This window comes from Prionailurus bengalensis, chromosome C1 (genome assembly GCF_016509475.1).
Source record: "Prionailurus bengalensis isolate Pbe53 chromosome C1, Fcat_Pben_1.1_paternal_pri, whole genome shotgun sequence".
Taxonomy (NCBI): domain Eukaryota; kingdom Metazoa; phylum Chordata; class Mammalia; order Carnivora; family Felidae; genus Prionailurus; species Prionailurus bengalensis.
Window position 1 is genome coordinate 164,161,053 of NC_057345.1, and position 144,179 is coordinate 164,305,231.

Consider the following 144,179-nt stretch of genomic DNA (forward strand, 5'->3'; position numbering starts at 1 on the left):
GACAGTCTTTGCTGCATCCCAGAGGTTTTGGACTGTTGGATTCTCATTTTCATAGGCTTCCATGTACTTTTTAATTTCCTCTTTAATTTCTTGGATAACCCACTCATTCTTTATTAGGATGTTCTTTAATCTCCAAGTATTCATGTTCTTTCCAAATTTTTTCTTGTGGTTGATTTTGAGTTTCATAGCATTGTGGTCTGAAAATATGCAAGGTCTGATCTTGATCTTTTTGTATTTGTTGAGGTCTGATTTGTGACCTAGCATGTGATCTATTCTGGAGAATGTTCCATGTGCACTTGAGAAGAATGTGTATTCTGCTGCTTTAGGATGAAATGTTCTGGATATATTTGTTAAGTCCATCTTGTCCAGTGTGCCATTGTTTCCTTGTTGATTTTCTGCTTAGATGATTAGTCCATTGTTGTAAGTTGGGTGTTTAAGTCCCCTTTTATTATAGTATTAGTATCAATGTGTTTCTTTAGGCTTATGATTAATTGATTTATATATTTGGGTGCTCCACGTTGGGGGCATAAATATTTACAATTGTTAGATCTTCTTGGTGGATAGTCCCCTTAATGATAGAATGCCCTTTTTCATCTCTTGTTATATCTTTATTTTAAAATCTAGTTTGTCTGATATCAGAATGGCTACTCCAGCTTTTTTTTTTTGATGACCATTAACATGATAGATGGTTCTTCATCCCCTTATTTTCAATTTGCAGATGTCTTTAGGTCTAAAATGAGTCTCTTGTAAGCAGCATATAGATGGGCCTTGTTTTCTTATCCATTCTGATACCTATGTATATTGATTGGAGCATTTAGTCCATTGACATTTAGAGGGAGTCCTGAAAGACATGATTTTAGTGCCACTGTGTTTCCTGTAGAGTTGGGGTTTCTGGTGATGTTCTTTGGTCCTTTCTAGTCTTTATTGCTTTTGGTCTTTTTTGTTTTATTTTGTCTTTTCTCCACTCAAAGAGTTCCCCTTAACATTTCTTGCAGGGCTGGTTTAGTGGTTATGAACTCCTTTAGTTTTTGTCTGAGAAATTCTCTCTCTCCTTTTATTTTGAATGACAGTCTTGCTGGATAAAGAACTCTTGGCTGCATATTTTTTCAATTCAGCATGTTGAATATTTCCTACCACTCCTTTCTGGCCTGCCAAGTTTCTGTGGATAGGTCTGCTGTGAACCTGATCTCTCTTCCCTTATAGGTTAAGGACTTTTATTCCTTGGCTGCTTTCATGATTCTATCCTTGTCTGTATATTTTGTGAACTTGACTATGATATGCCTTGGTGATGGTCGGGTTTTGTTGAATCTAATGGGAGTTCTCTGTGCTTCTTGGATTTTGATGTCTGTGTCCTTCCCCAGATTAGGAAAGTTTTCTGCTATAATTTGCTCACATAAACCTTCTGCCCCTTGTTTTCTCTCTTCATCTTCTGGGACTCCTGTGATTCAGATGTTATTCCTTTTTAATAAGTCACTGAGTTCTCTAAGTCTTGTATTATGATCTTTTGCCTTTGTTTCCTTCTTTTTTCTCTGTTTCATTATTCTCCATAATTTTATCATATATACCCCCAATTCGCTGCTCTGCTTTGTCCATCCTTGCCATTGTGGCATCCATTCAAGATTGCATCTCAGTTATAGCATTTTTAATTCTAGCCTGACTAGATTTTATTTATTTTATCTCTGCAGAGAGGGATTCTCTGGTGTCTTCTATGCTTTTTTAAACCCCAGTGAGTATTCTTATTATCGTGGTTCTAAATTCTGGTTCAGACATCTTGTTTATATCTGTGTTGATTAAGCCCCTGGCTGTCATTTCTTCCTGTTCTTTCTTTTGGGGTGAATTCCTTTGTTTTGTCATTTGGAGGAAGAAAAAAATTAATAAAATATAAAGTTAAAATTTAAAAATTAAAAACAAAACAAAAATCAAATAAAGGAAGCTAGATCCTAGGTGTGTTTTGGTCTGCTTTTGAAAGTAGCTTGATAGAATAGAGGAAAAAAGGGAAAGGGAAGAAAAAAGTGAGAAAATAAGAATTAAAAAAATATATAATAGAATTATAAAATAAAATGAAATAGAATAAAAATTTAGAAAAAATAAAAAATTAAAAAAAGTATTTTATCTTTCTGTATCCAAGAAAGACAAGAGAAAAAAAAATTTAAGCAAAAATAGAAGCAAAGAAAACAAACAAATAAATGAGCCAGCAAACAGAATGAAACCCAAATGAAGTTATATCCAGTTTCCCCTACAACTGAAACTGTGGAGCACTCTATAGTCTGTACACTAAGCAGGTGGAGTATCTTGTGCTGGTCTTCTGGGGGATGTGGTTGGAGGGCGCAGCTGGGCTTGGTGTAACGGCTCCATTCTCAACTAAGTGGCACCACTTAGCTTACTGGGGTGGATCAGTGTGGTGCGCATGCTGGTATGCACGTGTGTGAGCACGAGAGAGGTGGAAATGGCTCCACCCAGTTCCCTAGTCTCTGGCACAGGAATTCTTTGCCCTCACCGACCTGTGATCAAGCACCCCTCCTTTGTCTCAGGCCTCTGTCCACTCCCCACCTCTACCCTGTCCCTGTCCAAGCTGTCCGCTTGCCAGGCAGCACCTTCTTCCAGTGTTTTATCTCAGACGGAGTTGTGTTTCAAAACCCTACACTTCGGAGACCCCTGGGGCTTAGACCCATCTACACCGACTCTCTGGTGGAGGTCTTGCTAAGCAATGGCCAGGTGCCGGCTTGCCCCAGAAGCGTTTGGGTGATTGTTCAACGGCAGGGGTTCAGAGATTATGGCAAATTACAACATACAGCTGTTGCCAGGTTTCACTGTACTCTGGTGTTTTTATCCCAATACCAGCAAACATGGCTGCTCTTCAGAGTTCACTGGGACCTTTGCCTATGGGGAGGCTGTATGGCCTCTACCAAATGCACTCCAAGTAGGGGAACTGCTTCTGTGTAGCACACAGACCCCCTCAGGTTGCTCTGCCTGCTCCTGGACATCCACCCTGCTTCCTCACCAGAGCACTGCCCAGCACTGAGGTCCGGAACTTCAGGCTCTGCACTCCCCTGTTTATAGAATCCTGGTGGTGTTGAAACCCTCTCCTTTCTCCCCATCAATGGTTTTGGGAACAGATTTCTTGTTCAGTCTCGCCTGTGTTTTCACTCTCTCTCTGTCTCTTGCCAGGTAGCTTTGGGGAATGCTTTTGTCGCACAATCACGATACACTACACTCTCCCCCTTGCTCTGTCCTCTCTCCGCCAAAAACACCTCCCTTCCCTCTGCAGCTTTCCTCTCCCCCAGTTCACCTCTCTGTACCATGTACCTACCAAATTCTATGGCTTAAGTTATGCAGATTGTTGTGTGAATCCTCAGATCAGTTTCCTAGAGTTCAAAATTGTTTGGCACTGATCTAGCTGTGTTTCAGGGACCAGACAAGCTCAGGGTCTCCATGCTGCTCCGTCACCTTAACTCCTCCTTGGGAGAGCATTCTTTTGGTGGGGGATGCAAAACCTAATGTAAGTGAATAAAGCAAACCAACCTTTATTCGACATAATGGACATAGTTAAAAATGCTTCCCAAATAATTGAGGTAATGATAAAACCATGGCAACCATTTTGTTAAACACATTCTAGCTGAAGGAATTGCTTTACATTTAAAATTTAATGCAAAATAAAGAGGCAAAGGAAGGCATTGTGATCATGACCATATACTAATGACTTCCTCTTCTCAGAAAGCCACTGGAAAAATGTGCATGTGCATTTGATGATAAAAGATGCAACTCACTGTCCCATTATTGAATAACAAAACCCTTCTAGAGTGCTGTGACACATTTGATAATTTATTTTACTATTAACATTTGATTCTGTACTTTAGACTGCTACAATAGAATAAAACTATGCATATACTTTTTATTGTAGGTTTCAATGTCACGTGGCCTTTGTTATTTCAGAATAAATCCTTTAATTTTGAAACATTTTCACTGACTGTGCTTTTTCTATGGCAATACATGGAATTGGCAACTCACCACTTACTTAGATGGTAGATTGCTTTTTCCAGAAAGGTCCTCATTCTAAATTTTGTGTGGGTTTTTCTCTACACAGAAAGATGCTAGCTCTCTAGGATCATGATACTTAGCTTCAATGAGCACCCATGTAGAAGTCTGTTGTTAGTCTTGGAAAGACCTGTATTTTTTTTTAACTGTGGGAGAGAATTACAGAAACAAATTTGTATTTAATAGTTTAAAGAAACGATTTCTCATAACTACATGAGATACAAAAGAGTATGAATTGCCTTAAAAAGTAACCATTATCCTGTGGTCAAGATAATCTAGAAAATGTCAGATTAAAAAAATTTTTTAACTTTTTAAATGTTTATTTTTGAGAGAGCACATAAGTGGGGGAGGGGCAGAGAGAGGAAGACACAGAATCCGAGGTAGGCTCCAGGCTCTGAGCTGTCGGCCCAGAGCCCAACGTGGGACTTGAACTCATTAACTGTGAGATCATGACCTGAGGCGAAGTTGGATGCTTGATCGGCTGAGCGCCCCAGGTGCCCCTAGAAAATGTTTTCTTCTAAATGTCTTTTAGAACTAAATTTTTGGATAACTGTGTTCTCTAGGCATTTTTTCCCCTGTGTCTGTGCAAGTGTATATTTATACAAATGAAGGCCTACAAGTAAACAGATTTCTCCTATAGTTATATTCTCACAAGCGAATTCTTAATGTCAAGTGTTAAGCGCTACAGTGTGAGATGTAGAAGTAATAAAACTACATTTAACAGTAAGTACATGCCAGAGACAAGATCATCTTTCCTGTCCTCTGAAACAAATCAATGCAAACAATGAGTTTGACCTTTTAATATTTTCATCAAATTTTGTTAGGTATCAGCAGCTTGTCTTCATGAAATCTTTTATCTAATATCATGTAACCCAGATTAAGTACCTTCATTAGAACATGTACCTTAAAAAATAGCCATGTGATTTTTTTTGCATCTCTTCAGATTGGCTCAATCTGAACAAGACCAAAATATCAATTCACATGCTCTCCATCTTTAATTTCTTCACTTAGCACTGACCACTTTTAGCATTTGTATTAGGTTAATTGTGGTTCCCAACACTTACCCCCTCAACCCTCTTTGGAATGGAGCTCTATCCACAAAGGCACGGATTTTTGTGTTTGGGCTCCTGGTGCATTCCATGTGCCCAGAACAACGAGTGACACGCTGAGTAGCTCTCACTCACTGAATAAAATGAGGTAGAGGGGTTCAGAGCCAGCACAGCACCGGGATGGCGACCAAACCATCTTGCAGGCCACTGTATGGACTGCAGCTCTGAGTGCAGCGAGCTGCTCCAGGATTGGAGTAGATGGAGCACCACAAGCTGATTTAATTTGAAAAGTACCATTCTAGTTGTACTGAGGATGGGCTGAAGGAGGAGGGGTGGAAGCAAGGAGGCAGTTACTAGGCAGATACAGTAAACTGGGTGAACGATAAGGGTACAGAGCAACAGCACTGTACAGGGGGAGAAGTGGTTGAATTCTGGATTGTTCTGACGGTAAATCCAACAGCATTTCCTGATAGTTTGGAGGTGGGAAGAGAGAAATCAAAGACACCACCACCGTTGTCCTGGCTTAAGCAACTGGAAGGGAGCTGTCATCAAGTGTCTTATGAAAGACTGCTGGAGAAGCACACTTCACGGGAAGGTGGGGGGGGGGTTGCTAAGGAGTCAGTGCTGGACGTGTTACACTTGTTGTAACTGAACTATAATGGTTGGCACATAACGTTGGACGTGTTACGTTTAAGATGTTTTGTCAGGCAGTTGCCAAGAGATGCCAGAGGCGGGCGGACGGGTGTATGGGTGTCGTTGAGAGAATGTTCGTGGCTGGGGACAAAAGTTAAAAGTTCAGTGTATCTGGCTGGGGCTTAATGAATCCAGAGGAGGACAAGGCCTGAGCACCCTGCAGTTGAAACGTCTTTAAGGAGGACTGAATTTTATCACAGAAATAGAAAGACTATCCGGTTCTTCTCAGGTAACAAACATCCTGAAGGGGGCGGAAAGCATATTATCAAGTGCTGTTACTTTACGAAAGAGAGGTAAGGACAAGCAAATTATGAACATAATTTAAAGATAGAATTTATTCTCTGATGGTTTACTCATGCAAACTGCACATAAAAGAAAGTAGTACAGTTTGTGTAACATTGCAAATGTAAGGACTCAAAATGCTAGGTACAGAAGTAGTGCGACATCCTGAAAGTCAAAATGGAATTTGTGTTTATACAACTAAGAATGATTTTCATTTGCTGAGCACAGACTGATTTACAATGAAAGTTTTGCTAACCTTGGTAAGTTCATTAACCGTTTACATGACTTCTTACATCTATGTAGTTTTATTTTACAGTTGCAAGAATTCCTGTTACCAAAAACTTTAACTTGCATAAATAATAAAATGAAAGAAAAATGTACTGAAGGACTTAGGAGAGTGAAAAGTTGAGGCTTTTCCTAACCCATCCAAACTTACAATAAAAAATTGCCTTCTTGCAGAATTCATATTTTTGTGCCTTTGAGATCAACTCCTTAGCATAACTATGAGAAAATCATGATCAGAAATTCATTGCTTTAAATTACAAAATCAGTTAAAAATAAAAAAAAATTTAGAAGTAGAATTATCAACTAAAAACGCTCACTCTTGATAAGCCAAACAATAAAAATCCTATTATCTTCATACTTAAAAGTCCTGAAATGTCATTTGTATAATTTGAATGTTTCCCAGTTTGGAACTTAGGCAGGTGGGATAGTTCCTTGAATTACCAAGGATATTCGACATAGGTTTTTAAAAGGTCAGTCTCGTTAGGAGATGGCACCGAGACATTCGTAAATAGTGTAGTATAGATGCAGAACAGACTACACAGCTTATTATAAATGCGTTACAGATATTTACATAATGGAATCCTGCTTGAATGCCAGAAGTTGCTACTGGGTAGGACTCGTAACTATTTTACAAAGTTTTCTTACACACGTCTACTACTTTATTTTTCACAATTTAGTCTATTTTAAAATATTGTACTGTATCTTGAACATAACTGGAGAATAAAAATAGATAATGGCACATTAGAAAACTCAGTATCCCACGGATGATTGGATATTGAGAAAAGTGTACCTACAATCATCTCCTCAGAAACGAACTACATCATGGAATGTTAGTTATCCAAGCCTGCACAGTAATGACATTTTAAATTGCAATCATCTATCGGCCAGCATCACACCGAAGGCATCGTTAAACATTCAAGCAAAGACTGCTGGCATAAACTATTGAAAGAAACATACACACATAACACACATACACACACACACTCTCTCTCTCTCTCTCACACACACACACACCCACTCTTGCTTCCCACATTATAATTACAATGTTCTAAAGATAGATACTGATTTTTTTTCCCACGAGAAACATTATCAAAATTTGCTACTAAAAGATGACAGTGCTTTCACAAGAATAAGTACAAGTTAGCTTGCAAGTACAAGACAATGGGGGCAAACAGCCTTAAATTTTCTAAGTAATTTTTAGGCTTTTTCTGGCAACCACACCATACTTGATTATGCATAAACTTCTCAGTTTGTAACCTGAAATCTGCAAAAAAACACAAAACCTAATTTCAAAAAATTATTAGCTATCTGATAACCCTGTATCATAGATGATATAATTTCATGTTTTATTAGCCTCAAAACATAGGATTTAAAATACTGAATTTAAGACTTGAAAAATAGTCCTTTTGAAATGTTGGAGGATTCCAAAATTCCTGTCTACTTAAAATCTTAAAGAAAACACACGACAAATGACCTTGATTTAGTTTGAGGGTGCATAAAAGCACTGTATGTCTTTTACCACGTTTCACTCACTTAAAAAGTGTTCTCTAATGTTCTTCCTTTTGCATAATGTGCAAAATAAAAGGCAAAAAGATTAAAAGCAAATTTCTATCTTTCTCTTGCTAGTGCTTTATGACCTTGTTAACATTACAAAGTCAACAGGGACGATGCAGAACTTTGGTATAAATGATATGACAATACTACCATCACAGTTGAGGGTAAGAGGTGGTCAAAAGAAATGGAAGTGGGAAGAGACTCAGTAACACCCCCATTTATTAAAACACCACCAAATTAAAAGTGAAATAAACCACAATGAATTATAATACAATTTACACATTGAGCACAGAAAATTAATAAATCTAACAATATTTATAAAAAAAGCAAAATCAGTCTTTTTCCAGAGACTAAAAACTGTTGTTCAGGCTGATCATCAACTGCCGCTACACCAACTTTAGAGCCAAATTTAATTTCAAGTAAAAAAAAAAATTTACAACCACAGATTTCGCATCAACGGAAACCGGTCTTTCCTTGATTTCCCTTTGAAGTCACTAATGAGTATCTAAAACTGCCGCACCGCAGGTTTTTAATCAACTTCCTGAGGGCTGTGACTGGGAGGCAGGAGCCATAACAATCTGCGACAGCGCGGGCTCTGTACTCTGGTCCGCCATCTGTGTGAGGACTGAGGTGGCCACAGCTTCGGCCTTGGAGGTTGAACTGACTCCATTGGATGTGCTGACAGAACTATGCTGTATAGCTTCAGGGTGCGGGCTGCTTGGCACTGACAGGTCTTCTGAACTATCGTCTTTATCAGCAGCTGAGCGGGAAAAAAGAAGAATCACGGTTTCTTAAAAACAGCTGTAAGAATGTATCAGTAGGTCGTCAACACACAAGAGTAAAGAGTCAGGGTTTGACAAAAGCGGTTATTTAGATACGATGGTATGACTGGAACTGAGCAAACCAAAAGGTGGCTTTCCGATTTTACCTGCAGCAGCTCAAGTGAAGGCCTCGCCATGCACACGGAAGCATCTGCGTGCCCAGCTCACAGAACCGAGCCGAGGACATGTTTGCTCAACAGTGTTAAGGAAAGTCAGGTAGGAATTTGGGAGACAGACTCTTACAGATATAATCAGACCCTTACCAAGTAACGACAATTTAACACAACCGGTCTGTTTGCCTACATGCCATTCTTATTAAAAGATAAGAAAATTTATACCCACACGCATAAACAAAATGAATTCTTCCATACAAATTGCATTTTCAAATTACTCCCTCTGCATTCTCTAGAACTATATTTATTCTGGCTGACTTTCCATCGATGGCAGCAATGGGTGATTACAACACCTGACTCTAATGATGCATACACATGAGAATGAGCAATATTTAGAATCTAAATGCCACCAGCTGTTAGAGCTGCACGAATTAATTGGGATTCAAATAAAAAATTATATAAAACTCTAGAAACTACAATGGAAGATACTCAGAAAGAGGCATTCTGTGTACTTGTGAAAATCTACCAACTTTTAGGACGGAACAATGCATCTCCTACATCTTTCTCATTTTAACAGGATCAAATCCAGGAATTTCATTTAGTGAAAACTCTGATACGCACACCACACCGGTAGTTACAGTGTACGTAACTTATAGAATGATAACATGGACCAATGATAACTGTGAACCTAGCCCCCAGCTTAAGAGAACACCGCCAATAACAATGATGCTTCCTGGAGGCTCTTCTCCTCATCAAAGGTAATCACTGTTCTGATAGCTCTTTAACCATTACCTTGTTTTTTGTTCGAAGTTTTACCAAATAGGTATGCATCCCTAGAAAGTAGCATTTAACTTTTGAACATTCTGAAAATTGTATCATACTGGATGTATTCTTTCGTACTTTTTTTTTTTATAGAGTTTATTTATTTTGAGAGAGACAGAGCTGAGGTGGAGCAGAGAGAGGGAGAGAGAGAATCTCACGCAGGCTCTGCACTGTCAGTGAACAGCCCAATGTGGGGCTCGATCTCACAAACTGTGAGATCATGACCTGAGCCAAAACCAAGAGTCAGACGTCTAACCAACTGAGCCACCCAGAAACCCCTCGTTTTCTTTTCACTTGGCTTTAAAATAATTTTTATTTGGTGCTTAAAGGTAACAAGCGGGCTGTCAAATCTGACAATGCAGACTGGCCTGCTTACGGGTGGCCAGGTGCCTATTCTGAAAGTCCATTATTAAAAGACTGTGGACGCTATGAAGCAGGACTTATTCCATGATTTGTGATGCAGGAGATGGGAGAAGGCGAAACCTGGCCAGCTTGATTTTAGTTCACATAAAACTCATTTTGAGAGTTTTCTGAAATATAGGACTTAAAGAATTTTGACAAGTTTGCCTCAAATCCATGCATTTTCTGGAAAGCAGTTTTTAAAAATATATTAATTAGAATCCCCTCTTCTCTATAAATCTGCTATCAATGCAAAATCACCCCTCAAGATATGATAAAAAAATCACAATAAACCTTTTAAAATTATATAAAGTAGAAAGGGTCCTTTTCTGATGAGGCAATAACAAATGTTATAAAATATTTCTAATTCAGTTACATAGCCAACAGAACAGTTACGTGTTCAAGAAACCCAAACCCTGGCAATGGCACTCAAACTGACAAGAGTACAGTCCCCTTTACGTCTCTTCTTCAATATGAAAACAAACGGACCTTCCTCTCAATGTTAAGTTCTAGGGATACACCAGCTTTCAAAAATCAAGAGGCGAAGGTGCCTGGGTGGCTCAGTCAGTAGTGTCCAGCTCTTGATTTCTGCTCAGGTCACGATCTCACAGTTGAGCTGAGCGTGGAGCCTGCTTAAGACTCTCTCTCCCTGCCCCTCCATACTCACTCCTCTCTCTCTCAAAATAAAAAATTTAAAAATAAAGAGGCTGATCTATGATGAGAGGTCTAAGGAAATGTAAATACAGAGTGCAGGCAATGACAACATAAAACAGTACATTTTAGTAACCACACGCGAAGTAACCGCTTGAGCTAAAGCCGACCCTAAAACAGTACATTTTAAAGACAAGTGCTAATCTCCAGACTTTCAGAATTAGGCAAAGCAAATCTTTAGGCTATACAAAGTGCCAGGTACCGATTTATAAATGGCATAATTATACATTTTATATGTAAAATACTTTTATAAAGGGATATACCTGCACCTATGTCCACTTCTGGAAGGTGAGGAGAGAAAAATCACCAACATAACCATAAGCACTAGAAAGAGAAGAGTTCTTACTGCACTCACAGAGCCCTTTTCAGCCCTACTTAAAGCTAAAAAACCCCCAAGTGTTTGACAATTCACGCTCTGAAGTTTTCTACCTATGTTCATACATATTTTCATTAATGAAAATATAAGCTCTCAATTACATTTAGGGCCCAAAGAAGGTTTCCTTCACACTTAAGATTACAGAAGCAAGTATAATATACAATTTTAATTATGCTCCAAGATTTAGAAAATAGGAATCAATGGTAGTAAGATCACTCTTGTGCTTTATTTTTCATAGAATCCAAACATCAAAAATATATTCCTATTTTCATTCATATTTCATACTGTTTAAGGTGACCAACTGTCATGGTTTTCCCATGCCTGAGGGGTTTCATCCTAGGATGCACGGACTTTGACAATTAGAAGTGAGACCGTATGATGGTGTGCTTTTATACTGTCACCTTTATCTGACAGATTTTTGTAATATTCATTAGTTTCTATTAAACCTTGACTTCACAAATGTTTCGAAAGTCTTAACTACTATTACAGTTCACCATCAGCAATAGCTGTGTGCTAAGACATGCATAGTGTTCAGTATTTGTGAACTTCCCCACATTTTCTCCAAGATGTAAGTACTCACTCAATCCATCTGCCTTGACTACTAAACAAAAGTCAGATTTTCTCCTTCAAACTTGAAAACAGAAATTACTTTACAATTTCTACAAAATCCAATTATCTCCCAAGAGCTAAAGAGAACTAATTTTATACTAAAACCGTATTTTACTTCCATTTGATTATCTAGAGGACTAGGTAGGAAAAAGGCAGGAATAGTTCCAAACGTCCAAAATGTGTTATTCATTTCCTGCAGTCTATACAACCTAGCATAATATGTATTTCCTAAAAATTTATTAATCTAGACTTTCAGTTTATTTAAGGGTATGGCACATAAACCCACACATTTATACCTTAAAAATATCTTTATAAAATTGTTGCTTAAAATGAAAAATTGGCTTGCCTTTGCTGTGCACATGCTACCTTGATAAGAGATAAAACTGATGGGATTAAAAAATTGCAGATGAGATAAATTTTTAGTTGGATGCAACGGAAGAATTCATTTTCCTTCTAATTTTATAGAATCATTTGTATATTCTTTTTGAACTATCAAAATTCAAGAGCGCTCTCTTGTTAAGAAAATCATAGATGCATAATGCTGAACTCAGTAGCTTCTATCAGAAATTATGTTGTTAAGTCAGATGGGAGCCATAATGGCCTCATCCCTGCAGCAATCATTGTTAATACAAACCCCAAACATATTTCTATATGGTTCCAATTTACTCCACAATGTGTTTCACCATCCTGTGAAAATGACTAGATATCAAAGGACTGAGATTTATTTGCTCAAAACTGACAAAAATCAATGTTCTAAATATATATGGCAATAGAGAGTTGCTAAATCTACTGAATCTTTTAAATTAAAAAATATTGCCCATTCTGATGAAACTGCTTACAATGACTACAAGTAAAGATGGTGGCCATTAAGTTTTATCCTGAGCACCTGAGGAACTGTTTGCATCCAATACAAAATGTTTCTTTCTTTTGAATTACTGACACTGGCAAATTAAAATGAAGTGGATACATATGGTTGAAACAATCTTCACATTTACAAATATCCTGAAATATCACTAAATCATAAAAACAAAAGCTGTGGGTTATATATTATGAATGTTGCCTAATGCCTTCCCAGCTCTGTTACTTGTTACAAATTTGTGTACGATGGACAAAATTGGCCATTTATTCAAGAGTAACAGCTGGCTCCAATATTGTGCATCTTATCAAAAAAGAAGGACATTACAAGAAAGAAAAAGCACAATTAACCTCTAAAATGCTGAAAAACAGAAGAATCTCATTTTGGGGAAAACATGTAAAAGGAAACTTAGAAGCAGATAATGGAAGCAGTGTTCTACTGTAGCATTTTTATGACCAAAAGACTCAACATAAAGATTCACAACAATAAAAAAAACTGCACAATGCTGATATTTAAGAACAATAGGATCCGATACTGTAAATGGGTACTATATATTGTTAAATGAAGATAGTTAATTAAAAAAAAAATTACTCAATGGAGGCTGGAAAAGAAGCAGTGTTTCACTCTGTCGTTCTAAGACCAACCGTTACCCTGGGAAGATGAAATACCATCAGTACTTACAGTATATTTTGAATTATTAACCTGTTTTGTTGATGTATAGTAATCCCTCGAAAAAAGGCTAGAAACAGGAAAATTCAAAAACTCTAGATTCTACAAAGTATATTCCCCGTTCCATAATAACCTTGCAGAAGTTCTGATATTTAATATTAAGTATTAGAACTGCAGCCTCTGTCTTTTTAACTGTAGCGTGGTTCACTCTGGCAGTATTTCACCGACGCAGCCTAAGGCTATAGGTGATGGCACATTACTCACTATGATAGCCAGATTTCTTCTGCATGGCGGTTACAGGGCAATCTTTATGAGCCAGAAGAAGCTGTTTCAGCTGTGCCACTTCATTTCTCAGCAGGGTGACTTCACTCTAGAGAAGAAACAACTTATGTACCTTAACAGCATCAGACTAAACGTTTCTTACTGCTGATAACAAGTGAAAATTAAGGATATCGGATATCTTTCACAGAATATCAAGGAATAAACAAAATATACTGCTCGAGCAGGTTTAATCAGTACACATCAGTTTTTGTATTTTAGCATTTGTACAAAGACTGCAACTTCTATAAAAATTTAAATGAGGTAACAACATGACTGGATAACATATTTCAAAGTTTTTATGTTACCATTTGCCTTGGGACTGCTTATATATTACAGGTTACCTGCAGAAGGTTTTTTTTAGTTATGTTGCATGCTCTTTTGATCATCTGAAAAATTAGAAACATCAAGGGAGTCAGAATGAATGTTCACTGTCTCTGTTCACTTGAAAGTGAAAAATTTATCCTGGAAACTCAATTAAGCAAGTTTCTGGTTTTCTGGAAACTATGAAAACCTCCACAGAAGAAACCACAATAATCAAAGAATCATGGATACCTAAAATGCAACAAAGTACTGTGTTGGACACGGAACCAATGATAGTAGATATAATATCTAGATGACTTAGTTGCCCTTGATCTAGGTAATCTGTACACATCAAAATTTAAATCTGATAAATTAATGGTGATTTGTCCTAGTCCTTATTTAAAAATGAGCACTTCACAGCCTTTGTTTTGGAGGCGTTAATCTGGTAGATTCTATATTAAAAAGTCCCAAATTAAGGGAGTCCATTTAATTCCCTTGGGTCACCCCCAAATATTAAAGATGCAGAAGTTAGTGATAATTACCAATACTCCAGAGTGAGTCATAATATGAATTTAATAAAATGGTAGGAAAACTCTTAATTTACAAACACATCTACTTATTTGGACTTACATTACCCTGAAGTAACCCGAAATTAAATAAAGAAATATAACAAGCATGTGTACGTAAAAGCTTAGGAACTTTGTTTTCCACCCCTTGGTCTCTTAACCAGGAAGCTGAATGTAGAATTATTTAGAAGATTAGACTCATTAGATCCTATTAACTGATCAATGACAGAAATATAAAAATCCAAAGAATGAAACTTAAGCAAGTCTCTTGGGCCAAATAGTTTCTCGCACCCCCACAACAACAAATTGCAACAATGCATTAAAGCACAGAACAAAAATTGATGCTCACAATAACTCGGAACATTAAAAGGCTAAATTGTGTTCAAAATATTGTATTTGAGACAAGAATGGGTGTATGGTGATGAAAATATAAGAGGGAAATTTTTAGTTTCACTTCAAAAAAATAAGCTGCTTATTAGAAAACTCATTTCTCTGTAATACTGCAGTCATCAGTGTCAATCCTATGAATTATAGCTCTTTATTAATGACACCAAGCACAAGAAACCACGTTATGAAGAACGTAATACATATTATCCAAAATTCCTCCCTCCCTGCTGCATCAGCTTGATTTTGAGATCCATGTCTAATAAGTTTCTCTCATTAATTTCTGTAATATGAAATAGGGTTGGATATGTATTTTTAGCCCAGAATATATAGTATAATCTTATAATAATCTCTTATAATCTGGTACCTGTGACCACCCTTTCACATTAGTTTGAACCTATGGAAAAAAAATATTTAATTGTTCTGAACTACACAAACTGAAGTTTTTGTGAATACACACTATTTTTCTCTACCTAGAAAAGCTTTCCTCTCCTTTTTCTCATCTTGCTAATTTTTTCACTCATCTTTAAGAGTCCACTCAGTATAAATTTGGATAGGAAAATAAGTTAGGAGTCCATTTCTGTGTTCCCAGAGCCATATATACATACGTGTGCGCATTTATGTAGTATTCACCACACCAGGATTGTTAATTTTTGGTTTACTTGTTCATCACCTCTGCCATATTGGGATTATCTGGCTCTCTGTATCCCCAGAGTACAGCACACAGCCTAGTACGGAGTACTATTTAGTACTATTCTAGAGAGAACCACGGTAATTCTATGTCCAGGGGAGGGTTAAAAAATACCAAAGAAGGTGAAATGAAATTGCTTAAATAATATAAAGTTGGTCAGAGGTCCCGATTTCCTTATGCCCACAACCTCACCAACACAGCTACACTGTTAATTTTTCTCAGACATAAAATGAAAATTGGCATATTTTACAGTATCATCTCACAGAATTTAAAAAATCACAAATGCCCTCTCTCCTAAATATTCTATATAGATATTCATCATAAACCATGTTATGATTTTTTTTTTTTTAGTCAAAGTAAAACATTTTTGGTAAGATAAGACAAGACAGATGCTGGAAAAAAACTGTTATTCTGGTCTAAAAGTAAATTACTTTGGCATTGTCTGTACCATTGCTTCATTCCATCTGTAGCTACTCAAAGGTTAATTACATACTAATGAACAATTCTTTTTTAGTTTATATGAGTAATCTATTAAAGGTTTTCATTGATCACTGGCTATAGACTGAGGACCAAGTATTCCATAAATTTATGATCTTTGGCTTTTCAGTTTAGACACTACCCCTCCAAATTAAATAAGGGAGTTTCTCATTGCTAAAGGTATGATTTTCCTCATGTTTAGTCTTCACAAAAATCAATGATTAAGTATCAAGATTCCCCTCACACAGTTCCAAGGACTGTCATGGATGCAAAAGCTTACACTTGAGAATGAAATATTTAACTTATGTCTATGACGATAGAAGGAAAAAAAAAAGTATTTTGGAAATACTTTGTGAAATGAATGGGAATGACCCTTTTCTCATTCTCCTTAGTCTCATACTTTGTTTCATGTCAGTCTCCTCTGATAGACCACAAATTCTGTAAGTGCAAGGACAATGTCTTTTTCAATGTTGTATCTCCTGTGTCTAATAACATGCTCTGCACACAATAGCTGCTTAACGACAGAATGAATAATAAATAACTAGCATTTGCATAGTGTCGTTATAATAGACTTCTCTGTACTCTCTCTCTCATTTGATCTTCATAATAGTACTTATTCTAGGAGTATGACAGATGGGGAAGTAAAGGCTCAAAGATTTTTAGCAAGGCCTACTAAAACGAAGAACCAGGTCTCAGGCTCCTAGTAAAATGCATGAAGTAGAGGTGGTATCACTATCACCCTTTCCCCCTCTACAGTGTAATTTAAACACTCAGGGGAAAAGAAGGAAGGCGGTGATAGCACACAATACTTCCCCGCCACACCCCCACCTTGGAATTAAAACAAACAGGTATAGTATTTTCCAACTGTCACTATTCTTTCCTATTTCAAGGGATAAATACTGAAATAAAATACTGTTTAGGTGTCAGAAATAAAAGATTTGATTCTGTTCCCTTTTAAGTCAACAAAGCAATAACAAAACCTTTTCCGTGTCATCAACTTATGAGTGAAGTCTTCCAAGTACCCAGCTATGAAACAATGCTTCCATTTTTAAAAAAACTTACTAAGCTTCTACTCCACACACATTTTGCAACACTTAAGTTTCAAAAGCAAAATCCACGACAAAAACTCCCAAGTTTTATATCAGAGTAACTGTTAAGGAGCTACGGTGAGTAAAGAATCTGTCTTTGTCCACAAAGGAAACAGGGTGAAATTGTAAACTGACAACAACATTTCAAAATGAGTATAACTAAAAAGCAAAGTCATGAAGAGGTAGAAACTCTTTCAAGTAAAAGACCACAAAAATCACATATTACCTTTAAAAATATAATAATTTATAACCAACAGTATCCAAGTTTTGGTCTAGATTACCATGTCTCCAATTCAACTTCATGATACTGCCTTTTAGCAGCAATTTTAGAAGGCTAAAATATTAAATTCAGTGAGTGGGGCAAGAAGATTGAATAATTAACGTTCTTTAAAACCTAATGTATTTGGTAAAAATATGAACAGTCACACCTCAACACTCATTAAAACTTATTTATAATATATAAGTAACCATGGGTCATTACTGCCCACTATACTGATCAGCTACGCCTGTATGTCACGTGAAGGATTAAGGAAATGTAGAACTGATGAGTGTTTTCACATGAAGTAGAGTTTAATTATTTCTCTGACATTCAATTTTCTTTACAAGTCATTCTGTTCTTCACAGTTAACAGTTTTGCTGTTGGGAGACAAAGTTTTCCTCCCTGAATCCAGGTTAACTCTTTACATTCTGAAAATCAGAATCTGTCACTTTTTAGAACTGCTATTTTATTTGATAACTAAAAAACAATGAATAAAAACCATATAGCCGCTTGAAACAATTACTGAAGCATACTTTATTCCCAAATCGTTCATGCTTCTCAACAGCCTTTTCACCACTGTTACATCCTGGTGCAGGTCATTCTTAAAATTCCACTTATATTTAGGGATTCATTCCTATAGTGATTTCCATATCTACACATTTATTCATCTAACTATAAACTTTTTATTAATGAAAAAGTTATGCTCCAACTATTTTTTGAGTAATTTAGTGAGGTGACATTCCATGAGCTAGAATTAACCATTTTTTAAAAATGTTAATTATTTTGAGAGAGAGGGAGACAGAACATCAGCGGGGGAGCAGCAGAGACAGAGAGAGGGAGACACAGAATCCGAAGCAGGTTCCAGGCTCTGAGCTGTCAGCACAGAGCCCGACGCGGGGCTTGAACCCACAATCTGCAAGATCACGACCTGAGTCGAAGTCAGACACTTAACCGACTGAGCCACCCAGGCACCCCTAGAATTAACCATTTTAAAGTGAACAATTCAGGGCGCCTGGGTGGCTCAGTTGGTTAAGCATCCGACTCTTGATTTCAGCTCAGGTCATGATCTCATGGTTTGTGAGATCAAGCCCTACATGGGGCTCTACTGTCAGGAATCCCTGCTTGGGATTCTCTCTCCTCTCGCTCTGCTTCACTCACATGTGCACTCTCTGTCAAAATAAACAAAAAACAACAACAAAAATAAAGTGAACAACTCAGTGGTGTTCAGTACGTTTACAATGCTGTGCAGCCACCTCTCCCAATCTGGTGATAAAACACTTCTGTCACTCCAAAGTAAAACTCCTTACCCATTAACCAGTTTCTCCCTATTTCCTCCTCCCCATGTCACTGGTAACCACCAATCTGCATTTGTCTCTATGGATTTCTCTCCTCTAAATATTTCATACAAACGGAGTCACACATGACTTTGTTTCTGGCTTCTTTCACTTAAGCATGTTTTGAGGTTCATACACATTCTGTACTCTCACTCCTTTTTATGGCTGAATAATATTCTGTGCATATATAACATAACTGGTCCATTCATCCACCGATGGACATCAGGGCTGTTTGCGGCAACTTTCTTTTTACCCCTAATAATATATTACAGATTATTTCCCAGGTTGATACATACATACGAACTTCATTCTTAAGCATTTTAAAAAACATCCCTGATAACACATCATTTCACCTATCTTCACATTCTGATATGCATTTCTAAAACTAAGAATGCTTTCTTATCTAACCATGAAGCCATCATCACTTAGTTTTTAATGATTAAACATATGGATTTTACTTTTCTGTTTGTAATTTGAAGTATTAACTAACGTCCTATTAAACTGTAGCGGTTAATTTAGGAATTTCTTTAATTGGACTTCAATTTAAAAGATTCATGCTTTCAAAATGATACGTTTGTTAACTTTTACTGAGGTGATAAATCTTGCCTTTATTCCTCCAATCAAGAAATTTCTACCCAGATTAGGAAAACATAAAATATATTTTAAGATAATGACATTTAATCATAGTTTGTATGGTGGAAAAAAAACATGAGATGAATGAAGTAAGGATTACATACATTTGTCTCGAATGTTGAATTTTCCAAGGTTTTCTGAAATAACAAAGCACTGTTGCTATTGATAATGGTGACCAGTGCTGCAATACAATTAAGGAAATAGCAATGATTCATTAAAGCTGTTAGTACTACCATACCTTGGGTCACAGCAGAAAACTGGCCCAATCTGAAGTCCAAGAATACCCTGTAGATACCATATATTTCTATCCCACTTTAAAGTTTTCAAACATTTTTACTTCTTAAAAAGAATAAGCCAAATTAGGAAAATATTGACCAATTAAAATTTATGTACTTAAAAATTCTTGCACTTATTCTAATTCAAATGATTTATGCAAAAAACCCTCAAGAGAAGTAGGATCAACAGGCATTATCTCTATTCTATGTGTAAGGCAGTGGAGGCTAACAGAGAATGACATGCTTCATGTACAACTAAAAAACAGCCAAGTCAGTTAGACGAATAATCTTGTTAAGAACAGAAAGGAAACAGATACACCTAAATCATTTCGTTAATGTAACATATTTGAAACTTTAAATTAGTACCTATAATCTGTTTCATTTTATTTAAGAGGACAAAAAATCATAAAAATGTTTTTTTCCTAAAAGGTTATGAAAATAGTTTTAGTATGATTTTTATTTTATGGAGAGAGAATCTTTCTTTAAGTTTATTTATTTTGAGAGACAAAGCATGTGTGGGGGCAGGATCAGAAAGGGAGAGAGAATCCTCAGCAGCGCAATCTCAGTGCAGACCCTGCCGGATCCCATGGTTTGTGAATTCATGACCTGAGCTGAAATCAAGGGTCAGGTGCTTAGCTGACTTGAGCCACCCAGGTGCCCCTAGAGGAAGGGATTAGGGGGAGAGGGGGGAGGCGGGGAGGGAGAGGGAATGAATCTTAAGCAGGCTCCATGCTTAGCACGGAGCCCAGCACAGGGCTCGCGCCCCATGACTCTGAGATCATGACCTGAGCTGAAATCAAGAGTTGGATTGAAAATAGTTCTTGATTAAGAATTCACCAGATGATGATAATATATGTTTAAGATAACCTAGTATGTATTTAAAGTCTCTGTGATGTGGTAAATGTTTAGATTTTTTTCTAAATGGTTAAAATGGCTAAAAATAAATTTTTCAAGACAAATTTATTTGTTCTCGAGCTCATCCAAAGCACAATAGAGAATTTTAAAAGATGACTGCTTCATATATGAAAAAATTTTTATAAAATTTACGTTAGGTTAAATACTTTGTCTGATGTTAAAAACTCTTTCCGAAGTATTGAAACAGACATTAATACTGGTGACATCTTTAAAGATAGATTTAACAAGAGAGCAAGTCTCCCCATCAATTATGATTATACAGAAAGATTCGTTTTTAACTGGGAAAGGATTGTACTGTAACGAGTACAATTCACTGACATCAATTTTCTAGTTGATGCTCATCATTTTCCCGGAGAATATTCACAACATTAAAACAAAAACAAAAGGAAGAAAGAAAAAAAGAGCATGAAGGAAATCGACACCATCACTGTAAATCTTACCAAAGACTCAACAGGAAAGAGCTTTAAAACCTTTATATCCCATGAGGTTCCTAAGAAACCTGTCTGCAGTGAACTGGCAGGTAGAAATGATTTCTACTGCCACTGGCCATATTGTACCTGTTCTGTGGATAATCAGAGCCCTTCAGTTTCCAAGGCTGTCAATCTGACACCTTTTCCGAGCACTATATTCACTCTAAATAAACAAAACAAAATTTATAATTCAAAGAACAAAAGAAATTAAGAACAAAAAATGCTACTAAAGCAACTTTACAGCTGTGATAGAAACCAAAAAATAAGAAAAACGAAATACCAGTGGTATTTTAAATTGCAAGGTTCTTTGTTTGAACTTTATACCACAACTTTATAAAGTTTAAGCAAGATAGTTTTGGCACTTTTGTATCACACAAGAACTTATATTTAACATTTCTTCATAGTGTCAGTGTTTAAAGTGTTATAACCCTTCATCTCAGTATTCAAATAGGTTTATAAAACTACGCTTTAACTACAGATTCCACACACACCCAATATTGTGTGCTAAAATGTCTGGATGGCTAACTGGAAAAAACAGGGAAGAGCTAAGTTCACAATTACTAAAAATAAGACAACATTTACATATATGCACCTTACCTGCAGTTGACCATTTAATGAACTCAAGTCTTCTGCTTTCTTCTCTAAAGACTGAACCCAGACTTTCCTTTTTTGTCGGCATCTTGATGCTGCTGCTCTATTTCGCTCTAGAAATTTCCTCCTTTTTTCATCAGGATCTTCATTAGCTGCTCTTCTTCGACGACCGCTTGTATTTTGAGTCTGTGGAGTTGTGTGAGCTGGAGAAGCCTATAATAAACACAAATGGAAGCTTTTTATGTTTGTAGCTGTGAGTGAGAACATAGGCAGTAAAGGGTTGCTACTATATTTTCTAAGTCTCATTGCATATTATCAATATTTAGGGGTGACATGAAAATCACCCTGCAGTTTAACGAATTCCTTGAAATAAATAAGCCCTGCTAAAAAAATAAGATTCTCACTTTTTCACTACCATAGTGAATATAAAGTTTGTATAACATTTTCATTTATACAGAAATAATGTGGAAAACTTGAAAACGTAATACAAATGAACACGTATAGATCTTGTGTTTTTCCAACTTTTTTTTTTCAATATATGAAGTTTATTGTCAAATTGGTTTCCATACAACACCCAGTGCTCATCCCAAAAGGTGCCCTCCTCAATACACATCACCCACCCCTCTCTCCCTCACACCCCCCATCAACCCTCAGTTTGTTCTCAGTTTTTAAGAGTCTCTTATACTTTGGCTCTCTCCCACTCTAACCTCTTTTTTTTTTTTTTCTTTTTTCCTTCCCCTCCCCCATGGGTTTCTGTTAAGTTTCTCAGGATCCACATAAGAGTGAAAACATATGGTATCTGTCTTTCTCTGTATGGCTTATTTCACTTAGCATAACACTCTCCAGTTCCATCCACGTTGCTACAAAGGGCCATATTTCATTCTTTCTCATTGCCACGTGGTACTTCATTGTGTGTATAAACCACAATTTCTTTATCCATTCATCAGCTGATGGACATTTAGGCTCTTTCCATAATTTGGCTATTGTTGAGAGTGCTGCTGTAAACATTGGGGTACAAGTGCCCCTATGCATCAGCACTCCTGTATCCCTTGGGTAAATTCCTAGCAGTGCTATTGCTGGGTCATAGGGTAGGTCTATTTTTAATTTTTTGAGGAACCTCCACACTGTTTTCCAGAGTGGCTGCACCAATTTGCATTCCCACCAACAGTGCAAGAGGGTTCCCGTTTCTCCACATCCTCTCCAGCATCTATAGTCTCCTCCAACTTTACTTTTTAACATCATGGTATTATACAATCCTTTGAAAAACTGTGAAGTACTAAAGGAAAAAATTTAATAACTTACTTAAATTCACTATGAAAAAACCGTTTTCTTACTATTTTTGAAGTAAAATTTTAAAAATAAAAAATAGTAAAATTTTCTTTTAAAAATTGGTTTCTCTAAAATTGAGAAGTAAAAGTACAGTAGTGCCCCTTATCAGTAGGGGATGTGTTCCAAGACTCCTGTGGATGCCTGAAGCCACGGAGAGTAGCAAACCCAAAATATACTACGTTTTTTCCTATGAATATATGCCTATTACAAGGTTTAATTTATAAATTAGGTATAGTGTGAGATCAAAAATAACTCATAAAACAGAACAATTATAACAATATACTGTAATGAAAGTTATGTGAATGTGGTCTCTCTTGCTTTTAAGATATTTGTACTATACTCACCCTTCTCATGATGATATGAGATAAAACGTTTATGTGATGATGTGATGTAAGGTGGATGATAAAGACACTGTGGCATAGTGCTAGGCTACTAGTAATGAGCCTTCTAGCAATCTGTCAGAGGGAGGACCATCTTCTGAGCCATGGTTGACTGTGCGTAACTGAAAGCACGAAAGCTAAACCGTGGGACGAGGGAACTACTGGATATACATAGTTTGGTACACTCCGCTTTCCTTCAATTTGTGAAGTTTAGGGTCAGGTTCACATGATTATTAATGTTCATCTTCCTGGTGGGCAGAATCTCACAGGAGTCTAAATTTTAATTTTAACTGGTTCCCCTTGCTCAACGGATCTGCCTAGTTATCTAAGATCAGCCAGGGACAGAAATTTTCAGTCAGTCACTAGTGATACTGTCTAGTATCTGGGGCTATAGAACGATAAGCATTTCCAAGCCTTTCTTAAATCCCAAAATTGTGCCATGGAACACCTGAACTTGGGAGACAGGAAACAACGAACCCCTGGAAATAGTGCAAAGGAAATAGCACTTTGTGACTACAGGTACGTGACCCAAAGAAGCCTGAAAACAATCTTTTTGCCTAATAGGAATTACATTCCAAAATGGGGTGAATAAATAAAATTTCTATCTTCTAATCTACATAATAAGCAATAATCTTATATATAAGCTCAATCAAGGTAAGCTCTGCAGGGAAATCATCAAACTACTTCTCACTCGACAAACTCCAAAACCACAGGTTCTCATTTAATTTCTTTTCCAAATAACTAGCATTAAAAATTATGAGGGTAATTTAACTTATACTGTATTTTAATTGTAATAAAGATTAAGTATTATATTAGATCATTTATTTTACGTACATAATTGCAAGTTAATCTTTTAGAAAAATATTCTATGGCTGGTTTCAAGAATGGCAACCTTGAAATATTTTCTTGTCTTCATCCTCTTAACTTATTGATAATAGCAGGTCTTTTCTTTTACTCATTTGGCTGAATAGGAAAGAACAGGTTTGTTTTTTTTTAAATTTACAAGTCAGTTATTACAGCAAAGGCTAATCACAAGTATTATAAGCAGAAACTAAATACAGAGTTACATTTGTACCTTTTTACACCTCACAATTTAAGGCTACTTAAAAGCATATACTCCTCCTTCTCTCCTTTCTTTCAGTGATCCATTCATTACACATCATTAAAAAGAACACAGGAACTATCCTAGAAACTAGAAATACAATAGTAAACAAACATAAAGTCCTGCCTTATGAAGCTGTCATCCAATATGATATAAGGATACAAATAAAAATCAGATCCAGGGGAATAATGGTTAGCTTTATATAGAAATTATATAAAAATTTCCATTTTTATAGTTATATAGAAGTTATATAGAAATTATTATATAGAAATTATATATTCATTTCTTTTAAATAAACTTGGAGGATGTAAAAACCACACAGAGCTTGCAGACAATACAAAAAAACAGCCATGGGTGGATTTGGCCCATGAGTCCGTTTGCTAATGTCTGAATTATGACATTAAAACACACCCACTTATTTACCTTCTCTCTTGGCCCCTATGTTGTTTAGTCGATAACTACCATAACAACATTCCACTTTAAGTTTTGTAAAAATAAAATACAGTTATCTAAAAACTTATGCTTATGAGGCAATCTAGAACTTGCCATTTACCTGTTTAATAGCAAAGTTTTGCTTTTTAATGCTAATGCTAATACAGTTTAAGTATCTCTTAAGATAAAAGTTCTAAATAGAGTTCTGAAACATTTAACAGAAATAGTTACCCTTCCATGTAGAAATGCACTGTAGACATAACAGACCTATCAACCATCTGATAGGCAGTCACAAACTACAGGTAAATGAAAAGGACCTCTGGTATAAACAGTGTCCATAAAGCATATATATCTGCTCCTTTGGTAATGTCTCTCACATTTTAATTCAAGAATCATTTGACTGGGGTGTCTGGGTGGCTCAGTCGGTAAAGTGTCCAACTTTGGCTCAGGTCATGATCTCACACGGTTCGTGAATCCCAGCCCCACATCGGGCTCTCCGCTGTCAGCACGAAGAGCCCGCTTTGGATCCTTGGTCTCCCTTCCCTCTCTCTGCCCCTCCCCAGCTTGCTCGCACCGCTCTCTCTCTCTCTCTCTCTCTCTCTCTCAGAAATAAACAGAAACATTAAAAAAAAAACATTTGATATATGCCAGTAATCTCATAAATACAATCCACAAAAAATGAGTTAAAAAGCGTCAGTGGAGATTTGTGATATGTCAGACCAACATACATAGACAAAAGCATTTACAGGGTGTCCTGAGCAGTAATAATTGCTCGACTATTTTAATTATTTACTTATTTATTTTTGGGTGTCAATACTTTTTGAGAGACAGCATGGGTGCAGAGGAGGGGCACAGGGATAAGGAGAGAGAGAATCTTAAGCAGGCTTCACACTCAGCGTGGAGCCTGATGTGGGGCTAGATCTCACAACTCTGAGGTCATGACCTGAACTGAAATCGAGTTGGACACTTAAATGACCGAGCTACCCTGGCACCCCTGGGTGTGAATACTTTTACACTGAACTACCTTTCCTAATGTTTTTGGTACCCTTTTGAAATATGACCGGAAGTAATTTTTTCAAAGTATATAGTCCTTTAAGTTACCCAGTATTTGTTTTTTAAAGGATAACAGAGTGTAGATTATAAAAACAACACACATACCGGAGTTTCTGTAGTGGATGTGGCTGGCTGTTGTAGGGACTGTGGTCGAGATTCCTCTGACTGAGTTCTAACCAATCCACTACCATGACCTTTGACAGTATCACCATTGGTAACTGGAGGATGTTGCTGGGTCAAAGCAGCTTTTAATCTCTGAAATGCAGACATCAATTAAAAAAAAAAGTTCCCTGCTTTCCACTCAAGTCCAACTCCCAAAGTATTCTTTCATTAACCAAAAAAAAAGTATTTGTTAAGAAATGCATTTGGCTTTAAAATTAGTTTTATCATTACAAATAGTAAGACAAACACTCTGGAAAGCTTTCCTGAGTCTTTCTGAGTACTACTATAGGATTTAATACTTTGCTATCCTAATCAATTTTGAGGAAGGAGTGAAAAACACTGTTACCTGAAAATAACCAGTTCCGTTCAACTAAAATAAATAACACAAGTTAATTATGTACACTGTCACCTATTTTCTTGCCCTTCATTCCTGAATCTCCATCTTTTTAGGCTCTCCTAGATTCTTAAACCTAAATCTCTTCCAAATTTGGGCCCACTTTGGACAACTGGGCTTATTTGGACAATGACCTGATGTTGCATTTTTTAGGCCACTATATTGACTGTCAGACTGAACCTCCTCCTAGAACCTACAGCTAGGTTTGCCTCCCGTAGGTCTTCCCTGTCTCCAGTAAGAAGGTTTAGTTTGAAGTCTATCCCCTCTACTATGTTCCATTTGCCATTTCACTGAATTGCATCTGACCCACTGCCAGGGTATGAGTAACCTAGTGTCAGAAGGAGGCCTTAGACACTTACGGCTACCTCTTAATAAAAACACAATCTGCATAAAACTTACTATTCTATCAGCAAAAGTGTATCCTATGTGAATATCTTAGTTCCTCAAACAGTAAGCTCTTTCAAGAGCAGAGATTTCCTTACATTTCTTTGCATCCCTTTTAAGCGACTGGTACACGGATTTGCTACATGGGTGAACAACAAATGTATTTGTTAACTGAGAGAAATTGGATTCTTTGGCAAAAATGGCACAAGCGATATCTGGGGTAGTTTTATTGTTAGAATCTGTAAATATGAAATAATTAGCACAAGATAATCATACCATAATATCTTAGCAATGAAAGGCACCTGAGAGACCTGGGATTATTATTGTTGATATTGTTCTCAGTAACAGTTGTAGTCCTTAAGCCCAAAATAAAGTTTCATTATCTGTGGGGGAAGGAGGCTACAAAATTGATATGAGAAATGTGTTGCAGTCTATCCAGTGCTTTCCAAACTTCCCAGAAGTCATAATTGGCTGGGTGCTAAAAACAGATTTGTACCCACCTTTCTCTCTCCCTTCCCTTGCCGATGGCAGGGAGAAGTGGGAAAGAGAGAAGAGCTTTTGAAAAGCACCCAGGTGATTCTAGGACAACTGCTTTCATTTACTCCAATAAGAGCAACTTAGCAAATTATACAACTATCCCAAAATTTGTAGTTTGTTTTCATCTATGCATATCTACGATGCCATCTACAAGTGATCCAGACCCCTGAAAAAACTGAAGCATATATGAAAAGGTCCACCAAAATTTCCCTTGAGGCAATAACTATACCTAGACAAGTGTTACTGGACATTTTCTCTCTACTGCTAATCACTGTAGATGCTGGGTATGATTTTAAAAATAAGTCAATAGTTTAAAAATAAAAGTTAACTGGGGTAGAAGTTATACATCGTAAAATGAAGTCTTTTTTGTGCATAGTCCTATGAGTTTTAACAAGCACATACAGTTGTGCAACCACCCCCTACCATCAGAATACAAAACAGTGCTATTATCCCCCCAAATTCCCTCATGCTCCATTCCTGTCACTCTTCCTCCCACCCCCAGTCCTTAGAAACCATTAATCTGTTTTCTGATCCCCAAAGTTTTGCCTTTTCCAGAATGTCATATAAATGGACTTATACAGTGTTACAGCCTTCTGAAATCTGGCGTCTTTCTTTTAGCATAATGTACTTGAGATCCATCCATGTTATCAGTATTTTTTCACTGAGTTTCTAACAGGACAGTGTCCCTATTTTACAGATTGGGAAACCAGAGATCATTTGCCCAAGGTCGTCTTAGTAGCTAAGACACATGAAATTGAGACACTCAACTGAAGGGATAGTATGGAAGTGGATGGATTAAACCAAAATGAGGTAAGTGATCAAAGGAGTAATTGGCTCCAACCAGTAGGACTACTTAGGCTAAATGATAAAGAACTCAAAGTAGAAAGGAGTTTGAAAGTATAGGTCAATATAAATAGAAGGAGGAAAATCTGGGGAGGTGGTCAGCCTGCATAATTATATCTCTTAAAAACAGAAATGTCACACATCAAAATAAAAGAAATAGTACCTAGTCTATAGTGTTAGGTTAGGGCTTTCACTTCTAGATATAAAATGTACATAAATCTAGGTAGTGGTTGAGATGTGAAGCTTGGTAAATTATGTGTTGGTAAAACATTTTGAAGTCCTTAGGTAGAAAACATCATAGAACTGAAGAGCATTTAAAGTTTTATAGTGAAGAGCTTAACTCTTAGAATTAATGAAATACAGTAACTGCACATAGGGGAGTCTGAAGTACATAAACATCACTCTCTTGAATAATCTTTAGTAGGGCAAGTTACTACCTTATAGAGCACTTAAAAGCAGCATCAGTATTCATTCATTATCCTCTCTTGACTGCCCCAGTGTATACAGTACTCACCCAGTGAGGAAGCTCTAATGTTTGCTCCATGCTGTTACATTGATTACAATGGGTCTGACTTAGAAAGTGTGCCACTGGGTACAGAATTTAAGAAAAAGATTTTCAAGGGTTAACACTGCTCTGAGCTGCATATATAAATATATATATATATATATATTTTTTTTAAACAGCAATAAAAATACATGTGTGCTCAAAAAAAATTAGAATGGGTTAGGTGAAAAAAGTTGTCACTACACAGAATTCATAAAAATTTTATAAGGATTTTCTATAATCCACCCAAATATATTTGCTAGAGACATCTTAAATAAGGACAAATAGTTTGGTTCAAAATTTATTTTAAAATAGAATTTTGGAACTAGCAGATATATTGATAATTAGTCCAATCACCAACTTACAGTTACAATCACTAACTTACAGTTAAAGGCGTCCCTTTAACTTTTCTGAGGCCCAAAAAATGAAGTTACTTCCCAGAATCACAGTTAGTTAGAAGCAGAGTGACCAGAAATTCTGTTGACTCCTAATTCGTTGAACATATTTTAGACAAAAGTTTTGCCAAACTAGAGTTTTTGCCTAATATTAACTATTTTAGATATATTAGCAATCAAGAAGCGTATCAGACATTGGCCAGCTCATTTCTCTCCATATGGATATTTAATATAAGTAAATGAAAAGACTGAGTACTCAAAGAAATTCAGTAAGATCCATAAGGTCTGTATTCTCCAACATGTCCAATTAAAATAAAGCTTGAGCATAATTTTAAACTAGAGGCACTGTTTGAAAGAAAACTAAAATATCTTTATTACTCTATTTCCAAGCAGACTAGTGTTTTAATATTTGGAATTAATTTTTAGCAATGTAAAACTCAACTACTATATTGAAACTTTTTTTCTTAGATATAAAATGTGTCAATTAAAGGATGATTGGTTTGTTGTGCTGGCCAATACAACTTACTCATTTTAAGAGATAATCTCCTAAAAATAATTTGCTTTTCAAATTCTATGTTATATTTCACATTCCTGGAAACAAATTTTATCACATCTGTCAGAACTTAGTAGGAGCAAACTACTCCATCATAGTTCAAAGAAAAAACATAATGTTCTCTAGAAACAATTTATGAAAAAGTCAGATCCATATTTCATATGTGCCACAAAAGCTCATCAGAGTAATAACCCTCCTTCTCCTGGGTGTTATCCTACCATCTGCTGCTCTATTACTTATCTTTATTTTGCAACTAATTAACAGCATAATCTTCTAAATTCAGCAAGTTAATTATCATTATTGTGGTCTTTGCAGCATCATCAGTCCTCATGAAGTCTTGTCTCCCCACCCCCAGAGAACGTATGAAAATGAAGTAGGTTGGGAGAGAGTCTGTTTCTTTGGAGTGGGCTCATTAGGTGTTTGCTGATTAGCTTGGCATGCAGAGGCAGGTCAGAAGAATTCTGCTGAACATGAGGTTCCATGCAGGGCCCAACTAAGTTAATGTAGGTTTCTGAACATTTGCCAAGATGCCCTCTGTCAGCTCTCGGTAGAAACCCCCTGCAGAAAACCTACTGGCTTCCCACCGTGTGCAAAGTTATTTCTCAGTTTGTCACACAACACTTCAAGAAAGGATTGTGAAGAATGCTACCTAAATACTTTATTAAATCTTCTTAACAAAGCTCCTAGACAATTAACATTGTCTTATTCAGACACATTACCTTTTAGTTACAAATATTAGGTAAGAAAGTTGTTTTAGTAGAAGAATAACAGAGACAGCAAACACCTACAGTTTCCTTGCTTAATGACAAAAACTCCTAAATCTAAATGTGGGGAGGTCCATTGCAATTCTATGGAAGACAGTAGATCCTAGGAATTTTCCTATAATATTAAAAAATACTAGATAATTTTGTATTTGTGAATCCCCACTTACATTTCTTTTTCTTACCACATTCTTACTTTCCCAAAGACTTAATCTTCTAACAACCAAAAAAAACCTTGCTCTGGAGAAATTTCTTTAGCAAAAAAAGGATCCTATTTCAATATTTACAGTAGACACAAACAATATGTATTTGTCTTCCTTATATAAGCACTAGGTTTTGAAAATCAGGGCCCCACAAAAGCATTCCTGGCTATCTTCAGATACAAATAAGTTTTCTCTTCAGCTGTAGTGTGCTAGTCATTCTAATGTGTTCCAATGCTATTTCTCCTAATTTTTTATTTTTTTAATGTATCTTTCACTATGTTTAAAAAATTTTTAATTCCTGTATAGTTAATATACACTGTTCATTTCAGGACTTATATAGTGATTCAACAATTCCATATACTGGGGCGACTGGGTGGCTCAGTCGTTTAAGCGTCCATCTTCGGCTCAGGTCATGATCTCACGGTTTGTGGGTTTGTGTCCTGTGTCAGGCTCTGTGCTGACAGCTCAGAGCTTGGAGCCTGCTTCGGATTCTGTGTCTCCCTCTCTGTCCCTCTTTCCCTCACTCTCTCTCTTCTCTGCCCCTCCCCCACTCACTCACACACTCTCTCAAAAGTAAATAAACATTAAAAAACCCCCACATTTCCATATATTACTCTGTGCTTATCTAGGTAAGCGTACTCTTAATTCCCTATTTCACCCATCCTCCCCACCTCCTCTCTGCTAAACATCTGTTCTCTATAGTCAGAGTCTGTTTTCATTTGTATTTTTTATTTCTTAAATTCCACATATGAATGAAATCATGTGGTATTTGTCCTTCTGTGACTGGCTCATATTGCTTAGCATTATACTCTCCAGATCCTTCACGCTATTGAAAATGGCAAGATTTCATTCTTTTTTATAGCCGAGTAACATTCCATTCTCCGTATATACCTCTTCTTTATTCATCTATTGATGGACACTTAGGGTGCTTCCATAATTTGGCTACTGTAACAATGCTGCAATAAACACAGGAGTGCATATATTCCTTTGAATTAGGGTTTTTGTAATTTTTTGGGAAAATACCCAGTAGTGAGATGACTGGATTTTAGGGTAGTTCTATTTTAATTTTTTTTAACTTTCTTTATTTTCAGAGAGCAAGCGAGTGAGCGAGTGAGCAAGAGAGAGCCAGAGAGCAAGCACAAGTGGGGGAGGGGCACAGAGAAGGAGAGACAGAATCCCATCCACGTCATCAGTGCAGCTTGATGTGGGGCTCGAACTCACAAACCATGAGATCATGACCTGGGCCAAGATCAAGATTCAGACGCTTAACCAAATGAGCCACCCAGGCGTCCCTTTAACTTTCTGAGGAACCTTCATACTGTCTTTCACAGTGGCTGCACCAGTTTGCATTCCAGCCAACAGTGCATGATGCCTCTCTTTTTCCCAACATCCTTGCCAACTCTTGTTTTTCTTTTTTTGATTTGAGCTTTTTTGACAGGTGTGAGATGGTATCTCAGTGAGGTTTTGATATGCATTTCCCTGATAACTGATTTTCATGTATCTGTTGACCATCTGGATGTCTTCTTTGGAGAAACATCTGTTCATGTCTTCTGCCCATTTTCAATTGGATTGTGGTTTTTTTGGTGTTAAGTTCTTGATATACTGTGGATACTTACCCTTTATTGGGCACATTATTTACAAGTATCTTCTCCCACTCGGTAGGTTGTCTTTTTGTTTTGTTGATTGTTTCCTTTGCTGTGCAGAAGCTTTTAATTTTGATGTGCTTCCAATAGTTAATTTTGCTTTTGTTCCTCTTACCTCAGGTGACCTATCTAGAAAGATGTCATTATAGCCGATGTTAGAGAACTTACCACCATACTCTCTTCTAGGATTTTTATGGTTTCAGTTCTCACAATGAGGTCCTTAATCCATTCTGAGTTTGTTTTTGTATATAGTGTAAGAAAGTGGTCCAGTTTCAGTCTTTTGCACATAGCTGTCCAGTTTTCCCAACACTGTTTGTTGAAGAGACTCTTTCCCAATGCATATTCTTGCCTCCTTTGTCAGATTAATTGACCATATAATCGTGGGTTTATTTCTGGGCTCCCTATTCTGTTCCATTGATCTAGGTGTCTATTTTTGTGCAGTACCATACTGTTTCGATTACTACAGCTTTGTAATCTGAAGCCTGGAATTGTGATACCTCCAAGTTTTGTTCTTTTTCAAGACTGCTTTGGCTATTTGGGGTCTTTTGTGGTTCCATGCAAATTTTAGGATTGTTCTAGTTCTGTGAAAAATGCTGTTGGTATTTTAATAGGGATTGCATTACATCTGTAGATTGTTTTGGGCAGTATAGACATTTTAAACATATTTGTTCTTCTAATCCATGAACATGCAATGTCTTTCCATTTCTTTGTATCATGTTCAATTTCTTTCACCACTGTTCTACAGGTTTCAGAATACTCCTTATTCCTAGGTATTTTATTACTTTTCGTGTAATTATAAATGGGATTGTTTTCTTAATTTCCCTTTGTGCTGCTTCATTATTAGTGTATAGACATGCGATGGATTTCTGTATATTGATTTTGTATCCTGTGAACTTACTGAATTCATTCATTAGTTCTAGTAGTTTTTTTGGTGGAGTCTTTATTTTTTTAATGTTTATTTATTACTGAGAGACAGAGACAGAGCCCAAGCATGAGAAGGGCAGAGAGAGAAGGAGACACAGAATCTGAAGCAGGCCCCAGGCCCTGAGCTGTCAGCACAGAGCCTGACGCGGGGCTCACACTCACGGACGGCGAGATCATGACCTGAGCCAAAGTGGGACACTCAACCGACTGAGCCACCCAGGTGTCCTTCTGTGGAGTCTTTAGAGTGTTCTATACAGTATATAGAATCATGTCATCTGCAAACAGTTGACTTCTTTCTTACAATTTGGGGGACTTTTATTCCTTTGTCTTATCTGACTGCTGTGACTAAGACTTCCAGTATTATGTTGAATAAAACTTGTCTTCTTCCTGACCTTAGGGGAAAAGCTTTCAGTTTTTTACCATTATGATGTTAGCTGTGGGGTTTTCATATAAGGGCTGTATTATGTTAAAGTATGTTCCCTCTAAACCTAGTTTGTTGAGGGTTTTTATCATGAATGGATGTTGTATGTTGTCCTATCTTTTTCTGCATCTATTGAAACAACCTTATGGCGTTTATCCTTTCTCTTACTGATGTGATGTATCATGTCGATTGATTTGTGAATATTAAACCACCCTTGCATCCCCGGAATAAATCCTACTTGCTCATGGGGAATGACTTTTTTAATGCATTGTTGGATTTGGTTTGCTAATATTTTGTTGAGGATTTTTACATCTATGTTCTGTAGCGCTCTCTTTTTTATTTGGCAGTGTGTTTATTGGTTTTAGTATCAGGTTAATATTGGCCTTGAAGAATAAATTTGGAAGTTTTCCTTCCTCTTCTATTTTTTGGTAAAGTTTGAGAATAGGTTTTAACTCTTCTTTAAATGTTTGGTAGAATTTATGTGTGAAGCCGTTGGATCCTGGACTTTCGTTTTTGGGGAAATTTTTGATTACTGATTCAATTTCATTGCTGGTAATCTATATGTTCAAATTTTCTGTTTCTTCCTGCTTCATTTTTGGGAAGTTATATGTTGCTAGGATTTTATCCACTTCTAGGCTGCTCAGTTTGTTGACACATAATTTTTCATAATATTCTTACAATCCTTTGCATTCCTGTGGTGTCGGTTACTATTTTTCCTCTTTCATTTCTGATTTTGTTTGAGTCCTCTCTCCTATTTTTGATGAGCCTGGCTATAGGTTTATCAATTTTGTTGATCTTTTCAAAGAACCAGCTCCTGATTTCATTAATCTATTTTTTTAGTTCCTAGATCATTTATTTCTGTTCTGATATTTATAATTTCCTTCCTTCTGCTGGGTTTGGGTTTGGGTTCTTTTTCTAGCTCCTTTAGGTGTAAGGCTAGGCTAATATTTAAGATTTTTCTTGCTTCTTGAGGTAGGCTTGTAATGCTATAAACTTTTCCCTTAGAATTGCTTTTGCTGCTTCCCAAAGATTTTAGACCACTGTGTTTTCATTTTCATTTGTCTCCATGTTTTTTTTGATTTCCTCTTTGACTTGTTGGTTGACTCATTTACTGTTTAGTTGCATGTTATTTAACTTCCATGTATTTGAGCTCTTTTCAGATTTTTTTCTTATGGCTGATTTCTAGTTTCACTGCATTGTGGTTGAAAAGATGCATGGTATAACTTCAATCTTTTTGCATTTGTAGAGATTTATTTTGTGGTCTAAAATATAATCTGGAGAATATTTCATGTGTACTTAAAGAATGTGCATTTTGCTATTGTAGGATGGAATATTCTGAATATGTCTATTAAAACACTAGTCCAATGTATCATTCTAAGCCACGGTTTCCTAATTGATTTTATCGATGTAAATAGGATGTTAAAGTTCCCTACAATCACTGTGTTACCATCAGTTAGTTCCTTTATATTTGTTACTGTTTTATGTATTTGGGTGCTCCCATTCTGGGTGTATAAGGGTTTACAATTGTTACGTCTTCTTGTTGGAGTCCCCCTTAATGATTATGTAGTGTCCTTCTTTGTCTCTTGTTACAGTCTTTGTCTTAAAGTCTATTTTGTCTGATACAGCTCTTGCTACCCTAGCTTTCTTTTCACACCCCTTTGCATGATAAATGTTTCTGCATCCCCTCTTTTTCAATCTGCATGTGACTTTGGGTCTGCAAGGAGTTTCTTGTTGGCAGCATATACACTGGTCTTATTTTTTTTTTTTTATCCCTCCCATCACCCTATGCCTTTTTTTTTTTTTTTGGAATGTTTAGTCCATTTACATTCAGAGTAATTATTGATAAGTCTGTATTTATTGGGATTCTATCATTTGTTTTGTGATTGTTTTTGTAGATCTTCTGTTTTTTTCTTCCCTTGTTCTCTTCTCTCACCACAAGTTGGCTTTCTTTAGTGATATATTTGGATTCCTTTCTCTATTTTTTTTGCATACCTATTACCAATTTTTGATTTGTGGTTACCATTAGGTTTGTATATAACATCTTCTGAACCACACATCATTAGCAAAACCAAACAGGGAGGACGTTTAAGTATTTTCAAAGAGTTGAAGGCAACAACAAAGCACAGTCCAACTCAAGCCTGAAAGAAGACATTGTAAATTTTACTAGAGGGTTAGCAGACTGGCAAAAAAAAATTATTTAATGTGTAACATGAATCAAAGGGATAAGAGCTGGGAATCACTCATTTGGAGAAACTGGATTTGGAGTCCTATCACTGATGGAGAATCAAGTCCTGTGATCATTTACCTGTCATTAAGGAAACCAGTCTCAACTTTCTTCAGTTGGGAGGATACAATTATTTCCTCAATTGGTAAGTCTTTTACCTTATTAAGCTCCAGGGGGCTAAGAATCAATGACACTGACATATTAATTCAAATTTTAAAATCATCTGTACCTATTTAGGTATTCTATGTTCTGAAAGTAATTAAAGTAACTTGCCACAGAGTAATAGGTTACCCTTGAATTTCAATTTAAAATGGTTAAAAGATCAATTCAGTCTTGTGATTTTAATTGGAAGAGCTAAAATAATCTCATAAGCCTCCCAATAATGGACTATTTAAGAAAACCAAGCCTCATATCTATAAGTTTAATTAAACTTAAAAGGTTATTAAAGTACTTAGAGAAGTTTATTAGACAACTGAGGTACCTATAGGGAAAACAGGATATATTAAGTTTAAAATGAAGTTTGGCATGTTTAAAATTAATTATATTTGAAGACCTTTAAAAGCAATTATATAGTTGGATTTGTAAACTGGCCTTAAAAATTCAGGGAAGAACTAAGTTTCTGAATTTGTAACTTTAATAAATCTAATATATTTTTTAAAAGCAGTCCCTGAAAAAAAAATAAAAAATCAAATAAATAAAAGCAGTCCCTGAGTAATGGTTTTTATGCACAAAAGTTATCAAGGGCACCAAAAACAAACAACTCACTGATATAATCCTAACTGCTAAAGAATATAATCAATGGCCTTAAAAGAAGACTTCTTTGCCTCTCTTGATGATCACCAGAACGATTTGCAAGAGAAACTCAAAATTTAAGATCACATCTGCTGAATTTCTTAGCACCTAAGAAATGTATGTTAAATAAATGACAATTGACAGAAATAATTATTAAATGAGACTGAGGAAAAACATATGAACATGAAACCAACTACAAAACCCAAACTATTTTTAGGTCATTTCCCAATGTCGGTAGATTGGTTTTGTACTTGTAACAATATAGAAGTATAGTTGGTAACACGCGAGCAGTGAAAATTCTTAGACAGTAATATAAAATGAACATTATAGACTAAGGGAAAACAGACTAGCAATATTTCATAAAAATATAAAACCAATGATGAAATGTGAAATTATTTCTGTACAACAAAACCCCCAATTAAACAGAATTCCCTTAGCATTCTAGGCAATTGGTATTTTGTTACCAGTTCATATTACCTGGATAGAAGGGCAATATCTAATTTTCACAAATGAGCCAAACAGGTATGATATATTAGAAAATGGAAACATAGGACAATCAAATATACCAAAGGTGGTATGTTCTCAAACCACAACGTAATTAAAATAGAAATCAAGATAAAAAGGAAAGCCCCCAGATATTTGGAAATTATACAATATACTTTTATATAAGCGCCAGTAGTTCAAAGAAATCACAAAGGAAATTAAAAGATATATGATAATGAAAATATAGCAGATCAAATTTGTGGAAAGAAATTTATAGCTTTAAATGCCTATACTGGAAAGGTAAAAAGGTTTAATCAATAATCCAAGCTTCCACTTTAAGCCAAAAAAACATAGGCACATTAAACCCAATTAACTAGGAGAAAGCATTAGAGATAAAAGTAGCAATGAATGATATGTTTGTACTATCATTAAGAAAAATAAAGCCAAGCTACCCACTAAGAGAAAATATTTGTAAGACATATGTAACAAAAATTTCGTATTTAGTATATCTAAAAAGTTCCTATGACATAAAAATAAGAGACAACCCATTTTAAGAAATCAGCAGAAGATATCACAAAAGCATCTGGCAAAATCAGAAATTAAATAAAACCATAAGATACTGCTACAAACTGCTAGAAATGTCTACAATGAAAATGAGACAAAGCCAAATGCTGGCACAAATGTGGAACAACTGGAATTCCCATACTCTGTGAGAATTCAGAACTTTGGCAAATGGTCTGGCAGTTTCTTACAAAGTTAAATGTATACCTACCCCTTACTCAGCAAATTCTACCCTTCAGTAGATAGGCCAAATGAAAATAAACATCCGCAAGAAGAGTTACACAAGAACGTGCACAGCATCTCTGTTCACAATGCTCAACACTGAAAACCATTCAAGTGTCCACCAACAAGAGAATGGATAAAGAAACTGTGTTATATTCACACAATGGAATACTACTCAGCAATAAAAAGCAGCAAACCAATACATTCAACAACATTGATAAATCTTGTGGCTGGACACAAGAATATATATGGATTCATTTATATTAAATTCTAGAACTAATTGCTGGTGACAACAGTTGGGAAGGTATACTGATTGCGAAGGGAAATAAACTTTCTGGGTAGACGTTAATGTTCTATATCATGATAGCAGTGTGAGTTACATTAATACACTTATACATCAAAATTAAAATTGGTTCATTTCAATGTATATAAATTTTACACTGAGAAAGGCCTATTAAAAAATAATTGAGTTGGGTAGGGAATGGTCTGAGGCATAGATAAAACACGAATGGCAGTTACAGTGCTAATAATTGAAGCTGGTGATGGGTACATGGGGGTTCATTATTCTATACTGGTTACTTTGTATATGTTTGAAATTTTCCATAATGAAAAGTTAGGAAAAAAAAAAAAGGAAACGGACTAATTTCTGAGTCTTTTTATTTAATTAAAACTGGACAATCTTATTTACTACTCCAATTAAAATAGGCAATCACCTAAATATGGTTATTTTACATTAGCAAAATCCTAATAATAAATTTAACTGGATTGTTAAATTTAAGTAGGGCAATCTATGACTCCCCATGCTATTTTTTGGGCCTTCAACCAATGATTATTTTCCATATATAAAGTTATAGCTTTGATTTTTTTAATATACAAGCACACAAAACACTCTTATTCTTGTTAATTTCCTGATGACCTAAAAGAAAAAGTTATTCAAGGAAGTATTAAATTGAATAGTTTCTACAAGTATGGCCTACTCTTATAGCCAAAAGTATTTCTTTAAATCTGACTTGTTCCTTTTGAATTAATTTGCTAGGAAAAAAAGTCCACTGAATATGTAAAAGTATTTTTAGATGCAGGATAGAACAACAGATCTCGTTAACTCCTATTTCTACTCAATTCAGTTCTCACTAAATTGAATTTTTCACTAGTACGGTATGTTTAGGAAGTGTAAAAAACATTCCCAATGAAGCTTTTTTGCTATCAAGTGAAGATGCATCTTAGTATTTCCAAAGCTTTGAGTTAAACATGCTGTTAATGCAAAAAATTGCCCTCTTGGGTTTTCATAAGTTCTCTCACCACAATCAATAACTAGCTAATTTTTACACTCTTCAAACACTGTTCATTCAGATGGTGTGTTAAGTTTTACTGTTAGTTATCACATGCCATTTTGAGATTATTAGCAATGGAGAATAGAGGTAAAAAACTTGAAACTTTGCAATATATAATGGTTTTTATATGTACACATTTATACTGTTAGTATACTGCCTAGCACAGAACTGATGCAAAATTATCTATTAATTTTTCTAAGGATACATTAACTGATGTTCAGAATTAGTCCTGAAAATGTGTGAAGACTATAGAAGGGAGAATTACATGGATTAAAAAAACAAAAAGCAGCTTTAGTTTTTTGCCAAGGAATTTAGCACATTTATGGAATTTGGGGCTAAGAGACACTCTAAAAATCAACGTTTAATCTCTTTACACCTAAGAATACTGAGTCTCCTCAAAATTAAAATGGCTTGATTAAGGGTAATGAACAGCAGAGTCAGAATTAAAATTAAAACCCATGTCTTTGGACTCCTAATCTATAGCTTATCCCTTAAACACCACCAGTTTCTTGGTGTCAAAACGCAACTCAAAAATATGGATTTTCTTTATGTATTATGTGCTACATTTACTAACTTGTATACAATTTCAGAATTCTTGTCAATACTGTTCTACTAATTCCTATCACTGTTTAAAACCCTCTGTATGGCCTTCCAATGTTTACACCTAGTTTCAGCTGTAATATTCCTAGCCACCACAAGGAGGAGATTTTGTTCAAAACGCCACAGCTCAAAAGCAGACAAACCGATGACAAGAACTAGGACTTTACTCTCAAATTCATCCATTTATTTTAAAGTACCACTAATTAGTCACTATGCTAATGGAAACTCTTCCATATTATCTGGTTCTTGCATAGTGTAATACATTCCAAAGCTTTATAAAATGTGATCTAAACTGTACATTTGAAGCAGGCTTTAATGGAAAAACTAATTCAAAACAGGCTCAAGAAATGTACAGAACAAGTAAAATCTTGCTTACCATTTTTGCTTCTGACTGTACTGGTTGAGGGGAGGAAGGACCTGGAATTCCTGGAACACTAGGCACCATGGTGACTGGCCGAACAAGCTATGCAAAATATATTAACAAATAATTGCTAGAGGATATATTCAATATGAGATTTGTGCTATATCTGCACAATGGTTATACAAATTTGAGAGTTCAGAATCAGAAAATTGCAAACCCTTATTATCTACTGTCCTGATTTATCTTTTAAAATTTGTCAATTTCCATAAAAGTTCACAGAGAGTGTCCTTGTAAACAATTCCTGCAATAATCAAAGTACCATGGAATTACTGGACATGTGTTTTCGTACACATATATTCCTAAAGAACAGAAATCTGTGTTAATAATTGAATTCTACAAATCTAGTCAAAGTGAAACGGGCTGAATAAGGAATAAATTTCTTAAAATTAAAAATACAAGGAAGAATTTGAGAAACTTAACAGAAGACCATGAGGGAGGGGAAGGGGAAAAATAAAAAAGTTAGAGAGAGGGAGGCAAACCATAAGAGACTCCTGGATACTGAGAACAGACTGAGGGTTGATGGGCATTGAGGAGGGCACTTGTTGGGATGAGCACTGGGTGTTGTATGGAAACAAGGAAAAGAAAATTTTGAGAGGATGGAAAAACATTTTCTAACCAATTAATTATGTTTGTCTTGAATGGTATATGCTGTCATTATAAATATGAATGAATACACACTACTAACCCCTAGTAAGTATTTTTTTGGATTCAGTTTCTTAAACCAATCAAGCAGCCCTAGATCAGTTTACAGAGTCTAAACCTCAAACTTACCGGGACTGCAGCTGGAACATGCACATTAGAACTTGTAATTGATGCGGGAATAGCAACAGGCATGGTTTGTCCATTAGGAAGATGCAACAGAAGAGGAAATGGGCCCGGTACAGGACTAAGAAAAACAAAAGAAGAATAATTAAAGGTAAGAAATCCTTATCAGCCACTCCTAACAATATGAGAGTATTTTTACTCCTATTAGCGTATCATTTAAAAATAAATTTTCTAACCACTGCAAAGCAAATTACAAAATTTTATTATTTTTAGTTGTATTCTAAATACATAATGTATATAGCAGTGTGGAGAAACAACAGGTCCAGAAAAACAGGACAATCTCCAATATGCTGAATGAGAAAAATTCTTATCAGAAGGTCTTGAGGGTCACCTGGCTCAGTTGGTACAGCATTTAACTTCTGATCAGGTAAGTTGAGCCCCATGATGAGTGTAGAGATTACTTAAAATGTTTGGGAAAAAACCAAAGTCTTGACATATGTTTAAGAACTGAAAAAAATGTCATCTGCTGGAGTAATTTTATGTATTCTGTGTGAAATAGCATGAAAATTAGAGACCACCTTAAATTCACATTCAATGCGATTTTTTTTAAAAATTAAGTTTTAGATATTTATTTTCTATTAGATAACACTAAGAGAAAAAGACAACCCAAATACTTTTTCCAAAAATCAAAGCATGCAGAACATGAATAACATACACACACAAAACTAAGGCCACAATTTGAATTACATGTCGTGGGAAAAACTGTGACAAGAAAAACTTGATTCATAAACAGTTCAATGACTGGCCCAAATCATCACTTACACGATTGGCCTGTTGGAGGATGGTGCCTGGGTGATCACAGTACTTGAGGTTGGTGAAGGTACTGCTTGCTGAATAATTACACTGGAGTCAGAACTTGTAAGCAGCACGTTGGGAACCTGTAATGATGCTGGACGAACGATAGCTGATGTGGGCTGTGCAGTTTGTGCCAATGGTACCTCCTATTTAGTGATGAAATAAAAAAGGGTGGGATTTAAAATTATAAGTCAATCCGGGGTGCCTGTGTGGCTCAGTTGGTTAAGCGTCTGACTTTGGCTCAGGTCATGATCTCGCGGTTCGGGAGTTCGAGTCCTGCAGCAGGCTCTGTGCTGACAGCTCGGAGCCTGGAGTGTGCTTTCAGATCCTGTGTCTCCCTCTCTCTCTGGCCCTTCCCCTCTCAAGCTCTGTCTCTCTCTCTCTCTCAAATAATAAATAAACATTAACAAAACATTTTTTTCATTATAAGTCAATCCATGAAACTTAAAAGTGAACAGAATATAACACACTTCTAAAAGCATCTACACGCGTCGGGCTCTGTGTTAACAGCTCGGAGCCTGGAGCCTGTTTCGGATTCTGTGTCTCCCTCTCTCTGACCCTCCCCCCTTCATGCTCTCTGTCTCAAAAAAAATAAACGTTAAAAAAAAAAAAATTAAAAGCATCTGCAGAATAATACCCTCCCCCAAAGTAATGTCCAAAGTTATTTAAAATTTTACAAGCTAAAGTTATTAAAAAGAAAATTTTAGAAGTAGCTAAAAAGCGTCAAATATAACGTTCATATTTGAATTTAAAAACACCTAAAAAAATAATAAAAATAAAAACATCAGAGTGGTGTTTTTTTTTTCTCCCATACTACTTGTTTTCCTATCAATCCAGAAACAGGCTAAGTAACTTGGCTATGATTCCATGAACATTTCTGAAAATCCATGAGAGACTGCCTAGTCCTACTCCATCATTGTACTGTAAAAAGGGGAAACAGATCCAGAGAGACTGATACAAATTAGTAATAGAAATGATTAAAAAATTTTAATACAAATGTTTGCTACCACAATTTATTAATGTCAAAAGGTCAAGTAATGTTGATATCCTGAATGTAAAATAATTACTGGAGTGAAATCTTTGCAAATTAAAGAAAAACACAGAATTTGTTGAGTTAGCCAGGACCTTAAAGATGGTCTTTTCCCCAGTTTTACAGATTAGGAAGAGATTAAGAGCTTTACCTAGAACTCCTTTTACTAGTTAGGGTAAAAATTGGGTCTACTGTGTTCTTAGAATTGGTCTTTACGCTGCCTCTTATTATCAAAATCTTATTTAGCTACATAGGAAGAAAAGATCAACTAGTACTATTGGAACTTCATTTATTCAACAAGTTTGAGAATTTATAGCATGCCCTCAAGGGCTACTGGGAAGAAAGAGACAATTAACAAGTAGAACAAGAAAATTCCAAATAGTAGTATGTTATAAAATAACAGTACAACATAATAAATCATGAAAGATTAACTGAGGGAAGGTTGGGGTTGGCTTACTTTAGATAGCATACATAGAGAGGTGAGGTGAGCTTTTCTGCAAAAAATGGTGCTGGATGAACAGATACTGAAAGGATAGCCGGAGAAAATTCTATCTAGGGAGAGGGAAGCGATATCAAGAGTAATGTCTTTAAGGTAGGAAAAAACTTAGAATATTTGGGGAATACACCAGAGTGGCATGAAGTGAAGGTCGAATGGGCAGGCAAGCTCAGATCAATGAGGCCTTATGAAAGGACTATTAGTTATCTTAAATGCCATGGCTAACCACTGAAGGATTTTAAGCAGGAAAGTGATTATATAATGTATTAAAAATAAAGCTACCTATAGAATATTGGAGATGGAAGTAGAAAGTCCAGTTAGAACTAATTATTAACAATCCAAGTAAAAGATGATGGCTTGGGACTAAAGTGATGACACTGAAGATCAAAGAGGATAAATTAATATTTCAGAAAGTAAGTCTGATAAGATTTGCTATTGGTGTTGGTGTGAAGAAAAGGAAGAAATGAAGGATTCTTGACTTGAGCAACTCAATGGGATGGAGAGAAAATTTACTGAGATAGGGAGAATTATGGAAAAAAAAATTAAGAGTTCTGATTTAGATGTATTAAGTTTAAGATGTCTTTCAGTCATAGAAAAGGAAATGTCAAGACGGGAGTGACAGATGAATATGGAAATCCAGGAGATATCTTGGTTGATAGAAGTTTGAGAGTCATCAGCATGTAGATGGTTTTTAAAGTTATGGTCTAGGTGATCTCACCTAGAAAGAAAAGTGAAGAGGGCCCAGAATGGACTTTAACAAATTGGCATGGCTATGCCCTGCCCAGGAGGAGGCTAATGACTGAGGGAGGAATGTAGCAAGGATTACTCCTGAAAGAAGCTGAAGCAGCAATGAACAGGGAAAAACCGTTGAGTGTGAAGGGACTGGCACGATCTTTAGGAAAAAAGATATTCATATCAAAGAGTTAATAATATTTCCTGTAACTGTGATAATGTGGAAACCTTTATGTCCAAAAAAGAACAAGATAATTAAATACATTAAGATAATGATAACGTACAACCATTAAAAATTATGATTTTGTGCGAATGTAACTGGTATAGCCGCTCTGGAAAACAGTATGGAGGTTCCTCAAAAAATTAAAAATTGAGCTACATAATGGCCCAGCAATTGTACTACTAGGTATTTATCCAAAGGATACAAAAATGCTGACTGAAGGGGCATATGCACCCCAATGTTTATAGCAGCACTATCAACAATAGGCAAATTATGGAAAGAGCCCAAATGTCCACTGACTGATGAATGGATAAAGAAGATGTGGTATATCTATACAATAGAATATAACTCGGCAATCAAAAAGAATGAGATCTTGCTATTTGCAACAATGTGGATGGGACCAGAATGTATTATGCTAAGCAAAGTAAGTCAGAAAAAGATAAATATCATATGATTTCACTCATATGTGGAATTTAAGAAACAAAACAGATGAATACAGGGAAGCAAAAATAAGATAAAAACAGAGAGGGAGACAAACCATAAGAGACTCTTAAATACAGAGAACAAACTGAGGGCTGCTGGAGGGGTGGCTGGGTAGGGGGATGGGTTATGGGTGATGGGCATTAAGGAGGCACTTGTTGGGATGAACACTGCATGTTATATGTAAGTGATGAATCAATAAGATTCTACTCTTGAAACCATTATTACACTACATGTTAACTAACTTGGATTTAAATAAAATTCTCAAAAAATGAAGAAAATTATGATTTTGGAAATTTTCTAATGATGTGGGAAAATGTTCATTAATGTTGATTTTGTATATTTGTATAAATGCATGCATATATCTAGGAAAAAATGTTTCAAAATATTAGTATTTCTTATCACTCAATTATGGGCTAAGAGGAGATTTTGGTTTTCTTCCTTATATTTTTCTATATTCTTAAAGTTTTTATAAAGAGACTCACTTTTATAATTAGGAACTGAGGAAAACACCCCACAAAACATCTAAGGTCAAAGCCATGTCATCCTCTGCCATGACAGTAATCCATTAATCCATTTATGGTTTTAGAATAAAATAATCTACATAGAAACACTGTCAATGCTTCTTCACTGTGCCACACATAGCACCCCATGTGTTCATTAGATGTGCTTATGAAAAAAAGCAATGAAGAAATACTCACAATACTGGTTACTCAACCCATACTATAGCCCAGAGGATCCCAAATTACCAAGGTATTCAAGATCCAGGAATAAGCCCTAAATTGCCTACAAAAGGCCTGTACTAAGACAGTATCACCATCACCTCAGTTGGCAGTACCAAAGACCCATTGCTGAGAATGAGTATTGCTTTAGCCCTTAAAAAGCCTAAATAACCTTGGTTCGAGCAATTTTTAGTAGTAAAGATAAAGCTGTCACTATATAAGAGCAGTGAAGAATAGGGGCGCCTGGGTGGCTTGGTCGGTCAAGCGTCCTACTTCACCTCAGGTCATGATCTCGCAGCTCCAGATTCTATGTCCCAACCCCCTATGTCCCCAACTCCTCCGCTTGCACTCTCTTTCTCTCAAAAATAAACATTAAAAAAAAAAAAAGTAGCAAAGAATAAAATAACAAAACCCAGAAAAATTAAGTTTTTATAAATTTGTGTAGCCTTTAAAAAATAAGTTTTATTTAAAATGACTGCTGTCCTCCCCTATAATTTTTCTGTGTAATAAAAAGCCAATTTTTTACAAAAGTGACATCTTCTTGCCCTGAAATTTCCATGAGTATTCACAGGCTTTTACATATAAGACTATTACAACCTGACACTCAATTATGTACAACTTATTACATTAACATTTTATGTAAGTCAAATACTAAACTTTACTTGGGGTGATTTTTTTACACTAAGTTTCTATTTCTACCAAAAATGCAAATTTCTAACCTTTTCATCACTGGTAGTAGATTCTGGGTGAGGTAAAGGACTATCTTGGTGAGTTGTTTCTACAACAGAGGGCTCCTCAATTTTGCTTCTTATAATGGGTGTTGCAAGAGGGGATAAATCTAGAGGCATCTAAAATACAAACGTTAAAAGAAAATGTTAGGAATTCCAAAATGCCAATCAGCATTTCTAAAATAAGAAAGCAGGAAGTGTCAGCTATGATTATTGTTCTGTTAGAAGTACTCTTTTTTTTAATTTCATGGTTAACAACATACTTTTTTAATGTCGTCTTCTGAGGCTTTCTTGAATTCATTCTCAAATGGACTTGCCAATTCATTAAACAAACCCACTTCTTCACAGTTTTTCAAGAATCTTGTTGGTGTTGGGGTCTGATCTGAAATAAACGTCAAGAAGCAATCACATAGATTTAAATATCATGCAGGACCCGAAAATATAGCTAGTAAATTAACAAATTAGCAGGACTGGTTCAATCAGCTGTTAATTCTCTTTGGAAAGACCTCTTCCTTTAAAGCAAACAAAATTTGGTTAAGTTTTTGTTGCAGTTCAAGATATTTCCTCCAACTTTATGAACCATAAAAGTATGAAAAAAGTCCTTCTTCTTCCTTAGTCCAGACCTTCTCTCTGAGTAGAGTGACAAGCATCTTCTACTCAGAGATCAACTATTATCATTGTTTAAGGCAGTAAGAATTTTAAAAATTTTACATTATTAAAAAATTGTGATTGTTTAAAATACATGCAGTTTGGGAAAAACTAGGACTAGAGCATGTATCTTCACTCTAGCCTGGCCCTTCCACTAGTGTTCATAATCTATTACGAAAGCAAGCTTAAGATAAAACAGAATTTTTAGGAGGTAGATCAAAATACTACAAAAAGAAGGTTAAAACAAGAGCCCTGAAACAAAAACAAACCAAAACAACAACAACAACAACAACAACAAAAATAACCAACCCCCCCTCCTTATTACTATCTGCTAAAGCCAATTTTCTATTTTACTGCATTTTTCAAGTTTGGAACAAGGGGCTATTTAAGAGTTACATATTTATGTAAAGTTCTACCTTAATTTCTAGGCAGTAGAGGAATAGTCAACTCTATTTTCTCACAACTTGGAATATTTTAACTATCCTTGAATATGTACTTATGCTATGTACATTAACACATATACTGGTTATAGAATAAATGCCAGTTAAGGTCCATGTTGAATAAAAAATAGTATTTTTATGGACTCTGCCTATTTGGTCTCCTAATTTTCCAGGCTATTTATTCATACTGACCAGAGTTGGTGGCACACTGAAATTCTATTCACATTCTATGCATTTTAACTTACAGGTTGTATTAGGAATCTAGCCTAAATTAAATACATGTATAAGGATGAATCCTGGTTTAAGATTTTGTAAGATTAAAATTCATGTATTTGTTAAATACTGTGTCCCCAGAATGGGCATTACTTATTGCTTCATCTCTGCCCCACATATATCTAGAGTACTGATATGCTTACTACATATAAATATATTTAACACTAAAATGACCTACATGTCACACATATTATGTATAATGTAAGCCTATTTCAAACACTACTAGTATTATCTAAATTACTGAAGAGACTCTCTCTTGCCATCATTTTACCTGTTAGTCTACAACATACGTACCCACTAACCCTCAAAAGACTTCTATAATTCTATTACAGTAAGGGCTCAGAATACTCATATCAGTTTAAGTCCATCATAGCTGAATTAGTAAACTGAATATAAAGCTGACTCTTCTATTCACATGCAAAAGGTCTATCTCACCTCAACAGAAGGCTCCTAATTTGTGTTAAAGGGAGAGAAAGAGCTTAAAAATAACCATGTTTTATGCATATACATTATTAGTGAGTACTGGAATGATGAAGCCTGAGAAAAGAAACATCAACACAGGCACAGTTCAAACATCAATGGTTTAAATATGATATGCAGTGGCTTATGGCTACTGACCATCAAATATATACCACACACATCATGCATTATACAGTAATGCTAAACTACTTATTTCAACATATGTTAGTAAAAAAATGGTCAAGTGCTGTGTTTGAACATGTTCTATTTTTCTACTGTAATAAAGGTAAAGCAACAGGAAATTTCTAGAAACCAATCTCGAAACATTTTTAAGTTGAAAATTTCCAGACATTGCTCTAGGGCAGGAAGTTTCAGACAAGCAAAGACCTTCATGCCTAGGAGAGTGAACTGTCCAGGTTGTTGTTACTTTGTTTGACTGCTTTTTTTTGGTTCTAGCTCTTTAGATCTGATGTATACCATTTTAAAGAAATGTATAGCTCATTCTTCTCTGCTTCCTTTTACGAAACTAAAGATACACTGAGCATTCTCTCTTTCATTTTTCCTAGTTTTTGACAAATTACCAACTTTTTGTTACCTCAAATTTTTTCAGTACAAAAATTATGATACTGAAAGTACAGGAAAAACCATCTGCCTCATTATCTCTCCAGAGCACTGCATATGACAATTTCTATGCTGGGTATTAATTTCAAAATATTCATAATATTCAGATATCAGGGTTAATTCCAGACTTACAAGCAGTATAACCCAAACTTTAGAAAAGAATAATTTAGGGGTGATTCTGAATACTTACGACTTTGTGGTTATGACACAAAAGGGTCTGAAATTTATATAAATATATTAAGTTTTATATGAAACTTTGTTTTCTTATCATGATACTTATAAAATATAGAAAGTGCAGTAAAACTATGCGTATTATGTGTGTGTCCATACACATAGACGTGTGTGTATATATATTTAAATACCAAAAAAGGGGCAGCTAATACAGCATGAGAGGACAATAAAACAACGCATGAATTTTCTCTTTTCACATATTGTGAAAGATATTCATCTGCTTATGTAATGCTGTATGTTCATAGGCTCAAAACACAAGAAAAGCAAATACTGAATTTAGGCCCCTTTATTGAGAGTATTTTACTAACACAGATGTTTTAGTCCCAAAAGAAATATAAACAAATTCTAGTGAGCAAGTCAGCTAATTGATCTCTCTCCAACAGGAGGAGCTTGATCATTTCCTATCTTCCCACAGCATTGTAAACCAGGTGTAAAAAGCTAAAAGAAACACTGACTAAACATCACATTAGTTCAATTATCAATTAAATGTAAATTCTGGAGATGCTATAAAAATGCTCCTGGGGTTCTAAATTAACTTCCACAAAACTGACATTGAAATCTACATTTGAAAAACCACACACAAAAAAAGTGAAATGAATGGTCAGAAGGAAACATGAAAATGTAATGGGTAAAATACATGTTGCCAACATTTACTGTAAATGAATTGGAATATCACCAGACTATATTATTTACAGAGAATACACAAAAATTGTGCACATTCCAGGTGAAATATGTATATAAGCTATTAATAAAAGCATATACTAACCAGCCACAATGACACTGTCATTACGTGCTGGACCAAATTTCAGTGTCATCTCATGTTTATGTTTATGGACAGCCAAATGATCCTCGTTGGTAAAACGCTGTGGCAAAAAGTTTTAAAATATAGTTAAGATTTTCAATTTGATCAAATAAGTAAAATGATAAGGAAATTCATTTCCACAACATGTAAAACCACCATTAACAATGAAATAGTTTGTTAACTATAAAAGAATCTATTGTTAGTATAGATAAACACAGAAGACTTCATATAATCATAGAGAAACCCATTACCCAAGAATAAGCAATACTGATGTATTACTAAGTCACAAAACTCATTTGACTGAGGCAAACTCATAAAACCTGAGGCAAAGAAACTTCATATAAATTTCATTTGGATACTAAAAACAGACCACTACTGTTTTTTTCTTTTTTTTTGCTTTATCATAGTAGAAATATATATTCCACGGTACAATGACTTCTGAGGAAAGCACTGTATTGACCCAGACTTCAGGTTACTTACCACTTTTAAAATGAGAATTCTCTTATAAAAATATTATTCCCGGACAAATTAAGAAGTAAATCAGATTCTTTATGTTACCACGTTAAAAAAGAATGCTTTTGTTATAATCCAACAAAGAAATAGCAACCAATATAATAAGCTAGTTCATTTTAAAATAAAATTATGTCTGGACATCAACCTTTATGAAGATGCTCCTTATTGAGCAACAATTATAACTGAAAATAGGGAGCACTTATATTTTATTTCAGGACAATAATTATAAAATGCCACATTAAGAGATATAAACTCTCTGTTCTACATCCTTATAAACGGGAATGTTAAAATTATACATATTTGAACTCAGTTCCCCTAAACCATCAAAATGGATTCCTTCTCTTGTAGAAATATTACTCCTGAATAAATTAAGAAGTAAATCAGGTTCTTTATGGTAAATCTGGTTACCATATTAAAAAAAAATGCTTCTTGTAATTCAGTGAAGAAATAGCAATCAATATAACAAAGCAGTTCGTTTTATAATCCAGCTCTTTCCCACTCAAGTGCTATCTTACTATTGCTTTATCATTATAAGAATTACTCCCAAATTTGGAGGAAGAAGTAGCTGTCTTTTCATAGACTGCTGAATAACTGCTCTTAGAGAATGAACATACATGTAGAATTTACTAGCACATTTAATTACCTTACATTAGAATTTTAAATATACATGTATTACATTCCACACTAAAAGTACCTTAAAGCAAGATTCACTTTATGTCCAAAGAACCTAACAATGTAATTTCTCCCATGAAGGCAATAATTAAACATTTGTGAATAAATGCATTTTGGTAGAGGTCATAATTAACAGATAAGAACATGGAAAGTTATCTCCTAGGAACTCATTCTACCACTATCCCCTGCCTGGATTGGTTCGACCACAAATATCCAAATCAAAGAGCAACTACATATAGAATTGCACAAATTGTACAAAACATGTGAAAATGGCACCAAATTTAATCCTAAGTAAAAAAGAACAGTTAAAAAAACCCTAAAAACCATTTAGGATCATGTGAATATTAAAAGGGGGAGAACAAGAAATATGAATTTATGAAGTCTCACATATGATCTACAGATCAAATTTACCAAAATGCTATTTATTAAGAGATTTTTGATCAGATATTATTGATGTACATGGATAAAATACATTGAAACTGGTACCTGATATAGGGGAGTTGAACCTTAGCTATCACCTGAGGTAATTTATTTACCTTTAACTAGAAACCTAAAAAAAATGTCAACAGTCATCTTGTCAAAAGGAAGTCACCAGGAAAGGACAGATATATCTATAGATAGATGAATATATATCTATGTATATGAATGAAATAAATTATTTTTTCAACAAATGCTTATAAAATAGCTACTACATGCTAAGTTAAAATTTTTGCAAAATCTATTTGAACCGTTGTCTGAGCCAAATTAAAAAGTTTATTTTGAAAGTAAGTATTATAGAAAAATTATGACACTACTAGTAATAACAACATACTGAATTCATAATTTCTTTCTCCCAGGCAATTCAGAGTACAACCCCAATGCAAACTGTTACACATGTACACAGTATTTTGCTAAACAACAAGGCTTTGAGCATACAGCTGAATAAAATGGAAAGGCAGTCAAGAAAAGTAGGATAAGATAACCATCTCTCTTAAAAAGTTAAAAAGGGTAACCTGACAGATGGAAGGGAGGTAAACCAGTTGCTTCTATAAGGAATTTAAGCTCTGATATCTGAGAAATCTGTGTTTCTAAGGCTTGAACACTTACCAGAACTAACTTCCTAAGAAGTCAGTCATTCTGCATTTAATACATGCATTCACATCCATGATATAGATTATTAACAGATTAAATAGGTACAACTAAGTTATAAAACCATCAGACCACTAGCTCATCTTTCTTTTTTACTAGTTGAAGAAATCTACTCAACATCAGAAAGTTATACACACATACTCACATTAACATACCTCTAAGTGACACTTTAGACTGAATAAAATCAATCTTAATTTCCTTTGCAAAACAGCTTATAATGTATAAACATTCTACCGAAGATAATTTTCAATGAAAGCATCACCAAAAGCAAAGCTATTACCAATAAAATAGAAGAGTTCCCATGTTAAATGAATCTTTCACTAAATTATCTCACTTTGTCTCTTTCACCAAATTCAGTTGGAACATCACTTTAAAACAAATGCAATGAATGCAACTCTTTCTGTGAAATACATAATAGTGGCATATAAAAACATTTTTTAATTTTTTTTTTTTACATTTTTTAAAATTTATTTTTGAGAGACAAGAGCGAGACAGAGCACAAGTGGGGAAGAGGCAGAGAGAGAAGGAGACAGAGAATCTGCAGCGAGCTCCAGGCTCTGAGCTGTCAGCACAGAGCCTGACGTAGGGCTTGAACTCACAAACTGCGAGATCATGACCTGAGCCAAAGTCGGACGCTTAACTGACTGAGCCACCCAGGCGCCCCTAAAAACATTTTTAATAGCAACAGTGAACAGTTAGTATTCTCTGCACTGATTTCTACTGGTCTCCCTCCAAAATAACAATATCAACAAAATATGTTTTAAGAAATTTAAAATCTATTTGAAAATTTAAATTCAAGTGCACTAAAGCTAAATTTCAAATTTGGAACAGTATCAATACTTATGACAAAAAATAACTTGTACTACATTACCACCACCAAATTGGTACTTCTAAAATCAATTTTTATATGAATTTTCAATTTCCTAGGAAACACTAGTCATAAAAAATTCTGAGAAGTGTAGATTTATAGCTTTCTTGAATTTATAGAAAAATGAATATCAAATATATCTCCAAAATATATGTCAAATCAGTCTATTTCTCTATATTTCCACTATTAGCATGTAGACAAAGACACCATTATCTCTCACCTAACAGCTGTCAGTCTACTCCCCGTTTGCACTCTTAGCTCAGTAATGGCTTTTCATCACTCTGTGCATAAAGCCCAAATACCTGATCACAGTCGACAGAGTCCTATAGAGTAGGACTCTTTTTTTCTACTTGACAGCATCTCTTACCCTTATTTATCCTTGTTGGTCACTACGTGCTCCAGTCACAATAGTCGCCTTTCTGTTTTTAAACACACCCAAACCCTTTCCCTCCTTAGGACCTTTATATTTGCTGTTCCTTCAGTTTAAAAACTCTTCCTCCAGGGTCTGCTCCCACATTTTCACGTTTTAATTAAAATGTCACCTTATCAGAGAGGCACAACCTGTCTAAATAGCACCAACCCTGGTAATTCCTATCTTTACCCTGGCTCAGCATCATCAGATATCAGGCAAATTAAGATCATAATGAGGTACAACTACATCCTCACCAGAGTGACTAAAATTAAAAGACTATCCAAAACAATCTTCAAAAGGAGAAAGAACTAAATTGGTGAACTTCCCTTTCCTGACTGGAAGCATTATTATAAAGCTAGAGTAATTAAGATATTGTGGTACTAGCATAAAAGTTGACAAACTGATGAAAGGAACAGAGTAGACTGCTCAGAAACAGACCTACAGTTACACAGTGATTTGATTTTCAACGAAGGAGTTGAAGCAAATTAATAGAGAAAGAAAAATCTTTTCAACAAATGATGCTGAAAAATCACATGGAAAAAAGTGAGCTTGAATTCCTACCTCACACCAGTATATACATATACAAAAACGAGTTCAAGATGAAACAGAGACCTGAATGAAAAAACAAGCTTTCAGAAAAATAAAGGAGAATACCTTTGTGACCTAAAGGTAGGCAAAGATTTTTTAGACAAGATTTCTTAGAAAGCCACAACCATAGAAGAGAAAAAGTTAACACATTAGACTTCACTAAAATTAGAAAGACTTGTTCAAAAGCTTTTATCATGAAAATTAAGATGCCAACCAGACTTAGTAGAGAAACTATTTGACAATGGACTGGTATCCAGGATGGCAACCGTCCAACAAGCACACGAATAAGTGCTCATCTTTTCATCAAAGAAATGCAAATTAAAACTATAGGATATACAATAAAAATGGCTAAAATGAGAAGACCAACACAACACCAAATGTTGGCAAAGATATGGCACAACCAGACCTCTTATACACTCTTGGTAAGAATGTAAAGTGGTGCATCCATTTTTGGAAGACAGTTTGGCAATTTCTTAAAAAAGTAAATACATATCTATCATATGATCCCACCACTACATTCCTATGCATTTACCCAAGAGAAAAGAAAGCATTCATCCATACAAAAGACTTGTACACAAATATTTACACCAGTTTTATCTGTAATAACTGAAAACTGGAAATAAGCCAAATGTCCACATTTAATAATGAAATATTACTCATCAATGAAAAAGAATTTATTGATTACATAACATGGGAAATCGCAAATTAATTACGTGGAACAAAAGGTGCCAGATAAAAGTACAGACTGTATGACTCTATATAAAATTCTAGAAAATGCCAACTAATCTATAGGGATATAAGGCAGAATAGTGGCTTACAATGGTAGGAGGGATAACAAACGGAGGGATCACAAATGGGCATGAAGAAACTTTTGGTGTGATGAGTGTGTTCACTATCTTAAATATGGTGATGGTCTTATGACCATATACATGTTAAAACATGAAATTGTACATTATAAGTATGTGCAGTTTATTGTATGTCAAATTATGCAATTTAAAATGTCAACTAAAGAAAACAAATAACAACCAATGAAACACAAATGCTTATTTATGATCTACAGTTTGTATCGTTAAGTACTCTGTAATTTGACTACACATTAAATTTATCCTTTTACTGGTGTCTATAAAGTTAGAATTATCATAATAGCAATAGATTAATAATGTAATAGCCTGTTAAAAACACTGAAATATTATTTTTTGAAACAATGCTGATTTTTCTGAAAATACTTTCACACATGCTCTGTAGTGAAAATGTTAGACTTAAGTACATTAAGAACATTAATGCATTAGTGATATTGTCAGAGGTAAGAATTTTATGAGTTCAGCAAGTAAAATAATTTTCAAGCAAGATAATGTATATTTCATTTCCCATTAAGCAAATTACAATGATTTTTAACCAATAATGGTCAAACGAAAATACTTTTAAGCCCTGGATTTCATCTAGGTATCCACCTTTCCATTACAGGAATTTTAACTTTTTTTCCCCATATTAGATTGTGTATTTCAAAATTCAAATATTCTATTCAGAAAAATGAAGAATTTCTTCTCAAAAATTTTCTAGGTTATTTTTATTCGAACTCCAAAATTTTACAAAAAATTGCAGGAGAATCCTTTTCATGACAACAAAAACTGTCATCAGTGTTTTAATAAATGTGACTATACAAAATGATTTAAAGTAATTTATATATTACCTGGCCACATCCAGGGGCAGTGCATAGAAAGGGTTTGTCATCACTCATATTCCACAGGTCCTTGTATTGCCTATAATAAAACATTAAGAGATGACTTAACATTTTACAGTACAGATTTTTAAAGAATAATTTAAAATGTAGTATTATATGATTTTCACTAAGCTTATTACCTTTTCTACTTCAATGTGAACTAAACATTTTTACTGATATTTTAGCCCTATTTCCCTTTCATCTTCAATTTTTTTTTTTAAAGTTTCTTTATTTTTGAGAGACAGAAAGAGCAGCAAGGGAGCTGCAGAGGAGAGAGGGAATCCCAAGTAGTCTCTGCTGTCATCATGACATGAGCCAAATTCAAGGGTCGGGGACACTTAACCGACTGAGCCACCCAGGTGCCCCCCCTTCCATTTTCTTATAATGAGTAGACAAATACATGCAGCATGCAGATTTTACACTACAAAAGGAAAAGGTCAGGAACCTGGGTCTGTCAGGCTAAATTTTTCCTGTTCAACAGTTTAAGTGAAGAATGAATGAAACAATTAGAAAATCATCACTATGGATCTAGACCAGGTCACCAATGTCTGATGAAACCATTAGCAAAAAAGGTGATGGGAAACAGGTCAACCTTAACATCACTAAGAATGGGACAATCAGATATTATGCACAAGAAAGTAGTCCAGGGAGGCAGGGTGTGTGTGTGTTGGTGGTGGGGGGGTGGGGGGGTGGAACGCGGTGTCAAACCTGAATCTAACTGAGCATCTCTAGATCCAGCTACAGGAAATATAGGAGGTAGAAAAACCTGTGAAAACAATCTGGAAGCAGTCAGCCAAATTCTATAGGACAAAGCCCTAGTCACTTCAACAAATAAATATCATGGAGTACACAAGAAGAGAGGAGGTAGACAGGAACTGTTATAAATTAAAGGAGATTTAATAAATCCCCTAAATACTAACTACATGTAAATCCTCTTTTGGATACTGATTTGAACAAAATAACTAAAAAATTTTTTTGAGTCAAGATTATTTTCCTATTTTTGATTTAGACTTAAAGTTCCCAATCACTCCTATCAACTTGTAGGTTTTCATTGTTTTGGCTTTCTTTCTAAAAATTACATATAACTGGGGCACCTGCGTGGCTCAGTTGGTTAAGCGTCTGACTTCAGCTCAGGTCATGAACTCATGGTTCGTGGGTTTGAGCCCCGCATCGGGCTCTGTACTGACAGCTCAGAGTCTGGAGCCTGCTTCGCATTCTGTGTCTCCCTCTCTCTCTGCCCCTCCCCCACTCATGCTCTGTCTCCTTCTGTCTCAAAAATAAAGAAACATTAAAAATTTTTTTAAAAAATTACATATAACGGTGTTTGACTCAGCTAAAAATTCAGTAACGTTGTTCTTTTTTCAACATTAGCTTGTTAAGCCTTCAGAGTAATGTTTCCCAAAGCATATTCAACAGGGATGACAGCAGCTACTATAGAAACAAGGTATGTAATCAAACAAATTTGGGAAATGCTGGAGGACTTTTTTTTTTTTTTTTAGGACTTTTTTTCTTTAGGACTTTTAAAGCCTTTAATATATTCAAGTGAAATGACTAAAGGAGCACCTAGAATATGGCATTTTTGCCACATTCATTTGCTATTTGAAATCCTTTTTTATGTAACATCTCCTGGGACTAGTATTATCTGACACTGTAGAAATCAAACCCTAAAATATGTTTATGTTTGTCATAGTTATATGTATTTTAATGCTCCATTTGATACTTTAAAAACACAACAGGAGTATCAGCTAAACTGATATACCGGTAAGTGTTTTCTTTTAATAGAAAAAAATATTGAAATATTTACCTAGAAATAACTATGAAAATTTTTATAACCTAAAATATGAAAATGGCTAAAAACCCCAAATACTGCATACATACCTGGCAGAATTCACATGTAACTTGAATTTCATAAGTTGAACAACTTATCACGTCCTCTTTTTCATGGCAAGGATACTGAAAAACAAAATAGTTTTCACACTGTTAAAAATAGTTTTGAAACATTTGAATAATATTGAAATATTGAAATATTTGAATAATTATTACTTTGTAATACTGTCACCCCAAAGCCTGTCTGTCACTATTAAGAATCTTTATAATAGGTAAGAGTAGTGCTCCTACAATATGAATACCCATATAAATGCCTCAAACATAGGATCTATATATCCAACTCCACCACAGAGGATAAAAGGAGAAAAAACATTTAATTCAGCTCTTAGGGCTATAGTTGAAAGGAAGCTATTAAAAGAGTAAAAATTCTGGTTTTGGGAGTCTGATGAGAAAGAGGAGATCTAGCATTTCAGAATATCTATTTGGAAAGTTTTTAACTTCTTAAAATATAGTCAGAGGTGATCAAGTTCTCAGCCTAATTCACCAAAATCTCTTTGTCCCATAATATCGTTGATCTATATAAGCATCTCTCTGTTTCACAACTTTATAACTTATTTATTTGATATTAGTTTGAGAACAAGTACAACATGCTGGAACTATCCAGGTCAGTGGCCCATTTTCTTTTATTAAAAAAATTTTTTTTTAACATTTATTTATTTTTGAGAGAACAGAAACAGAGTGTGAGCGGGGGAGGGGCAGAGAGAGAGGGAGACACAGAATGCGAAGCAGGCTCCAGGCTCTGAGCTGTCAGCACAGAGCCCGATGTGAGGCTCAAACTCACAAACTGTGAGATCATGACCTGAGCCGAAGTTGGATACTCAACCAACGGAGCCACGCAGGCGCCCTGAGTGGCCCATTTTAAAAACTCTGCTAGGGGAGCCTGGCTGGCTCAGTCAGAAGAGCATGCGACTTTTGGTTTGGGGTTGTGAGTTTGAGTCCCACGTTCGGTGTGGAGATTACTTAAAAAAAAATAAAGAGGGGCGCCTGGGTGGCTCAGCTGGTTAAGCACCTGACTTCAGCTCAGGTCATTATCTCATGGTTCATGAATCTGAACCCCGAGTTGGGCTCTATGCAGACAGGTCAGAGCCTGGAGCCTGCTTTGGATTTTGTGTCTCCCTCTCTCTCTGCCCTCCCCAGCTCACTCTCTGTCTCTATCTCAAAAATAAATAAACATAAAAAACAAAACAAAACAAAACTTAAAACAAAAACCCAAACTCTGATAATACTTCATCTTAGAATTACTAAAACCCCATCCAGTGGTGAACAAAGTATATGCTTTTTTTCAAGTTTACTTTGAGACAGAGTGCGCATGTGTGTGCGCGCACGCTTGAGTGGGAGAGGGGCAGAAAGACAGAGACAGAGACAGAGAGAGAGGGAGGAAGGGAGGGAGGGAATCTCAAGCAGGCTCTGCACTGTCCGCACAGAGCCTGATGCAGGGCTCGATCTAACGAACCACAAGATCATGACCTGAGATCAAGAGTAGGAAGCTTAACAGACTGAGCCATCCAGGCACCCCCCAAAGTGACTATATACTTATCCAAATAAGCCAGTGATGCACAAAGAAAAAATTTTTTTCTAATTTTGCTTATAAATGTGGTAGCAAGAATGTCTTGCTCAGAAAAACTGGATAATTCCTGTGGGGAAATGTGTAAATAGCCACCGTTCTGAGTCTTGGGGTCAAGGGTGATCTGGTATAGGAGGGTAGGAAGACAGTTTTTTCCCTGGTTTCCAGGCAAAACTTGTATCTGGTAGGGTTCTATTCCTCTATTCACATCCAACTCTACCATGCTGTCTGTGAGAAGAGGGAAAAGAACACCAGAATAATCTAAAGGAAATCTGTAAAAGTTCTGCTTCTCTTACTACCAGTAGAATGTGACCTTAATGAGGGCAAGGAACTTATCTGGCTTAACTACCTAAAACAGTGCCTATCTCACAATAGCATTTACTCATTAAATATTAAGGAATGAATAGTCATATGATGTGAACAAGTAAGTTTTGTCTACCTTAACAAACTCTTCTAAAACTAGTAAGAAAATGCAGTTATATTGCCATGAAAAATCAAAGCAATATTTAAATTCAGTTAAGTTCAAGAAACATTTAAACACCAAATACATGCCAAGACACAAAGCTGAAAAAAGTCTCTGTGCTTGAGAAACTTTCAGTCTAGCAGAAGAAAGGAATACAGAAATATAATCTCAATTCCTTTGATAAGAACAAGAGTTAAAATACTATGACAATATACAGGGAGTGCAGGGACAAACCTGACAGTTCTAGAAAGGCTTTCTGAGAGAATTAGCCTGTGCTACCCTTCTCTCTCATCTCTTCCACTCCTGCACCATTACAACTGCCCCCTTCCTCTACAAAAGAAGTTCCTTACCTACATATCAGCCTACTTCCTAGCCAAACAATAAAAATTCCCATTCCTTATTACTATTTTCTAAAACCTCGCTGAGGTAGCTGTAAATACAACAGATGAAGCACCTTGAGACATAAATGATGATATTTGCTCTGGGAGGTTTAAAAACTATCTCTGCCTTAAACTGAATCTCAAGCCTCTAAATCTAGCCTTATCTCCCTTTTACAGCAAGGTTGGAAATACGTTCATAGGGAAAGGAGGCTTTGTTCACTATAAATTGTGGGGACTTCAATGACTACAGATAGAGAATTGTTAATATACCACACAGCTCTCTGGCAAACATCCAAAACTACACTGGTAAGAGAATTACTGTCACGAAGAAGACACAAGAGGATTGTAAGCAAAATTTAAAAGAAGTTCTTTGGTTTCTCTAATTTCACTCTTAACTCTAACAGTCCTTTATCTTCCTTGCCCTCAAGATCCCATACCATTGGAGTTTCCTCTTTTCTTCTTTCAATCAACAAATACTTGAGCATCCACTTCCGGCTTGGCACTCTGCTAGATGCTAGGGATGTAGTGGGGAACTAAGATAGGTACCTGCCCTCAAGAAGCTTCCAGGATAGTGAGGAAGTTTACATCAGCTAATCTAGCATGCAACTCAGACTTCTTTCCAGGTTTCTAAGTCAATTCCACATGTAAACATGTATGTGTGCCCTAAAATATATTTCTCTATTTCTTTGCTATAAGGCATTTTATTTTAGAACCCCCAACCTTTTTTTTCATGTTTATTTGAGAGAGAGAGAGAGAGAGAGAGAGAGAGAGACACACACGCACACATGCACGCACGCATGAGTGGGGGAGGGGCAGACAGTGGTGCTGTCAGCACAGAGACTGACACAGGGCTTGATCTTATGAGTGGTGAGATCATGACCTGTGCCAAAATGAAGAGTCAGACGCATACCAACTGAGCCACCCAGGTGCTCATAGAACCTCAACCTTCAACCTATACTTTGAATGTTGGTATACTTTGAATTGTGTTTGTTACAACAGAGCCAGAGCAATTTCCAGTATTAGATATCCTACATAAATTAGCAGTATTACAAAATTCTGAAAAACCTTTAAAGCAAAAGTCTGAAGAAGCAAAAGAAGCAAAGAAGCAAAGCAAAAGAAGAAGGCCATTGTTATTTTCTGATAATATGAACTAAATTACCCCTACTAAACTAAGATATAGTAAGGAGCTTTAAATTTGCTCCCATAAAAATACAGAAGCGCAAAAAGAAAAAAATAAAGTCACCCAAAAGACCATGATTTAGTTTTGTCTAAATTAGTATAGTATTTAGGGACAACTACTATTCAACATTCCAGAGTACATATTCCACAGTCTTATCAATGTATGGAGATATGTAGCTTTACAAACTGTACAAACAGTGTTATAACTTTCTTTAAATTGCAATCATCTAAATTCTGCTACATCATTAAATAGTAAGATCATTAAGTATTATATATAATTTTTAATTGTTATCTAGTATTCCATCATATGGTTGGGATATATTCATAATTAATTTTCTATTAGTGGATTTTTTTTATCATCAACAAATATCTTTGGCAGCAAATCTTTGTGGAGTATCTGTAATAATTTCCACGGGAACAATGTCTAAAAATGAAACTAAATTACTATGTCAAAGAGCCCAGCACCTCTTCTACCATGTCTTCCTGGGCCAGTGGGAATACCCTGAAGCGGCCTACTGGAACAGCTCAGGCTGGAGGCTGGAACTCCCGCAGTACCACATGCAGAATACCTGCAGGGATGTCCTGCCGGTAGGTAAGTGTTCCAGCTGGAAGCAATCCCTTCCAGGAGCCCAGATCCTGTGCTTTATTCTAAAAGCTGTGGGGAAAAAAGTTCGCTGAGGAATGCATTTAAGCACAAAGTGATGAAATGACTGCTTCTAAGTCTCAAGAAAACACTTTTCTCCAGCCAAATGGCTTTTAGATATTTCAGACCTTTCCTGTGGTCTGGTCCTATAACCAATATTCTACAGAAATTGATGAGTTTCTACTCAGGTAAGGAAACTGGGTGAAGGCCATTATTAAACAATAATGGCCTGATTCTTTTGGTAAAGTGTTTTTTATGTTTAAGACAAAAAAAAAAAAATGTTACCACCAAATATACCTCTTTCCTAAGTGAATTACTAGTGTTGCTACACCTGGAATATTATGTTTGTTTTATTTACTGAATGTTTCTTTACGTTTTGGGAAGGAAAACATTTTTGTTTGTTAAAAAACTGGGGGCACGTGGGTGGCTTAGTCGGTTAAGCGTCCAACTCTGGGTTATCGGTGCAAGTCTTTATCTCACAGTTCATGGGATCAAGCCCAGCGTCAGGCTCTGTGCTGACAGTATGGAACCTGCTTGGGATTGTCTCTCCCTCTCTCTCTGCTCTTCCTCTATTCTCTCTCTCTCTCAAAATAAATGCACTTTTAAAAAACTGAATATTTGTAATTTGTTGTTCCTGAGATTTTTTATACCATAACAAAACTTGTTCTTTTCTCATGAATTTACAGTTTCTAAATGAAGACAAGCAAGTATAAAACTGGGGAAGAATAGACTTTATTAATCAAATGATGTCTTGATTTTTCTAAATGAGAAGATTGTTTTATTTGTAACACTAAACATGGGAGCAGTTTCTTAGAAAACTTGTTTGGAAAGATTCATAGTGTATTATGTATCAGATTACCCTATCCCATGTATGAAGATTTGATCTTTGTCTTAAGTTCCTCTACTTTATAGTTATACTTAAAAAAATTAATATACTACATTATTTCATGTCTTTAAAAAATGTTTAAATGTGAGGGGTGCCTGGGTGGCTCAGTCGGTTGGGCGTCCAGCTTTGGCTCAGGTCACGATCTCACCGTCCATGGGTTCGAGCCCCACATCGGGCTCCGTGCTGACAGCTCAGAGCCTGGACCCTGCTTCGGATTCTGTTGTCTCCCTCTCTCTCTGTCTCTCTCAAAAATAAATAAACATTAAAAAAATTTTTTTTAAATGTTTAAATGTGATCTTAGAATACTGCAAATGATTTAAAAAAATAATGTGAAAATACTACAACCTAAATGAATTCTTAATGTCACAAGTGTTTAATGATGTGCTTTTGATTTAATTTGGGACACTTTTAAAAGGATACTTTGTGTTTGTAATCATCTTTGATGAGTTTGGAAATAAACTTTCTGCTTAATTAAAAAACAATAAAAACAAAGAAACAATTAAAAATTACTGTATCAAAGTGAAAGCATATTTTTAAGACTTGATTTACACTGTTAACTGCCCTCCAATATAGAGTACTGATTTCTCCTTTACCAGTAGTGTACAGAAAGACCTCATTTCTTCACACCCATACCAATAGTGAATATTACTTTTTAACATTTTTGTCAGATTACTGGAACAAAACCCTAATTTTAAAGTTGCATATTTTGACACACTTAGGTTATAATTTTTCATATATATAATTATTATTTGTAGTTCTGTGAAATGTTTACATTGCCCATTCTTAAAAAAATAAAATCTTAGTCCAAAATTCTCTCGACTATAGATCATAGGCTTTCTTATCACACAGATTTCTGATCATGTACCTTATTGTATTCCTGATCTAGTCCTGACTACCTAACCTACAAATGAGGTCCCAAAGGGTGAAATGACTTACTGGTAGGTAAAAAATGGGACAAAAACATTTTTAATGCTAGACTGTACCTGCCAGCTGGTATGCCTTGCTATACTATGTTTATCAACTGTTACGCCTTGCTATCCTATGCCTACCAACAATCTAGAAATTTTATGTAAACCATCTTTTAAACATAGTATAGAAAGACTCTTCTAGGACTTCCAGAATTATTCAACAGACCTATTATCAAATAAAATCACACATAATATGAGATGCCAATAAGAAAATAGTAAAGAACACTTCCAGGAACAATGAATAGAAGAAAATGGGAGAAATTAACTACCAAACATTTCTTATAACTTAAAATTAATATGGGGTGCCTGGGTGGCTCAGTCGGTTAAGCGTCCAACTTCGGCTCAGGTCATGATCTCAGTTTGTGGGTTCAAGCCCCACATTGGGCTCTGTGCTGACAGCTCAGAGCCTGGAGCCTGCTTCAGATTCTGTTTCTGTCTCTCTCTCTCTGCCCCCCGCCCCCACACTCCGTCTTTCTCTCAAAAATAAATAAAACATTAAAGTTAATATAAAAGCCAAGCCTCCAGAAAACCATATATTTTGGTGTCTTCATGAGAGGTATCTTAGATAGGCTATTGGGGAACAGACCAGCGCAGAGTGTCACAGCGTGGGCAGAGTGAGAAAGTTGTCCATGGCAATGGAAGGTGGCTGGAGGGAAGTCTGAGGAGGCAACCACATGAGGTAAGGAACAGAGATGGTATGAGTCTAGCACAGGATACCAGGGCCCAAGCTGGAGAACATCTAGATGATGATGAGAAGTGGGTGTGGTGGCAACAGGTGATTCATTATGTACAAATACAAGGAATGACAGAATAAGATATATCAAGGATGTGGGTGAAGGGAAATTTACACTATAGGTGAAGGTAATTATAATACAGAATGAATCCTGGCAATTAGATGAAATTTAGAGATATTGGTGTGAACTCTTGACTTTCAAAAGAGATATAAAGGTACAGAAATATAGACGATAAATATGTGTGTGTACATATCTGCATACATGTTCATGTATTTTTTCCTAGCTGTGTCTAGTGAGGGGGGCCTGAGAACAAAGATACCCCCAAAGCAATATACCTACTAGGCACCCAGATCTTGATGTCTAAACACCATTCTCTACCAAAAGGAACCTGAGCTCTTTCAAGAATTGTCTGATTCCAGGGCTAGGGCAGGGCAAGTACAGGATGGCCCTTGAATATCTTGTGCAAGAAAATTAAGAAGGACTTACTTATGAATTTGGCCAGAAAGTGGCCAGATCTGAAACAATTTGAGAATCAAAATCAAAGATGATAGTAATGGATCATACTGTGAATAAAACAGGATCCCATTAATCCATATACAAAAGAATAAACTCAGCATTTGATAAGACAGGATATTTATATCCTCTCAAAGTATTTCCTGATAAAATATATCTTAATTATAAAAACCTGGCAAATATTACCTTACTCAAATGATCCAAGTTAAAATTAGAAATAAGAAAAATCGACATGCAATAAGGACATAGCGTCATTTCCACGACAGTAAAACAAAGATACACACACCTGTATCTAATCTACACAATATCAGATACCTGTCTCTAATATTACACAACCCCAAATTGAGGTAAACTCTTCAAAATAACTGGACTTTAATCATCTAGTCACTAGTGCCCAAGTCACAAACTCAAGGAAAGACTTAGGAACTATTTCAGATTAAAAAAGACCAATGAGACATAACAACTGCAATGTGAATTCTAGACAAATCTTTTGGATTAGAACTGGCAGAACTTTTTTTTTTTTTTTTTTTTTTAAGAGAGAGAGAAAGCACAAATGGGGTAGAGGGGCAGGGGTTGGGGAGGGGAGGGAGAGAGAGAGAGAGAGAGAAAGACAGAGAGAGAGAGACAGAGAGAGAGAGACAGAGAGAGAGAGACAGAGAGAGAGAGAGAGAGAGAGAGAGAGAGACCCAAGCAGGCTCCATGCTCAGTATGGAGCCTGACGTGGGGCTTGATCATGACCTGAGCCCAAATCAAGAGTCGGATGCTAAGCCGATTGAGCCACCCAGGCACCCCACAACTGGTAAAACTTAAAATGTGATATGCAGATTAGATGTAGCAATATTTCAATGCTAAATTCTTGGTTTTCAGGGCTGTATTGTGGTTTTGTACAAGAATGTACTATTGTAGAAAATAAAGTATTTGGGGTAATGGGACATAAGGCTGGCAACTTACTCTTAAATGGTTCTATACTAAAAAATTAAAAAAAGAAAAACTTATAGAAGGTATTTATAATGATATGCACTATAATAATTCACTATATATGCATTATATAATTAGTATTATATGGTGTTTAGGAGTAGTTATGAGAAAAATACTACAAAACATGGATTCTCTAACAATTCTCTACTCATTTCTGGTTTATAACTTTCATGTTATAGAGATCAAAGAATAGAAAAATCACATCTGTATTGCAAGGTTAAGAGCAAAGAGAATCCTACTATGATAAAAATATTACCCTGTACCTGAATATTCAAAGAATTATATTAGACAATTATTTGTCTTATTAGTTCCTTTTTTTAAATATGAAATGAGTTAAGCAAGATAAGATGATCCTATAGACTATAATACCACTACTCCCATGCTATATAGAACTCTATCATTCAAATGATTCAGCTGATAAAAACTACATGCTTTTCTTAAATCTCTATCAAAAACAAATTAAGAAAGAAACCAGGGGCACCTGGGTGGCTCAGTCGGTTGAGCGTCCGACTTCGGCTCAGGTCATGATCTCGCGGTCCGTGAGTTCGAGCCCCGCGTCAGGCTCTGTACTGACAGCTCAGAGCCTGGAGCCTGTTTCAGATTCTGTGTCTCCCTCTCTCTGACCCTCCCCCATTCATGCTCTCTCTCTGTCCCCAAAATAAATAAACTTAAAAAAAAAATTAAAAAAAAAAAAAAAAAAGAAAGAAACCAATTTACTTCACAGAAAATAGCGTGGGTAAATGAAGCTTTAAAAATGGGACGGGGGTGCCTGGTTAGCTCGATGGATAGAGCATGCGACTCTTGAGTTTGAGCCCCATGTTGGGGTAGCGATTACTTAAAAATAAAATCTTAAAAAAAAAAAAAAATGGGAGGGAGCAAGTCAATTTCTGGTGACTAACTTCAAAAATCTCTAGATTCCTGGGGCGCCTGGGTGGCGCAGTCGGTTAAGCGTCCGACTTCAGCCGGGTCACGATCTCGCGGTCCGTGAGTTCGAGCCCCGCGTCAGGCTCTGGGCTGATGGCTCAGAGCCTGGAGCCTGTTCCCGATTCTGTGTCTCCCTCTCTCTCTGCCCCTCCCCCGTTCATGCTCTGTCTCTCTCTGTCCCAAAAATAAATTAAAAAACGTTGAAAAAAAAAAAAAAATCTCTAGATTCCTTTTTTTTTTTTTAAATGTTTATTTATTTCTGAGACAGAGAGAGACAGAGCATGAGTGGGGGAGGGGCAGAAGAGAGGGAGACACAGAATCGGAAGCAGGCTCCAGGCTCAGAACTGTCAGCACAGAGCCTGATGCAGGGCTCAAACTCACAACCCTAAGATCAAGTGTCCATACTCTCCCGAATGAGCTGGCCAGGCACCCCCAAAATCTCTATGTTCTAAAATGTGAATTTTAGGGGCTCCTGGGTGGCTCAGTCGGTTGGGTGTTCGACTTCGACTCAAGTCATGATCTCGTGGTTTATGGGTTCGAACCCTGCGGCAGGCTCTGTGCTGACAATTCCGAGCCTGGAGCCTGCTTCCGATTCTGTGTCTCCCTCTCCCTCTGCCCCTCCCCTGCTTGTAACTCTCTCTCAAAAATAAATGAACATTAAAAAAAATAGTTAAAACAAAATAAAATGTTAATTTTACTGACCCTCTCTTAGCTGCAGAACTGTAAATGTTGTAATTCCTTACCTTCAAAGCATGCACTCAAGTTTCAAAGCAGATTTCTAAAATACGGATAATACTAAATGTTACATACAACGTATGGCATTCCCAAGCATTTCTAATACAACAAATTTATTTTGTAAAATGTATTTGGAAAACATTTGACTGCCTATTTTGTATCTTACACCATATTGAGAATAAGAGATATGGTCTTTGCCCTCAAAATCAGATTAGTAAGGGTAAACAAGTATAATTCAGTGATATAATAAGTATAATATATAATATTTATATTATACAATTCAGCAACATAATAATAAAAACATACACAGGCACTATGGGAACATAGGGGCTTAAGGAGTATACTGGAGCTGGCCACCTCTCCTCAGCACCCATACTGCCCTCTTAGAGAGTCTGATTACCAGTAAAGGGCAATCCTATAATATCCATGACCTTGACATACTTGCCTCAGGTGAATCAGGGGACACCTAACCAAGTTAAGCCAATCAGATTATCTCTTCAGGAAATTTGTAAAAAGAAAAAAATCAGGCGAACAGAAGTGGGCACCAGAGATTCTAAATCATACTCAGGACTGATGGACATTTATAGTCATGTTCCTACTGATAAGAAATTAATGGGGGTGCCCGGGTGGCTCAGTTGGTTAAGCATCGACTTTGGCTAAGGTCATGATCTCATGGTTCGGGAGTTCGAGGCACGCATCCAACCCTCTGCTGTCAGCACAGAGCCCACTTCAGATCCTCTATCCCTCCTCTCTGCCCCTCCCCTGCTTGAGCACACATGTGCATCCTCTCTCTAAAATAAACATTAAAAAAAAAATTAATGAAAGCCAGAACCAAGAGTAGGCACAGAAAAATAGAGATGAGAAAGCATGCAGCCAAGAAGAAGGAAAGCAGTTTCTGTGATGCCTGACTATGTTTTCTGTGGCTGAATTATGCAGGTCTTCTGTATTCTGAGCGTGAGCTCTTTTTTCTTTTTGAACCCTGAATTTATCTGATTAAGTTTCTATCCCCTAACCAAGACAAGTACCTAGCCAAATGTGGAGAGAGGGGCTGAGAAGACTACTACTGAAGGAAGAAATGACTGTGTGTAGTCTCAAAGGAAGAGGCATCAGCTAGTCAGGGATGATGTTTTCAGCAGAGAAGACAGCATGTAGAATCACAATAAAGCAGAGTACACTGAGGGAACGCTGGACCCCTGAAATGTGGGATATAAGGTTGAAGGGAAGAGAGAGAAGGCCAGAAAGTGAAGCAAATCTTGAAGGGACTTTATTTTCCTGGTTAGGAGTTTGGATTCCACCCTCACCACCCCCATCCCACTGCCACTCTGAGGTTATAAATATAGGCCTGTGCTGAAATGTTGAACCAAGCAAGTTTTTCCTATTTTCAAATGGCTGGGGGTAGGGGTGGGAGGAGAATAAGCAACAGAGACCACATGTGGCCCCTAGAAAGTCTAAAATATTTACTATCTAGCTCTTTAAAGAATAAGTCTGCTTAATCCCACTGTAAAAAATGGGAAGATTTTAAGATGATGAACTAGATAATCAAAGGGGAATTCTTGCAAGATCACTAATAGAAATGTGAAGGATGGATTAGAGAGGGCAAAACTATGCATAAGAAAGCCAGTACAAACTACTGCTAAATTCAGAAAGAGAACGACGATTTGCACATCAGCAGTACCAGTCAAAATGAGAGCAAAGGACCAGTTATGAAAAAAATGTTTAGGGTAAGGCTTCAAATCCATAACATTGTCTCCAGACCTTTGCATGGACTGACCCCTGCCTCCTCCTACCCCAGTCTATGCTACCCCTTCATCTCCTTGGCTCCAGTTTTAGGTCGGCTTTTAATCAGCTCCATGTGGAGCCTAGAATGCTCTCATTTCCTACTCACCCATCTCTTTCTTAGTAAACACTGCTCACCTCCAACCACTAACCCCTTATACTCTGAAATTCAGATCACTCATTTACTTCATCCTTTAGTTAATAAATATTTATTCAGTACATGTAAGAGGGGAGGAATTATGTTAGACTCCAGGATACAATGATACACAGTCCCTGCCCTCGTGGAATTTATGCTTTATGTAAAATACTTCTAACCAAATCAGGGTTTGAACATTTAAGTTCATCAAGTAGCTCAGAATTTATTTAACATATATTTCAGTGTGCAAGAAAAAGTTTGCCATCTTTTTCTCCTTAAAAAATTTCCTATTTAGGGGAACCTGGGTGGCTCAGTCGGTTAAGCGTCCGACTTCAGCTCAGGTCATGATCTCATGGTTTGTGAGTTTGAGCCCCACATCGGGCTCTGTGCTGGCAGCTCAGAGCCTAGAGCCTGGAGCCTGTTTCCGTTTCTGTGTCTCCCTCTCTCTCTCTGCCCCTCCCCCGTTCATGCTCTGTCTCTCTCTGTCTCAAAAATAAATAAACATTAAAAAAAAAAATTAAAAAAAAAAAAAACATTAAAAATTAAAAAAAAAAATTCCTGCTTAAAACTTTTTACTTTTTCAGGGGCACCTGGGTGTTTCAGTCAGTTAAGCGTCTGACTCTTCATTTTGGCTCAGGTCATGATCTCACAACTTGCAGGTTTGAGCCCGTGGACATACCAGGGTCCACACTGACAGTCCAGAGCCTGCTTGGCATTTTCTCCTCCCTCCCTCCCTCTCTCCCTCTCTCTCTCTCTCTCTCCCTCCCTCCCTCCCCCTCTCCCCCCCCCCCCCCGCCCTTCCCACATGCCTTCTCTCTCAAAGTAAGTAAATATATTAAAAAAAAGTTTTACTTTTTCAAACATAATATTTATATATATGTGTGTATGTATATATATGCAGGTACATACACACACACATATATATAAATATTTTCCAAATTTCATCAAAATTAGAGTAACTGTATTTTACACATGGTTTCACTTTCAGTCTGAACCTTCAGATTAAGGTACAACAGCATAGGCCAATCTGCTTGTATATCTTGATGTATCTGACAAAGTCTACCACTAGACCATTATGTTTTAAAAGATCACATTTATTACATCAATATTTCCCTTCCATTTTTAAAAGCTATATTCCCAAACTATAAATGTCTTACAGCCAGAAACCACTGTACTTTGTATCTTTAACATCACCACACTGGGGCTGATACATAGAAGATGTTCAAAAAAGATGTATTTGAAGAACTATACAATTTCCTATTAATGTTTCTGTTCAGTACGAATAATCACTGAACTAAACTTAGTTGATTTAATTCAATCCAAAAGCAAATAAGTTTTGACATTTTAGTTAGCTTGTATTTAGTTAGCCTTAAAATGGGTAATACTTTTTGTCCAAAAAATTTTTGCAGTATAGAAAATACTTCGGGGAGCCTGGCTGGCTCATTTGGTAGAGCAGGTGACTCCTGATCTTGGGACCATGAATTCCCAAGTCCCATGATGGGCTTAGAGTTTACTTAAAAAAAAGAAAAGAAAATACTTCAAGGATTAACTATTGTTACTATCATTTATAAAATCTTCAGAGAATTAGGACTTTCATATGGGGGCCCTTTACTATAGAGGATTCCCTAGTCAGATAAGTTTAGGAGGCTCTGAGTTAAAATTTAAAAATTTAATGTAAGTCTTCAGTGTGCTTTATATGCAGTAATGCACTGTAGCTCCAAAAGGACATTTCCAACTTTGCTGAACCTCCAATTTGTGTATGTATGTATTTATTTACTAAACACTATCAATAATATGATAGGACACTAGCATCCTGAGGATACTATCTAGAAGCATCTGTTGAAGTCAGTAATACTTGAGAGATAATCGCAAAATAAAGAACCACTTTTGCATAAAAGCTTAAAGTCTCTTACCTTTCTAGCTGGTGGGCCATGAGCTTTATTTGCTCTGCTGCCAGGAATCCTTCAGCTCTAATTAAGTAAGCAGTACTTCTCAAGTTTCCATCTATGTATCCCTAGGGCAAAGGAGAGGCAGAAAAGAGTGAACCCCTTACTCTGTGATACCTAAGGAAACAGACGCATGCAGTTAAACTCCGATACAAAAAATGTTAAGTATTTACTTTATATTTTAAAATGTATGTAAAGTTGGCCTTCTGTTCCATTTTTTTCTGATATAAAAATTAAGGTTCCCTTCAAAAGTTTCAGTGCTCCAGGAAGGTGTTTATCCTATGGTCTCCTGTAACTCCCAGCAAAATGCCACCTATCCAGAGGCATAACAGTTTCAAGGATGCAAGTACAGCAACGGAGTCTTGGTGAAAGGGGAACAATGAAGCTTTTTACCACAACAGAAGGGAGAGGTAGTTATAGATGATAGGTGAAATGGCAGTGCTGAATCTGCTGAATCTTAGAGTGGAGACGAAAAGTTTCTCCTGTGTCAGTGCTGCAACATAACATCAATGGGACCCAGTTCATATGCTTTTCATTTGATAACAGCTTGATTTTTTTTATACCTGTGTCAGTTGGATTAGGTTCAGCTATGAGTGACAGAAAACTCAAAATTAGCAATGGCTTAAATGATTCAGAAGTTTTTTTCTCTCACACAAAAGCACAAGCAGTCTGGAACCATGATCATTAGGAACCCAGGCTCCTTCTATTTTGTTGTTTTGCCATCCTCAACATGTGGTGTCCACTTCATGGTTTAAAATAACTGCTTAAGGTCTAACCGTAACATCTGCTGATCAGATAGCAGGAAGGAGAATGAGATGAGCAACAGCCTCCCTTAAGGAAACTTTCCAACAACTCACAGGAAACTTCTATTTACATTCCATATGCCAGAACTTAAGTCACACGGTTATACCTGAGAAATACATTCTTTATTTTGCCATATGCTCAGTTAAAAACTGGAGCATCTATAATAAAGAAAAAGAAGGAAATGAATATTGGTCAACATTTAGGCGTCACTCTCTCATTCTAAAACATAAGATGGTTGAATACCTTGTAGAGATGCCTTAGTAGTCCACTGAAGGGAGCTTTCGAAAGCAGAAAGTCCTGCCAGTGGACAAGGAGCAAGACCAGTGTTCGTGAGAACGTCTCTAAATATGCAAGGCCAATCTGCAGGTGACAAACAAGAGAAAAATCTGAATAACAGAAAAACAATGTAAGAGCAAAGAAACAACCTAAACAGTTGTGGGTTGGGAGGATAAACTCACATAAGCAGTCCACAAAACTCAGAAATGGTAACACAGGGCCATTATGTAAGTAATGGAGTGCTCAAGCTGAGTCCGGCCGCGTAAGATCCTGGCATTAGGAAAAGGCAGTATATCCTTGAAACAAAATGTTAAAAGGGAAAGTAGACTTCCCTCTACCATTATTTGAGAACCAAGCTCTCATTATTAGGCTGTGTATGAACTTGGGAGATGTCCCTATTGCACAGAGTGATGATAAGAAGGGTTGCACTTTACCACGAGTAAGGTTGGCTGAAACAGTCTTCATGTTCAAAACTTTGAAATGAGAGTATCAGAAACCAGAAAGACTCTCATTTCAAAGCTGGCAACAAAATTCTGTTTTAGACAGAATGTCCCTTAAAGGTAAAGGGACCTGAACAGGCTATTTAGCTATACAAATGTAAAATAGGGACCATAAATGGAGCAGCAATTCAAAGGACAAATGGCTTTGTGTAAAGGTTCACATTTTCTAGGTAGAGAGAAATTTCTGCAAATTGTTTCTTTCAGGGAAATGTTTATTTTTAAAAGCAGGGCCTCAGATTTTCCTATGGAGTGTTTGTATTCTTATTTTAGCAGTTGCTCACAAAAGACCAGAAACTAACACCCTAGAAAACAGCAAGATGGACTTCTGGTCTTCAAGTAAAAGGCAACAAGATTAAGCTAACAAGCTGTACCTGGCTTATACAGCTTATGATTTATGCAAGCAATGTTAAGATTACCATCCAGACTTTGGAAGACATTAAACATAATGTTTGGGGGGGGCTTTTTTGGTAGCCTGAAACACATAGATGCCATCCAGACTTCAGAAGCCATTGAACATAATGTCTGGGGGGCTTTTTTGGTAGCTTGAAACACATAGATGTAAGGAACCTCTCTTTTACCACTGCTCCCTATCCTAGCTACTGTATATATATTTCTTATACAGGCATACCTTGTTTTATTGAGTTTCACTTTATTGTGCTTTGCGGATGTTTTTTTACAAATTGAAAGTCTGTGGCAGCCTTCACTACATTGAACAATTCTATTGGTGCCATTTTTCCAACAGTATTTGCTCACTTCATGTTTCTGTGTCACATTTTGATCATTCTTGCAGTATTTCAAGCTTCTTCATTCTTATTATATCTGTTTTGGGGAGTTGTGATCAGCGATCTTTGATGTTACTATTGCGATTGTTTTAGGGAGCCATGGACTGCACCCATATAAGACAGCAAACTTCATTGATAAATGTTGTGTGTGTTCTAATTGTTCCACCTACCAGCCCCTCCCCCATCTCTCTCCCTCTCCTCAGGCCTCCCTGTTCCCTGAAACACAAAATTGAAATCAGGCCAATTACTAACCCTACAATGGCCTCTAAGTATTCAAGGGAAAGGACGAGGGGCACATCTCTCACACTGAACCAAAAGCTAGACACGATTAAGCTTGGTGACGAAGGCATGTCGAAAGCCAAGACAGGCCAAAAGCAAAGGCCTCTTGCACCAGGCAGATAACCAAGCTGTGAATACAAAGGTAAACTTGACGGAAATCAAAAGTGCTATTCTAGTGAACATACAAATGGTAAGTAAAACAGCTTTACAACTGATATGGAGAAAGTTTTAGTGGTCTGAATAGAAGATCAAACCAGCCACAACACTCCCATAAACTAAAACTTAGTCCAGAGAGAGGTGCCAAAACTGCAGAAGAAAAACTGGAAGCTAGCAGAGTTGGTTCATGAAGTTTAAGGGAAGAAGCTACCTTTATAACATAATAGTACAAGGTGAAGGGGAGCCTAGCTAGCTCAGTTGGTAGAACATACAACTCTTGATCTTGGGGTTGTGAGTTTGAGCCCCACACTGGGCACAGAGATTACTTAAAAATAATAATAAAAATTTAAAGTGCAAGGTGAGGCAGCAAGCACTAATATAGGAACTGCAGGGGCACCTGGGTGGTTCAGTCGGTTAAGCCTCCGACTTTGGCTCAGGTCATGATCTCACTGCTCGTGAGTTCGAGCCCTGCATCGGGCTCTGTGCTGACAGCCCAGAGCCTGGAGCCTGCTTCAGATTCTGTGTCTCCCTCTCTATGCCCCTCCCCTGCTCGTGTTCTCTCTCTCTCTGTCTCTCAAATATAAAATAAAACATTAAAAAAAAATTAAATTAATATAGGAACTGCAGCAAGTTATCCAGAAGACCCAGCTAAGATCATTAATGAAGGTGGCTACACTAAATAACAGATTTTCAATGTAGATTAAATAGCCTTAGATTGGAAGAAGAAGCCATCTTGGACTTTTACAGCTAGAGTGGCATTCATACCTGATTTCAAGCTTCAAAGAACAAGATGACTCTCTTGTTAGGGGCTAACACAGCTGGTGACTTCAAGTTGAACCCAATGCTCATTGATCATTCAAAAAGATCTTAGGGCCCTTAAGAATTATGCTAAATCTACTCTGCCTTTGCTCTACAAATGGAACAACTAAGTCTGGATGACAGCAAATCTGTTTACAACATGCTTTAACTGAATATTTTAAGCCCACAGTTGAGACCTGCTACTCAGAAATAAAGATTCCTTTCAAAATCTTAGTGCTCACTGAAATGCACCTGACACCCAAAAGCTCTCATGGAGACGTGATTAATGTTTTCAAGCCTGCTAATAAACACATGTATTCTGCAGCCCATGGCCCAAGGAGTAATTCTGACTTTCAAATCTCATTATTTAAGAAATACCTTTTGTAAAACTGCAGCTGCTATAAATAGTGATTCCTCTGATGGATCTGGGCACAGTAAACTGAAAACCTTCTAGTAGAGATTCACCATTCTAGATGCCATTAAAAGAATTTGAGATTCATGGGAAGAGGTCAAAATTCCAATATTAACAGGAGTTTGGAAGAAGTTTATTCAAATATTCATGGATGAGTTTGAGGGGTTCAAGACTTCAGTGGAGAAAGTAACTACAGATGTGGTAGAAAGAGCAAGGGAACTAGAAGTGGGGCCGGAAGATGGGACTGAATTGCTGCAATCTCATGATAAAACATGAACAAATGAGGTGTTTCTTATGCATGAACAAAGAAAATGGTTTCTTGTGATGGAATCTACTCCTGGTAAGGCTGCTATGAAGATTTTGAAATGGCAGCAAGGAATTCAGAATATTGAATTCCTTAATTGATGAAGCAGTGGTATGGCTTGAGAGGACTGACTCCAATTTTAAAAGTTCTACTGTGGGTACATTTCATTGTCTTATTTAAAGAAATTGTCAGAGCCACCCCACCTTCAGCAACCACCACTCTGGCCAGTGAACAGCCATCATGGACAAAATCCTTTATCAGCAAAAAGATTACAACTTGCTGAAAGCTCAGATGATGGTTAGCATTATTTTTTTAGCGATAGTCTTTTCATTTTTTGAGAAAAATAACGTGCACACGCAAACGAGCAGGGAAGCGGCAGAGAGAAAGTGAGAATTTTTTAATGTTTTATTTATTGAGAGAGACAGACAGACAGACACAGAATCCTAAGCTAGTTCCAGGCTCCGAGCTGTCAGCACAGAGCACAACGTGGGGCTTGAACTCAGGAACGGTGAAATCATGACCTGAGCCAAAGTTGGTTAACCGACTGAGCCTCCCAGGTGGCCTGAGGGAGAAATTTAAGCGGGCTCCGCACCTAGCTCAGAGCCCAATGCGAGGCTCTATTTCATGACCATGAGATTATGACCTGAGCTGAAATCAAGTGTCAGACACTTAACTGAGCCACCCAGGAGTCCCAAGGCATATACAGTTTATTTTTTTTAGACGTAATGCTAGCACACGCTTAACAGACTACACAGCACAGTGAAGAAACATAAATTTTATATGCACCAGGAAACCAAGAAATTTCACTTGACCTGCTTTATTGTGGTAGTCTGGAACCAAACCTGCCATTATCTCTAAGGGATGCCTGCATTTGGCTATAATTAACCTGTGGGTAGGGGGTATGGTCTCTGCTGAAGGAGGCAAATACTGCTAGTGGTTAAGTATTCTGGAAGGCAGATATTGTCAAACAACAGGGCTCAAAAAGTAGATATTCGTGTGAGAAAGGAGTAATTCTCTCTTGACATGGACTCAGAAGAGTCTAACATATTTAAGGGCAACTGGATAGCAGAGAGAATCCTGAGTAGTAGGCTTCTGGCCTGGTGGCAGAATAGGAGCTAGCCAGTGTTCATACAGGCGTATGTATTACTGAAGGTACACTAATGCTTTCCAAGTGACATCTGAACAGGATAAGTTTTAAGAAAATTTCCATATCTTTTACTTCTCTACATTTGCTTTACCAGAATGATCTGCCTAGTTTCCCTAAGTCCTTATTCTTCCACAGTTCCAAAGAAACCCATACCAAATCTTATTACCACGCGTTGCCCCAGGCTGTAAAAACCTCCAAGGAATAAAACAAGGGGATTATTTAAAATAAGAGTGGTTTAAAGCCTCCCTTAATCCAGGCACCATTAAACCTCAGGCTTGCATCTTCGTCTAAGTACTTCTGTTAAAGCAAAGCATTGCTTTTAAGAATGGTGTTCTGCCCTGTGTTTAGGACATGTTCTGAATTCATATATATTGTTTAGTGTGACGACAGGAACAATGAAAACTTTGTATTTAGACTGATTCTTCCATTCACAAAATATTGTTAAAAAATGAACTGTCCTGAGAGAGCTCCGTGAAAAGAGGAAATCAATAAGAAACTTAGAAAAGTTCAATTTATATTTATTGCAGAGAAGTAGGATACGGTGATCAATACTTTAAAACATTAAAATTCACTGGATTCAAATAAAATCACGTTGGAGAAGTGGAAGTTAAATAAAAGTTCCATAAGAAAGAGGAATAATGAAAACTTCTATTAAAAGTGAATTATAGTTTTTTAAAAACGAATGATAACCTCAAATGACTACTGAAATTACTTATAAGAGCCAGAAATTTTTCCCCCCAACTATTTAAACTTACAATGAAAAATGATAGGATTCAGCTTAGAAACAAGAAAAAAAGGTGCAAGGGTTCAAAATTTACCAAATTTCTTTTCAGAAGCATAGGAGTGTAGTAGGTAGAATGGTCCCCCAAAGATGTACACACCCAAATCCCTAGAAACTATGAATAGGTTATATTACATAGCAAAATGGACTCTGAAGATATAAAAAGGTTACAGATCCTATAACAGGAAGATTATCCTGAGTTATCCAGATGTCCCAATCTAATCACAGGAGCCCTTAACAACAGAAAACTTTTCTCTCTGGAGTCTGAGAGATTCAGCAGCAGCATAAATCACAGAAATTAGAAGCATGAGAGAGACCTGACCTGCCTTTACTGGAGGGAGCCGAAATGAAAGCCTTCCAGCTTCTGAGAGCAAATACCAGCCCTGGTTGTCAGTCCGCAAGGAAAGAGAGACCTCCCCAGTCCTACAACTGTGTTCGGCCAACCCAGGAGCGGATTTTCCCTAGACACTAAAATGGAATGCAGCTCAGTCAACATATTTTGGCTTTATAAGATCCTAAACTGAGGACCTAGGGGAGCCCACCTGGACTTCTGACCTACAAAACCTGTGAGATAATCTGTGTTGTTTTAAGATGCAAAGTATGTGGTAATTTGTAATGCAGGAATAGAAAATTAACAGAGCAAAAATGTTAACGTACCCAGGAAGACAGGCTTGTGTCACAAGTCTTCAAGAGCAGCAACACCTTACACAGTTTTCTCTGTGCTGTAATTTCCTTCTTAAATCTTGGTCAAGAGCCACAAAAGGCAAAAAAGTGATCTTAGAGCAATCCTGGGTCCTCGGAACAGCACTATGGTCATAACAAAAAAACCTATGAGTTTAAAAATCTGTAACTATGAGCTAGTAGGACTTTATTCCTTTCAAGATTAAAGTATCTTTGAGTTTTATATTAGGAAAAATTTTAATGGCATGATTTTACTATGATCCTCTTCAATAGGAAATAATACACCAGTTTTAGGGTGGTCAAAAAGCATAAAGGATAATAACATATGTAAAATATATAGTATAGTGCATGGCACTTCCATGGTATCTATTAAGTTTATTAGAAGCTTTATAGTATTTGACTTTAAGTGTACATTTTCCTGAGGCACTTGGCTGGCTCAGTCAGTAGAGCATGTGACTCTGGACCTCAGGATCATGAGTTCAGGCCCCACACTGGGCCTAGAGCTTACTTAAAAAAAATTTATACGTACATTTTCCTAATGCTTTAATCAATCCTGTTCTTACTACCATCTTTAAAGTCCGAAACTGAGAATTACATGTTTAATACTTAAACAAAGGTTTTTAATCTTTAACCCATGAATTTGATGTTATCCCATAAGGTTATCTGGTACATAATGTTTAGTTCATCTATGTAAGGAAATCAAATGCCTCAGAAGTGATAAAAATAGAAATTAATGAGGGAAAGCAGCTTTTTGAGGAAAGCAGTTTTTAATTTTGCCCCACTCACAGCGACACAATAGATAATCTTCACACATATCACCAATTCCCAAGAGTATACTAATGTTTTGATGAAATTCCTCAAAGTTGATGGTACACATAATGAGCGCCTCAGACTTTTCCCAGTATTGTATTCACGAAAGTACTGAGTATGTGAATATTGAGATCAGCCCAATATATCAGAATCTTCTGTAATAAAAATAGCAGTTTTTAAGTTAAACTTCATTTTTTAAGGGAGTATTGATTATTCCCAGACCTGTAATCTCTAGGTGATTTAAGGTAAGCAAGTTCTTGTCTTATAGCTTAAAACTACAACAGTACATTAGAAATACATGTAAGAACTTACATAGTAATGGTTACGAATGTGAATGGTGCTAATGCAAGATTTTATTAATAACATAATTTTAGGTTTGGTAATCTATTATAATGTCCATAGCATTATTTTTCTCAAGGTAAACGTATAGAACGTCCTTATCTATTATTGTTTTATTTCTTAAAAACTTATCTTTTATAAAAGTTAAAAAAAAATAGAAATTCACAGCTCACCAAGAATTACAATAATTCCTAGTCATCACTGCTATTAAGAGTATATCGAGGGGCGCCTGGGTGGCGCAGTCGGTTAAGCGTCCGACTTCAGCCAGGTCACGATCTCGCGGTCTGGGAGTTCGAGCCCCGCGTCAGGCTCTGGGCTGATGGCTCAGAGCCTGGAGCCTGTTTCCGATTCTGTGTGTCCCTCTCTCTCTGCCCCTCCCCCGTTCATGCTCTGTCTCTCTCTGTCCCAAAAATAAAATAAACGTTGAAAAAAAATTAAAAAAAAAAAAAAAAAAAAGAGTATATCGATATTAATTTCCCATTATGAAGAGGGCACAAATAAGATATGGTATAGTTTTTTTAACTTTTTTTAAAGTTTATATATTTTGAGAGAGAGAGAGAGAGAGCACACACACAAGGAAGCAGGGGGGAGGGAGAGACGGGGGGAGAGGAAGAGACGGGGGGGGAGAGGAAGAGACAGGGGGAGAGGAAGAGACAGGGGGAGAGGAAGAGACGGAGGGAGAGAGAGAATCCCAAGCAGGCTCAGTACCGTCAGCACAGAGCCTGACATGGGGCTGGAACTCACGAAATATGAGATCGTGACCTGAGCCAAAACCAGGAGTCAGATGTTTAATTGACTAGACACCCAGGCACCCTGATAGGGTATAGATTCTGTACAATTCCCAATACAATACTAGTAAGCTCACCTCTCACTTCTCTCAAAGTATGTCAAATTTCAAGTTAAGTGAAAGAGATACTACCACAGGAATAACCCTCAATCCGACATATGTCAATAATCATTAAAACCTTCCTTACAAATGATAAAAACATAGTGACTCTTAACAGTGTGGCTGAGAAGTGATAGTACAATTACACTGAGTAATCGTTAAAGAATTCAAAAAACCCGAAGACATACAGATGGCCAACAGACACATGAAAAGATGCTCACCATTTATCATCAGAAAAATGCAAATCAAAACTGCAATGAGATTATCACCTCACACCTGTCAGAATGGATAAACTCAACACCACGGTGAGGATGTGGAGAAAAAGGAACACTCGTGCACTGTTGGTGAATGCAAACTGGTGCAGCCACTGTGAAAAAGTGTGGAAGTTCCTCAAAAATCTAAAAACAGAACTACCTTATGATCCAGCAACTGCACTATTGGTTATTTACCCAAATACAACAACACTAATTCAAAGGGATACATGCACCCCTATGTTTACAGCAGCATTATTTATAATGGAAGCAGCCAAGTGTCCCTTGATAAAAGAATGGATACGAAGATGTGCAGTGTTGTGTGTGTGCGTGTGTGTGTGTGTGATGGAATATTACTCGACCATAAAAAGAATGAAATCTTGCCATTTGCAATGACATTGATGGAACTAGGGAATATTATGCTAAGTGAAACAGAGAAGGATAAATACCACATGATTTCACTTGTATGTGGAATTGAAGAAACAAAACAAGGGGAAAAAATTGACAAATCAAGAAACAGACTCTTAATTATAGAGAAAAAACTGATTACCAGAAGGGAGAGGGTAGGTGGATGGATTAAATGGGTGATGTGGATCAAGGAGTGCTTGTCATGAGCACAGGGTTATGGAAATGCCGAATCACTATATTGTATGCCTGAAACTAACACTATATGTTAACCAGAATTAAAATAACTTTCAAATTAAAAAGAGAACATTATAAATGTGGTATTTTATTTAATCATTAGCTCTTCCACTATGAAGAGAAAAGAATAAAAGGTCTCACCAAAATGTTTTTAGTGGAATTAGTAGAATAGAAAACGGTAATTAGATTTTATGGAAATGATACTACCACTGTTTTATCATCTCAAAATATGAGGATGCTATCGACTTGGGGAGAAGAGATGTATATGAAACAAAAAGTATATGAAATACTCTCTCACATGGATTTTTGAAAATTCTAATGTAATAAGCTGCACCACAAATTATAAGTTCCTACGGAAAACTCAACTTTATTGCCAAAGCTATCAAACAGATGGTTGAAATCCTGCTTTCAAGTTACATCACACATTCCTGGAGGGGGTATGGTAGATTATTATTATTTCTGAATGTACTTTAACAGTAATAATTACCACACCATTTACTAAGTTTCATTAGTTCCTGACACTGGTTTAAGCATCACATATACATTATTTGAACAAGGCTATAAATTATTATCTTTAAAAATAAGGACAAGGAAGCACAGAGAGTTTATATTATTTGCTGAAGGTGATACAGACGGTAAGTTGGAAGACTCATGACAGTCTCTGGCTCCTAATAATCATGCTAAAATGTTGATTATATACTTACTATATACCAGAAGATGATATTGAGGAAACAAAAACTCAGTCAATTTGGCTATAACATACATATTCTTTATTTCAAGGGTTACCTATATGGAAATAAATGTTATTATGAATTTTAATAACTCATAAATGTATAGGTCAGAAAGTAGCTCTTATATTAAAACCAGCATAAAACACCCAACATGTAAACCATTAAAAATACATCAAATGTAAGGATTATTGTTACTATACCATTAAATGTTTCAGTTAATTTTTAGGAGAAAGTCAGTGAAATGACAGAAAAAAATGAAATATACAGTATCTGTCCCAGCACACAGATCACTGGCAGATAAATAACTACAGACTGAAATGGTCTCCTAAATAAAACTAGTAAATAATGCAAGTTATTCCCAGAATTAGTAATAATTCCTAATTAAGCAATCCTACTTTATTAATAAGCATAACTCCAAAGTTGATAAAATCATGATAAAGTCTGTGAACTCATATTCTCATGACAGTGTAAATGTGCTCAACTCTTTGGGGAGGCAAACATTTGGCAATATAGAAATATTTATATCCTCTGGCCTAGTAATTTTATTTGAGATTAGTACCGTATGGAAAACAATTCAAAATAAGAAAAAAAGATAAATGCATAGAGATGCTCAATTCAGTGTTAAAACAGAAACTGAAAACAACTATTTTCCTGTTGGGCATTTAAAATTGAGTAAATGTAGAGGTGCCTGGGTGGCTCAGTTGGTTAACTGTCCAACTCTTGATTTTGGCTCAGGTCATGATCTCACGGTTCGTGAGTGAGATCAAGCCCTGTGACCCACCGGCTCTGCACTGACAGCATGGAGCCTCCTTAGGATTCTCTCTCCCTCTCTCTTTCCCCTCCTCCTGCTTGTGCATGCATACACAAGCTCGCTCTCTCAAAATAAATCAACTTAAAAAAATTAAAGAAATAAAAGTGAGGAAATGTTAATACTCATTTGGTAAACTATCAGGTAACCATTATATATTACAAAGGTTAGACAGTATGGGAAAATGCTAAAGTTAGAAAAGTAAAACATAAGTGTAAAATTCTGTTAAAACTACAATGTATGCAGAAATTAGAAGGCAACAAAAGTAATGAAAAGTTATTTATCAGTAGGACACTTGTAATTGATTTTTAGTAACACTATTTTAACTGTTCAATAAATAGAAAAAAAAAACACACTAGCCCACATAACAAGAATTAGAAAAATCAAAGCTATAAAATTGGAATGACAAAGGCTTAGATCCAGGTAGGCAAACTAAAGAACATTTAGGGAATTTGTAAATTAAGGGAGTATCATAAAGATAATGATATACAGGACTAGCCAAATAATCAAAATACTCTTGGTATTTTGCCCACTGGCTTTTTGCCAATTTTAATCATTCCCACCCTTTCTCTTTCCCTAGTAATCTTGTTGAGAATCTCTGTGATAATAAGCTACTACTACCACTGGGAGTGTTTCTATTCTTTGGGTATTAAGACAGGAAAAAAATGGGAATCACTATCTTTGTTAAGATACAGAATGCAGACATGAATGCATAAGTCTAGCCTGGAGAGCATTCTACTTACATCCCTTCTTGTTACAAAAAAAATGTTTTTATTTTTTTATATTATTTTTAAAGTTTTTTAATGTTTACTTATTTTGACAGAGAGAGGGCAAGCAGGGAAGGAGGAGGGAGAGAGAGAGAGAGAGAGAATATCTCAACCAGGTTCCATGCTGCCAGCACAGAGTCCAGTGCAGAGCTCGAACACACTAACCATGAGATCATGACCTGAGCAGTTGGATGCTTAACCGACTGAGCCACCTAGGTGCCCACAAAAAATGTTTTTAATCACTGTACTACCACTGTCAAAATTTTGCCAAGAAGAAAAAGCATCACTTAAACATACTTAAAAATGTAAATGAATATACAAGTTTCAAAATTGTTAAAAAAAGAATAAATGAAAATAGTACATATACATATATCTGTAATTAATATAATACATAACACATTCATAGTAATATATTTAAAATAATTCCAATTATTGTTGGCCTTAAAGATCCACAAACTTCCTTATATTTTTTTGAAATTATATTTTACTCTTTCTCTTGAGCTTATATATTTACTTCTTTTCTTGAGCTTAAGAAACAGAGCAAAAGAAATGTTTTGTGGGTTTTCCCTTGGACGTAAATAGGTGAATACTACTACTAATACCCCTCATTAAGAATTACATTAGGAGCACATGCAGCAGTTTAGTTACGTTCTTAGTCTCATGGAATAGGTGTGAGTATAGGATAAACACAGAAATACTAAGTTAAACTACTGACTGTAACAAGGCAGATTTGTTGTTTTTCTATAGTACATTTTAATTACAGTGAATTGCTTAACAAACACTTAATGTATTGACTTTTACAAGGATCAGTTGACTATCCAATTGTTATTCGATGGGTTATTTTTTTTTTTTTTTAAGTTTATTTTGAGAGAGACAGAGACAGTGTGAGTGGGGGAGGGGCAGAGAGAAAGGGAGAGAGTGAGAATCCCACACAGTCTATGTGCTACCAGCGCAGAGTCCCATTCGGGGCTTGAACTCATGAAACTCAGAGATCATGACCTGAGCTGAAACCAAGAGTTCCATGCTTAACCAACTGAGGGACCCAGGTGCCCCATATTCAGTGTTTTGTTTTTTTTCTAAGTTTGTTTATTTTTGAGAGAGAGAGAGAGAGCAAGCAAGCGCACAAGTGGGGGAGGGGCAAAGAGAGGGAGACACAGAATCCTAAGCAGGCTCTAGGCTCTGAGCTGTCAGCACAGAGTGCCCACGGGGCTCTAACTCACAAACCTCAAGATCATGACCTGAGCCGAAGTTAGACGCTCAACGGACTGAGCCACCCAGGTGCCCCTCAGTGGGTTTTTAAAAGACAGACTGTATTATTTGCTCAAGATGACACAGGTAAGATCTACACATTTGCTCTAACATGATCTAACAATTTCATTAATCGGCAGAGAACATATAAATCATTAAACCCAACTTTTTCAAAACACAAAAATTTAGGTAGGCAAAATGTTCATTATTTATTGAGACTTCATACTAGTTGATGTATAGCCTATTATTTTTAAAAATGATATTCAGAAAGCTTTCAAATCCTGACTACCAAGAAAAAGCATTCCTCCAAATTATTTGTTAAAGAGCTGACATAACCACCTTACTTTGTGCTGTTATTTTAATTTTTTAAATATGAAACAAATACTCTCAAGTAAATACAGGAATTTCTGGTTTACATATATAATAGATTATGGTATAGTCCCCAAAGATGAAATAAACATTCTAATATGGTTATTTTAAAAAGAACTTCGAGGAAACGCAATCAGGTCGACAGAAGGCATGGGCACCTTAGAAACACACACACACAGTTCCTGAAAGCTACTTCTGTACTGACAAACACCTACATTCTAAATTACCACAATGCATTTTAAATAATTCAAAACTTAATGGCAGTAATCCTCTCAAAGCAAGATTAAACATGTTTTAGGAAAGCAGCATAGAGACCACCATAAATTTGTAAGATTCTTACAAATTACAAGGACTAGAATTTCTGTTACTTAATTATTGGTGACCTTGAAGATCCAAGAACATCCTTAACTCTATTTTGTGATCTGCAGAAGGGCATCTCTATTTTTTTTTTTTCAACGTTTATTTATTTTTGGGACAGAGAGAGACAGAGCATGAACGGGGGAAGGGCAGAGAGAGAGGGAGACACAGAATCAGAAACAGGCTCCAGGCTCAGCCATCAGCCCAGAGCCTGACGCGGGGCCCGAACTCACGGCTGCCACCCAGGCGCCCCTCTATTTTTTAACATAACTTTACAATGGTGTTCCTGAAGTTTTGAGGAGTGTTGACAGTGTATTCCTCAAGTCAGTGTAACACATTTAATTACAAGGTGTAATTGCTACCGTATTGGTCTTTCAGGTCACTTAACCCTGTAGGGTTGACTTTTAAACAAGCTTATCACCTTCGTAATTTTGGCACACTAGACTAAGTAAGGTTACACGCTATTTAAAAATTACGCCTAGAAAGGCTATTACTGACAATGTCAGTGGTTTCTTCAAATAGGACAAAAAGTGCACTCAAAGGAACAGTTTTTGTTTTGATTTCAAGTATGTCTATTAAACTTACACATTGTTACTGTTTCCATAATTTAAAATTCCTAAGAAATCACAACTTTCACATTATAATTTAGGGATTAGTCAATATGCCTAAAGTCCATCAGGTGTACTGCCTTTTACTCCATCATATTCACAGTAGTTTTGCTCTTGGCCTCAACCAGTTTTAAGCTCCCGATTAAGCAAAGGCAATTTTACACTACCTAAGGACACAAAAATAGTACCCAGCTCCTCCGCCCTCTCCCTCCTCTAGCGTCGGTCCAACGAGCTAACACAGAAAACACTCACTCACTCCCTCTCCCCCTCTCTCGGCCCTGGCCCCTAGGGCATCACTAAAAAGCACAGGTTACTTCCCTACGGAGGTTCTGCAGTCCAAGCAGGGAGGTTAAAAATGGGGGAAAATACCAGAATCAATCTGCACCCACATCTCAGCCCCGCCCCACCAGGAAAAAGGGGGGTGGCGAGAGTGTGAGGGGGCAGAAAGGACAGAAAATGCCCAGACTTCCAGCTCACAGGTTCTCCATACCATTTGTTCCATCATGTTCCACCAAAGGCAGAGACCCTGACCCTATTTTCAGCGGCGCCTCCCGATCCTCCTCCCCGCCACCATCACATACACACGGTCCCCAACGACTGAGTCTTGGGTGGGGAGACCAGAGCCGGCCCTCTCCCCGCTAATCCAAGACTAAAGGGGGTCTCCTTGCGCCCCCGGCGGACCCGACCTGCAGCCCAGGGACCTCTGAACTAACCAGAGAAGGGGAAGATAAATCGGGGGGAGGGGTCTAACAGGAGCCGTTATTCCTTTTTCCTCTTCGTTAGGAAAGCGCGCGAGCGGGGAGGGGCCGGAACAACGAACGCCAGTTACCTAACGGTCCCGCCCGGCCGGTCGGGCTCCTGAAGCCGAAGCCGCGCGGGCCGCTGAGGTGGCAGAACAGCCACAGTCGCCCCGAGGGCTAGGCACCGAGGCAGGAGCGCCGGAGGTGATGGGAAGCGGGGGGTGGGGACTACGGTGAGCGACGTCGCCATGTTAGTGCCTTCTTTCTCCGTATCCCTACAGTTTCCAGTCCTTCGGCCTTCCCCCATCACTACTCACCTTTCCAGGTCACTAGTTCATGCTTCCTTCGGTCGCCACCGAGGCCCGAGCTCAGCGGTGTTTACAAACTACCCCTGGAGGAAAGGGCTGAACCGCACTTTAAAGGCCACGGGCTCCCACAGGCTTCCGTCCTCTCTCGCGAGATCGGACTGACACCCCCTTCCCTTCTCCCCGCCCCACTCCCGGCATCCCCCCTTTCTTCTCGGCGCCCCTCCCCTCCACCGCACACGCCCCTTCTTGCCTTCTATCTGAGGGAGCGCCTCCGGGTCAGGTGATTTCGTCCGCTTAAAGGAGAAGGGGGCGGGACTTCAGGAGGGCGGGGATGGAGGGGGTGGGAACCAAAGAACACTCGGTAGCGGGTGATTGGACAAAGTGCCCGAAGGGCGGGAAGCAGGCCTGGAGGGGGCGGGATCGGAGAGCCAAAAGAGAGGAGTCTCCGTAACCTGTGCGGAAGCCTGTGATTGGCGGCTGGCTGCAGACTCGCACGGGCGTGGGGCGCTGGAGCAGGTGGATGTTGGGGTCGAGTGAAGGGTTTGACGGTGTGCGGAGAAGTAAGGTGGACTCTGGAAAAGGCTGCGAATGGCGGGAGAGAAAGCGCGATGAGTCCTCTGAGCTCCGCCACGGGAGCCCGGTATTTTTGTCGCTGTCACTTCCCGGCCCTGGGTAGGAAGGCAGGCAGAACGTTAGAGAGGCGCGCACCTAAACCCATTTCGCTGCTACTCTGAAGTCTGAGAGAGGGTGTCTCCGTTAAGCTGGGGTTTGGAAGAGGCGGAGTTTGCCTCAAAGTATCCCCAAGGCCCAAAGCGGGAAAGCAAGATAAGTCCGTTTTGAAAGCAAGAGAAAAAAAAAGCCTGTACTTTGGATGGCGTTTGGTCGAATTTTACTAAACTATAACTGAAGCTGATTCTTCTGGCTCCTAAACGCCTGGTACAGTGTAGGATGTTAGCATATAATTCTATCTAAATAACTTAGCAAAAGAAATACAGTGCCCTCCACTATATAACCGTAAGTTAAAACAGTGCACAGAATTGTTTATAAGAGAAAAATCGGGGGCGCCTGCGTGGGTCAGTTGATTAAGCGTCCGACTTCAGCTCGGGGTCATGATCTCCCGGTTGGTGAGTTTGAGCCCATGTTGGGCTCTGTGCTCACAGCTCAGAGCCTGGAGTCTTCTTCAGATTCTGTGTGTCTCTCTCTGCCCCTCTCCTGCTTGTGTGCGTGCTCTCTCTCTCTCTCTCTCTCAAAGAAAAAATAAACATTGAAAAATGTAAAAAAAAAAAAAAAAAAAAAAAAGAAAGAAAGAAAAAATCTTCCATGCTGTGGTGTATTCTATTTTATCAATTTTACTGAGTAGTTACCGATTTTAAATATATCAACTTTAGGGACACCTGGGTGGCTCAGTCGGTTAAGCGTCAGACTTTATTTAGCTCAGGTCCTGATCTCACAGTTTGTGAGTTTGAGGCCCCACATGGGGCTCTCTGCTGTCAGTGCAGAGCCCGCTTTGGATCCTCTGTCTCCCTCTCTCTCTCCCCCTCCATCGCTAATGCTCTCCCTCTCTTTCTCTCTACCCCCTCCTTCAAAAATAAATAAACATTAAAAAATAAATATATCAACTTTATTAGAAATAATTTCAAACTTTTAAAATATCAGCATCTGCTTATTAACATTTAGAGAGGACCAAAGGACACCAAATTGGAATATGGAATAGAAATGGCTCTCTACCCATAGCACTATCCTACCGCCCACTGGGTTGCTACAGTGACAAAGAAATGTCTGTCAAACTTTGAAAGAAGCTGTTTAAAAAAAGGGTGCTGGAGGAAGACAGTTTGATTCACATGAGGGACAAAAGAGACCATATTTACTGCCCTGCAACTGACACAGATACACTCCTAAAAACACAGAAAGAAGTATAGTGCTGAAAATATTTGTTTTCAAAAAAAAATTTTTTTTGAACAGCAGGCAAAAGTTTATTAGAGTATAAGATTAGAAAGAAAGAATAGTAGGAAAGCTCTCTTTACAGAGAGGGGACATTCGAAAGTGAATGCCCCTGAAAATATTTTTTTAATGTTGCTCTGTGATTCTCTATACAACTTAAATATTTCAATGTCAGGTGTGGGGATACTGATTGTTCAAGAAACATACACTGGCACAAGTTGAAAAGTATGATGAGGGGCTCCTGCAAAAACACTTGCATCAACTTTTTAAAAACGAGTTGTTTTTCAGTGCCTTGTTTTTTCATCTATTACGTGCTTTCTAGTCTATAACAAATTATGAATAAAGCTTTGTGTTAATATAAAATGTACTCTCAAACATCCAAACCAAAGTGAAACTGAAATTATTGGAAAATTGTGCAGTATTGTATTTGAAAGTTACACTTGCAGTTCAATAATGGTATCTGACATAAAAATGACCAGTTTCTTTCTGGCCTATGGACATATATGTGAGCCAACTCACTCTTCTTTTGAAACGAATTTCATTATTCAAGAGACCAGAAAGAAGCCACGGTTTACCTTCTCAAGTTAAAATTAAAGTACTATCCCTATCTAGTAACAGTCACATTGTCCTAGTGTTAATGTAGTGTAGCACTCGTCACATCAGTTAAACCCCAGCAGCTCAGACTACTGAACATGAATATGATGATGGACAAAATGTGCAATTGACAAATGACGAATTGTTAGGTCAAGTATATGTTCACTACAATGGTGCTTCTCTCCATCTCTCAAAATGGCTAATAATGTCTAATGTGAGAAAAAGAACTATAAATGTTATGACATTTCAAAAGAACTTTGCGTCAATTAGAGTAGCGTTTTAAAAACAATTATTTCCATTCACATATCAAAAATTCGAAATTCTTTTCTCTGGTTTTGATTCATTTTCAATTGGCAGTAGGTTTGGTTTTAAATTTCTCCTCCTCATCCAGTCTGTTGTCAAGTAATTATCTACATAATGCACTAGAGGAACATGTTAATTTAAAACTTTTTTTTTAATGTTTATTTTTTGAGAGAGACAGACAGAGCACGAGCGGGGGAGGGGAAGAGAGAGAGGGAGACACAGAATCCGAAGTAGGCTCCAGACTCTGAGCTGTCAGCACAGAGCCTGACGCGGGGCTCGAACCCACGAACTGTGAGATCATGACCAGAGCTGAAGTCAGATGCTCAACCCCTGAGCCACCCAGGCGCCCTATGGAACATGTTATTTTAAAGAAAGTCTTTCTGGGGCGCCTGGGTGACTCAGTTGGTTAAGCATCCGACTTTGGCTCAGGTCATGATCTCGCAGTCCGTGAGTTCCAGCCCCGCGCCGGGCTCTGTGCTGACAGCTCAGAGCCTGGATCCTGTTTCGGATTCTGTGTCTCCCTCTCTCTCTGACCCTCCCCCATTCATGCTGTCTCTCCCTGTCTCAAAAATAAATAAACGTTAAAAAAAAAATTAAAAAAAAAAAAGAAAGTCTTTCAGGAGTCCTCATAGACAAGAATATTTAGTAATACAAATAGTACTCTGCTCTGTTGGAGAATGCAGTTTTAGCTACTTTTCTTTTTTAAAAAAGTAAACTTAAGGTGCGAAAAAATAAAGCAGCTCACAGGAAGAAAACAGGTGGAAAAGATGCAAATCTGTTCCATATGCATGTTGGCAACCTTCTAGTTAGAAAGTGTCTTACTTTAGGGGCGCCTGGTGGCGCAGTCGGTTAAGCGTCCGACTTCGGCCAGGTCACGATCTCGCGTTCTGTGAGTTCGAGCCCCGCGTCAGGCTCTGGGCTGATGGCCTGGAGCCTGTTTCCGATTCTGTGTCTCCCTCTCTCTCTCCCCCTCCCCCGTTCATGCTCTGTCTCTCTCTGTCCCAAAAATAAATAAACGTTGAAAAAAAATTAAAAAAAAAAGAAAGTGTCTTACTTTAATCTACATATTTGTAGCTCCACCACATTTCATGTAATACAGCTTTTCTACAAATGAAAAAAAACAATCAGCTTAGACAAAACGAATGTAGTTATGACTTTTAATTCTGATCCCGTGAACTTGGAAGTCTCACTATATCTTAATAAAATGCTTTGCTTTTCAGTTCTTTTTCTCATTGTCATTCCTCAAGCTCCCCTGACAGCCCGAAAATTCTCTACAATCTTCTCTTTTGCAAACGCAGGAAGTCTGTTCTGGACCCCTTCTTCACCTGTCTTATCATTCCAAACATGCATCTACCCAACTTACTCCTAAGAGAGTTGGTAAGGACCTGGTAAACCTCCTTTAAGAACCCAGTATTAGGGGCGCCTGGGTGGCGCAGTCGGTTAAGCGTCCGACTTCAGCCAGGTCACGATCTCGCGGTCCGTGAGTTCGAGCCCCGCGTCAGGCTCTGGGCTGATGGCTCAGAGCCTGGAGCCTGTTTCCGATTCTGTGTCTGCCTCTCTCTCTGCCCCTCCCCTGTTCATGCTCTGTCTCTCGCTGTCCCAAAAATAAATAAACGTTGAAGAACCCAGCATGACTTCTGAGTAAAATTGGTATCCCTTAAATACAAGAGGCTATTTGAAGAAAACTACTTCTATTGTAGAAATGCCCATTATTAAATACTGCAAGAAATAACGGGGGCCTCTCAATGCTCTCAAAACCTTCCAAATGCCCAGAACGTGGTATTTCTGCCTTGTTCAGAAGACGTGGTTGTTAATCCATTAATCTGTTGTTATTCTTAAAAATTCAACTAAAACCCTGCTCAAGTAGTATATAAATATACTAACATAGAAATATACAGATCTGTATATATGAAAAATAAGGTGAAAAGGAAGATTCAATTCATAAGGACATAGTTTCTGTTTGTAGCTAAACAAAACAAAGCATATTCCAGGACGTCCCTTATGTCTGTCTTGAACTCAGAGAAAAAGCCTCTGTGTTTTCACAGGTGTCCTCAAGATATAGCCCGGTACAGAAAGATGAGACGAGGACACCGTGACCCTAGACATTTTGGTTGATTCTTTTGGTAGCTTCTATCTCCAGACGGCTCTTCTTTCCCTCCCTCTGACAACCCAGGGCTTTCCTGCACATCCTCGAAATTGCCTATGCTATAGTTAACCTTGCAGCATCTGTTCTCATAATGGAAATATCCATTCAGAACATTTCAAGTACAGGTTTGGGGGGGGGGGTCATTGTCCACTTCCCACCCTCAATGTCTCACAAGAATTTGTAATTAATTGTGTGTGGCATTGTGAAGAAAAAAAAAATTAGAGGGCTGTCTTTATCTTCAAATCATACTTTAGCTTATGCCAGCCTCAATGAGATCAGCCCAAAGACAGAGAATGGAATTTAAGGCCCCTGTTTCCATCCTTCATATCAATGCCTCCTCCCACCTCTCTTCTCATCCCACTCACTGGAAAGAGGGCTTGTCTGGGAATGCAAGCTGGTGCAGCCACTCTGGAAAACAGTATGGAAGTTCCTCAAAAAACTAAAAATAGAACTACCCTACGACCCAGCAATTGCACTACTAGGTATTTATCCAAGGGATGCAGGTGTGCTGCTTCGAAGGGACACATGCACCCCCATGTTTAGAGGAGCACTATCAACAATAGCCAAAGTACGGAAAGAGCCCAAATGTCCATCGATGGATGAATGGATAAAGAAGATGTGGTCTATATATACAATGGAGTATTACTCGGCAATCAAAAAGGATGAAATCTTGCCATTTGCAACTACGTGGATGGAACTGGAGGGGATTATGCTAAGTGAAATTAGAGAAAGACAAATATCATATGACTTCACTCACATGAGGACTTTAAGAGACAAAACAGATGAACATAAGGGAAAGGAAACAAAAATAATATAAAAACAGGGAGGGGGACAAAACATAAGAGACTCAAGTGTGGAGAACTGAGGGTTATGGGAGGGATTGTGGGAGCGGGGATGGGCTAAATGGGTAAGGGGCACTAAGGAATCTACTCCTGAAATCCTTGTTGCACTATATGCTAACTAATTTGGATGTAAATTTAAAAATAAATAAATAAAATTGAGTAGAAAAAGAAAAGAAAGAGGGCTTGTCATCGTTATATTCAGCTTTCCACACACTATTAAGTTACCAATACAAGTAAATAGAACCACTCCTAGGATAAAGATTTTTTTTTTAATTTTGTTTCAACATTTATTTATTTTTAGGACAGAGAGAGACAGAGCATGAACGGGGGAGGGGCAGAGAGAGAGGGAGACACAGAATCGGAAACAGGCTCCAGGCTCCGAGCCATCAGCCCAGAGCCGGACGCGGGGCTCGAACTCACGGACCGCGAGATCGTGACCTGGCTGAAGTCGGATGCTTAACCGACTGCGCCACCCAGGCGCCCCTAGGATAAAGATTTTTGTCTGCCATTCCAGTGTCTACCCTTGATGACTCGCCATAACTAGTCTGTCACCCTGAGGCCCACCTAGTACCAAAGCTATGAATTCCTTATGCCAGAGACCAGAAAGTCTTGGTCATATGGACCCTCCTAGACCCTTAGATTAATACTTTGCTCTTTTCAGTAGCATTCTCACCTTGGACACAGCCTCTTAGGGTAACGATCAACCTAATGCTCTGTTTCTATATTTTATTACTCATAAAGCATCAATATTTATTGAGCATGAACATGCCAGACACTGTTCCTGGCCCTGCTGCTACAACTGTCAACAAGACAAAGCCCCTTAGGGAGATTTTTGTGGGGGAGGGGAGTCGCGGCACATACATAAACCGTGTGACCATTTACAGAATAGTAAGTGCTGTGGAGAAAATAAGGCAGGAACGTCATAACGTGCAGTATTATAAGCTTATTCTTTTTGTACAACTCCTGGGGTCTTGAGAGCTAAAGATGTTTTGGATATCTCTAGAGAGGTAGGTAAATACTTTGAACTGTCCTTTAGATAGAGGAAGTCTTGAGGGAATCATACTGAGCTGTCCAGCATCTGAGACACTGAGCCAAACTACATTAACCCTTGGACAAAGCAAACTCTGGGACTCTCATGTCAGAGGAGCAGATCCTGGAATCTCCACGGCTGGGAAATGCTGACTAAATGCTTTTGTTGAAAAGTAGCCACTGCCAACAACCATGGGTCCTCTTAGGAGTCTCTGCCAAGATCAGCAGTAGGATGCTAGCTCATGCTAATAGGAGAACAATCAAAAGCCCTTGGATTTACGAGTCCCCATTGATCTTAGGTCAATTCTTTTCAGTATTTAAGCTCCCTTGAAAAAAGAAGCTCTAAGTTACTAAACATCTAGGAGGAGATAGATTACTTGCATCATTTGAGAAAGCAGTGCAGATTCTTACTAGGAACATGGGCCAATTTTTAGAGATTATCAATAGATTGATAGCTGAAGGGAAGTGACCTAGGGATACAGGGTTACCTTCAACTTACAAAACTGACATTTCTATAAAGTTGTAAGTGAAAGGTCATATTGGAGCCTGTTTTCTCACTGACAGACCAGTCAGGGAGATTCAGTACCCTTCACTCCCTAACAACATGTTAACATAAATAACATGTTCTTTTTTTTGAAAAAGAACTATACTTAAAAAAAAAAAAGAAAAATAACTATAGTTTCCAAAGCAAAAATAGAAGAATGGCATTGTTTTCATTTTTGTAAATAATTAAGTCACACTTAATCTACTTCTGTATTTGATCTGTTGCAATATGTTGTTTTGGTTGAAGTGTTTAATGACAATCTAGCCTCACATAGCCGTGCAAACGGCAAAGGGAAGACATTGTGAAACCCCTGAAAGAAAGGTTCTAGGGGCCCTCAGAAGTTTTCAGACCACACTTTGAGAATCACTGGATTAGCAGTACATTCCAGCAAGAAAGGGGTGGGGGTGGGGGGGAACTACCCAATTAATGAGTTGACAACTTTTTGAAAGATAAGGAGTCTGAGCTAAGGCATATGGGGGACTGCAGTATTCTAGACCAGTACTCTCAAAGCTTAATGTATATACAAATCACCTGGGGTCTTGTTAAAATTCAGATTCTGGTTTAGAAGATCTGGTGTGAAGCTCCAGAACCTATATCTCCGACAAGCTCCCAAGTGATGCTAACGCTGCTGACCCCCGGACCTCACTTTGAGCAGCAGTGCTGTATATATCGTGATATACACATCACCAGAAAGCCTTTAACAAAATGCACTGCTGAGCTTGTGTATATGTGTGGTGAAGGAGGAGGGTAGGGTAAGGGTGGGTGGAGGGAAAAGAGGAGTATAAATAAAGCCATGTTATCTACTTTCCAAAAAATCTGTAAAAACGATGATATTGCTTATAAATCCTATACTATCACAAGTTTCGACTGCTACGTATCAGCTATCTCTCCATCAAAGCCAGCTAAGGCACAATGTTGCTATTGGCAGAGACAGTCTAACTGCCTTGTCTGTTGAGGCAGAGGAGGGTGGTGCTGGATCTGAAAAAAATAATAATTTTTGGCCGTAGTAATGTAAAGTATTGGGCAAGTAATTGACGGACGATGTATTGAGGTCTTAAGTCCAGAATATTATCAACAGAATAATACCATGAAATTACTAAATTAATATATGCTCGGCATGTAGAAAATTCAACAACTCATAATTTCGTGTGTAGAAATCACATATTTTAAAGGCCTTTGCAGAGGATAGTACTGAAACAACACATACCATCCTCTCCCAAACACTTAACACCCAAACCTAACCACATTGGCTAAAAGTGCCAAATAGAATTTAAAACTTACCGAAGAACTATGAATATATATATACATTTTCAAATCATATTTCCCACTTATCTACAATCCTTCCTTAAACTTCAGTGACATTCATTTTTTTTTAAGTTTATTTTTATTTATTTTGAGAGAGAGATAGAGAGCAAGCCAGGAAGTGGCAGAGAAAGAGAGAGGGAGACAGAATCCTAGGAAGGCTCTGCACTGTCAGCACAGAGCCCAGTGCGGGGCTTGAACCCACAAACCATGAGATCATGACCTGAGCTGAAGGCAGACGCTTAATGGACTGAGCCACCCAGGCATCCGGGCATTCATTTCTACCTAACTTTAGCTGCTCAGCAAATTTTTTTTTCATTCATTGGACCTACTTACCTTCAAGAGCTTGCACTCTGAAGTTCTTTAAATTTCTTGTCTATTTGTTGGCTCTTACTGAAATGGATCTTCCGCTGTTTTGTACCCTCCGGGCCCTTGACTGTTCTAGCGCTGTTTTATTTTCATAAAATACACATAACAAAATTTACCATGGTAACCATTTTCAGTTTATGTTTCAGTGATATTAAATACATTCCTAATGTTGTGCAACCAGCATTACCATCCATGTCCATAGCTCTTCATTTTGTGAAACTCAAACTCCATACCTGTTAAACCGGAACCCCTCCCCTTTCTCCTTCCCCCAGCCCCTAGCAACCACCATTCCACTTTCTGTCTCAATGATTTTGACTACTCTACCTAAGTGGAATCATACAGTATTTTGTCTTTTTGTGACAGGTTTAGTTCACTTAGTATGATGCCCTCACGGTTTATCGACATTGTAGCCTGTGTCAGAATTTCTCTCCTTTTAAGGCTAAAAAATATTCCATTGTATGCATATACCACATTTTGCTTATCCAGTCATCCATTGATGGACACTTGGGTTGCTGCCATATTTAGCTATTGCGAATAATGCTGCTATGAACATGTGTACAAATATCTCTTCAAAACCTTGCTTTCAGTTCTTTGGGGTACATACCCATCAGCGGAATTGTTGGATCTCATGGTAATTCTATTGGTAACATTTTGAGGAACTACCATACTGTTTTCCACAGCAGCTGCACCATTTTACCTTCCTCCCAACAGTGCACAAGAGTTCCAATTTCCCCACATCCTTGCCAATGCCTGTTTCTTGTTTTGTTTTTAGAGTAGCCATACTATAGGGTGTGAGATGGTATCTCACTGTAGCTTTGATTTGCATTTCCCTTATTATTCGTAATGGTGAGCATCTTTTCGTGTACTGGTCAATGGGGGGCAGAGTTAAGACGGCAGAGAAGTAGGGGGACTGGGATTTTCCTCCTCCCTCGGATACAGCTGTGTTGAGGCCAGCTTACTTGGAACACCCAGGAAATCGATCTGTGGAGTGGCACAAAGATCTCCACAGTTGGAGGGAGACAGCATGGTGGTATGGAGGTGTGTGTATGTGAATTGGGGGAGAAAAAAACGGTGTAGGCACAGAGGGGAGGGAACCCCTTCTATGGAAAGACAAAAGGGTGAGAAAGGGAGAGAAAGGGTGTGAAATTGCCCTATTGAGTTAGTACAAGAGGCAAACCTCTCCAGACCACGGACTGGGGAACGAGAAATAGGGAGGGTGCCAGTTTCTATTTTGCAAACAGCCTTAGGAGCTGAAACTCGGAGGTTTCAGAAGTGCGCGACTTTCTCCGGAGGGAAGGCCAGTCTGTGCGCGTGTGCTGGCTGGCAGGGAAAGGAGCTGCTCAGGGCATGGTAGCGATCTCAGGGGTGCCCTAGGAGAGAGCAGTCTCCTCCGAGTGCTGTGAGCCCCTGCATGTGCCAGCCAAAGAAAGCCCTTTTATCAGCAGAGCTGAGTGACGCTGCACCACGAAAGGGTCCACTCGGTGCAGGGTCCTTTAAGACTTTGGGTTTTGAATCCCAGACGAGCACCTAGGAGGTGAGGGAGAACTATGGAACAGGGCTAGCCGGCCACCCATGCTACTCTGTGAGGGCTGAGGGCTGCCTGAACAGTGTGGTTTGAGACACCCGGTCAGGGGAGGAGAGATCGGGGTGTCGCCATTCTTCTCCCCAACACCAGCATGGTGGGAGTGGGAGAGCAACACAGAGGCCCCCGGGGGAGGTGGGACCCGCTAACACCTGATAAGCAACTGCTTATCTACTGGAGCTGACTGACCCCCGATACAGCCTGCCTCTCTCCGCCAGGGCAGCATAGCCACTGGTCCCAGGCACCAACAGACGAACTGTTGATTTTTTGTTTTTCTTTGTCTCTGTCTTCTTTTTCTTTCTGCCCTCTTATTTTTTTTTCTTTTGGAACCAGGCTTATAGTTTCTGATTTGTTTTTGGCCAATTCTTATTTTATATTTACATCTATCTATATCTACATATCTCTCTATATTATATATAGATGTAGGTCTATAGATATAAAATAGATATAGAAATGTATCTATATATAATTTTTTGTTTGCTTGTTTGATCAGGCGTTTTTACTCTCTTCTTTTTACACTTTTCTTTATTTTCCTTTCTCTTTCTCTGGATTTAGCCTTATAGTTGTTTTTTTTTTTTTTTTTTTTTTATTCTGGTTGGTCTTCTTTTCTCCCCTTTCGTTTTTCTCTTTTATGGGATCAGGCTCCTCCCCTCCTTCTTTCCTTTTTTTCCAGGGTTACTTCAACGAACAAATCAAAGCACACCTGGTTGAAGGTCCAAACACTCACTACTGCAAGCAAGAAGGAGCTTTGCAGAGAGGACTGACCAGTGAGATAGAACAGCCAAAACACAACAACAGACTGTCTGCAACATACACCAAGAACGCTTCCTGAAGCGCCAGGCCCTGGACAGTATATGACCCCTTTTTAATATAGTAGTTCAGGTGCAGGAATAGAACAAGCTATTAAAATACACATAAGACAGAAAGTTACCCAAAATGACAACATGGAAGAATTCTCCTCAAAAGAAAATTTGGGAAGAAATGACAGCCAGAAAATCGCTCAAAACAGATATAAGCAATATATAGGAACAAGAATTTAGAATAACAGTCATAAGACTAATAGCTGGGCTTGAAAACAACATAGAAGATAGCAGAGAAGCTCTTGCTGCAGAGATCAAAGATCTAAGAACTAGTTGTGATGAATTAAGAATGTACAAATGAGATGCAAAATAAACTACATACAGTGACAGCAAGGATGGAAGAAGCAGAGGAGGGAATAGGTGAAATAGAAGATAAAATAGGTGGTAAATGATGAATCTGACAAAAAAGAGGGAAAGGAAATTACTAGATCACAAGGGGGAGAATTAAGAGAGCTGAGTGATTCCATGAAACGTAACAATATCCGTATTAGAGGAGTTCCAGAAGGAGAAGAGTGAGAGAAAGGGACAGAAGGTTTATTTGAACAAATTATAGCTGAGAACTTCCCTAATCTGGGGAAGGAAGCAGACATCCAAGTCCAGAAGGCACAGAGAACTCCCTTCAAAATCAACAAAAACAGGTTAACACCATGACATATCAGTGAAACTGGCAAAATACAAAGATAAAGAGAATTCTGAAAGCAGCTAGGGACAAATGGCCCTTAACCTATAAGGGTAGACACATAAGGGTAGTAACAGATCTGCCCACTGAAACTAGGCAGGCCAGAAGGGAGTGGCAGGAAATGTTCAATGTGCTGAATAGAAAAAATATGCAGCCAAGAATCCTTTATCCAGCAAGGCTGTCATTCAGAATAGAAGGAGAGATAAAGGCTTTCCTAGACAAACAAAAACTAAAGTTCATGATCACTAAACCAGCCCTGCATGACTACAAAGCAAAGACTACAAAGGACCAGAGACATGGCCACAAACATGGAAATCTACAGATAACACAATGGCACTAAATCCATATCTTTCAACAATCATTCTGAATGTAAATGGATTAAATTCCTCAATCAAGACATAGGGTATCAGAATGGATAAAAAAAAAAAAACCCCATGATCCATCTATGTGCTGCCTACAAGAGACTCATTTTAGACCTGAGGACAACGTGCAGATTGAAAATGAGTAGATGGAGAACCATCTATCATGCTAACGGATGTCAAAAGAAAGCTGGAGTAGCCATACTTATGTGAGACAAACTAGATTTTATTTTATTTTGTTTTAAATGTTTATTTATTTCTGAAGGAGACAGAGAAAGAGAGCATGAGCAGGGCAGGAGCAGAGAGACAGGGAAACACAGAATCCGAAGCAGGCTTCAGGCTCTGAGCAGTCAGCATAGAGCCTGATGCAGGGCTCGAACCCACGAACCGTGAGATCATGACCGGTGCAGAAGTCTGCTACTTAACCAACTGAGCCAGCCACCCAGGCACCCCAGACAAACTAGATTTTAAAATAAAGACTGTAACAAGAGATGAAGAAGGGCATTATATCATAATTAAGGGGTCTATCCATCAAGAAGAGCTAACAATTGTAAATGTTTATGCCCCAATGTGGGAGTATCCAACATATAAATAGTCACAAACATAAACAAACTTATTGATAATACCATAATTGTAGTGACTTTAATACTCCACTTAACAACAATGGACAGATCATCTAGGCAGAAAAATCAGTAAGGAAACAACGGCTCTAAATGACACTGATATTGGACCACATGGACTTAACAGATATAGTCAGAACTTTTCATCCTAAAGCAGAATATACATTCTTCTTGAATGCACATGGAACAGTCTCCAAAATAGATCACATACTAGGTCACAAAACAGCCCTCAACAAATAGAGAAAGATTGAGATCATACCATGCATATTTTCAGATCACACAACCGTGTACTGGTTACCCATCTGAATATCTTCCTCAGAGATATGGCTATTTAAGTCCTTTGAACATTTTAAAATTGTGTTGTTTTTATTGAGTTTTAGGACTTCTCTATATATTGTGGATATTGTTAAGCCCTTATCAAATACAGGATTTGCAAATGTTTTCACCCATTTTGTATGATGTCTTTTTACTCTGTTGACTGTGTCTTTTACTGCACAAAATTTTAAATTTTCATCTTAAATTTATCGAATTTTGTTATTTTATTGCCTTTCTTTGGTGTCATATCCAAGAAACTATTGCCAAATCCAGTGTCCTGAAGCTTTTGCCTATTCTTCATTTTTGGGAAGTGTTTGTTTATTTAGAGAGTGAGCTCGTGTGCTTGTGCACGTGAACACAAGTGGGGGAAGGGCAGAGAGAGAGGGAGACAGAGAATCCCAAGCAGCCTCCTGCTGTCAGCGCAGAGCCCAAGGAGGGGCTCAATCTCAGGAACCATGAGATCATGACCTGGGCTGAAATCAAGAGTCAGATGCTTAACTGACTGAGCCACCCAGGCACCCTGCCTTGTTTTCTTCTGAGAGCTTTGTAATTTTAGGTCTTGTATTTAAGTCTTTGATCCATTTTGAGTTAATTTTTGTGTATGTTGTTAGATGGGGGTCCAACTTCATTCTTTTGCATGTGGATATCGTTTCCGAGGTCCCCGTTTGTTGAAAAGTCTATCATTTCCCCATTGAATGGTCTTGGCACTCTTACCAAAATTGGGACTTATTGGACTATATATGCAAAGATTCATTTCTGGGCTGTCTATCCAATTGGTCTACTCTTTCCTTATGCCATTAACACTCTTGATTATTGCAGCTTTGTGCTGTTTCAGTATAAGGAAGTTCATGTATCACTTTTTAAACTTACTCTACCTCTTCCTTTAGTTCTTTCATCATCTCTGAGATGGTTGTTTTAAAGTCTTCATCTAGATATCTGCTATCAGGTCTTTTTCAGGGACAGTCTATTTTCCCTTTGAACGGGCGCTACTTTCCTGTTTCTGGAATGCCTTGTGATTTTTTTGTTGCAAACTAGATATCTGATTAATGTGGTATCTCTGGCAGATTATCCTTCTTTCCTAGGGTTTGTTTTTTTGTTTAATTGTTGTAAATGATCTCTGTGCCAAGGATTAGCCTGATGTGTAAACTTACTGTTTTCTCAGGTCTTTTCTGAGCCTGTGCCTTTTCTTGGACACGAGTGATCACTTTCAACTTTTCCCTGTATATACAGTTGTTTTTCAATGTCCTAGTCTTTAGTGTCTGGCTCCCAAAAGGGGAAGGGCTTGGAAAAAAGGGTAGAAATGAATACCAGCTCTTTGCATCCCCTGAAGTCAGTTCAGTTGGGAGTGGAGAGGGGCTTGTAACAATTAAGGGAGGTACAGCAACAATGGCCACCTTCGTCTTTATCTGTACCTCTGTAATCAGAAGTAGCAATCTGTGATAAAAGCATTGATGACCAGTATTTGGAGGGCAGGGTTCATTTTGCTTACCCTGGCTCCTGTAAGCTGTGTGTAAGCTGCTCCAGGAAGATGTACATAGTAGCCTGCCCTGGGGCTGGGGCTGAGGGTTGGCAGCTGCTACTCTATGAAGACCTGAAATTGAAATTAACCCCAATTTACAGTCCAAGCCTTCCTTTGGAAGTTGCAAGCCATTAATAGACCAGAGTTCCAAAACAGTTCTATTAGACAGACAGTGCAATTGCTGTGTAGGTGGTGAAGATTCTTGGTGCTTCCTACTCCATCTTTCCAGAATCCCCTTGACCAGCCTTTTATTCCAACTTGTCACTATTGTGGCTTTACTCATTCCTTACCCAGTTGAAGCTCATAGGTCAGCCTGTTGAACAATGGGCTGGCTTGCTGTTGCTTAGTGCCCCTTTTACCTGTCATTTCTTCTTGTCAATAACCAGACTTGAATAATCCTCACTGCTCTTTATGAGTTTGTGTTAACAAACTTTCCAATATTACTGGGTAGTCATAAAGTGAGGTTAACGAGGTTCATTACCAACTCAGGGAACTATCGGGAGCTGGGTTCTTACTGCTGCTCTGCACTGCTTTTATTCAAATCTACTCCATACCAAACACCATTCCTTTCCTCTTTTCAAGCCCACAAGGCTATCTGTAAAATTATACTTCCATTTTTTGCTTTAAATTCTATAACAAAACAGTTTCTCCCAAGTCAGCTTTTCCTTTGTCATCCCTTACAAAAAAAAAAAAAAAAGAAAAAAGAAAGGAAGAAAGAAAAAGCAAAAAAAAAAAAAAATCAAAGCATGGGCTTTGGAATCAAGGAAGGTCTGAATCTGGACCCTGACACATTGCCACTTAATGGCTATGTGATTTGGGGAATTAACCCCTCTGGGCTTTTTTTTCTCTTCATCTTTCCTCCCTAATTATGGAAGATTGTCATCGAGGACTAAATTACCTAAGATACATTAAGTTCCTAGGACAGGGAGTGGCACTTGTGTGATGCACATACCCTTGTCCTTCCACAACTGGTTCCCAAGATCTAGACATCAAATCTTACTGGTACAATTTCTATATTCTTTTTTAACATACTCCATGTAGTATTAGAAACAAAGTACTGTTGAATCAACTAGCATCCCCAAATTCTAGTGATAACCAATGCTTTAGCAACTTTTGGCTTTAAAAATATAGCCAATTCAGCTTACTTTTTGGTATTTGGTTTTTAACGAGAGCCTTGTTCAAGTAAGAAACTAGATGCTAATTAGATTTTCTTCTTAGAAACTCTACTTTGTTATAGGACACTTAATTGCTAAACGTGAGACATAACTGAAAAGCAACCCCTCCCCCCAGTTTAACAAGACTTCAATTCCTAAAAAGCTGACATTTATTTTTAGATCCAGCTGTGTAATACTAGCCAAGTTAGTCTTGGAAGGTAATTCTGCTCCTAGGTATTGCTAGACCCTATAACTCATGTTAGCTCTTAAAAACACAAAACCATCTCAAGCAATTAACTATTTTGGTTTAATTTATCATGTTTCATAGAAGCTGAAAACACATATTTCTCCTTTATATGGATAACCAAAAGCCCTACAAATTACAATATGCAGAATACTATATAAGAGAATTTTCATGAAATTGGATCTTTTTCATCATGGGCCAACAGCCGTAGTTTCCTCTGACTTATACAGCATTTATCTGAATGCATATTCTTCTTTATGATGATCTAAATTTAGGTAAGTACAAATCACAGCAAAAATTAAAGTTTTTACCTTTAATGAAATGACCTTGGAAATAACGTACATTTCCATGACACCAACACTATAGTTTTCGGAGTCACAGTAAGATACACAGAATTACATCCGTAATTAATATGAATGCCAACATTTCAAGCAGTAATTTCTGTTACATGGCAAACAAAATCAAGAAAGCAACCATCAAACAAAAGAGACCCATAGCTTCAGACAAGGCAAATCCCAGGATAGCATATGAGAACAGCTGCTGCTTCAGCGAAGGATTTCTAAAAGAGACACAACACATATAATTGTTACTCTGAAATATTTGAATTTCAGAATGTTTGGTAAATGCTAAAGAATCAGATTATTACTGTGGGATCTTTGTAAACTGGGTGAATCCTGGAAAAGTATTTGCCCAGCTCTCTTTTATTTCTGCCTTTGCTATTCCTTTCTCCTCAATCCTAATCACATGGGGAAAAGGTAGGAAGCTAACTCTGTATGTCAATATACATGGTTAGTCTTCAACCATTTTAAGGGGTTCAGACATACTTGTTATCCCTGTGAAAGTATGTTCTGTACGTCTTAAGCTCTAAGAGTTTAGAAATAAGGTCTTAAATAAAACGGAAGTTGATACTTCTAAAGACTGTGCTGTTAACTATGTTCCAAAAACAGCTTCACAATCAAGAGTACAGACTCTGAAGTCAGAATTAAAATTTATTTTCTGACACTTACTAGCTACTTGGGCAATCAGTGTAATTTCTACGTTGCTCATCCCTCACAGGTAACCTGGAGTATATCTCCAAGGGGTGTTGTGAGAGTTAAGTGGGCTCATGCATGCAAAGCCCTCAAAATACAATGCAAGACACAGAGTTGGCCCTTAATACAAAGTACTTATTATCTGACTAGTTTTCCAAGTTTCCAACTATGTCAAGCATGCTCTTAAAGTAGCTTATTTGGTGATAGAAATTACCTGGCATAACCAATGATAAGGCTGCCAAAGACTGTTCCAATACCAGCACCAGAACCAGCCACTCCCACAGTGGCAGCACCTGCACCAATAAATTTGGCAGCAGTATCGATATCTCTGCTGACTGCACTGGTCTGAAACTCCCTTTGGATTAGGTGGGACACACCAGTCCTGGACCCATTAAATACCGTAGAGCCCTAGACAAAAGGAAATAAAGGCAAAGGTCAAATCGATAATCACAAGTAGCTATTTTAATTACTATCCTGTAAATGGTAGCTACTTCTCTATTTTGTAACTGAGTCTGAATAGGAGGTGGTGTGGCACAATGGAAAAATCAAGAGTTTAGAATAATTCCAAAGCTGTAGAATAGGGAGAACAATATCTATTATAAGGCTGTTGAAAATTAAGAGACAGTGTATTTGAATATGCTTTTTGGTAGGGCAGGCTTTTCAATAACTGTAGCAAGTGTAATCTTAAACACAGGCATTCAAAACTATATATTTAACTATACAGACGGACTGGACTCCATTTCTTGGACACCTCAAGTAGGTAAGTTTTGGATACAGAAGTTCCTTTCATTGGCTTATCCTCTGCACTATTTTTTTTGACAAAAGGGTGGAAAAAGACTGCTCTCAAACCATTCACAAATGAGGTTTTTCCTCCCCTTTGATTAAAACCACAGGACTTCCTTGGTAGGGTTACTCAATTTCTATTACTACTGCTATTACCTCTTCAGTCCTAGTCTCTGGTCGAGATAACACTGATGCAGAAATTGGTCTGTATGCAACTCTGGATCCAGCTCGGATCTATGAATGAAAAAAATATCCCAAATATTAACAGTGGATAAGACTTCAATGACCCTTCTTGTACCAGGAGTTCTAAAAAAGCAAGCAGCAAAAATGAATCAGAGAGCTTATGACTTTTCTGTATTGTCTGGTATCTTGCTGTTTGATTATTTTCAGTCCATGAAGGTATTTCAATAGTTCTAAAGTTGCTAATTAAAGCTTAAAGTGTGGTACATAACCTATTTGTAATAATCTGAATAAAACTTCTAAGAACAATTGGTGGAAAGAAAGCATTATTTTTAGATTTTCAGTTACTGTGGTGCCACAACTCAGATCAGAAAAACAGCAATACACATGCCACATTCTTCAGTGAACTTATGTGCAGCAACAAGTATATCGGAGTGTTGCTAGAAAAGCTGGTCATTTAAAATAGCCCATCAGTTAATATGAATCCCACAACTTCCAAGATATTCCTATATGTCCGTTAATTATAAAAAAGCAGTTTAAGCAATTCTGTACCAACGTACGAATCATCGGGGAAATACTCTGACCATAAGGAATGTCTCGCAGTCCAGCGTCTCTGCCCTTGACCGTCCACTAAACTAAGGTCACAGAAAATCCCTTCAGAACCAAGACTTGATTCTCTAAGGCAAGTCCCCCACATCCTCACTTCACCTAAAGCCTCCAAAATGGTTATGGAAATGACAGCCAGAGGCAGGAAGAAAGACTTTCGACTCCTCCACCACCTTCCTCCGCCCACACAGGGTGAGGCAAAGTCCCTCCTTCTGCAGCAGCGAGTTTGACCTACAGATGGGCAATGGAAAACGCTAATGCGGTCAAGTAGGCCTCACGGGCCCCCAGCATCCTTAACAGCACCCCAACCTTCGCGCCGACCCCAACCCCAGAGTCACCGAGGAGGTGGGGGAGGGGGCCGCTCCGGCACTAGCTGCAAGGAGGGTTTGACCTACAGCGAGCGAAGCGTGACAACTAGGCCGCGGCTGAGCCCCACCGCCCTACTGGTGGGGAGGAGCCGAGCGAGGTGCCCCAGGATCAGAAGGAAAGGCAGGAGAGGACACAGAGGCTAAGAGGTGAAGGGGTGAACTGTCCCCCGAAGTTGGTGTGCCGTGCCCCATTCAACAACGTGGACGCTCCGGGCCAAGAGCTCGGCCCTCCGCGTCCCGGCCCAGCCTGGGCTACGCACCAGAGCGGGGGTGCAGGCGAGCTTGGCGCAGGCGAACATCTTACAGTCTTCGGGGCGGCGCGGCTGGAGGACGTGGGTGAATGGCGACGTGGGCTCTTCTGCTTCCCCTCTGCGGAAGTAAAGGGGCTTAAGGTCAAGTGCCCTCCAGGGCCCGTCCTTCCCACCCACGTCCCGCGGGCTCCCGAGCACGCCGTCGGCTCGGGCCCTCGTCAGCAAGGCGCCAGCAGAATGAATGGATCCCGGCTGGACGCCGCTCCGTTCGGGCCAGGCCCGGCTGTCGCGCCCTCCGCTTACCTTCCCGGGAGGTGGCGGCGGCAACTGCGGCGGCAGAGGTCGAAGGAGCGGCGCGCGGCGCGCAGGCGCGGTCCGGCTCTTATCCGCGCCGCGGCACCCGGATGGAGAAGGCGGGGAAACGGGGCAGTAGGGAAGCCGCTCAAGGTCACTTTGTACCAACTTTATTGGCAACTAGTTGGGAAGGACAACGACAGTCCCACACAGGTGGGCTGGCGGGCAGGGGGTGGTGGAGGAGAAGCAGAAAGAAGAAATTGAAAATTGGCCCTGGCTGAGAGAATTGAACAGGTTGTTCCCCTTTGATCTGAGCTGGCCGGAGGATAGCGTGACTTTTTCTTTCAATTGGCACCTTGTGAGGTTTGGCCTTTTAATCAGTTGTTCTTTCATTGTTCTTTCATTACGGGAGGGGCCCCCCTTCCCGGTCTTTCTCCTTTTTTGTGAAACTGGACTCTGTGTGTGCGTGGGGAAGGAGTTCAGTCACTGCTTGACCGACGAAATTAGGTCCCAGCAAAGCACATTTCTTTAAAGGAATCTGGAAAAGTATTCCAGTATGGCTAATCGTTTGGGCGACAGAAGACATGACCTAGAAATACTGGGACAAAGGAATGAGCATGTGAATAGATCAAAAAGTTGTGTGACTGAGCATAAAGTTGCCTTTTGTAAAGTAAGGGAGGTCAATTTTTCTTCCAGCCCTATGCTTGGAAAAAGTAAGGGATGCGATGTATTTCATGGGACTAAGGAAAGTCTGAGTATTTTCAAAACCCACCCAACTTTAACACTTGTTTTTGGTAACTTTGCACACATCATCTTCTTCGATGAATGCAGAAATGTCTCAGAAAAAAATGGCTCCTACTGAACTTCTGGTGGATCTAAAATTCTGTAAATTTTACTTAGTAGTTCTAACAAATGACTACTAGCAGTGACACAAGCCAACATAAAAGATTAAACATCTAGTATGACGAGCCGAAGGGATAGCTGGGGGCTGAAATCACACCCACTCCACCTAGAGAGTTGGCATGGGACAACATCCACCCAGAGGATCATCCTTTTTCTAGTTAGCACAAAGGTTCAGTATCATCTAGCAGCAACCCTGGGGAGAAGCCCTCAGAAGTAACACATGAAGAATGAATAAGAATGTGTCACTGATCCAACTTCAAACACAAATGGCTCAAAATCACGTGGATGCTAGTCATTTTAGGCTCGATTTTTAGCCATAAAATAGAGATAATTCATGTAAATTCACACGTACAGTTCAAAGAGAGATTATTCATTTATTTTCTCAAGTATTTACTTCTTACCTGAAGTATGTAGTGTCCTGTGATGCCTACAGTAGAATAAACAAAGCTCTGTATTCATCAGAGTTCGCCAGAGAACCAGAACCAGTGGGAGACTAATTGATTAATTAATTATTGACTTATTTAGGAAGAATTAGTACAAGTAGTTATGGAAGCTGAGAAGTCCCATGATCTGCTGTCTCCAAGCTGAAGACCCAGGAAAGCCAGTGGTATAATTCAGTTAGAATCTAAAGGTCTGAGAACCAGGGAGGCTAATAGTGTAATTCCCAGTCTGAGTGCCAGAGATGAGATGAGATGTCCCAGCTCCATAGTGAGATGGGGGGAAAGGGGACAAATTCTTCCTTCCTCTGCCTTTTGTTCTATTCAGACCCTCAATGGATCAGATGATGCCCACCCACATTGGGGAGGACAGTCTACCAAGTCCACTGATTCAAATGCTAATCTCATCCAGAAACATCTTCACAGACATACTCAGAGATAATACTCAATCTAAGCACACCCATGGCCAGTCAAGTTGACTCAAAATTAACCATCACGTATCCTATACTTCAATAATAGACTCTCTTAGGGAAAAACTAGTCTAAGCGGATTTGTGTACAGAGATGGTGTAAGGGAACTTCCTATTTCTTCAGCCATAAATGAGTAGCAGGAACTGTTGAGGAGGAGGAGGAAGCAGGAGAGAAGCCAGGGTTCCTAAGAGGATCACTTCCAGGGTGTATTTGGGTTAGGTGCCTATGGTAGGGAGAGGTGCAATCTATAGTCCAGGCTCCCAACTGTCAATATGTCGATTAGTAGGTGAGCTGGCCTAGAAGAGGAGGCAATAATAGGTCCTTGGTGTGTTCTACCAGAGTTTAAGTATTTATGAAGAATATGAGGTGTTCAAAGAACAGGTGTGTTAACCTGTGAGAATGGTGTGTGTGTGTGTGTGTGTGTGTGTGTGTGTGTAGCAGAGAGAAGTGGATCTTGAGTGACACCAGCCATGTTGATAGGGGGTGGATATTTACACTGAGGAAGTTTGAAGAAAAACGGCACCTTCTGAGAGGAGTAAAGTGAGACCACAATGATGTACAGGGGACTTCTTTGGAAGTATTCAATTCTCTTCGTATTTTTTCTTAAATCGTGGAAACAATCATCTTATGTTATGACCTCACAGTTTGGCAGTACCTGATAAGCCTGGGTGATGATGGCCTGGAGACGAAAGGAATGGTGTAATAAAGAGAAGTATGGACAAGCATTCCCAAATATACGTGCAGCAATCCCTCCTACCCTGCATGCCCCTTTGCGATGGGACTTTGCCACTCATCAAGCAATGGAGTCTGTGTCCCTTCTCCTTAAATCTGGGATCATCTTTTTTTTTTTAAGTTTATTTATTTTGAGGGAGAAAAGAGAGCGAGTGTGCACAAGCGGGGGGGGGGGGGGGGGTCAAGAGAGGGAGGGAGAGAAAGAATCCCAAGCAGGCTCCATACTCAGTGCAGAGCCCCACATGGGGCTCAAGCTTGCTACTGTGAGATCATGACCTGAGCCGAGATCAAGAGTCAGATGCTGAAACGAGTGAGCCACCCAGGCACCCAAACCTGGACTAATCCTATGACTTGCTCTGACCCAAAGAATGCATTGGAAGTGACACTGTGAATTCTGGACTAGGTCTTAAGTAAGAGGTCTCATAACTTTCATTCTCTCCTTGGAAGCCAGCCATCACATCAAGAAACATGGGTTACATGGCTGACGGATGAGAAACCTTCTGGACAGGGCCTCATGACAGAGAACTGAGGTGCCCTAGACATGTGAGTGAGGCCACGTTGGCTTCTCTAGCTTTAATCAAGTTTTCCCAGCCAACACCACATAGAACAGAAATGAGCCTTGCCTAAATTCCTGACTCACAGAATCAAACGCCATGAAAAGGTTATTGTTTGAAGCTACTAAGTATTAGGGTGGTTTATTACACAGCCATAGGTAACTGAAACAGAAGCTATTGTCCTCAAAATATTCACTCCTCCTTTGAGATCCATGTGGAGGCAGTAGCATCATTTTTTTTTTAATCTCTATGCCCAACATAGGGCTCAACCCCACGACCCCCAGATCAAGAGCTGCATGGTCCACCAACTGAGCCAGCCAGGCACCCCTTATAAAAATTTTTAAAATTGTTTTTAAGTAATTAAGAGGCAGCAGCACCTTAATGTGGGCAATTTCAGTTCAGAACTCCAGGCATAACTCAGAGAAAACCAGATAGAATCACATGTCTTATGCACTGACTCCCCTTTCCTTGAAATTCTGGGGTGGAATGGGGTTGTTATTGTTAAAACTATTGCACGGGGGGCACCTGGGTGGCTCAGTTGGTTAAGTGTCTGACTTTATTTAAAAAAAACTTTTTTAATGTTTACTTATCTTTGGGAGAGACAGAGACAGAGTGCAAGTGGGCTAGGGGCAGAGAGAGGGAAACACAGAGTCCAAAGCAGGCTCCAGGCTCTAGAACTGTCAGCGCAGAGCCTGATGCAGGGCTCGAACTCATGAGCTGTGAGATCATGACCTGAGCCGAAGTCAGATGCTCAACCGACTGAGCCACCCAGGCGCCCCTAATGTCTGACTCTTGATTTCCGCTTAGGTCACGATCTTGCTGTTCGTGAGCTTGAGCTCCATGTTGGGCTCTGGGTTGACAGTGTGGAGCCTGCTTGGGATTCTTTCTCTCTCCCTCTCTCTCTCTCTGCCCCTCCCCTGCTTGGGTTCTCTCTCACTGTCTCTCAAAAAAAGAAAAAAAAAAAAGGTATTGCAAGGTAGTTCTAACCTGGACACATGGAAAGATGTTTAAGCTACCTGCTTTTGAGAGTTTTCATTTTAATACTAATTCTCACATTAGTGTGATTTAAAAATATACATATTATTTGTGGAAGTGAAAATCAGAAATGTGAGTTAAAATATTCTGGACTTTATTATAAAACTATTTTGCTTTTCTTATTAAAATTTTTGTTTCATGTCATTGGCCTTAATTTGCTATCACTTTATCATTTTTATTTTTTATTTTTTATTAAAAAAAATTTTTTTTTCAACGTTTTTATTTATTTTGGGGACAGAGAAAGACAGAGCATGAACGTGGGAGGGGCAGAGAGAGAGGGAGACACAGAATCGGAAACAGGCTCCAGGCTCTGAGCCATCAGCCCAGAGCCTGACACGGGGCTCGAACTCCCGGACTGCGAGATCGTGACCTGGCTGAAGTCGGACGCTTAACCGACTGCGCCACCCAGGCGCCCCTCATTTTTATTTTTTTATACATTTTTTTAACATTTATTTATTATTGAGAGACAGAGAGACAACAGAGGGTGAGCAGGGGAGGGGTAGAGAGAGGGGGAGACATAGAAACTGAAGTAGGCTCCAGGCTCTGAGCTGTCAGCACAGAGCCCGACGTGAGGTTTGAACTCACAAACTGTGAGATCATGACCTGAGCCGAAGCTGGTCACTTAACCAGCTGAGCCACCCATGTGCTTCTCACTTTATCTTTTTTAAAGGAAAACAAACCTCCAAACCTGTGCTAATTCTATAGGATCATTCAAGTCAGATAAATACTGGGTCCTCTCTTTGAACATAGTGAGTATACAGGAAAATGTAAGAGTTTTCATTATTATTGGGGTATATGAAAAATTAAACTAAGGTATATAAAGAATTGGAGACAAACACAAATTAGTACATGTTCTAGGACTAAGTTGTGTGGTGTGTGATAAGGGAAATAGTTTAAGAAAAAAGATTGGGCTGGTTAGAAAGTGCCTCATTTAGGGCCGCCTGGGTGGCTCAGTTGGTTAAGCGTCCGACCTTGGCTCAGGTCCTGATCTTACGATTTGTGGGTTTGAGCTCCATGTCGGGCTCTGTGCTGACAGCTCAGAGCCTGGAGCCTGTTTCAGATTCTGTGTCTCCCTCTCTCACTGCTCCTCCCCTGCTCCCAATCTGTCTCTCTCTCAAAAATACATAAACATTAAAAAAAAAAAAAAGTGCCTCACTGAGAAAGACTTGAGCTAGGATGAGATGGGATGATACTTACAAAACACTTCTTGGCACCCCTTATATAAAACCTAACACTCTCAGGTCTGTCTAGGCTACTGATCACTTTCTGGTGCAGAAATTTTTGTTCCTAAACTTCATTTTTGACTCCTCTACAATTTTTTTAGCTACTGTCATGCCATCCAGTGTAGTGGAATAGATTATTTACTAAATGACGCCAAAGCGTAAATGTACCTCTTTATGGCCTCGCAGAGGTTCAGATGGTCCAGGCTAAAATTTATATTAAGGAGTTACATGGAACAGTATATTAATACAGTAAATATTATTCCACCCTTTTTTCTTCTGGTAAGATGTCGCTAGTTATTGAGGAAAAAACAATTTTATGTCTCAGTTGATGATTCATGTAGAAAGACTATTTATGTGAGAAGAAAATGAATAAGTATGTGGATATGAGATCAGGTCCCTCTTGCCTCTTGCCAAGCAGACACCGCATAGGGAAGATAGTCAATAATATCGTAATAATGTTGTACGGTGACTTGTGGTGGTGATTACATGTATTGTGGCGAACACTGAAGACTGTATAGAATTGTTGTACACCTGAAACAAATATGACATTGTGTGTCAACTGTACTTCAATAATAGACAAAAAAAAAAGTAATTTACTCACTTTTCATTTAATTTGTGGCAGATACAGCTAATTGCCTATCCAACATATGTTCTCCCTTTCTTAGTTACAGAACTAAGAACTGTCCGCAGTTTAAAAATACTGAACTTCCCAGGTTTCCTTACAGTTAGGAATGGTCAGTGAAATGTGAGTTAAAGTCACTTGGTATTGCCTCTAAGAATGTGTACAAAAAGTGTAGATTCAACTGGCTCATTTCTTTTTTTCCTTTCCTTTTTTTTTTTTTTTCCTGTTTGGAATATGGATCCAATGTCTGGAGGTGAAGCAACAATCTTGTGTCCATGAGTATAGAAGCCAAACAGTAAGGATGAAGAAGTTGGGAACTAAAAGGAGACTGAGTTCTTAACTTTTTTGTTTCTTTTTTTTTTTTTTTTTTTTTTTTTTTTTTTTTTTTTTTTTAGCAGCTAGAGCTGCTTTTAACTGTCTACTTATGGACTTGATGTCATATGTGAAAAAACCTCTATTTGTTTAAGCCACTGAGGTCAGTTTTCTGTTACATGCAGCTGAACACAGCACAAACTGACATATAATTCCAGGAATCGACATCTCTGAAGTTTTTTTGGTCGTTGGGCTGTGATTACAGCAGAAATGGCTCTTTTCCCACAGAATTTACATTAACTTACGTCTGTCTTTTTTCCATATTCCATGGTATATCTGACAGGGACCAGCCAGGAGACAGAGACCAGTTTAGTAATTTGAATGAGGAAAATTGAACGTAGAGATTGCTAACCAATACAAAGTATCTACTACTAAGAAGGGTAGAGTGGATTGTAAAGGGGGTACAGAAGTAGCAGCTGTCAGAAGAGCGACCACCCTTGGCTGAGGAAGAGTGAACAGAAAGAAGAACATAGAGGTTAGACGAGAGGGCATAGCTGTCATAGGAACTCATAGTCCCCTTGTGGTGACGGACTTTGCTGGAGGCACCTGCCACAAGTGAACCAGGAGGACTGCGGAGGTGAGCATAACCAGGCCTCTCTTGCAAACCAATCCACAGGCTCCACATCAGAGGGAAGAAAATTGTTTCCTCCAGCTCTGGCCTCACAGGGGTCTTTCCATGGTCTTCTTTTGGCAAAACCTAACATTCTTCCAGTTGTCAAAACAGAAATGCCTATAGGGTCCAGCTCTAGAATAGGGAAGCCAGGCAAAGAAGGATGGATTTGTAGCTGAGAAGTCGTAAGTTGATAACTGGCACAGATGGTAAGATTCTCAAGGGCAAGGATTAGGTCTAATTCATGTTTATGTCTTCCACAGCACTTGACACAGGGGGTTAAACATAGTGGTCACTCAATAAATTTTTGCTCAATAAGATATAAGGGATTTAGTCCGTACAAAGTAGTTTGCAATAATTTTTTTTTGTTCTTCTCTTTCGACTAAGATTGTAGTCTCTTTGTTCAAATTAAGGATGATCTGTAGAATGCCTTTGTCTTTCTAGTATTGCAAAGTTCAATCTAAGAGAAACTGACGAACATTTTTTTGATCTGTGGCGTGAATTTGTTCAAACATTTTTGTGTGCTATGAAGGACTCTGTGTTTATACTCTCATGTGCTTAACGCAGTCACTGAAAACCCAAATTACCAGAGCCCTTTATTGATCTAGTCTCTGATACAACCTAGTCTAGGCGGGAATGGGACATAAACCGAAGCCGCCACAAGTCTGAGTTGTGAAATAAGCAATGTCTGTCTGCGGTTACCCTTTCACTTCTTTTTTCAATGCCTTTGGTCCATTCCTAGTCAACTTGCTCTTTTCTGCCAGCAGCTGGTATCTTCATGGTGACTTCTGACTACGCGAGGTTCTCCATGGGAGCACCTACTGAAGCCACCTCTCTCCAGTGTCCAGCTTCTAAACTTCCATCCATGTCAAATATTAATCTCTTAGTGATCATTTCAGCATGAACCATGAGAACCATTTGTCTTAATTGATTTGTTTAAAAAAATGAAAACAAAATTTAAAGTAAGCTCTACTCCCAGTGTGGGGCTTGAACTCATGACCCAAAGATCAAGAATCACACGCTCTACCAAATGAGCTAGCCTGGGACCCCTCCACACAAACCATTTATGAAAGGAAACTTAGGGGCACCTGGGTGGCTCAGTTCCAACTTCGGCTCAGGTCATGATCTCACAGTTGATGCGTTCAAGCCCCACGTCGGGCTCTGTGCTGATAGCTCAGAGCCTGGAGCCTGCTTCGGATTCCGTGTCTCCCTCTCTCTCTCTGCCTCTCCTCTGCTCGTGTGCTGTCTCTGTCTCTCAAAAATAAATAAAAATGTTTAAAAAATTTAAAAAATGTAAATGTAAAAAAAATCCCTAAAAATTTAAGGTAAATGAAGCAAATGAATTTAACTGCATCTAGTCAGTACCATAACTACACAGGGTAAATGCAAAGGTTTCTATAGATGGATAAAAACGTAGCTCCTTGATCACTCTGTTTCATGCTATTTCTCCAGTATGCCAACCATATTCCTCATCTCACAGAGCATCTCACAGAGCTGCACGTCTGTGCCTTTAGCTTGGGCCATCTTTCCTCTGGATATTCACTCGGTTTACAACTCCATTTTGTTCAAGGCTTTGCTCAAGTCTCCTCTTAAGAGAGGCCTTCCTGGATCCCTTACGTATCTTAATATTTCTTCATAACACTTGCTGCTACTTGCCATTATTTGGCTCCTGCATTAGACTGTAAGTCCATGGTGGGAGGGACTTTGTTTTGTTCTTTGCTGTATCCACAGAGTCTAGAACATGCTTGGCCCATTGAAAGGCACTCAATAAATTTTTGAGCCAAGAGGGTGGAGAAGGAAGGGAGAGACTGTTAACTTTTTCTTCACACATCACTGTATTACTTGACAGGTTACCATGAGCGTGAATTACTTTTTTTTAATAGTTTTTTAAAAATGTTTATTTTGAGAGAGAAAGCACAAACAGGGGAGGGGCAGAGAGAGGGTGACAGAGTATCCAAAGTGGGCTTTGTCCCGATGGTAACCCGATGTGGGGCTCGAAGTCATGAACCACAAGATCATGACCTGAGCCGAAGTTGGACTCTTAACCAACTGAGCTACCCAAGTGCTCCATCAGTGTGAGTTACTCTGATGTTTTAAAAACCAGGATGTTAGGAAAGTTTTAATAGTTTGCAATCATTGATAAAATTTATTACATTATCCCCTATGTGGTACTTGCATTAATTAAACCTAAAGGAAGCATTATTATTTTTTTAAATAATTTATGTTTAAGTAATCTCAACACCCAATATGGGACTCAAGCTTGTAACCGCGAGATCAAGGGTCACATGCTCTACCAACCAAGCCAGTCAGGGGCCCCAGGGAAGCATTATTCAATGTTGACTTTCAGTTCTTGGTGATGGGCTTGGCTGTAGCCCCACATAATGATTTAAAAAAAATTTTTTTAATGTTTATTATTGAGAGAAAGAGAGAGACACAACATGAGCAGGGGAGGGGCAGAGAGAGAGGGAGACACAGAATCCAAAGCAGGTTCCAGGCTCTGAGCTGTCGGCACAGAGCCCGACGCGGGGCTCGAACTCACAAACCATGAGATCATGACCTGAGCTGAAGTCAGACGCTTAACTGACTGAGCCACCCAGGCACCCCAGTGATTTTTAAATTACACTTGAAGTTATGGTAGGCTATCCCTGTTTTAAAGCACAACGTGTGTGTGCACGTGTGTGTATATACCTTATCTCCATCTTGGCTGAAGTTTCTTATATGTGATTGCAAGGCATCTTGCCAGTTTCAGCTATTTTTTAAGACAATTACGTGTCCTGCTCTCCTTCAAGAAGTTAAATCCATTGATATTCAATGGACCCAGATATTCAGTTTCGGGTTAAGAGATAAGAAGTTTCACGACACTAACACAATGTGTGAGAGGACTCTTGCTTATCTAACTTTTCTGCTATTCTAGCCCTAGTGAGGTCTTTAAGGGTCATATTCCTAGTCCTAGTGCCATGTGATACAGACAGGGTCTTATGTCAATTTTGGGAATTATCGGGTTTCTATATGACACCAGTGCATCATTCTAAGTGATGCTTTCTTTCCTTTTTACTTTTGGATTTTCATGACTCTGTGGAGCCTGGTGAGACCCATTTCAGAGTTCTGTCCTCCAAAACAGAAAAATAATTAATTTGTGTTGTTTTAAGCCACTCTGTTTGTGGTAGTTTCTTACAGCAGCCACGGGAAGCTAAAAATAGTCAAACTCTTTCTTGTCTGATTCCAGGCACAGGTTATCAATCTGGAGAGGCAAATCAAAGATGGGATGGGGACTTAATTTTGGAATGCAGGCAGCTGAGTTGCCTGACATTGTAGGGGATAGGTCATTCATTATGGATCTTAGTTTAGTACAAGGTCAGGGAGATGAGCAGCAGAGGTGTGCTCTGACCAATAATGGCATGATCTCCAAGAGCATAGTAGATATACTAGCCAGCTGACTGGGTCATAGGACCAGGCCCATCCTGGGCACCCGAAATTGGGAGGCCAGAAGAAGAGCCAGGTATCCAAGAAACTGGGCAGAAGTGTATCAGAAGGGAAGACTGATATCTTTGGGGAGGCAGTTATAGGAAGCTGATATATAATGTTGCTGAAATGCTGTTAAGCATAAAGCATCAGAGCACTTTCAGAACCACACTGACTTCTAGAAGAAGAGCTAGGAATATCTTTCTAGGTTGCCCTTCAAATTGCTCTTAGGATATAAAACCCTGTAGGATGAAGGTCATCAATGGCAGGGTGTTGGGTGGAAAGGGAATAGAGTGAGGGCCAGTCGTGGATAGGTCACTAGAGGGTAAAAGTCATAGGCTTCCATATTCACCCTTCTTGACTATCCAGGGGTCTTGTCCAGGGACTCACTGGGCAGCAAGTCTCCATGTATTCTTTTCTTTTCTTCCCCCACCGAAACCACCTATTTAGGCCAATGTCTTTCTACTACGAGTGTACTCTTAGTCTACTTGTCTTCATCTCGTCTCCTTCAGACTTATGTGTCATTTATGCATTTTATTTATTATATACAATTGGGAGACTGCTTTCCAAAAGATATTTCATGGGTGAAAACTAAAATAAAATACACACTGGGGCGCCTGGGTGGCTCAGTCAGTTAAGCGACCGACTTCGGCTCAGGTCATGATCTCACGGTCCATGAGTTGAAGCCTCGTGTCGGTCTCTGTGCTGACAGCTCGGAGCCTGGAGCCCCCTCTCTCTGTCACAGAGAGAACTCTCTCACAGAGAACTCTCTCTGTGAGAGAACCTCTCACAGAGGTTCTGTGTCTCCCTCTCTCTCTCTGTCACCCTACTCACCTACTCACACTCTGTCTCTCTCTCTCAAAAATAAACAAACATTAAATTTTTTAAAAAATAAAATGCATACTAACTAATGTAAAATTAAGATTTTTTCCCCCTGTCCCCTTGCCAGTCTGCTCTGAAAACCCTCTGGTCTGGTCAAAATAGTCCACTTGCCATTGTCCAAAAAACCATTGCATAAAAACCTCTTTGTACCTTTGGCTGCTTTGCTCTGGCAAAGTTTACCGAGACCTCTAAGTCTTCAGTTACCTCTTACATATTTCAGCAAAATCTATGCTATCCAAAGACAGCTGAGACTTAAAAATGGAATAAATTAGGGTGGGAGATTGGGGGGTAGGTGGGAGGTGAAGAATCAGGACCGAGTCTTCTTAACTGTCTCTATTTGCTATTGCTGCGGCCAGATTATCTGGACAAACAGCATTACCCTTGAGATCTGCTAATTCCTTCCCACGCTACAGTTCTCCTACCTCAGAGTTTTTATTTAATTTGGACCTCTAGCTTGCCAGAATATCAACCCTTGGCCTACTAGTCCCATGCTTCAACATCCAATCAACTTTCTCTTAAAGACAAATAGGAAAAATATCCCCACTAGAACTATCTTTTAAAATTTATATATGTAATATATAAATACAGGCTTATAAATAACCTAAACAATATAAGATTACGTACAGCAAAAACTGTAGCTTTTGTGTATCTTCCTCCCCAGATTGTTTTCCTTTCCAGAAGTAATCACTATTAATAGTATAGTGGAGGGGTGCCCGGCTGGCTTAGTTGGTAGAGCATGTGATTCTTGACCTCTGGGTCGTGAGTTTGAACACCACGTTGGGTTTGGAGCCTACTGAAAAAAGGATACTATAGTGTATATCTTGCCAGATCTTTCACTATGTTTTTTATGTGGAAGTGTATGAATATAGTTTAAAGTTTTTTTAAATAAAAACTTACATTTTTTTTTAACAAATAGTTTTGGGAAAATTAGATAACTACATGCAAAACAGTTGGACACTTACATTATACCATATGCAGAAATGAACTTGAAATAGATTAAAGACCCAAATGTAAGATCTAAAACTATAAAACTCTCAAGAGAAAATTAGGGGAGAATCTTCATGACACTTTATTTGGCAATGATTTCTTGGCTATGACACCAAAGGCACAGGCAACAAAAGGAAAAATAGATAAATCAGGCTTCATCAAAATTAAAAATTTTGTGCATGAGAGGACATTATCAAGAGAGTGAAAAGATACCCCACAGAATGGGAGAAAATATTTGCAGATCACATATTTGACGAGAGATTAATATGTAGGATATGTAAAGAACCCCTGCAGCTAAACAATGAAAAACTCCAAACAACCCAATGAAGAAATGGACAAAGGAATTGATGTTTCCCCGAACAAGATATACAAATGGCCAATAAGTACATGATAAGTTGCACCACCTCACCATGAGGGAAATGCAAATCCAATGAGATTCTACTTCACAACCATTAGAATGGCTATTATTTTAAAAAAGGAAAAGTAACAACCGTAGGTGAAGATGTTGGAAAACTGGACTCCTTGTGCATTGCTGGTAGGAATGTAAAATGGTGCAGCTGCTGTTGAAAACAATGCGATGGTTCCTCAAAAAGTTAAACATAGAATTAGCATATGATCGGCCGTTCCACTTCTAGGCGTATGCTCAAAAGAACTGAAAGCAGGTACTCAAGCGGATACTCGTACCCTAGTGTTCACAGCAGCTTTATTCACAATAGCCAAGAGGAGGAAACAACACAAATGTCCACCAACAAATGAATGGAGAAGCAAAATGTGGTGCAACACACAATGGGGGTATTATTCAGACTTAAGGCAGAATGAGAATCTGATACATGCTATACCAGTAGATGAATCTTGAAAACGTTATGCTAAGTGAAATAATGCAAAAGGATACCTATGGTGTGATTCTACTTACGTAATGTATTTAGAATAGGCAAACTTATAGAGGCAGAAAGTAAAGTAGAAGCTACCAGGACTCCCCTGAGGGGAGGGGAAATGGAGAATTATTGCTTCGTGGAGACAGAGTTTCTGTTTGGGATGCTGAAAAAGTTCTGGACATGGATAGTGATGATGGTTGCACAACGTGCGAATGTACTTACCGCTACTGACCCGTATACTTCAAAATGATTAAAATGGTAAGTTATATATATTTTTCCATAATAAAAAGCAAACAAGTTACGCTTTGATTTTTCGATAAATGTACATGTTAGTAGGGTTTCAATTTCAGTAAACACATAGCTACTTCAATCTTTTAAAAATAATGTTTAAATTTTATAATGGAAATTTCAAACAGATTCAAAAGTGAAGAGAATCGTATATTAATTCCCACCCATCACCCAGCTTCAACAGTTATCAGCACATGGTCAATCTCATTTCTTCGATTCTCCTTCTCACCCACCTCTTCCCCACCTACCCCATGTCATTTTGAAACAATTTTCAGAAGTCAAAACATTTATATTATGTTTAATATATATTAAACATAGAATTATGTTTAATTGTAAGTGTGAGTTTCTATAAGGACTCTTTCCTGAAAAACATAGGTACAATACCATTATCATACCTGAAGGATCTAACAATAAATTCTTAATATCACCAAATATGCAGCCAGTGTTTAGATGTCCCTGAGTGTCTCTTAATATTAACAGCTCATTGGTTGAAATTAAGAATTTGTACAAGTTCTTGGCATCATTATTAGTTATAGTATGTCTTTTCAGTCTGTTTTAGCCTGTAGATTCTCCCTCACTCTTCAAATGCGTTAGTTCAAGAATCTTGGTTGTTTGTCAAATAGAGTTTTCCGCATTCTGGGTTTTGCTAGTTTTATCCTCATGGTGTCATTTATTTTTTGTTTTAATGTTTATTTATTTTTGAGAGAGAGAGAGAGACAGACAGACAGAGCGTGAACAGGGGAGGAGCAGAGAGAAAGGGAGACACAGAACCAGAAGTATGCTCCAGGCTCCGAGCTGTCAGCACAGAGCCCGACGCGGGGCTCGAACTCACAAACCTCGAGATCGTGACCTGAGCTGAAGTCAGATGCTTAACCTACTGAGTCACCCAGGCGCCCCCTCATGGTGTCATTTAGCATGTTCATCAGAGCTCTATATTTCCTATAAATTGGTAGATGGATCTAGAGTCTTGGTCAGCTTTTTTTTTCTTCTTAAAATATCCTTCACAGGTGGTGCATTTCTTACGTGCACTACTTAGGTGGCACATAATGTCGGGTTGTCTTTTTTTCTGATATGAAAATTGATCAGTGAGGTCAGCATGACTTATCTATTATGAAGTTCCCCATCAGCTTTCTGCTTAATGATTTTAGCAGTCACTGATGATTATTTCTGAGGATTGAAATATAGCGATATTCTTTTTCTATAATTTTTTTTTCTTTTAGTAGCTGGAATTATTTTATAAAGAAGAACTTTCCCATATCAACTATTTGTTACCTTATATTACAGCTAGGACAGAAAAGACAGAATAAATAGTTGATTCTTTCTCTTTTATTTACAATGTTCAGAATAATGAGTGATAAATAATCTAAATCATTAGGAAATGAGTATAGAGTGATTTATCCTATAGATTAAGAATGGGTGATGTATTTTAAGGAAATCTGAATGATTTTCTGCCTTTGAAGGAAGTTTGGACCAGGTGATTTCTAAAGTTCCTTTGAGCTCTTACAGCTCATAAATTTTCTTCCTCATGAAAAAAATTTATGCCTTAATTCTCAATTTCAAAGGAATTAGTTAATATCTTTCAGTGGTCTTCAGAGAGTAGATGTTCCTTTAACACATAACATAATTTGCAATAATTTTGTGGGTTTGTCTCAAAGTACTGGAGAGTTATCAGGTCTTTTTTGAGGGGACTACTTTTCTATCTTTTCAAAATTATTATATAAAAAGTTTTAAACCTAGATTTTTAAGCTTTAAGTATTAACAAAGAAAAGTTTCAAAAAGAATACAGAGAGCTACTGTTTACTCCTTATCCTGATTCACTGATTTTTACCACTTTCTATACTTTTTCATATTCTCTTCTTTATTCTGTCTGTAGATATGCACACACACACACACACACAGAGCATATGTATAGAGTTGTCCATATTTATAGACATCTATCATCTATACACACATGCACAGACATATTACACTTTTTTTTCTAAACCATTTGAGAGTAGGCTGCACACATCATTTCCCTTAATATTTTTGTGTATATTTCTTAACAAGAAGATTCTCTATATGCAAATGTTGAATTATTTTTATACACCTGAAGTGAATATATCAATTACACAGTCATAAATATAGATTCTCTTACATAATCACAGTTTACTTATCAAATTCAGGAAAAATAACACTGATAAGATATTTTTATTCAATCTACAGTCCACATTCCAGTTTCATCAGTTGTCCCAATAAGGTCCTTTCTAGAATTTTCTCCCTCTAATACAGGATCCAGTCCAAAATGACATACTGCATTTAGTTGTTATGTCTCATCGTCTGCTATAATTTAGGACATTTTTAAATTTTTTTTTTCAACGTTTATTTATTTTTGCAACAGAGAAAGACAGAGCATGAACGGGGGAGGGGCAGAGAGAGAGAGAGACACAGAATCCGAAACAGGCTCCAGGCTCTGAGCCATCAGCCCAGAGCCTGACGCGGGGCTCGAACTCACGGACCGCGAGATCGTGACCTGGCTGAAGTCGGACGCTTAACCGACTGCGCCACCCAGGCGCCCCTAGGACATTTTTAGCCCTTCTTTGTCATGACATTGAAAATTTTGAGGAATACAGGGAAACCTCACTCTTTTTCACTGCCATGATTATACACATTACGTAGTTCTCAGTTATAAGTCTTGAGTTACCTACCGATTTAAGCAAGAGATGAATTTAATCAAAAAGGCTTTGGGGAGCTCCTAGAATTTCAAATAATATCAATAAAAATATTTTCCTTTGCATATGTCTATCAAACAATATTGTTTACAGAAAAAAAGATAAATGATACTTTACTGAGCAATTATAATATAATAAGGACACTTATTAATATAATTATAATTATATTAATTACAGTAATTAATACAATTAATAAGGACACTGTCCTTATTACATTACATGAAATGTGATCTACCTAAAACACAGCTCTATTAGTTAAGTACTCTTTCGAATACTCCTAACTCCCATTTTAACAATCAGACAATTGTGGATTCTGAAGGTTAAGTGGATTGCCCAAGGATATACAATTCATTAGGGACTCAGAGTTCAAAGTGATGTTTCGTCTGACACCAAAGTCCATCCTTTTTCTATTCCACATTTTAATTTTTTTATTTAAAAAATTTTTTCATTTTATTTATTTTTGAGAGAGAGGGTAAGGGGAGGGGGAGAGAGGGGGAGAGAGGGGGAGAGGGGGAAGGAGGGAGAGGGAGAGGGAGGGAGAGGGAGGGGGAGAGAGAGAGAGAAAGAGAGAGAGAGAGAGAGAAATATCTTAAACAGGCTCCACGCTCAGCACAGAGCCCAACCCTGGGCTCAGTCCCATGACCCTGGGATCATGACTTGAGCCGAAATCAAGAGTCAGATGCTTAACTGACCCAGCCACCCAGGTACCCCTATTCCACACCTTTCAATGGCTGTGTAACTTGAAAACTTTCCTGTAAGATATTTACTCAAAAATAAATAATCTGTGATGATCTGAAACATTATCGCTTCAGTTGATAGTATATGATAAAAGATGTATGCTGAAAAGCATACACATTTTAGAAGTTTTTTTCATCTTCAAAAGTACCTCACAGACATAACCTAATGCAAGAGGAGCTGGCCAGAAAATCCTCAGCGTGCACATCAAAATATACCCACTTGGGGGCACCCACAATGCAGCTTTTCTGCCTGTTTTCCTGCCCAGAAGCTTCAAGCCCTGAAGAGCTGGAGTTGAGCCAGCAGATGAATTTAGTCTGCTCTCCAGGGCACAGCCAGCCAGATCTGATGTCTCAAGGAATAGCCTTCTATATCACCAGGTTTGGGGAATATCTTATTTAGCATGTGGCCCACACAATAAACTCTTATGTGCTATTTCAAACATTAATCATTAGTGTACTTGTTATAGGCCAAATGTGCTAGATATGTTGTGTTAGTAAGATTCAATAGCCAAGAACTAAAAATAATTTGCAGATTCAGAATGATATATTTTTCCAAAGAAGGTTCTAGATTATGGCCATGCCAAAATTAGGAACATAATAATTAACTAGCAGGGGTAAAAATGTGCCATAAAATAAAGCTAAATGTCTTACATTGGTGTTGCATGTGTTCTCACCTAAGGCATGCTGTCTGATATGGGTATGGTTGGGGGTCCACAGAGCACGGGAGGCTTCTGTAGATATTGCTGCTGCTGTAAGCTCTAGGTCAGTCATGTGGTCTTTTGCTGCATCAGATACTAGAGATGCCCCTGAGATATACTGATGCCAAAGATGTCATTGACCCAGATGCAGTTGCTGTGACCCTGCCTGGAAAGGGGTTATTATTCTAGAGCATAAGGAAAGAAGGTGTAGAAAATGAGGTTGTACTGGGCATGGCCATCACAGTGTCTTTTACACCTACCACCTCTGCCAAAGAGGCAGATGAAGGTGGCTGTGTTTTGTATCATATACGTCTGTTTTTCATAGGGCTGATTGTACTACAGAGAGCCACAATATAGACTGGGAACAGTTTGTGGGGTCGCCTAGCTCAAAAAGCTCTTTTCGTTGAGACACAGCCATTCCAATCACAGGCTTACTCATGGGAACCTGACTTGGGAAACAAAATATGAGGTGGGTAACAGAAGGAACTGATAAGAAAGGATGTATAGAGGGGATATATTGTAGAATAGAGAATAAGATCAAATCTGGGCTATAAGGAAGCTACACTGTGAAGAAAGTAAGACGATAATTAAGCAGAAGCTGGGAGAAAGAGAAAACACAGAGAAGAGGCATCTATCTACTCCTTTAGTGGAAGGGGTAGGAAGACATGTAGGAGAAACGGGGCCAGGGGGAGGCTGAGGCATGTTTGTGATGGAGCACTTGAGAGGAGTCATGGCTCTTGCCTCTGAGGGTCCCTGGGTTTCTGTTCCAGTCACGTCCCTGTTCACTGATTGCCACGTGATCCTGGCTCCATCCTGACTCTTGAAATCGACGGCCATTACTTGTGGAAACTTGAGTGAATATTTGTTCCCCTGTAACCAAAGTAGCTAACTAGAATAGGAGTGACGTGAAAGACTAATGTTGCTGCTTTGGGTCTTACAAAAAAATCGTGTGAAACGATACCTAACATTTTCCACTTTAGCCATTTTTAAGCGTAGGGTACAAGGGCATTAAGACCGTTTCCGTTGTTGTGCAACTATCACCACTATCCATCACCAGAACTTTATCGTCTTCTCCAATTCTATACCCCCTTTTTATTATTTATTTATTTATTAAAAAATTTTAATCTTTGTTTATTTTGGGAGAGAGAGAGAGAGAGAGAGAGACAAGACACAAGAAGGGGAGGGGCAGAGAGAGAGGGAGACACAGAAGCTGAAGCAGTCTTCAGGGATGTGAGCCATCAGTACAGAGCCCGACGTGGGGGGTTGAACCCACGAAATGTGAGATCATGACCTGAGGCAAAGGTGGATGCTCAACTGACTGAGCTACCCAGGTGCCCTTATTCCCTCCTTTTTAAAAGTAAGCTCTATGGCCAACATGGGGCTTGAACTCAGGACTCCAAGATCAAGAATCACATGCTCTACCCAGTGGGCCAGCCAGGAGCCCCAATATCCATTTAAAAATAACTGCCCACCATCCCCTCTCTGCAGCCTTTGGCAGCCACTATTCTACTTTCTGTCTCTATGAATGTGTGTGGAGTCTTTTTTGAATGAATAATATTAGTATTCAATGGTTAGGATATTATTTATACAGCAAACCTGTAAGCGGCAAAACCATTGCCCAGAGTTTGGGGAGAACTGGAGTTACTTTACCCCAAATAGCCTGGAAAGTGTAAACTACTTATTGTGTGTGGTCAGTCAACTGCAGAAAGAACACAAACCAGACAGGAAACCAAACCTGAGTGGGAGGCCCCCAAGGGAGTCTGAGATGTTGAGCTATGGTCTTTTGTCATGTTCTAGCAAAGGGGTTGCTATGTTTAGAGGAACACTTCCTTGATGTATGAAGTAAAATGGTCCTATCTGTGGGGGTAAAGACTGAGATCTGGGAAGTAAGGAAGCCAAGGAAATTGTGGGCTAAGGTCTATTATCTGTATATGGCTAAAATAGAATTATTATAGCAGTAGGACTCCTGAAAGTTATACTTTGGAAGCATCCTTCTAAGAGGCTTCAAAGAATCATAGGATATATAACTTGCCAATGGTCATCCCAGAGCCCTAACAGTGGATCTACAAGAAGATGAGAGTAAGCTTAAGTTTTACAGGGCAAGGGTTTGGGGGACTGACCCTACCAGTTTCCAAGGAAGCTGGACCAGAAGTCCAAATCACAAAACCCCAATTAAGGTATTAGATAAGATGAGCTGGGATCCTGTAGCCAGAGTCTGTGAGCAGTAACTATGGTGGTGAAACTCCATGGGGGATATTATTTTGGTTCAGATGCATCCAGGATCCCAGAGAGCATGTGGGGATCAGGAATATGGGCCAGACCCTACAAAAAATAGATTGACCAAACTGGGTGGAATGAGAGTCCCAGCCAAACCAATGCATTCAAGAAAAGGTCTGGAGCACTGAATAAATCAGAACTGGTGTCAAGAGCCCATTCCTACCAACTGAATTTCTATGACAGAGGTTTATGCAGAGGCTGCTGTTAGTCCCTCGTAGGCAAGACTGGTGAGAGGAGAGAGAGGCAGCCCCTAAACATGACCGTGTTTGGTTCTCTTTAGCATACCAATGGGGTGGGACTGAGCTGGAAGGTTGAACATATCAATTGCCTAACTCAGGGCTTGAGCATCCAAGAACAGAGAATGTGACAACAGTGTCTTGCTGCAGAGTCTGGAAAAATTCCATGGCTTTATTGGCCAATCCCCTCTTTCAGACCATTCCAAGTAAGGGTAAGCGGGCATTGTCCTGAGAAAATGCAACTTCCCTACTTCAGAGACCATCAGCCAAGCTCTGAACATGGGATGAATATGTTTGGTCAGGGAACTCATGCCAATAGCTGACCTGGAAGAGAGTGTTGTGGCACTTATCACTGGGATTCCATGTTATTCTACGTACTTTATCTGTCCTTGTGATGTGCCATTCAGATTCTCTTTCAATGGAACTTATTCACCCAGCTATGAGGAGTGTTGTCAGCAGACAGCCTTCAGTTGTCAGCCCTTTCAGCAATTACCTAACCAAGGAGAATGGCCTTGCCCAAGCTTATTCCCTTTCCAGGGCAGCCCATATGCAGTGATTGATCAATGGGGAATATAAAGACACTGATATCTCAGCTCAACTCGAGACAACTTTGAAGGACCATTCTAGCTCCAGCACTTTCCATAGAGTCACTGGAGGCACCTTGATTTCTGCTCAGTTTTGCTTCTGTCTCTTGTATGCTTGGAATGTTTGTGTCTCCCTCAAATTTATATGTTGAAATCCTAACCCCCAAAGGTGATAGTATTGGTAGGGGGCCTTAGAGAGGTGACTAGGTGATGGAGGTAAAGCCATTATGAATGAAAATAGTGGCCTTCTAAAAGAGATCCCATGGAGCTCTCTTGTCCCTTCCACCATGTGAGGACACAACAACAGGATGCCAGCTATGAACCAGGAAGAGGGTCCTCACCAGAAAATATGACCATGCTGGTGCCTTGATCTTGGACTTCCAGATTCCAGGACAGTGAGGAATAATTTCTTTGGTTTATAAGGCACCTGGTTGGTGGTGTTTTGTTACAACTGCCCACATAGACTAAGATAGTCCCTTCCCTCCACAGATGTTCATCTCAAGGGTATTCCTTTATAGACTACCATGCCATGGACCTCAGTTATACTTTGGTGCTCATTCTTAGTTCTTGTTCTCATGTCTCTCTTCTGGTAACCTGCCTTATGCCCCAGTCATCACACCGGGGCCTATCTCGTCCTGTTCTTTGTTATCAATGCGGGTGTTACTGCCATTTTGGTTTCCATTCATTTGAGGAAATTTAGCAACACTGGCTAAATGCCAGTAGCATTCTTTTTTTTTTTTTTTAATGCTTATTTATTTTGAGAGAGAGCGTGCACGTGCTTGTGCACATGAACAGGGGAGGACCAGAGAGAGAGAACCCTAAGCAGGCTCTGTGTTGTCAGTGAATAGCCTGACATGGGGCTCGATCCCACTTGTGAGATCATGTCCTGAGTTGAAATCAAGAGTCAGACACTTACTGAGTGACTGAGCCACCCAAGCTCCCTGATGCTAGTGGCATTCTTGAGCTGTATTCAGTCAGAAATATTTCCAAACATTTCCAAATACCTCCTAGCTTGTTGAGACACCTGAATTGAAAGCCACCAGGTCAGAATATCACCTCAGGGCCTAGGGGCTTTGTGCTGAATCCAGTCTGGAACCTTGTTGTCTGAGAGCAATGGATGCCTTACTATGTTCTTGGACTTTGCTGTGACCTATTCTGTTCATTTGCTACAACAGTTGAATGACCTACTCCTTCAGGAGGTCTGTTGAGCCGGGCGAGACTGAGGCAAGGAAAACGAGGCTGAGGGCTAGCAATAATAGGTCCACACACATTATCATTACATGTAACCACTGTTCATAAGAATAGGGACCACTTAATCACAGCTTACTATAGACTTTTATACATTAGCCCATTTAATTTGCATACCCACCGTGTGAGATAGGAACTCTCATTTCTCCATTTTATGGATAGAGAAACTGAAGCACAACATGACTGAGTTACTTGTCCAGGTCCCATGGCTGGTAGGTGCCAGAACTGAGATTCTGCCACAGGAAGCTGAGTGTGCTCACTTAACCCCTCATCTCACTTTGTTTTTTCCAGGGTTAAGTTGGACCTCAACAAAAATCGATAGTAGTATCATGGGCCGCCAGGCTCATCTTGCATTAGTTGCTGAAAAATCGAAGGGAAACCAACCATTTGTTTAATTTTTCATAAATTATATTAAGATTTCATCCAGGAACCCGAATTGTCATCGATTCAGAGCTTCCCAGTAGTGAATATGGTGTGTGTGAGATCATGAATGGTCAGTGAGTGGCCAGGCGGTCAGTAGTTTCTCCCACTCACTTTGCAGGGATGTGCAAATATGATCATGTGCCCCGATGTGAAACAGGGAGTGACAGCACAGAAAATTAGTGGATATTTCAGGCTTCCTACTCTTGGCTTCTTAGTCAAATATACTACCTACCATGCTGGGTAAGTTTAGAGCGTAAAGGTTTTTTTCGTTTTTGCTTTTGTTTGGTTTTTTGTTATCTCAATTTAGACTGAAGCTTAAACTTTTGGATGTCAGATCTCATCCTGGCTGGGAATAAGGTGAGGTTTCCGTATTTGAGAGACACAGGGGTGTGAAGTACCAGTAGAAGAGCGTTTGGGGATATTACATTAAAAGATGCCAAGGTCATTGAGATTGAAAGAGTACGTTGAAATCTGAAATCCGGAGCAAACTTAAATATGGCGCTGTGAGGGAGTGGCATCTTGAAAGCGACTCACAGAGCACAGAGGGCTTTCCTAAAACCACAGATTACATAAACTTCGTCTTATCTAAGGGCTTAAAATAAAGTGATGGACCGATCAAAGAATAATTTAAGTGAAGATCTATACAAATGTTCTTTCAATAAAGACTTACCCGCATTTTCAAGGATCTGAAGTATTTCTCCTCAAAGCTTGTGCGAGGTATTCTGAGCAGTTAGAACAGTGCTTCTCAAACTTTGCTGCACATTAGAATCACCCGGGGAGATTTAAAATCTCTTGAGGTCCAGGCTGCACCCTCTCCCAATTAAATCAGAATCTCTGAGCCTAAGAAATAGGCACCAGTGTTTTAAAAATTGTCTCCAGTCATTCAAACATCTGAGAAGGTGGTTTAGAGCAGTGGTTCTCAAACTTGAGCTGCGCATTGGAATCACCTGGAGGGCTTGTTAAACCCCAGATTGCTGGGCCCCACGCCCCAGAGTTTCTGATTCAACAGGTCTGGGGGAGGTAGGGCCTGAGAATTTGAATTTCCAGCAGTCTGCCAAATGGTGCCGATGCTGCTGGTCCGGGGGACCACACTTTGAGAACTACTAATCTGGAAAATTAATTTACATATTCATTAATGCCAGTCGAAGGCATGTAAGTCATAAATTTTTTGCTGGGCAGCTTAAGTAGATGCAACACCCTTGGAAAGGAAGCTAACCACAGTCGTGAGCTTGCTGCACACACTGGTTCTTTGGCAGGGTCGCATTCATGCCCATCTGTTGGGCTGGCAGCATGCCCACGAAGAGTGTGCTATGCCAATTTCAGCAGGGCTTAGGTGCTAACCAAACACGGTTGTAGAGGGGCGGCTTTCATCACACAGCAAGTGCCATTCCTTGGGCCAGGCAATCCTGCTGTTTGCAAACAGCTCCAGCCTGAGGCCACATGCTTCCTTACATCTGTAGATGTTTGAGAACATGATTAAAAAAATAAATAATCAACAAATGGTTGATTATATTTCTCCCTCAATCTGCCTTAGCGCTGTAATTTGGCATGGAGAGAAGCACTCTCTCTTCGGTGAGCTGGAAGCCATTCCTAAGGACTTTACATATGTAGGGCTTTAAAGGTGTAAGATTTGGATCAGCTGTATTTATTTGTTTGTAGATGCCACGATCTGTTTTTTGCTTTATTATATTTGTTTATATTTTTCTTGATTTTAATTTGTAAATTGATTTCTTTTATTTTTATTCTTTCTTTCTTTCTTTCTTTCTTTCTTTCTTTCTTTCTTTCTTTCTTTCTTTTTCTCTAGGTTTTCACTCCGTTTCTGAGCTTGGTTTTCCCCCCCGTTATTTTATCTTTAAAATCTAGAAAAGTCCTGTTATAAAGTTAAACTGGGAGTGGGGAAGCTTCTGTTGCAGAATTCTAATTACATTATAAATCAGTTTCATTGATTATAAATCTAGGTGTATATATTATTTTATTTGTCCTATCATCAAACCTGGGCTCTCAGAGCTTTGAACACTTTTAGATTAAAACATTGGTTTTTTTAGGTTAAAAATTCTTTGAACTATTTAAAAAAAATAAAAGTAAAACAAAAAGAAATCCATTGATTCATGAGAAAGAAATTCATTGATTTGGAAGATGTGCAAAAATATTATTTCCCTTTAAGAAAGCATACTGATTATGCTGGGATTGAACATGGGAACCTAGGATTGGGGGAATGAATTAGCACGGAAACATGAAAAGACACAGCCCTCTTTCTTCACTATGGTTGGATTTTATATTGGGTTAAGTGGGCTTGAAAGGGGAGTTAGGGGTCTGAAGCGTTATGTACCCCAAATTCCAAGGAAGAGAACCTCTGTCTATAAGCTCTAAAGCAAAGCTAAATACTGAATTGTGACTAGGGAAAACCATTTTTATCAGTTATCCCCACTTGGTTGGATGAGGAAAATCACAGGTAAAAATGAATTCAGAAATGAGAATCAACTAATATTCCTTATTAGCTTCCAAAGTCCTTGAAAGTGTCTAGAAGGCTTCTTCACAATTTCCACAGAAATTCCACATTGACCATTTCTTTGGCTTCTTTAAAAAATTTTTTTTAAATGTTTATTTATTTTTGAGAGAGATAGGGGGAGGAGCAGAGAGAGTGAGAGACACAGAATCCAAAGCAGGCTCCCGGCTCCAGGATCTGGGCTGTCAGCACAGAGCATGACACAGGGCTCAAATTCACTGTGAGAACATGACCTGAGATGAAGCTGGACGCTTAACTGGGAGCCACCCAGGCACCCCTCTTCAGCTTCTATATACAAGTATTTTGTCTTGAGGGCAAGTTTTGAAGTTAAAGAAAAGATAAACGTTTTATAATTGTTATTTACTTGATTGTTATATTTATTTTTCAAGATATTTATTTATTTATTTATTTATTTATTTATTTATTTTCAAGGCTGGATTTGTGGCCATATTCAAATAGAATTTGGAGAATGAGCCTATGTCCACACCCACCCTGTTATTTAACATACTGAAAGTCCTAGCCTCAGCAATCAGACAACAAAAAGAAATAAAAGGCATCTAAATCATCAAGGAGGAAGTTAAACTTGCACTATTTACAGATGACATGATACTCTATAAAGAAACCCAAAAGACTCCACCAAAAAACTGCTAGAATAAACGAATTCAGTAAAGTCACAGGATGCAAAATCAATGTACAGAAATCTGTTGCATTTCTATACACTAATAATGAAGCAGAAGAAAGAAATTAAGAAATGGATCCCATTATAATTGTACCAAAACCAATAAGATACCTGGGAATAAATCTAACCAAAGAGGTGAAAAACGTGTCCTCTGAAAACTATAAAACATTGATGAAAGAAATAGAAGATGATAAAAAGAAATGGAAAGACATTCCACGCTCATAAATTGGGAAAAAAAAATATGGTTAAAATGTCTCCACTACCCAAAGCAATGTACACAATTAATGTGATCCCTATTAAAATATCGCCAGCATTTTTCACAGAACTAGAACAAACAATCCTAAAATTTGTGTGGAACCATCAAAGACCACAAATAGCCAAAGCAACCTTGAAAAAGAAAAGCAAAGCTGGAGGCATCACAACTCCAGACTTCAAGTTGCAAAGCTGTAGTGATCAACACGGTACAGTACTGGCACACAAAAAAAGACACATAGATCAATAGAACAGAATAGGAAGCCCAGAAACGAACCCACAACTATATGGTCAATTAATCTTTGACAAAGCGGGAAAGGACATCCAGTGGGGGGAAAAACAGTCTCTTCAATAAACGGTGTTGGGAAAACTGGACAGCAACATGCAAAAGAATGAAAACTGGCACTTTCTTATGCCACACACAAAAATAAATTCAAAATGGATTAAAGACCTAAATGTGAGACCTAAAACCATAAAAATCCTAGAGGAGAATATAGGCAGTAACCTCTTTGACATCAGCCATAGCAACTTCTCTCTAGATATGTCTCCTGAAGCAAGGGAAACAAAAACAAAAATAAACTATTGGGACTTCATCAAAATAAAAAGCTTCTTCACACAGAAGGAAATAACCAACAAAACTAAAAGGCAACCCACTGAATGGGAGAAGATATTTGCAAATGACATAATCTGATAAAGAGTATCCAAAATATGTGAAGAACTTCTATTACTCAATACCCAAAACCAAATAACCCAATTAAAAATGGGCAGAACACAAGAACAGACATTTTTCCAAAGAAGATATACAGATGGCCGACGGACATATGAGAAGATGTTCAACATCAATCATGATCGGGGAAATGCAAATCAAAACTACGATAAGATGTCACCTCACGCCTGTCAGAATGGCTAAAATCAACAACACAAGAAATAACAGGTATCGGTGAGGATGTGGAGAAAGGGGAGCCCTCTTGCACTGTTGATGGGAATGCAAACTGGTGCCGCCACTCTGGAAAACAGTATGGAGGTTCCTCAGAAAGTGAAAAATAGATCACTGAGTCTTTTAGAATGCTCTTAAATTTTGTGTTCCAGAAAAGTGTCTCATTCATTTCACTCTAGTCCTGGTGCTGGCTCTGGCTGGATAAAAACTGGGGCAGCTGTGGGTTTTAGGCAGGAGGACAGTTTCTTTGGGACATGGCAGAAATGCAGGTCAGCCCTCACTGCTTTGGATTTCACTGCTTAAGATTCAGATTCTAGAGGCAAACCCTGATTGGCCCACTTTGGGTCTGATTCCTGCTCCTCTTGATCTCATTGGCAGGTGAAGGTGGGGTCATCTTAGTTGATGGTTTCACCAGCAATGCTGTTTTCAAAAGAAGGTGGGAGAGATGCCTGACAGAAACAACAGGTGTCACTTACAAGCTCCAGGAAGCAAAAATAAAAGGTATTCCGTTGCAACCTATCGATTAAAAATCAAATCTTTGGGGCGCCTGGGTGGCGCAGTCGGTTAAGCGTCCGGCTTCAGCCAGGTCACGATCTCGCGGTTGGCGAGTTCGAGCCCCGCGTCAGGCTCTGGGCTGATGGCTCAGAGCCTGGAGCCTGTTTCCGAGTCTGTGTCTCCCTCTCTCTCTGCCCCTCCCCCATTCATGCTCTGTCTCTCTCTGTCCCAAAAATAAATAAACGTTGAAAAAAAAAAATCAAATCTTTGTTCGAGGCTATCAGAAAATGATCGAAGAAAGTCACATTGTCCTCCAACTGCACAGAATTTGACTGCTTTTTGACGTTAATATGTGATGCCAAAACATGATCTTTCTTTTCTTCTTGAAATGGGCATTCTTTCTGCCCACCAGGACTATGGGAGTTTTCTTTTGCTATAACTTCCTTTCCTCATTGCCCCTCCTTGGCTTCTTGTCATCTGTCCTCTCCTTAAATGTCCACGTTCTCCCACTTTCCTTCCTTAGCCCTGTTCTCTTTTCATTTGACTTTTCTCAAATGAGTCATATCTTTCATATCTCTGCTTTGGTCCTTTATGTGCACAAATACCAACATGTGTAGCAACTAAAGGGGTGGTTAGTGAGAAATTTATAGCTGTAAATGCCTATACCAAAAAAGAAGGATCTCAGTAAGTAGCCTAACTTTTCCCTTTAAGACACTGGAAAAGAAGATGAAACTAAACCCAAAGCAAGGAGAAGGAAATAAATGATAAAGACTAGAGCAAAAATAAATGAAATAGAAAATAGAAAAATAATAGAGAAAATCAGTGAACTGAAAAATTGGTCCTTTAAAATGGTCAACAAAATTGACAATCCTTTAGTTAAACTAGCCAAGGAAAAAAGAGAGAAGACTTAGCTTCTTAAAATCAGGGATGAAAGGGGGCGCCTGGGTGGCGCAGTCGGTTAAGCGTCCGACTTCAGCCAGGTCACGATCTCGCGGTCCGTGAGTTCCAGCCCCGCGTCAGGCTCTGGGCTGATGGCTCAGAGCCTGGAGCCTGTTTCCGATTCTGTGTCTCCCTCTCTCTCTGCCCCTCCCCCGTTCATGCTCTGTCTCTCTCTGTCCCAAAAACAAATAAACGTTGAAAAAAAAATTTTTTTTAAAAAATCAGGGATGAAAGAAGGAACGTAACTACTGACATTAAAAAATCAAAAGGATTATAAGAAAATGCCATAAATAATCCTATGCCAACAAATTATGTAACATAGATGGCATGGATGAATTCTTGGAAAGACACAAACTATCTTTTTAATGTTAATTTATTTTTGAGAGAGAGAGACAGAGCGCAAGCGGGAGAGGGACACAGAGAGAGGGAGACACAGAATCCAAAGCAGGCTCCAGGCTCTGAGCCATCAGCCCAGAGCCCGACGCGGGGCTTGAACTCACGGACCGTGAGATCGTGACCTGAGCCGATGTCGGACGCTTAACCAACTGAGCCACCCAGGAGCCCCAGGAAGACACAAACTATTAAAACAGATGCAAGAATAAATAGAAAACCTGAACTGACATATAACAAGTAAAGAGACTGAATCAGTAATCGAAAAAACGTACTATAAAGAAAAGCCCAGGACTGAATGGCTTCACAGATACATTCTATCAGATGTTTAAAGAAGAATTAATATCAGCCCTTTACAAATGCTTCCAAAAAATAGAAGTAGAGAGAACACTTCCCAACTCATTTTATGAGGCCAGTGTTATCCACATACCCAAAGCAGACAAAGACATTGTAAGAGAAGAAAAGGACTGCCCAATAGCCCTTATGGATACGCACGTAAAATTCCTCAACAAAACTAGTAAACTCAATGCAACAACATATAAAAGGCGTTATATACCATGACCAAATGGGATTTGCCCCAGGAATGCAAGGTTGGTTTAACATATAAAAATCAAGGAATATAATATAGGATATTAATAGAATAAAGGACAAAACCCACAAGAATACCTTAATAGTCATAGAAAAGCATTTGACAAAATTCAACAGCCTTTCATGACAAAACACCCAATAAACTAAGAGTAGAAGAAAACATCTTCAGTTTGTTAAAGGGAATCAATGAAAACTCCACAGCTACGTCGTACTTGGTAAAAGACTGAGTGCTTTCCCCCTAAGAGCAGAAACAAGACAAAGATGTCGCCTCTCTCCACTTCTATTTAACATTGTACTAGAAGCTCTAGCTAAGGCAATTAGGTGAGGTTAAGAAATAAAAGACATCCAGTTTAGAAAGGAAGAGGTAAAAAAACCTTAATATGCAGGTGATATGATCTTTATATAGAAAATCCTATGGGATTCACTAAGAAGCTAATAGAACTAACAAATTCAGCAAATTGCAAGACACAAGATTAATATACAAATCAATTTTACTTCGTATACTAGCAACGAACAATCTGAAAATAAGATTAAGAAAACATTTTCATTTTTTTTTTCAACGTTTATTTATTTTTGGGACAGAGAGAGACAGAGCATGAACGGGGGAGGGGCAGAGAGAGAGGGAGACACAGAATCGGAAACAGGCTCCAGGCTCTGAGCCATCAGCCCAGAGCCTGACGCGGGGCTCGAACTCCCGGACCGCGAGATCGTGACCTGGCTGAAGTCGGACGCTTAACTGACTGCGCCACCCAGGCGCCCCAACATTTTCATTTTTAATGGCATCAAAAATAAAATACTTAAAATAAGTTTAACAAAATAAATGTCAAGTTTGCACACTGAAGACTACACAATATTAAAAATATTTAAAAGATAGGAAGACATCCATGCACGTGGATTGGAAGACTGAGTACTGTTAAGATGACAATATTCCCCAAATTAATCTCCAGATTCAACACAATCCTTGTAAAAATTCCAACCAACTTTTTGCAGTAACTGACAAACTGATCATGAGATATATATGAAAATGGAAAAGACTCAGAATAACCAAAGTAATTTTTAAAGTTTATTTATTTTTTTGAGAGGGAGGGAGAGAGAGAGAAGGAGAGAGAGAGAGAGAGAGAGAGAGAGAGAGAGAGAACGCATGAGTAAAGGAGGATCAGAGAGAGAGGGAGAGAGAGAGAATTCCAAGCAGGCACCACACTGTCAGCAGTAGTCTGACGCGGGGCTCAAACTTACAATCTGTGAGATCGTGACCTGAGCCTAAACCAAGAGTCAGACGCTTAACCAACTGAGCCACCCAGCCTCCCCCAAAGTAATTTTTAAAAATAGGACTAAAGTTGGACAATTCACACTTCTTGATTTCGAAGTTACAGTAATCAAGTCAGTGTATTGCCAACATAAGGATAGACATATAGATCAATAGAATGGAATTGAGAGTCCAGAAGCAAATTTGTACATTTATGGTCAATCCATGATTTGGCAAGTATGCCCAGACAATTTAATGGGGGGAAAATATTATTTTCAACAAATGGTGCTAGGACAACTGGATATTCACATGCAAAAGAATGAATTTGGATGCATATCTTATGCCATACACACAATTTAACTCAGATTAGATAAAAAAAACCTAAATGTAAATGATAAAATTATGAAACTCTCAGAAGAAAACATAGTCATAAATCTTAATGGCTTTGAATTAGTCAACAGTTTCTTAGATATTATACCAAGGACCAAGAAACAAAAGAAAAAAATAGATAAATTATACGTCAAAATTAAAAACTTTTGTGTTTCAAAGGACACTATCAAAAAGTAAAAAGATAGCCTTCAGAATGCAAGAACATATTTGCAAGTCATATGTCTGATAGGAGTCCAGATATATAAAGAACTTTTATGACACAAGAACAAAAAGACAAATAGTGCAATTAAAAAAATAGCAAGGGGCGCCTGGGTGGCTCAGTCAGTTGAGCGTCCGACTTCAGCTCAGGTCACGATCTCACAGTCCATGAGTTCGAGCCCCGCGTCGGGCTCTGGGCTGATGATGGCCCAGAGCCTGGAGCCTGCTTCCGATTCTGTGTCTCCCTCTCTCTCTGACCCTCCCCCATTCATGCTCTGCCTCTCTCTGTCTCAAAAATAAATAAACGTTAAAAACAAAATTTAAAAAAAAATAGCAAAACATTTGAGAAGACATTTCTCCAAAGAAGCACATGAAAAGATGACAAACATCATTAGCCACTAGGGCGATGTGAATTGAAACCACAATGAGATACCACTTGTTGTGAGTTGAATCGTGGCCCCCCAAAAGATACGTTGAAGTCCTAACTCTGGTACCTGGGAAAATAACTTTATTTGGAAACAGTCTTTGCAGATGTAGTCAAGCCAAGATGAGGCCATACTGGATTAGGGTGGGTCCTAATCTAATATGACTGGAGAAGAGACACAGAGATACGGTGGAGAATTTCATGTGATGACAGAGTCAGAGATTGAAATGATGTCTCTACCAGCTAAGTAATGTTAAGGATTTCCGGCAACACAAGAAACTAAGAGAAAAGTATGCAATAGCTTTCCCTTAAACTTTGAGAGAAAACATGACCTTGCTGACATTTTGATTTCAGACTTCTAGTCTCCAGAACTGTGAAAGAATAAATACATGTTGTTCTAAATCACTCACACTGTGGTAATTTGTTGCTGCAGCCCTAGAAAGCTAATATACCAGTTCACTCCCACTAGAATGGCTCTAATAAGGAAAGATAGACAATAACAAATGTGGAGTTGTGAAGAAATTGGAACCCTCTTATGTTGCCAGTCGAAATGTAAAATGGTGCAACCACTGTAGAATAGGGTTTGACAATTCTTCAAAAAGTAACCATATAGAGTTACAATATGACCCAGTGATTCCACTTCTAAGTATGTATCTAAGAGAAATGAAAACATAGGTCCACACAAAAACTTGTATATGAACGTTTGTAGCAGCATCCTTAATAATAGCCCCAAACTGGAAACAATCCAAATGTCCACCCACGGTTGAGTGGATAAACAAAAGGAGATATAGCCACACGCTGGAATATTATTTGGCAACAAAAAGGAATCAAGTACTAAGCCATGCTGCAAGATAGATGGAACTTGAAAACATTATGCCAAATGGAGGAATCACAATGGGCCATATGCTGTCTGATTCCTTAAATGAAATGTATAGAACAGGCCAGTCTGTGGAGGCAGAAAGGAGATTAATGGTTGCTTAGGGCTGGGGTGGGGAATAAGGAGTGACTGCTAAGGGGTATGGTATTTCATTGGAGGCTGATGAAATGTCCTAAAATTAGATAACGATGATGTACAACTTTGATGTACAGCACAAAGTTGTACAACTTTGTGACTACCTTAAAAACCACTGAGATGGGACGCCTGGGTGGCGCAGTCGGTTAAGCGTCCGACTTCAGCCAGGTCACGAGCTCGCGGTCCGGGACTTCGAGCCCCGCGTCAGGCTCTGGGCTGATGGCTCGGAGCCTGGAGCCTGTTTCCGATTCTGTGTCTCCCTCTCTCTCTGCCCCTCCCCCGTTCATGCTCTGTCTCTCTCTGTCCCAAAAATAAATAAACGTTGAAAAAAAAAACAAAAAAAACCACTGAGGTGTACCCTTTAAATGGGTGAACTCTATGGTATGTGAATTATATGCTAATAAAGCTACTAAAAAAGATTCTGTTCTGTGGGTGCTTTTCATTTTAGCTATGCTGGACTCCCTTGCCGTTTCCCACCTCTGAAGTCTCATACATGCTGTGCCTGCAATGTTCTTTCCAATTTTAACTACTGGTAAATCTCTTTTTTTTTCCCCCAAAACCCAGCTTGGGGGTGGCTGGGTGGCTCAGTCAGTTAAGCGTCTGACTTCGGATCAGGTCATGATCTCGCAGCTTGTGAGTTCGAGCCCCCCATCAGGCTCTGTGCTGACAGCTCAGAGCCTGGAGCCTGCTTCGGATTCTGTGTCTCCCTCTCTCTCTCTTTCTGCCCCTCCCCCACTCACATTCTGTCTCTCTCAAAAAGTAAATAAACATTGGGGCGCCTGGGTGGCTCAGTCGGCTGAGCATCCGACTCTGGCTCAGGTCATGATCTCGCTGTCCATGAGTTCCAGCCCCGTGTCGGGCTCTGTGCTGACAGCTCAGAGCCTGGAGCCTGCTTCCAATTCTGTGTCGCCCTCTCTCTCTGCCCCTCCCCCATGCACGCTCTGTCTCTGTCTCAAAAATAAATAAACGTTAAAAAAATTTTTTTAAATAAACATCAAAAAAATTAAAAAAAAAAAAACCCAACAAACCCTAGCGTCTGCATCACCTCTTCTGTGAAGTTTTGTCTTCCCAGGAAAGTAAGCACTTACCTGTGTTGCCTCATTTTGCTCGTAACTGATAGACGATTGACATATAACATTCTATTAGTTTCAGGTATACAGCATAGTGATTCAGTATTCGTATATGCTGTGAAATGATCATCGCAAAGTCTAGTTAACATCCATCACCACCTACGGTTACACTTTTTTTTCTTATGATGAGAAGTTTTAAGATCTCTCTTAATAGTCTAAGTGCAATAAGTCAGTCAGAGAAAGACACATACCATGTGATTTCACTCCTATATGAAATTCAAGAAACAAAACAAATGAGCAAAGGGAAAAAAAGAGAGAGGGAGAGGCAATCCAAGAAACTGACTCTTTACAGAGAACACCCTGACGGTTACTAGAGGGGAGGTGGGTGGGGGGAAGGGTGACATAGGTGACGGGGATTAAGGAGTGCACTTGTGATGAGCACCGGGTGTTTTACGGAAGTGTTGAATCAGTACCTTGTACACCTGAAACTAATAATACATTGTTGACTAACTGGAATTTAAATAAAAACTTAAAGAAAAAAAAGATCTACTCTCTTAGTAACTTTCAAATACACAATACAATGTTATTAACTGTAGTCACCGTGCTGTATATTACATCCCCAGGATGTATATATAATACATGTTATACAATTTTATAAAATAACTGGAAAGTTTGTACCTTTTGACTACCTTCACCCATTTTGCCTGCCTCCCTACTCTCTGCATCTGGCAACTACCAATCTGCTCTCTGTATCGATGAGTTTGTTTGTTTGTTTTAGATTCCCCATGGAAGTGAGATCGTACCGTATTTGTCTGACTCATTTTGCCTAGCGCAGTGCCCTCACGGTGTTGCCTCTTGATTCGGCACTTGTGGGAACAATTGCGTGTTTCTCACTGTATTGCCACTCTGTTTTCTTTTTGCTTCTATTTCCCCTGTAGGTTTTGTTTCTCTGAGAATGAGAAACGTGGGTATCTGACCACATTGCCTCTATCCTCAGTGCCTATCACTGTTCCGGGCACATAGCAGGCACTCGGTGCTTGAGAAATCCAATTGAATAATTTGAAAGCATATGGAACAAAGGTCAGGAATAAATAGTAAAGAACGGATCACATAAGGTTGTGGTCATGAACAACATCTCCTAATTAGACTGCTAAGAATGCGGTGATATATTATTTTATCAGTCTAGCTATACTTCCAAAAGCCAGCTAGCTTTTACCTTTTAATTCCTTTTTTTCTCTTCCTCTCCCCACTCCTCTCTCTTTTTTTCATGCCTCAACATATGCACGTTTTTTTTTTCCTTTTCAAAAATTTTAAGCTTTCCACTTTGAAATAATTTCAGCCTTACAAAAAAGATGGCAAAAATCATTCAAAGGATTCTCCTATGCTCTCCACCTAGGTTCCCAACTATTAACATCTTACAAAACCACAGCACAATGATCAAAATTGAGAAATTAATGTTTATACAATAGTATCAACTAACCTACCAACCTTATTCAAATTTTGCCAATTGTCCTGTTAAGGTTATTTTTCTGGTCCAGCATCCAATATAGAATCAGAGTCATGCTTTCTTAAGTTCTTCTACTCTGGGACAGTGTCTCAGTCTTTCATGACGTTGATACTTAAAAAAAAAATTTTTTTTTTAACGTTTATTTATTTTTGAGACAGAGAGACAGAGCATGAATGGGGGAGGGGCAGAGAGAGAGGGAGACACAGAATCTGAAGCAGGCTCCAGGCTCTGAGCCGTCAGCACAGAGCCTGACGCGGGGCTCAAGCTCGCGGACCGCAAGATCGTGACCTGAGTTGAAGTCGGACGCTTAACCGACTGAGCCACCCAGGCGCCCCTGACGTTGATACTTTTATGGAGTACAGGGCAGTAATTTTGAAGACTGTCCCTTAATTTAAACGCATAGCAGGCACTGTGCTATGTCTCTGGAATACTTTAGTGCAGGTTCAGTGTTTGCCCCCAGGAAGCTGGTCTTTTAGGGAAGCGGGGTAGAGATGTGCAAATTAACAGGTAATTACAATACAGTGTAATAAATGCGACAATGGAGGTAAACACTGAGAATGGAGAAGATGTTAGAAGAGGCAACTGACCATATTTTGGAGGACCTGGAAACACTTCTTGCAAAAGATGACATCTAAAAAAATTATATTTATTTATTATTTATTTAAACATTTTTAACGTTTATTATTTATTTTTGAGACAGAGAGAGAGAAAGAGAGAGTGAGCAGGGGAGGGGCTGAGAGAGAGGGAGACACAGAATCCTAAGCAGGCTCCAGGATCTGAGCTCTCAACACAGAGCTTGATGCGGGGCTTGAACTCACAAACTGTGAGATCATGACCTGAGCTGAAGTTGGACGCTTAGCCAACTGAGCCACCCAGATGCCGTAACAAAAGACGACATCTAAACCAAGTGAGCAAGGCAGAAGTTGGGGGCCTGAGAGAAAGGAGTGTTACAGACAAAATTTACTCCATCAAGTATAGCAGAATACTGAAGTCATTTTAAGGAATAACCTAAATACTCCTTGTAAAAATCTTTATAATCAGGACCACATTTGAACATGTTGGAGAAATCTGCTTTGACCTTTTCTGTCTTGTCAGAATTCATTTAAAAACCCTTGACATGCTGACATTCATCCTTGTACTTTGGCAATTTCAGAAGTTCCAATGATAAAATTAAATTTAAGAAGCACAATGAATGGGAAGCTAAAGAAGAAAGAAAGATTTTTTTTTTATTGAGGTGAATTAATACAAGTAAATTCTGAAGTACATGAGCCTCTGAAGAGAATGATTAAATGTGGTATAAAATGAAATTAATTTATCCGAGAGACTCTGGCCTTGGTCACTGCCAAGAAGCAATCACATAAATGTCATCATAAAGTTAGACAAAATCATGCAATTGTGTAACCTTTTTGTATCTTGTAATCCCCAACAGGAACAGTCTCCATTTAAACACAAAGGTTATAATAGATTCCGTAAGAGACAGTGGGACAGACTCATTTAAAGCTGGGCATCCGCAGATTGACTTGTGAACCGGCGTCTATCATCACTCAGGTTCAAGTGTTTTGGGTTAGGAACCCTTGCATAAGATTCTTGCTTGTGAGTTAGGAACAAATTATTTAAGGATGGGGCTATAGGAAGACTCTATACCTAGAGTGCACCTCCTTTCTTCCTCATCTTTCTCCTCCTTCATTTTCTTTTTGGTTCTCTCTTTTTTTTTTTTTTTTTTCAAAATTTTTTTAACGTTTATTTATTTTTGGGACAGAGAGAGACAGAGCATGAACGGGGGAGGGGCAGAGAGCGAGGGAGACACAGAATCGGAAACAGGCTCCAGGCTCCGAGCCATCAGCCCAGAGCCATCAGCCCAGAGCCTGACGCGGGGCTCGAACTCACGGACCGCGAGATCGTGACCTGGCTGAAGTCGGACGCTTAACCGACTGCGCCACCCAGGCGCCCCTCTTTTTGGTTCTCAACTCTACTATTATTTAAGAGAATGTGAATTAACACAACCTTGAGAGATCTTTGTACAACCTTTAGATTGGCAATCGTTAAAATGCTAGACAATGCCACATGGTGGAAACTACACGGAGAAATGGAAACTGT

The 144,179-nt window shown here is 38.4% G+C and overlaps 2 protein-coding genes across 9 annotated transcripts; both read right to left on the reverse strand.

Annotated features, from left to right (window-relative positions):
• Positions 1-6,085: 6,085 nt before the first annotated feature.
• Positions 6,086-87,367, reverse strand: ATF2 (activating transcription factor 2). 8 transcript variants are annotated; one of them, XM_043577098.1, is made up of 16 exons: positions 87,181-87,335; positions 72,435-72,551; positions 71,355-71,455; positions 67,538-67,572; positions 57,554-57,628; positions 55,646-55,715; positions 49,739-49,835; positions 46,564-46,682; positions 46,292-46,420; positions 41,860-42,038; positions 41,044-41,158; positions 40,228-40,314; positions 25,980-26,129; positions 21,585-21,791; positions 13,539-13,644; positions 6,086-8,658 (listed from the first exon to the last, which is right to left on the reverse strand). In XM_043577098.1, exons 5-16 carry the CDS (start codon positions 57,583-57,585, stop codon positions 8,432-8,434), a joined length of 1,518 nt encoding a protein of 505 aa, XP_043433033.1. In that variant the 5' UTR covers positions 57,586-57,628; positions 67,538-67,572; positions 71,355-71,455; positions 72,435-72,551; positions 87,181-87,335; the 3' UTR covers positions 6,086-8,431. The 8 variants fall into 8 exon arrangements, with proteins under 8 accessions (XP_043433033.1, XP_043433030.1, XP_043433034.1 ...); XM_043577095.1 differs by lacking the exon at positions 67,538-67,572 and having other exon boundaries at positions 87,181-87,367; XM_043577099.1 differs by lacking the exon at positions 72,435-72,551.
• Positions 87,368-103,614: 16,247 nt separating this feature from the next.
• ATP5MC3 (ATP synthase membrane subunit c locus 3) lies at positions 103,615-107,228 on the reverse strand. Its single transcript, XM_043577104.1, has 5 exons — positions 107,096-107,228; positions 106,802-106,910; positions 105,544-105,621; positions 104,819-105,012; positions 103,615-104,132 (listed from the first exon to the last, which is right to left on the reverse strand). The coding sequence occupies exons 2-5, from the start codon at positions 106,838-106,840 to the stop codon at positions 104,018-104,020; spliced, it is 426 nt and encodes a 141-aa protein (XP_043433039.1). The 5' UTR covers positions 106,841-106,910; positions 107,096-107,228; the 3' UTR covers positions 103,615-104,017.
• Between the last annotated feature and the right edge of the window lie 36,951 nt (positions 107,229-144,179).

Excerpts from the sequence above, each read along its gene's own strand:
- ATP5MC3 (XM_043577104.1), bottom strand. The coding sequence starts at position 106,840 with ATGTTCGCCTGCGCCAAGCTCGCCTGCACCCCCGCTCTG. Across the intron at positions 105,622-106,801 it reads TCGCCTGCACCCCCGCTCTG|ATCCGAGCTGGATCCAGAGT; the intron begins GTGCGTAGCCCA and ends TTTCATTCATAG. Across the intron at positions 105,013-105,543 it reads CAGAGACTAGGACTGAAGAG|GGCTCTACGGTATTTAATGG; the intron begins GTAATAGCAGTA and ends CCTTTTGTCTAG.
- ATF2 (XM_043577095.1), bottom strand. The coding sequence starts at position 57,585 with ATGAAATTCAAGTTACATGTGAATTCTGCCAG. Across the intron at positions 49,836-55,645 it reads CTGCCCCTGGATGTGGCCAG|CGTTTTACCAACGAGGATCA; the intron begins GTAATATATAAA and ends TTTTTGCCACAG. Across the intron at positions 21,792-25,979 it reads CATCCACTACAGAAACTCCG|GCTTCTCCAGCTCACACAAC; the intron begins GTATGTGTGTTG and ends TGTTTATTATAG.